We start from the raw sequence: 107,508 nt of genomic DNA on the forward strand, positions 1-107,508 counted from the left end.
TCCGGGGTGAGGAACCCAATCCAGGGTGAGGAACCCAATCCAGGGTGGTGAACCCAATCCAGGGTGGTGAACCCAATCCAGGGTGAGGAACACAATCCAGGGTGGTGAACCCAATCCAGGGTGAGGAATCCAATCCAGGGTGAGGAACCCAATCCAGCGTGGGGAACCCAATCCAGGGTGGGGATATTGAAATAAAATATAGCAATCAGAGACACCGCTCTAAGATTATGCTTACACTGAAAATTGCGGTTTTATATCTGCCTGTTGCGTTTGATAAGGCTTGTTGAAAAATTAACCGAGTCCTGTTGTTTTCTATCAGTAATGTAAATTATACTTTGGTTGTTTATGTAGGTGAATGACAAAAAAAAGTTCCCTAACGTTCCTGTTCCTAACGTTTCCAACATCTTTTATGATTCCTGATTGCGAACATTGAATTCACGGGATAGAACAAGCTCTTGTGAGCTTTATTCCCGCCAAATGTATCACTCATGTATATCTATGTATTTAATTTAAGGTTTATGGTGAATAAAAAATGAAATGAAATAATTATACCTCAATGCTATTTTAGCGCCATAATGCTCGTGTATCTTTAACCCTGTCACATTTATATGTAGCATAAATATTGTGATAACAGAAATAAACACATATGTACATTTATTTTTTCACTTCACGTTTGTTTATTTCATTGGTGATTTACGCCCCACTCAAGAATATTTCACTTATACGACGGCGGCCAGCTTATGGTGGGAGGAAACCAAATTCCCGTTTACAGTAATGCTCCAATATTACAAATCTCGCGTGATAATGTGTGAAAAGCAGATAGCGCGCCTAGCTCTTATTGCTCGAAAACTAGAGCATGTGCTAAACAGGCTAACCCGTGATCGACTCGGACAATACAACACTGTGTAACAGATTCACCTCTATGCGGTGTTGAGTAATCTTCGTCATTCATGGTGTAGCCTCTACTTAAAACGTCGTCCTAGTTTTTGACATACCGCCATGGTACAATGTGTTCTACGCGACCCTTTGACTGACATGACACAACACGGAGATGTCATGGCGACATCACGGAAATGATGACAGTCAATAATTTAACAGTACTTCAGTGATGGCTAAAATATGCACATATCTCTTTTCCACCGCGGGACTTAATGACACAGTTTATACGAAAGGCATACCCCTATTAGCCATTCAAAGCAAATCGGATTACCCCAGGAAAACAATGACATTCTGGAACTCGAAGAAAACACTCGTCTGATACTGTCAACCACTACAGCCGTACGTCTTCGCATACATGTACATAGAAATCTAAAAGACTTGCTTTGATACACAAAGATTTTCAGTTACCTCCCTTCCCGTAGAATGCCTGAAATGGCGTCTATTTCAACCATAATCTATGTTACCTAGATTATGCTTGATAGCTGAATACATGTGTACTGAAATAGGACTCTCTTCTAACCTTACACGCAATACAATGTCTTTAGTTACTGTACAGTCTTAACCGCACTAGCGGCTTCCATATTTCTCCACGAATTATACTGAGCAGACGACACCGTCAACTGGTCATGTGGTTCACGGATGCTGTAAGCTTGGCCCCATCGTGGCTATGGTACCTACTAGCTGTCACTTTACTCCTCTATATGTGAGTTCATTACAGAAATGGTCACATGTAGTTATAGACTAAGTTGTTGACCACGTCAACACACTGGTTTTCGAGTGAGTGAGTGCTTGGGGTTTAACGTCGTACTCAACAATTTTTCAGTCATATGACGACGAAGGAATCCTTACGGTGTATATAATGTGCCTCTGTCGCAGGACGGATTTCAACCGCTCTTTTATCTAGTGCTGCTTCACTGAGAGGAATTACCGAAGTCAAGTAAGCCGCCCCGCCCGAGCTATTATACTGATACGGGCCAACCAGTCATTGCACTATCCCCTTCAAGCTGAACGTCAAGCGAGGAAGTTACAACTTCCTCTTTTACAGTCTTAGGTGCGACTCAACCCAGGATTGATCCAGAAGAGGACGGTCTATCAACTGTGCTATCCGGGCCGGATCGAACCTTACCAATTAAGCACAAACTAAATAGTGATCTCAGAGCGTTTCGTGAATTGTTAGAGGATAGCTGCTTTTGTCTCCTGTTCATGTCAATGTATACATGTTTCTTTTCATTTGTTATCTCATCACGGATAGTCTTGGGTTTCCCCCGGGCTATGCCCGGTTTCCTCCCACCATAATGCTGGCCGCCGTCGTGTAAGTGAAATATTCTTGAGTACGGTGTGAAACAGCAGTCAAATAAATAAATAAATAAATAAATTATCCCATCATAATACAACAATACAGATTTGATTTCCGATGCTAGAAACAAAATGCAAGTCTCTCGAGGACGGCGAAAATTCTGGCTAATTGTGAATAGTTAGTTGTTCACTGTATATGTAAGTGGACTCTATCAAGCAAGGCTATCCTGTCTGGTAGGGTTAGCTTCCTTGGTAGAGCGATGACGCCAGTCACACAGTCGTGAGTTTGTCTCACTTCCTGTCAGTATTTTCACAGGTCGCGACGGATGTTTCAGTTTAGAAAATCAAATCTATATTAATACATTCCTTTCACAGATATGGAGTATGGCCATACCTTACCACGTCTTTTCGTTTGCCCGGCCCAGAACCTGCCCCTTTTGTTGGAAATATGCTCCAAGAGTACAGACAGGTAATGTCGTACACTACCCTCATATGAGCCAAAAGCTGCCTTAAGGGTCGTTGTCGATCAGCAATGCAATTACTGTTGTGTAGAATGGGCTAAAATCTCACTAAAGTTAGACTGAGTAGCCGCTACTATCACTCTACCCCTACACTAAAACAACAATAATCTGTTAAATTTAACAGAAAATCGGTTGTCTGAGTGGTCGGGGCCTCCGTGGCTCAGTTGGTTAGCGCGCTAGCGCAGCGTAATGAACCAGGAGCCTCTCACCAATGCGGTCGCTGTGAATTCAAGTTTAGTTCATGCTGGCTTCCTCTACGGCCGTAAGTGGGAAGGTCTGTAGCAACGTGCGGATGGTCGTGGGTTCTCTCTCCCCCCCCCCCCCCCCCGGGCTCTGCCCGGTTACCACCCACCATAATGATGGCAGCCGTCGTATAAGTGAAATATTCTTGAGTACGGCGTAAAGCACAAATCAAATAAATAAATAAATGTTGTCTGAGTGATGCTAGAATGTATCCTGCTGTTGCAGCAGATTATTCTGTTAAATATAGTACACATGTTCTATTTAAATCAACATAAAATTTTTATTACACTAATAGAATATTACATGTTGAATATGACAGACTCTTGTGTTATAATAGCACAATACATTTTAGCATCAGTCAGACAACAGGACTCTCTGTTAAAATTAACAGAGTGATTTCATGAGTGTGCTACCTGTCGCTAGCTAAATCTGAAGAAAGACTTTGCCCCCAATGTGCCCCATTGCCCCTCTTGATTTAAACCTTAGGACCAGTGAGAATCGATGTTTCACAAACTAGTTTAGGGGCAGACTTTACTTTCCAACTCACAGAAGCACGAATTCTATTGGCCAAAGGGCGGACTTGCTGAGACTAACATATTTACATTTAATGTTTCACACTCAGTGGTTATAAGGAGTGGTTGTTTGATCTGACATCGGTAAAACTGACGCTCCAATAAAATATTTATTTATTGATTCATTTGATATTCATTTCACTTATACGATCGATGGCAGTTATTGTGATGGGTTGAGAAAACCACCCACCTAAATTTACTGACGTGCTATCGCACGAATGATGTACAGATTAACTCGCACCTTGCGCGCCCCAGACAAGCGCCAAGCGAGCTACCCATGAAATAAGATGAATGTGGAGGGATGTTTAAATCCAGCTACCGATGGCTTTTGGGCTAAAAGAAAAGACAACACTAGACCAGATATATGCATCAATAAAAGTATCCCACATAAAGTTTGAAAAGCAAACCTTTTCATTTTTGTGGTGTTGGATAATCGAGATTCAAGAAGCAAATCGCATACATTGGGAAAATCTAAAGCACCGCTATTTTGTCCATTTTAACCAATCACGCTCGAACTGCTTCCTCAGCCCGAGAGCGCAAATGTTTCCGCTGACATATCACCTTAACCCTGTTTTGTCATATTTCCGGTTTCTCTAATATGACACTTCCAATGGCTTCGTGAAAATTTCAAATTAATAGTTGCTTTACAGAATTACAGTGTTAGTCAGAACAAATTTGCTGTGGTCGTTTGTGTCTGTCCCTACATCTCTTCCGAAATAACTACGGTTAGATCTTCCCATTTAATGTCATAAAGAACTTTGCTTTCATAAGGACTTCTTCCAGGCAAACCATTCAACAGTCTGCCCGGAAAGACCATTTAGATTTGCAGGATGCGGGGCACTACATGCAGGGTGAAGAAACTTATATCTTCTTTCGCGTCTAACTCTCGTAAAATTTTCATCAATTTCATTCTTGTTTAATGCCTAAGAATTTTATGTGGTCAGCTTTGATAGGTTAGGTGAAAAAGAAGTGCCCGGAATAAAAACTTTCTCATATGAGGCATGCAGATATGCACAACATAGGCCTATTGACGGAAAGTAAGTGTTAAAGGAGAAGAAAACATAAACATGATGCCAAAATCAGGCGAAAGAGCGTCAAAACATATTTGCAAATATGATCTTTAATGTTTGTTTCCATTTTTTTTTCAGGAGAAAAGTATATTTGAAAATATTTTTGTGTGGTGGGTAGAAGTATTTGGCATCACTTTTTAGTATTTATCATCTCGGCAAAATAATGTTCTTGATAAGAATGTATTTCATGTGAAATAAATTTATTTGAATGTAAATTTGTTGTTTATATCCAAACATAGGCATTTAATCGGAATTATGATAATATTTTATGAATGTTTCAAAAATATAAATATGATCAAAACCCAAGTTAAACACATTTGTTAGCCGAAAAGACCAAATTCTAGTGCACATGTATTTTTTAAACATGTGTTACGTTCTCATTTGTAACATTAATGCACAAAGACAATATATACCAGGAGGTGGTCCCAAATACCCACCATTCAACAATTATTTTCAAGTGTCTTTTTCTCTTAAAAAAAATCGAATAAAATATTAAAGACCACCTTCGCGACTAACTTCGCACTCTTTCATCTGAACTTTTTGTAATTTTTATGTTTTCTCCACCTTTAAGATATTGCACTCCGACGGCTTATAGTCACGAAGACCCTACGAAAGGCAACAGCTGGAAAATGCACAAATTTCATGTTCAAGGTCGGGTTTAAACCCATCCTTGTTTGTTTTCCAGCGATTGAAATTAAGGCTCATTAATTAAATAAATCAATCAATAAATCAGCCAAACAAATTTCTCACCCATATAAAATAAAATTTAAATTATCATCTTTTGTTTCAGGGATTTATACAGAGCGACGTGATACGAATGAAGAAATACGGACGAATTTTCGTGTAAGTCGTGTTTTTTTTTTTTTTTTTTTTTTAACTACTTAGGAAGGTGGCCTCCCTGTCTTATAAAGGGGTTGTATGACCTACTTTCTGGCGGCCATGTACTATGGTTATACAGGGTTCCAATATGGCTGGCTGGCTATTGTTTTGCCAAGGTAATAATGTCACGTGCAACCTCTCAATTTCTTTCTTTTAGGTCTTGGAGAGGGCGGTGGCCAATCATAAATGTAGCTGATCCAGACATGATAAAACAGATCTGCGTCAAGGATTTTCCCATCTTCACCAACAGAGCGGTATGTGCAAATATAGTAAAGCGTAAATTACAGCCGAGCAAAATCCATTACAAATACACATATACAATGATTTTTTTTCTTTTCAAGGAAATGGGTTGTTAATTTTTGGAAGAAAAAAATACGATATGATGCAAGAGAAAAATAAACAAGAAAAAAAAAGAGATAATCCAGTGATGAAACAAACGGATTAACCGACGAAAACAAGCAAAGGAACAGATAAGCCAGCAGACAGACATTAGGATAACTAATCAAGAACTCAACATGACAAGCAAAGAAACACATAAGCCAACAAACAATCGGATGACAAGCAAAGAAACAAATAAGCCAGCAAACAAACGGATGACAAGCAAAGAAACACATTATCCAACAAAGAAACAAGCAGATGGCAAGCAAAGAAACACATAAGCCAACAAACAAACAAGCGGATAACAAGTAAAGAAACACATAAGCCAACAAACAATCGGATGACAAGCAAGGAAACACATAAGCCAACAAACAAACAGATGACAAGCAAAGAAAGACACAATCCAACAAAGAAACAATCGGATGACAAGCAAAGAAACACATAAGCCAGCAAACAAACGGATGACAAGCAAAGAAACACATAAGCCAACAAACAAAACAAGCGGATAACAAGTAAAGAAACACATAAGCCAACAAACAAACAAACGGATAACAAGTAAAGAAACACATACGCCAACAAACAATCGGATGACAAGCAAAGAAACACATAAGCCAACAAACAAACAGATGAGAAGCAAAGAAAGACACAATCCAACAAAGAAACAAGCAGATGACAAGCAAAGAAACACATAAGCCAACAAACAAACAGATGACAAGCAAAAAAACACATAATCCAACAAACAAACAAGCGGATGACAAGCAAAGAAACCCCTAAGCCAACAAACATGCGGATGACAGGCAAAAAAACGCAAAAGCCAACAGAAAAACAAGCGGATGACAAGCAAAAAAAACACATAAACCAACAGACAACCAAGTGGATGACAAGAGGCAAACACATAAGCCACCACAAAAACAAGCAGATGACAAGCAAAGAAACACATAACCCAACAAACATGCGGATAACAGGTAAAGAAACACCTAAGCCAACAAACAAGCGGATGACAAGCAAAAAAGCACATAAGCCAACGCACACATGGATGACAAGCAGCGACACACATAAGCCAAAAACAAACAAGCGCATTTAATAGTCAAGAACACAAGAATACAAGCAACAGCAATCAGATGTAAGTAAACAGATAAAAAACACAATCAGGCGCACATCCCAACACAAAGCAAAAAAACAAGCTAGCACATAGGTAAGTAAAGAAAGAGACAAGTATAGACAAGCAAAAAAGCAGTTAAACAGAGGTGCTGATCGCGTTGTAACAAAATCCTCAAGATATGTAACCAAGATTCTTTCGGTTTCAGATCCGACAGACTGTCCCATTGTCCTCCCATTCGGAAGTCCATGGTTGATATTACTGGAGGACGATCACTGGAAGTTTGTCCGCAGTGTCCTCAGCCCAGCGTTCAGTTCCGGTAAAATGAGGGCGGTAAGGGTGTGAAATTCATATAAGACGAATTCAATCCGTCAGAACCTGATTTGCATGTTATCAGATACATGTAGACTTACAGTCACGTGTCATCTCTACCATTTTGTTGTTTCCCCCACACATCAGCGTGGACGCTGTCTTATCAGTGATAAATTCTAGAGTACAGCATTACACACCAATGAAAAAGTAAGAAGACTTTATTTTATTGAAAACTTGAAAAAGTTGAAAACTGTGATGTTGAATCGCATGAATTGCATCCTAGTTAATGAACTAGAGGCTATGGCGAACCACTCTGTGATTAGACAGTCTGGCTCGGACGTCTGACGGAAGCATCATCCATTCAACTCTTAATCGAACACCACAGCTTTTCAAAAGATACTTTATGTTTATTCCGAATTTTGTAGATCGTAAGCATTCATTTGCCCACGTCAAGGCTATTTACCTGCTTTTTCTAACGTTATTGGTCATATTAGTGGTCATTTTTCAAATAATAACTGTAGTCTTTAACCGTTTCGTAACATAACTGATCCCAATTCAGTGCTGCTTCACCGAAATACCAATCTGCTGACAAAAGACACACAGTCTAACATATAGTGTCCCTCCCATCTTAAACTGGTCGTATTAGTCAAATATTCTTAAATGTGGCGTAAAACACTAATCAAATCAACAAATTTGATATCTAGCAAGGCACATGGAGTTTTATGGAGATAATTCTAAGATCATTTTCGCCAGCCTTCAACGCGGAAATAAACATAACAAAATCATGCACAAAAAGATGCATGAAGGAGAATAGCAGTCCTCAGTCTTCATTGATTTCGGAAGTGGTTTTAAATTTTTCCGTAGATGGTCCCGATGATACACAGCTGTCTTAATCGGCTAAATGAAAATCTGTCAGCATACAGCAAATCCGGCAACAGCTTTGAGGCAAAAAGGTAATACTGGAATCATAGCTTTTCATATGGAGACAAAGTCAAACTGCGTGAAAAGATTATGATGAAGTTGATCTATGGGGCTTTGTCCATATCTTGTGACCTGATGCCGATTGTATTTATTTATTTATTTGATTAGTGTTTCACGTCGTACTCAAGAATATTTCACTTATACGACGGTGGTCAATATTAAGGAAAGCGGGCAGAGCCCGGGGGAAACCCACGACTGCTGGCAGACATTCCCAGGTACAGCTGGAGAGGAAGTCAGCATGAGTTGGACTTGAACTCACAGAGACTGTATTAGTGGGAGGCTCCTAAGTCATCGCGCCGTGCTGACTTGCTAACCCCCTCGGCCACGGAGGCCCCCGATGCCGATTATATGTGAAGTGCCTGTTGCTTCACTGATTATGTCTGACCAGACACCATTTATCCCTCTATAGTGGTGAAGTTACCGCTGCTGCACCGGTTATATCTCAGCAGACGCCAGTTATCCCACTATAACCGTGAAATCACCGCAGCTTCACCGGTTATGTCTGACCAGACGCCAGTTAGCCCACTATAACGGTGAAATCACCGCTGCTGCACAGTTATGTCTGGACCAGACGCTAATTGTCCCACTACAGCGGTGAAGTCACCCATATTTCATCGCTTATGCCTGACCAGGCGCCAGTTGTCGCACTATAATGGTGAATCACCGCTGTTGCACCGGTTATGTCTGACCAAGTTATCACATCTCGTCTCTGCTGTGTGCATGTATGTATGAACCAGGCCTTGTTTTAACCAGTGAGGTCGCGTGTTCGGAATCCATCTCTTGCTTCTGCGGATGCGGTTTGAAGTCAGATAGTTTGTCAAATACCTAGGAAAGGTCGGAGGTTTACTCCGGATACCCTGGTTTCCCGCACCCATAAAACCAACTACCGTGATATAAGATTCCGAAAAAAAAATCTTGACTGCGACGTTAATCAACCAAAATAATAAATGAATTCACTGATTATTATTTTCCCTTGTTTCACCCTTTCTCTGTCTTTCCAGTGTAATGGGGGGGTCTTACCATGGAAGTTATAGGAGCCGTGGGATTTGGGATTGACACAGACGTTCAGAAAAGATGTCAACGATCGCTTCATGAATATGGCGTCGAGGGTGTTTGGGGAAAACTTCTTGACGAAACTCCCGGCCATGATTTTCATGTAAGAGTGTTTAAACAGCTTCTGCATTTTGAAAAAAAAAATTTCGTCACCAAGGCCCATTCTGTGGATTACGCATTTCAGGATTCACGACACAATTCAGCGAAGGAAATAACAAAACTCACATATACAAGGTCAATAAAATTTAGAATAGATATTTCATGCCATTTCAGTTTCATCGATTAGTAATTTCTAACAGAAATCAATCAGTCAGTCGGTCATTCAGTCACTCATCATACAGTGAAGATATTTATAAAGTGACGGCTCCGGCTGATACTGTACCGTACAAATGACCTTTGTCAGATGCATCTTATTACGGTTTACTGCCATTTATATGACGGCATTTTATGCTATAGTTACACTCCTTAATGTTAATGACAGCTTGAGTGTGTTCGCACAAGTTTATCACTCAGTAAAGCTTTGTAAAGCTTTGGGCTATAATTAACTGTAACCTTTTTTCTTTCCCCTATTTACAGTTTTCTTCCCATTTGCGTTGCCGTTATTGGAGGCAGTAGGTTTGACCGTAGACTCCAAAGAAGTCACGGACTTTTTTGTGACCATGTTGAAAGAGACAATCGCAGAAAGGCGAAAGCAACCGTCCGTAAGTAGAGCGGGATTGGTTAGAGATGTTGAATGTTATACTGTCTGTCGGAATATTACTTACGCATCTTAAAACAAGAATTGTACCCAAGATGTGGACATGGAATTTTCAAGATTCCGTTCCTTGCCTTGAAAATTCTATAAAAGATTTTTGGGCCTTGCAGGTACGAAACGGTTGGATGAGTGAGTGCGTGAGTGCTTGGAGGTTTAACGTCGTACTTTTTTTTCAGTCATATGACGACGAAGGATTCCTTAGAGTTCATGTTATGTGCCTCGTTGTTGCAGGACGGATTTTCACCGCTCTTTTATCTAGTGCTGCCTCAATGAGACACCTTACCGAAGGCAAGTAAGCTGCCCCGCCCGAGCCTTTATACTGATACGGATCAACCAGTCCTTGCACTATCCCGTTCATGCTGAACGCCAAGCGGGGAAGTTACAACTTCCTCTTTTAAGGTCTTAGGTGTGACTTAACCCATGATTAATCCTGGATCTACCTCTCCCGAAGAGGACGCTCTACCAACTGTACTATCGGGGCCGGTCGAAACGGTTGATAATTTACCCTTATGTTTATGTTTTATGTATCTGACGACCGCTTGTCTTCCATCAACGTGACACGCGTGACACACGTAGGAGAATTTGTCATTAACTTGCCAAAGGTCGGGGGTTAACTTCTGGCACTCCAGATTCCTCCACCTATAACAAACCCACTGACATATCGCATGTGAAAAATTCTAAGGTGAGGCGTTAAACAACAACTAAATCAATGAAAAAAAAAATAGAAAATTGTCGTTGCCGTTGCTGTTGTTGTAGCCCCGGAAGGACCTTCTTCAGTTGATTCTGGACAGCAGTGTGGACGATCTGAAGGAGACGCTGGTGGATAAAGATGTGGATGCCGACGCTTTGAAACTGGACAAACTGGACAGAAACAATAGTAAGCAGAAAAAGTCCTTCTCACAGGCCTTCACACATATATTACAAGTGCAAGGGGTGGGAGGGTTCGGAGTTTCCGGGAACAGTTGACGAGAACATATATACCATCACTGCATTGTTTCCACCTAATTCTACACAACCCTGGGGGGGGAGAGAGAGTGGAAGATGTTACCATTTAAGCATTTACGTGATCTGAGATATAGAGGAGGCCGGATTTCACTGGTTACGTGTGACCATTTGCCGTATTATCGTCGATGGGGATATAATATGGTGTGCTTACATATGTGGGACAGTTCGTCAGTGACTTGTCAAATGCCAGTGGTTTGTGCTGGTAACTCTGGTCTCCAGCCACACAGCTGGCCGCTATATCATATATGAGGGGTGGGGGGGGAAGGGTTTGTCATTAAACCGGGATGTTCAAATGCACATGTTCTCTTTCCAGGTGTGATATTATCTGCACTTTCCTGCGGCACACACACTGAAAATACTCTTGGTTTGTATGAACTAAAACCTGTGTTCTTTCCAACAAAAGTCTTGTGTCATATTTGAACAACCTTATCTTGCCTTGAATAAACACAAGGTCATGTATTGGAAGAATTGAACATAAGATATGTTGGATGTTCTACACAATACTTTTTGCAAAATATACAAGTTTTGTGGTATTGCATAAATTACCACAGGTTTGTGTTTTATTTTGTATTTTGTTGGGATAACACACTTCCGTGTTGAATGAAAACAAGTTGTTGACGTCTCCACCTTCGAAATTGTCAGCAATGTTAGACGTCTTGAATATAGACCTAACTTTTTCTTCGGCAGAATTGACGGATACAGAGGTTATTGCGCAAACACTTTTATTCCTCATCGCTGGATTTGAAACGACGTCTGCAGCGCTGGCATTTTTGGCTTACAATCTGGCGGTATATCCCGAATGTCAGGAGAAGCTCATCCGGGAGATCGATTCTACGCTCAATGGGGTACGGTGACGCCACGGGCGGTGTCTCACCGGGCTTTGTCTAGTTTCTTCTAATTTTTTTGAAACTACGTTAACCAATCTTATCCTTCCTCTCCCGCCGTACGTGGGAAGGCCTTCCAGAAACCTGCGGATGGTCGTGGGTTTTCCCAGGGCCCTGCCCGGTTTCCTCCCACCATAATTACTGGCCGCCGTCGTATAAGTGAAATATTTTTGAGTACTGCGTAAAAGACCAATCAAAATAAATAAATAAAATACATAAGCATCCACTGAAACCAACAAGAGTAGTGACTATGTAGTCGTCTAAAAGTAGTTGACATGGTGTTCCTGGATAGCTTAGTGGGATATTGGAATGTTTTAGAGCCTTCCGTTTGTGGGTTCGAATCCCGCTCTGCCGTACACCAAACGAAGGCGCGCTCAGGTGGTACAAGTCGTCATACATCACCACTCAAACCGGTAACTCCCTAACTGTGGATTCTTAAAAAAATAATAAAATATGAAAAAAAATCTGAAACGTTTACTTCAACACATCGATCACATACAAACTAAATATAAGGTAATATATGCTGACGGGCGAAAGGAACAAATGGGGGGAAGTAGCCCGCCAAAAACAAGTTGGTCCAAGCGATGTCAGAGATATAAAACAGATGAGTTGGCTCGAGATCATATTGATGACAGCCAACTTTGTTTCAGTACACACAACATATTCATTTTCATGTAGTGTCGGCGTAAAGCCATAATCATTCATTCATTCATGTAGTATCACCATGAAACAAATACGCACAGAATAATGTACAAAAAGACTACAGCAGGGAGAGTAAAACCAGAGCAGCCCCGTGACAGTATGATAGCTGACATATGGCCACAGGTAACCATTGAAATTCCACATCTTGTCAGCTTCAGTTGTTATGGTGTTATTTTTACGAATGCCTTTCGGATTGTTTTCAACAGACCACTCCCACTTACGAAAACGTGATGACGTTACCTTACCTGGACATGTGCCTGTCGGAGACACAGCGGCTTTACCCGGCTATCAGAGGGTAAGTCTATACTAGGCATGCTCTGAATGAACACCCTTTTACATGACAGCGATTATCGCATAACGCCAGATTAGTTTTTGAGGCGTGAAACCACAAGAACTGGAATCTCACATGAAGTAGGCTACATGTATGTACAGGTTGTGTCACGGTACCTATTTTCTGGGTAACAAAATGTAAACAAAATTTGAACATGATATCAGGCTTGATGCTTGAGAGTCGCAGAAAAATGTCGAGAGATCTTAAATGAACGCGATGTTTCGCCGAAATTATCTATTGTTTTTAATTACGGTCAGGATTTTTAAATGACCTCCGAATAGATTAAAAACTAATACATAACCTTTATCCTGGGCTTTCGAAATCCGTTTACAAAATTTGAATCAGAATTACCTCAAGGGAGATAATTCAGTGCGGCCCTATTAGCGACAGTCTGGTATAAATAAAATGTATACATCAACGTCACAACAAAAGCCAACTGCAGTGCTCCACATCTACAAATATTGTACAGGAAAATTTTTAAAATCAGAATCAGAAATATTTAATACTTAGAAATATTCTATTAACACACGTGTTTGTCTTTCAGAATGACGCGTGCTGCACGAGAACCCGTGACGATTAACGGGGTGCATATACCTGCCCAAGCAACAGTGTTGTTCTTGGGGTACGCTCTCCAGCACGACGAGACCTACTGGCCGGATCCGGAGAAGTTCGACCCTGAAAGGTCAGATAGAGTCCAATTTTTGGACATTTCTTGGCTTTTGGGTCCAACTCGCAAATTGACAAAGCGATATGTGAAATATACATCTGCATAGCTCATAGACACTAATTAAGTAGTTCAGATGTCAAAAATCTTTCCCGTCTGCAGGCGCAAGGATCATGAAGCTGCCCCAGATACAGACAGCTTCGGTGGCCTAATAGATAGAACGTCCGCCTTGGGTCATACTAAAGACTTTAAAAATGGCGCCAGTCTTTGTCACTTGTGCTAATAGTGTAAAAAACAGTGTGAAGTGCACACATTGTGAAGCCATATTATGTCGACTCTGGGGACGGTTTCACGGTTTCACGGGCCGATTTTTGGATTTTTGATTTCAGTCAACGTGTGTATAATCCAAATTCCGTATGTGGGAAGGTGTCAGCAACCTGCGGAAGGTCATGGATTTCCCCCGGGTTCTGCCCAGTTTACTCCCACCATAATGCTGGCTTCTGTCGTATAAGTGAAATATTCTTGGGTACGGCGTAAAACACCAATCAAATAAATGTAATCCAGATTATTAAACTCCTAAATACATGCATCAAACCGATGAAATTTTGCAAGCTGATTCTGTGACCTTACACTACTATTTCAGCCAAGTTTCAGCACTCAGTTCCAAATATTCTGTTTTGCAAAGAAGATTAAGGTCTTGGACTTTGGCCTAAAAAGGCATAGTGAAACATTACGCCCCTGAGAAGATTAAGGTTTTGGACTTTGGTCCCGACCGGCTTTGTGATACATTAAGGCCTTGACAAGACACTTGAATGAAGCCCAAATTATCTGTAGGTCTAACAGATCCTTTCCTCTGATATAATCCTATATCCACAAAGCATACATAGCTACGAAATGAAAGGAATGTTTATGTATATTTATGAAGTATGATCTTGTTTTTCTCCAATCATGATAATCCCAAATACGTTAATTGAAGGTGGTCTCCAGAACAGAAAGCCGCGCGCAATCCGTACGTGTTCTTCCCGTTTGGCGTGGGTCCCCGGAATTGTGTCGGCATGAGACTGGCACAGATGGAAGCCAAGATGGCGGCGGTAGCCATGTTACAGAAATTTCGCTTCATCCGGGCGCCAGAGACTGAGGTATGTTTCCTTGAGAATTGCAGCCATGTAAAAGGCGAAATGACGGAATGATTTCCTGTGTGCTAAGGCGTATCACCTCAACTGTGTTGTAAATATTCTCATTCCATGCCTCAAGATAGAGTGCGAAATAAGGACGGAATTACATGGCTGTATGCAAAAGAAGTGAACAATTTTCAGCGATATTAGAAAGACGTAAGGAATGTTCTAGGCGAATGAGTGAAATCAGTATTTAAATCGTGTAACATGCTATAGTATGTAAGTTTATGACAGATCAATACGCTACACCAATCACAATATCCACACAACCTCTAATCCTTCACTGAGAGAAAAGTTGGGGTCAACGGCCTCAAAACTCTGTGTTGTATAATTCAACTCATTCGACTGAGCCACATGACCATGTTTCATAAGTCATGAAACTCATCTGGTTATATTGTGATTTGGTTAGTCGGAAAACTCCTAGATGTCGTTCATGACTCAGTTTTCGGGGTCGAATTAACTCAATTGCGTACCTCAGATTTTTGAATCAGTTGACCCAAACTTTTCTTTCAGTGTTGTGTTTCATATATTTGCCATCTGTATTCGCCAAGACTTGACATGGCAGCCATATTATTGCATACTAGTCAACTTGTCTAATTGACACTGCAAATTCACGCGAGTCTGCCAGCCATAACAGCTGTGTAAGTACTACTGTGAAAGAAAAAAGGGCTCATTTAGTTTCAGGAAATTTACTGAATTAATGAAACACTGTTCACCTCAAATAATCACCTCCTGCGATAGCCATCCAGATGTATAATTATGTTGCTTTAAAGGCCGTTCATAATAGGTGCACAGTAAGTTGTATTGGACATGCACAGAAAACCTCGGTAGTAAGACCATTTCAACCTGTATCTGAAAATACAAGTCATTTATTCCCGTCACATTCTTTTCAATGAATTAATTCTTATACAGTCAGATGTGCTGATTGTATGGTGGGCTGTATGGACAGTATTGATAGTTTATGGCGACATTAATGACACGCTCCTTTTCGCAACCCTCAGTTCAGGACTGAATGAAATTCTTGAGCAATTTACTCATGTTATATTGTTAGGGTATTGAAAACAGCAACAGAAAACAGACTCAGTGACTCAATATTTCAATGTAAACAATGCTTTATATATAAAATGAGACGTACAGTTTTACAGACAGTTCAACAACAACAACATAAAAAAACATACACATCAGTATTACCGGTCTTTAAAAGTTTCCTGTTCACCTTTGCATCCCAAGGAACGTATTCCAGGAGATCCAACGTAAAGACCATGGGATAAACACACAATTCACACAAGTCACAAATTGTCCCAGTCAGGTACTTCGCTAGGTTAGCGAACGCGAACACAGTACACAGGTTACACAGAACTGGAACAGTCAAGCCTTTGAATGACGTCACACCCGCAGAGCACAACACAGGGTAAATCCAGGCATGGAGGTATAATCCACTTTAGAACAGTCACAGCTCCCGCAGAAACTCACAAACGAGCCGTTCAGAGACGTAGAGTAATGTCACCTTGTGGCAGAACGAACGTCCTTGGCAAGACTGAAAACTTCAGTTTAGAGTCCTTGACGACCTTGTCGGTCAGGTGAGGTCAGCGTGTTAAACAAATTACACAGTCAACACTGTATAATCATAATAAAGATCCGAACACCAATAAACGTGACTTCCGCAGAAATTCACTTAAACCAGACATCAGTACTACTGTGGTACACAAACGGTGCCGGCATAGAAATCTGTCCTCCCAAACGAAACTGGCATCACCAGCTCATATCAATATAATGGACTCGATACGAGAGCGTCGCGCACTCTCCTGGCTCCCAGTGGATGCAGCAAAAATACCTCTTCTCTGCACAGAAAACACGGCTTATATACGTTCCAGGTGGATTCAGCTATTCTTAAACACAGAATTAACAGCCAATGAAATAAACGAAGCATTGAACAAGGTGCTTTCGATCCGGTCCGCGCTGTACACATATAACAGGGCCTGTTATGCTTTCACAAAGGTCCGCAGACTAACAGTACATGAAAACGTTAAATAGTCATACATAACAATATGTGTCAGCACGAAAAGACAAATGAAAGTGGCATTAAATAATTGTCAGAGAAAAGTCAACGGGACATCTTGATGACTTCCATTATCAGTATGGTCCATAAAACACACAAAACATTTGGCTCCTACCGATAATTACTTCAGTTTTGTGCTCTATTTCCCGTCTACGTTGCATGTATTTACTCTTTTGACAGGTGCCTCTCACTCTAAAGAAAGGACCCTTCGTTCAGGCAGAATACGGGGTATGGCTGAGGGTACAACCACGTGACTAGGAGGAAAACAGTGTAAGGTCGAGGCTACGGTCACGCGACTGGGCGTAGACCTATTTATGGCGGAGGGTATGGTCACGCGTGCAACCACGCAACAGCTCGCGTATTTTAAGTTTCAGTCTCTTACTGAGCTGACGTTCTTAATGGAGCTGTTACAGTATGCACTTAAATGTCTGAAAGAGCTATAAAAGTATGTGTATATCTGTCCACAAATATATATCCACATGTAATCAGACACCCTAGGCCTAACTGATACAGCCGTAAGCGTTTCGACAAGAATCAGAATTGTGATTGGACGTTTACCACTGAGTGGCAAAACCTTTAGTATCCTTGGCACCTTAGAGTGCCCTCCTCTACTTACAGACGAGATCTATACATTGTTTATTAATGCCAAATTCGTTTAGCACTCGTCTCATTCACATATCCTATAAATGGCATCGAATTCGCAAAGATTATATCAAATACGTTGACAAATAAATTGATAGCAGATATAAGTGCATTCGTGTATACTGAGTTGTTTTGTTTTTTTTTTGTTTGTCATCTGTTAGCACCAATAAATGAATTTGAATTTAAGACTTTCCAAAGTTGAAAGCAACGCTCCAGATTTAGTCTTCAAATTCTGCGTTCAGATAATCCGTTGGTTTGCAGGCCTATAGTGACAACTTGAAAAACGTTTGAGTTGTCGAGTGCCCGCTCCGCATGCAAATGGGAGAAACGAGTTGGCTTTACAATGACTGAACTTCCGGATGGTGAATTCTTGCTGTCAGCAGTTGGTGTCATTCATTCATTCATTCAAAAGTCAGTGCCAAGATGTACAAAAACATGCTCACGTCGTTCTGTGCGGGCTTCATTGAGATCTAAAATTAATAAGGGCAATCTCAACAAAGGAAGTCGTAGCGACGGGCGACGTTAGTAACGGATTGTTAATGTCCATCGCTATATATGGCGAAATCTAGCTATAATATTGGGGTCATTTGTACAAAGTGATGTCTACAGTGCTGGTTGGCACGGTGGTTAGGTGAACATAGAACGCTGTAAGAATGTATTCATGGTTTTACAATGATGTCAAAGCTGCTCTGAGCCAATCATCAACTCGCTCTCTCTCTTTGGTCACGTGACTAGAGTACTGGGGGTGAAAACAAAGCGAATTTAACCCAGGTGAGATTGGCACAGAAGATTTTAGAATAAAAAAATAAAAAATATAGCTTTTAGGTAAGAAATTCTTTCTGGTAAAGTAATCAAGATGTATTTATCCTTCAGGTATGATTTGAATGTCCTGTAATACTTTATACTTTAACAATGCGCAAAAATCAGCATTTCGTCCATTTAGCTCCATGACATTCAGACCATTCGCAGTGATTTATTTTTTACACCTGAAAACATTACCTCACATGATGGACAATAAATTTAAGAGAACAATGATGACCAGGTTTATTTATTTATTTGATTGGTGTTTTATGTCCTACTCAAGAATATTTCACTTATACGACGGCGGCCAGCATTATGGTGGGAAGAAACAAATGGTGAAAAAATTCCAGTACAATAAATTTAAGACAAGAATGATGACCAGCTTTATTGGTGCATGAGAACGCTACAGAGCGATGAATACTTTATTTATTTGACTGGTGTTTAAGCCGTACTCAAGAATGTTACACTTGCACTGTTACAACTGTGGTCATTTTATAGGGGTATGAGTGAAGGAAAGTAAAATGCCAGGAGTTAACAAACTGACTAATGAATTCTCCCAAACATAAAGCATTATATTCACCTGCAGACTAATCTTGAAATGTACGCCGTGTTGATGGCTGGTAACAGATCTTCAAGGAAAAACCTTTAAGTATCAAAGTGGGCATCACTTAATCAACCCCTTAAAACTATGTATGAATGGCTTTTCCATTTATTTTTCTAGATTTATGTGAAGAGAGTTAAAAAGGCGTTCAAACATTTGAATTCTAGGGAGGGCTTTATTGACCATACTATAAGAGTTTTAGAAACTCTGATGTTACAGGAAGTTTTCTTTTTAACCCTGATCACGACACTGAATGTTGGAAGAACTCTTTTTACCCATGAGTAAAAGATTAATGAAATACTGTTCTCAAAAATTCCTTCCTTCTGATGGACATCAAGGGAAAAAAGGTGATGTGACATCAGAGTTCACAGATACTGGCAATATGGTTCATAAAGCCAACCACATTATTTAAATATTTGAATGCCTTTGAACATTCTTAAAAAAAATCTGCAAAAAATGAATAAAAGTATATTTACACAGATTTAAGTTGTCTACATGAACAACTTCACTTCATATTTTACCTTTCTTCTACTTTATAGGCACTTCAGGCAGCAACAAAAGTTTCAGGACATACTTTTTTCTTAAAAAAAAAAAACAAAAAAAACACGATAGCAACCTAACTACAATCATTTGCCTTCAGTTGAATCCACCTAGTTTCACAGACAAACATTTCACATTGTTTAAAAGAAAACAAGTATAGTTCTCTTCCACACAGCTCTTCCAGAAAAGCAACACTTTCTTTGCCATCAGAGAAAGGCTTACAAGTCTACACAACGTTTCTTATCATCATGATTTCTGCCAGCAGAAGATTTGATGTGCATGTACCCTCTGGTTTCCCCTCGACTCGAGGAAGTTTCAGTTCAATCAGTCACTAGCATGGATACAAGAGTTGAGTACCATGGTTGCCAGGAGTTTATATTATACTTCTGCCCGCAGAAGGTTTGAGTCAGTGTTTTAATTATAAAGTGACAGCTGATTGGCTTAGCCTAATGAACCAACAGACCCCATTGGCTGCATGTACAACTGCTGACTCAAACTCATAAAAGAGCAATCAGTTACAATGTTGCTGGTTATTGGCTGGTAGCAGAGCTTGTAACCATGGCGATGCACCAACACTGAAACTGATTGGCTAGCCAGTTTCTTTCTTCATTGCTGATTGGTTGCTCTGTTCAGCCTGTGCCTGCAGCAGTGACATGCGCTTCCTCTTGTAACCATGGTGATAAACCAACACTGAAACTGATTGGCTAGCCAGTTTCTTTCTTCATCGCTGATTGGTTGCTCTGTTCAGCCTGTGCTTGCAGCAGTGACATGCGCTTCCTCTGATAATGCTGCCAGTGGAGAAGCTGTTGATCATCGATGAACTTAGCGCACTGAGCGTTCACAAGCTCCTTGCGGAAGTGTTCATACTGCAGCAAGTCAAGGAAGTGAAGACTCTGAGGATACCTGAAACAAGATTGTTCAATGATGTTTTACTCATCACCAACTTGGTACAATTTTGACGAAACATCTGTCAACAAATCTCTGAGAACAATGCAGACAGCAGAATCTTACAAATTCTGCTGCAAACCTGGGATTGGTTTCATGAAGCTCACTTAGCTAAAAAAAAGCCTTTACTATCATGACAACGTATGATGTAGAGATATAAAGGCACTTAACTAGGGCAACTTAACACAAAGTACACTTCCTGAACCAAGCCCTAAGATTTAACTTATGTTTTGGCTGAGGGTTTAGTGAATGAAACTCAAAGCAGCTTAATCCCATGGCCACAATCTACCTTTACATGATTGGTGTTTTACACCATAGGCCTACTCAAGATTATTTAATTGCTAGTTTAGGGTTGAGCTCAAGATTAAAGAATATTTCACTTACTGGATACCAATCAAGTTTATGGGTGATGGAAACAGGGTAGAGAACTGCAGAAATCACAGCTAAGTGAAGACAATAGGTGCTAGATTCAAACCCTGCGATGGTCAACATGTTGTTATGCTCGTGACTGTGGGCAACTGGGAATACCACATCATCAAACACCTCACCTCAAATTCTCATTGGCGAGGACTGTATTTTTACGACATGATTTTATCAGAATATCAAAGCTGAATGCAATAATTCATTCACAGAATTCATTAGAAGAAAGTTACCAGAAACCTGTGGCCTGCTACTTCTGCATAAAATTGAGCAGATAGCCAAGTACTTTGATCAACATGTGCGCTCCTTGTTTAATTCATTTAATTCTTTGTCAGGCAACTTCACACTTTTCAAGGGTAGCTTTCTGCTCAAAAAGGTAATGGGCTCATTGATTATTTATTTATTTGATTGGTGTTCTACGCCGTACTCAAGAATATTTCACTTATATGATGGTGGCCAGCATTACGGCAGGAGGAAACCGGGCAGAGCACGAGGGAAACACACTACCATCCGCATGTTACTGCCAGACCTTACCACATACAACCCTGGTCATTATGCTGTACGACCTGAACACTTACTTCAAAAACCTGGAATACCTGGGATCTTTCCAGTACAGCAGGTACTTAAGGTAGTTGATGAAACACTGATCTTTAAAATATCCTCGCTGGGCAAGAACTGACAAAATAACACAAAACAATCGACATATTAGCATCAAATTTACTTATTTGACATTTATTTGATTGGTGTTTTACACCACACTCAAGAATATTTCACTTATACCATGGTGGCCAGCAATATGGTGGGAGGAAACCAGGCAGAGTCTGGGAGAAACCCATGCCCAGCATCAAGTTTACAGGTTAAAAAAAATGTACATTTACCAGTTAAAGAAAAAAAAAAGCTTGGCTGAGGTGTTTTCCAGTGTAATTAAATTTGTATGCAAATGATAAACATTGCATTGGTCAAAATGCTTGATCATTCATTCATTTTTATTTGTTTATTTTATTTATTTGACTGGTGTTTTACACCGTACTCATATTTCATACGACGGCACCCAGCATTATGGTGGGAGGAAACCGGGTACAGCCCAGGGGAAACCCATCCTGCTTGCAGGTTGCTGGCAGACCGTATCACGTATGGCCAGAGGGAAAGCCAGCATGACCTGGACTTGAACTCACATCGACCGCATTTGTGAGACGCTTCTGGGTCCATTCATTTTTAAGAACTCAAAATAAAATAATAACCTCAAATTAAGCCCAGATCATCCAAAAAATGACACTGTACCAAGAAAGTATTCATAATTTCAGACAAATAAGTGATTGCTTTCTGTATTTTATCCACATACCATGTTTTTTTACAATGACACAAATGAAATCTAATTTATTTCACACCTTTAAATCATATATGCGATAACTTAAATTTTTGTCATGAATATCCCTTGACAAAAGCTCAAAATATCTGACATTTTGACCCCTAGACATGATAGCCATGTTTGATTATTTCCCTTAGTATCGAAGAACAAAGAATTAAAAAAACAAACATACATACATATTTACATATACATACTGGACTGATATATGTATACACAGGCTACCAATACTCAAATCTTATGCACAGGACTCAAACATGTACACAGCAGGCGAATTTACATATGTTTAATGTGAACAGATAAACATTCGAGACCGCAGACATACAAGCATTTGTTCTTTTGCATGACTCAACATGCTTACTTGCTCGAACACCTCTGTGAAAACACTGTCAAATAACATGTGTGTTAAGACAAAACACTGTTTCACTGCTTTTTAAATCCAAAAGCAGGTTTTGTTGACGTTCTAGATTTATATATGCTGTACATATTGTCCTGTTGTCTTGCACACTATCATTTATATCAGACATCATCAAATATACTTCTCTGAATATCATTTAATGTTGGTCATTTCCCTACACCTTCCCACATTATCTTTCACCTCGTCGAATGCTTGCTGCTGCCTCATACAAATGAAGTATACGAATGTCTGCAGTCTCAGAAGAGTAGTAAGTAACTGCAGGCCTACTGTACATGTATTCATCTACTTTATTCAATTGGTGTTTTACGCAGTACTATAGAATATTTCACTTATTTTGACAACGGACAGCATTATGGTCTCAGGAAACCGGGTAGAGCCCAGCAGAAACCCAGGACCATCCGTAGGTTGCTGGTTGCTAGAAGAGCTTCCCACATCCGCCCGGATAGGAAGCCAGCATGATCTGCACTTGAACTCACAGCAACCGCATTGGTGAGAGACTCCTGGGTCAGTGGGTCATTGCGCGGCGCTGGCGTACTAACCAACTCGCCCCCACCCCCCCTCCCTCACGCCCCATACTGTGCATGTAAGCCTCAGCCTTCACAAGTAATTGGTATAGTACTCTACTCACAAGTCAGGTAGTTGGGATTGGCCAGACACTGTACAAACTCTAGCTCAATTTCAAAACGTAGTCGCTGCTCTTCTGTTTCTGAAAGAAATACGTACATTACCTTTAAATAATTATCATGTACATGTGAGGAAGTCAGAATTTCTTCACAAAATGTCAAGAGCACAAGTAGCTATTTAAACGTATCACTTTAAATTAAGTACCTAATTCGGTCTTCGACACAGTTACTGGAATAAAGACGCCTGGTTAGTCAAAAATCAGTGTTGAAACTGGCGCTTCTTGGCCAGGCTGACACTATGACACTCTGACGGCCAGGTTGAACGAACAGTGGCTGATGAATTTATCAGTTTTCTCCTGGATGCCTAAAGCTTTGTTAATGTGTTTGGTTTCATTTAAATAGTGTTAAGTGCCAAGAAAGGAGAAAGAGAAAATGGTATTTTACCAGAGGAACTGGAAGAAACCGAATGCTGTCGTGATGCCATTTTTATAGCATAAGAACACTGACCGGAACTGAAGATAGTATATTGAGGCACCGTTAACAGGGACTGTTCATTCGATAAAACAAAATATAATATAAAAATTTTGGTAAAGGTATGAAAATAGTAACCATAAAAAAACAATCATATTCATGCGCCTAGTATTGGTTTTAGATATACCTAATTTGGCCAATGAACAAGTGGTCACTGTTTTGTGCTGAACGATAACCGGCTCAATGTTGTTGTTGCAACTCATTGTACTTCAGCCTGTAACGCGGGGAATCGTACAAACGTTCATTGGTGACCATGGAGTTTACATGGTGAGCCCATGTCTGATTACTACCATTTTGACACTTCGTGTATTCTTACGCAACCGACGAAACAGGAAACAGATAAGGATCATGACTTGTCCATCGGTGAAACCGGAGGTGTTTCACTCCATGCTCCATGTTAATGTGGACGAACTGGCCAGCTATGACGAGTTGCATTTGCGGCCAGTGCTACCCTGTCTGGTACGCATGGCCCTATGTGCCCCAGTCGACACTAGCACAGCATGGAAAGCTAACAGGAAAAAAGTTTTACAGATTTTGGCAAATGTAGAGATTGTAAACGGTATCGTTGCATTGCTGTCAATCGACTTCCACGCGCTGGAGCAAGATGCTAAAAAAGAACAGCAGCTAAGGTGAGGACAAGTGATTATACACGGAGGGGTGGTCTTTTGATAAAAACCAGTAACAGACTATCCACGCTGATGGACGAAAGTAATAAAATAGTCCATGTACACTGACTAATAGATTGAGAAATAGTTGGATGCGCCCATAAGCTTGGCTGCTCGTGTCTAATCAGAGACGCCAATATTCACTGAGGTGGTGGTGAGCAGATTGCAGTGCCACAGACTTTGATTAGTTCAAGTCCTCGTCACATCTCTCTTTTCTATCACCATGGATAATTTGCAATCATAATCCAATAAAGTAACTTGTCACAAAAATTCTTCCAGAGTAATCAGTTGCCACTGGTTTCAAGACAGCCTCTATATACAGTACCTGGTCATTTCACTAGGTCATGTGAATTGTTACCAACAGTCGAACTCCTGGGGCCCATTGTATAAAACCGTTGCTTACTGTGCATGGAGCAACATCCAGTGAAGAGATAAATCACCATGGTAAATGCACTTGATGCAGAGTTGTGACAGTTTGTAGAACGAGCCCCAAGACTTCATAATTCATTGTTGACTTCATAAAATACGGTGAAAAATACTATAAATAACCCATTTCCTAAAAATTCAAAATCCAGAAAAAGAAACTACAAAAGCCTGCTTATTAGCACATTCCTAACATGTCATTCAACCATTAAAGTGTATGGCGGCTGTCTTGAAAAGATGGCAGAACCACATAGCCTGGTTGCTGGCCCCTGAAAAGTGATACTTGATAGGATTATCATTACAAAATGGTGGGCAGCGATGTGAGGGGGAGATACTGTTGCATCCATGTGAGCAGTTCAAGGCATATGCAGTGTTTTCTCGCACTGCAGTCGAGAATTGGCCGACAAGAGACTGAACAGCCATGATTATTGCGTAGGGGTATCAAAATATTTCTTAACCTACTAATCAGGGAACTTGGGCAAGTAATAAAACAGTTAAAAAGAGAATTGAATAAAACAATAAATAAAACAACTTCATTTTTAAGCCAACTGATTTGAGCAATACAGTTGCGAGAGTGATGATGATAAACCTTCAAGAATGTGTTGGAATCTGAGATAGGAGCACTCAGCCTTGTCATCAGAGCCATGTCTGTTTGGAGAACTTATTTGACAGGGACTGATCTAGGCCAGTTTTAAACCCCAAAAACTTATACTCTAATTCCTCAACTTTTTTGTTTATGAAAGATCAACTTTCAATGCAGTTTAGTCACATTTTTAATTTGATTTTGGAGGCAAACCTACATTGGTTGGATTAACTAGTTTCAGGGCTTCACAAAAAGTATAAATTTATTGGTCAACACAGAATAATGCCTTCAGAATAAGAATATGCTTGAATAAACACCTTGCAAACATGTGAAAAGGTTGAAGAATTATAGTATTAGAGTATGAATAGTTTGGATCCTTTATGTTGTTTAGATGTTGTCATAAGAAAAGATTATGAAAATTATGAAGAAGAATGGGGTGGGGGGAGGGGGGTGGTTCTGTCCCAAAGTGCGAGTTTTAGCTAGGGAGAAATGTGGACTATTTTTCCGAAAAAGAGGATTTTTTTAATCAGTATTTGGAAGAGAAGTACATAGCTTCTGGTTTCTGATTAAATTCTACTACAGTTGTACATATAATTGTACATAATTGATTTAGTTGGTTGATGTTTATTGTTTATGATTACAGGGCTAAGATAGGGGGAAGTCAGACAGAGAGCGTTCTCATCTCACAGATTCAGCAAGGGCTGGCGCGGGAGTTTGAGCAGAGTGATCCTGATAGAAGACTGCGTCTGCTGCTCAGTGAACTGCTCTTCATCATGTCGCAGGTAAATGCTGAATACTTCTTATGATTTGTTTTTGTTTTTTTGTTTTTTTGGCTGAAAGAAAGGAACGGCATAAGACCTCAAACAAACATCCACAGTGGTATACATATAATGGAAAGTAAACTGGAGGCTCACACATACATGTGCTCAGTATAATGTGACGGGGTGGGGTTTCATGTCTAGTGTCTTTGGAATGGTACTTCAGTGGTAGCAGCACTTTGGCAGCATAGACTCGCCCTGCTACACAAAGACACAATATCTGCACACATTCCCATTCAATCCTTGTCATAATATGGCTGAAAAATTGCTGAGTATGACGTTAAACCATAAGCATATATGTACATACATACATACCTTTTCTTTGACTGAATGTTCATTGGTCAAAACCCAAAGTTGAAATTCCTGAACTTTCACTTTCTTTCCCCCAGATTCGTGATGTTCACAGAGAGTTTTTTCAGAAGCCCTCAGAACTGTTTGAGAGTGAAGTTTACCTGGAAGAAGTCTCTGATGTCTTGTGTATTGCCCAGGCAGGTCAGTATTGCATAGGCTGCATGATTAAAACAATTTCAAGTTTTGCAAAGTTTATTTATTTTTTTTTTATTTATTTGTTTGATCTTTTTTTTTTTTTTTTTTTTTTTTTTGTTTGCTGTTTTATGCGATACTCAAGAATATTTCACTTATACGATGACTGGCAATATAATATGGCGAGAGGAAAGTTGGCAGAGCCCAGTGGAAACCCATGACCATCTGCAGGTTGCTGGGAGAGCTTCCCACATATGTCCGGAGAGGAAGCCAGCATGAACATGATGTGAACTCACAGCGATCACATTGGTGAGATGCTCCTGGGTCATGGCGCCACGCTGGCACACTAACCATGGAGGCCCCAAAGGTTTTTTAATGTGACCAAAATTAAACAAAAATCATAGATTGTTGGGTACAAAAAGTGGTGACTCCACTGTTTACCTGTTGAAGGGATATAGAATGGATGCTGATTGGCTGACAATGGATATAGGATTTCCTGGCTTAAACCCTCCAGGCTTGGTTACAGTTGAATAAACCTGTGAGAGACAGGCACCTAAAATTGCCTGTCTCTCACTCCAGCCAATAAGAATTGATTATGTAAGCCTTTATGTATGACGTCATGAAAATACATGTATGACCATAGTATTATTGAGTGCAAAACCTTGTTAATACATTGAATTCTTGCAAAGGCTCTTACAATACGACATTTTGTTGTTTTTTAGAAAAAGTTTGGCTGTTTTTTTGATGCTTTGAATAATATACAAACAGTTGTTTTCATTTATGTATTTTTTTTTTCTCTGCATCACAGAAACTAGTCCAGTTGTTTGCATCACAAACAAATTTGCAAACTCCTTCTTGTTTCAATGCAGTGTTGTTACTTTTTATTGAAGGTTTGTCTGATAGGAATGCAAGATTTCCTTAATAATTTTGGCTTGCCATTGTCTGTCACTATCAGTATTTATAACATCACGTAAAATTTCAGCTTGCGTATTCTAACCAGTTTGAACCAGTATTGGCTGTTTATAGGCATGCACCCGGTTTACTCCCGCCATAATGCTGGCTGCCATCGTATATAAGCGAAATATTCTTGAGTACAGCCTAAAACACCAATCAGATAAATAAATAAATAAATAAATCTAGACATGTTGGTTTAAGTATCAGATTGGATAAAGTTCGTACTGTTGTAGGTTCATGATCTGCGTTTGTACTCTAGGCCATATTCTGCTCGCTGTTGTTAACATAGCCTTGCTTCTTATGTTTCAGAGTTGCCCGGCCTGTTGCCAGTAGAGGAAGTAGCCGAGGCTTTGTTACATGTCAAGAACGGCAGCTGGTTACTCTGTCGCCTGGTCGCGAACACACCCGACTGTTTTAAAGGAGGTATGGTGGTAATTTAAAATATCATTTTCTTTCATTATACTTTTGTTTAAAGGATGCGTAATCATTTCTGAGCAGGTGGGGTAAGAGATAGGTAAATTCAAGTTGTGCGTAGCCTGATCTGACTTTTAGGTATGGCACATTTATTTATTTATTTATTTGATTTGTGTTTTACACTGTACTCAACAATATTTCACTTGTACGACAGTGGCCTGCATTATTTTGGTGGCAGATTTATTCAGGTGTGACCAAAGCTGCAGGGTTTAACAAGAAACCCTTTCTCCACTGTTAGCTAATTAGCATTGATTTTGTATGCCATTAAACTTCACTATTTTGCTTGATATATGTTGATGTTTTGTTGAAACTGTTTTAATGATGCATGATTGAGTGTTTGAGCATGTTTCGATTTGTTCAGTTTTCCGGCGAAAGATTTTACATAGATAAAATGTTTGCATGGTTTACTTTGTTGTATAAGTTCAATATGAAAATGAAATTGGAGGAAGATAATATATACACATAAAATGTACTTCTGCCAAGGACACCTGATCTTTGAATAGACTCCAAAATTGCCCAAAATATTATTGTATTATTTATTTATTTGATTGGTGTTTTACGCCGAACTCAAGAATATTTCACTGATTCGACAGCGGCCAGCATTATGGTGGGAGAAAATGGGCAGAGCTCGGGGGAAGCCCACAACCATCCACAGGTTGCACCAAAAATAATATTTTGTGACATTTATTCACCTCTAAATATGCACTTTTGTGGACACAATTTGAAGTCATTGACAGTACTTACAAAAAAAAAATAATAATAATAATCAGACCTTGAACCCCAGTCCACATTAAAAAAAAATATGTCTTGCTCCTTCCCTTTCTCAAAGTTTCCAGAAAGCTTGCTTCAAATCTGTGAAATAAATTGTGGAAATTTTGTTGTCTTATATTAACAAACAAGCAAGAATGAAGCATGATATCCTCGGAAGAGAAGTCAGATTGGAGTATAAAATACAAATTTAACAAGTGGCATTGACAAGTAATGTGGAAGGACTATGGAAATTATACATGTATGTCCAAAAATTGCAATTTTTGAAACTTGCACTTTGAGGGGTATGGGGTGTGTCAAAAAATTGCCTGTGTTGAAACATACACTGTGAGAAGTGTGGAAGTAAGTCCAAAAATTGCAGTTGTAAAAACTTGCACTGTAAGGAGTATGGGGCTGTGTAAAAAAATTGCCTGTGTTGAAACCTGCACTGTGAAAAGTGTGGAAGTATGTCCAAAAATTGCAATTGTTGAAACTTGCACTGTGAGGAGTATGGGGGAGTGTCAAAAAAATGCAATTGTTGAAACTTGCACTGTGAGGAGTATAGGAGTGTTTCAAAAAATTGCCTGTGTTGAAATCTGTACTGTGAGGAGTATGGTAATGATTGTAAAAGTCACATGTGCTCTGTGAAGAGTTTAGAAGCTTGTCTGAAAATAATAACCTGGGGAGTTTTGTAATGTGCGTCCAAAAGTTGTAGTTGTTTAAAGCTTGACAGAAAAAAGATAAATAAATAAAGGAAAGACATATAGTTGAGACAGTACCAAAGTTTGCTCTGTTTGTCCCCACAGTGTGCCGGAGTCTGGTGACACGAGGAGAGAAGCTGAATGAGCAGTGTCTGGACGGGGAGAGGCGGTCAGAGATGCTGAGAATGATGTGTGCCATGAGTGAGAACGAGGCCTTGGCCATCAGAGAGCTCTGTGTAAGACTTTATCGTGACAAATGCTAACATCAATTATTTAAACTGTAGTAGTTTATATTTCCGAAGCTTGTATATTTTAAAACAAGCAGGAATTTGCATTTGCTGCAACATCCAGCAAAATGTCCATAAGAATCAAGTTATGGTCAACCATGGTATCAATTCTGTTTTGTAGGCCCCTTTATACAGTTCATAGATATCAGTCTGGGTTCTGTTAGAAACAGGATACATTTACATCGTTATTAAAGTCCTTGTCAGGTTATCTCAGTGTTTATGTACAAACCCATAATAAATCCAGTCAATTTGTCATGATAAATCCAGTCATAATAAATCAGTCAGTTTATCATAATAAGTCCAGTCATAATAAATCCAGTCAGTCTGTCATAAAAAATCCAATCATAATTAATGCAGTCAATTTGTCATAATAAATCCAGTCATAATAAATCCAGTCAGTTTATCGTAATAAATCCAGTCATAATAAATCCAGTCATAATAAATCCAGTCAATCTGTCATAAAAAATCCAATCATAATTAATGCAGTCAATTTGTCATAATAAATGGTGTCAATTTGTCATAAAAAATCCAGTCATAATAAATCCAGTCAGTTTATTGTAATAAGTCCAGTCATAATAAATGGTGTCAATCTGTCATAAAAGTCATAATTAATGCAGTCAATTTGTTATAATAAATCCAGTCAGTTTATCATAAAAAGTCCAGTCATAATAAATCCAGTCAGTTTATCGTAATAAATCCAGTCATAATAAATCCTGTCAATCTATCATAAATAATCCAATCATAATTAATGCAGTCAATTTGTCATAATAAATGGTGTCAATGTGTCATAAAATATCCAGTCATAATAAATCCAGTCATAATAAATCCAGTCAGTTTATCGTAATAAGTCCAGTCATAATAAATCCAGTCAATTTGTCATAATAAATCCAGTCATAATAAATCCAGTCAGTTGATCGTAATAAGTCCAGTCATAATAAATCCAGTCAATCTGTCATAAAAAATCCAATCATAATTAATGCAGTCAATTTGTCATAATAAATCCAGTGTTTAAGTGTGGGTCAAAGCTTTGGACAAGAAGTTCATAGGTTCCCCTGGTCTCCCACTTGTATGTTTGTGGAGACTTGGTCAAGACAAGCAATCAGCTACTCTCATGTGGTCAATTGCACTGTCTAACTTTATGTGGTAGAATGTTGGTTTAGCACTGATATGGTTTGGATATACATGTATTTGTATGTCAGAAGAAAAATTTGCGAGTAACTCGCCGTTAAAATTCAGTGGTTTGACCGAGATAACCTTGTTCCTCTTCACATATGAACGGTGATGAGAGTTTTCAGCTGAAAACAGGATTTCCAAAGTATCTAATCTTTGACCAAAGTGGCCAAAACTAATCATTTTACAAATGGGAATCAGCTAGTGGAGAAATAACCATTTTTGTTGAAACAGATTTTCTTTCTTGCAATAAACTATCCACCATATTACATATATAAGTTAAGAGTTCTTGAGGGTAGCATCAATCAACAATGTAAATAAAAACATAATTCTCAAAACTCATTAAACTTTTCAAAATTGAATTAAGGTAACATTTGTTTGTTTTCTAGGTCACAAACTGTACACTTCCAGGCCTTGCTGTGGCATTGACACTACAAACTGCTCACAGTGCTGATTCCAGTGCCAGTAAAGGCTCTGCCACAGCGTCCACCTCAGGCAGTGTCAGCGATATCGTCTCCTTTGTCACAGGCTTGTTGCTAGGTAACGAGCAGACTGCACGTACATGGTTTTCACAGTTCATTAAGATAGGTCAGAAGGTAAGATGTATTAACAGCATGCATCTAATGGTTAAAGTGCTGGCTCACTGCAACCATCAGGGCCTTGACCAAAGATGTCGTATTTTCGAATCCAGCTTCTGCATTTTTGCTAGTGGGCTTCAGTCAGGAGGTTGTCAGGTACATGTACCTGGCAAAAATCAGTGGTGTACACAAGGCTCCTCCGTTTTCTCCACATAAATTCTCCACTTGTTTAAAAACAATTGAATAAAGAAATACGTACTTCTCTAAGTGACCTAAAATTTGAACCACAAAAAGTGCATTTTTGGAGGCAAATAAATGCCATGAAATGTCACTTTTGATACTGAAACATACATCGAACAGTAAGATATCATCCTATCTTCCAAACAAATCCCACAACGTGTATAAAATCAACTTAACTGAAGGATTTTTCTCCACCCATAAACATTATTGTCATCATACATATTTACGTAAAATAAATATTTTGGAGATTGATCGAAGTGTGTAAAAATCAACGCATTAAATTATGCTTTGTAACAACATTTTTCTTTTTCTCTCAGCACAAAGATTCGCGTAGCATGGTGTACTGCCTGAGGCAAGAACTCCTGGGCGGACTTAACTCTGTGATAAGCGGGGAAGGGTTCAGAACACGAGACGACTACGTCGTGCACCTGCGGGATGATAATGTTGTACAGGCGTGTGCTTTCATACGGCTTTACTGTGCGCTCAAGGCTATTGCCATGCTCAAGTAAGTGAAGACTGTGTGGGTCTGTGCGGTTTAATTCTTTGGTTTGTTCCCATGACAGAGGTTTATGCATTCACATCTTTTAAGCCAATATACATGTAATTGTAGCAGGAATATTTATTTTTGTGGGGCTATTGGTCAGAATCGCCAGAAGCGTATTATAGAGAGGTGAAAAAATGTGAAAAAAAGAAATTGCCTGAAGTAGTTTCACCAAGTGCGCCGCGTCAGTGCGCTTAACAAAATAGACTTTGTGTCATGGTCAAATATTAGCTTCCTTTCGCGATGTTTTTCGTCATTGGTTTGTTGGGATTTATATGTTATGATTATGCGTTGAATAATAATTTTAATTATGTTTGGAGTCGTGCTTTCATGTATTATTTGTTCAGTGTCTTTTCATGATAGGCTATTTAATGCACTATTTTGAGGGTTGTGACAGTAAATATCACATACCAGTCAGTACCTTGATTGCCTGCGAAAAAATTTCTTGTATTAACAGCTCCTAATAATATTTAGGCCTACTCTATGGCAACCGAGAGCTTTGTTAGTCACCAAAATGGTAAAAATAAAGAATGTGAGAGTTGTCAGATGGCGGATATGCCATTTGACCTTGACACCTAGGCTACAGATACATGTAATTGATAAGGGCTTAAGAATTTGATGATGCGCTTCTAATACGCATGACAACTTGCTCGTATGCCTACTATTCCTGACAGCTATAGCGTACATGCGAGATTCAAAACAAACAATTTTGCCAAAAGCAAAAGCAGATCTTCAAAGTGGTTTATGTACGCGACGTTGTCCACGATGTGGTAGGTTTCAGAAACTGAAAGTTACAGCAGAAGCGTATGTACCACTAACCTCAGTCGTGGAGAATGACTTCTTGATGGCTCATTAATCCTAGGTGGACACAACAATAGCTATGGCAAATGACGTGAAATTTCACCAGTAACGAAGTTGTACATTTTGCCGTAATTCTGAGAGTTAATGTTGCGTTGATCTTAGAAAGATGTTTTCAAGTAGATGATGCCCCAGTAGTAAGATATAAATAAAAGCATTAGACGTTACACGTTTGTGAAATCAGGCGAAACTTTCACAATCGTTCACAATATTCTCCGGCTTATCGTATCTAAAAATAAACAAATAAATGTAAGCTTTCTTTTTTTCAACCATGTAGCATTTTATGTCGTAAGTAAATTTGTCAATTTTGTTGTTGTTACAGATTTAGTGAGGAAGAGAATGAGTGTCTGGTGGACCTGCTGACTGCGCGACCACCGGTGACGGCTGCTGGAGCGCGTTTTGTCTGCCTCTCGCTCTCCATGTTGATCTCTTGTCCTGCTCTCCTCGCGTAAGTTTCTCTGTTAAATCTGCTAAGTTTTTGAAAGAAAAGACAATAAAAAATATAATCAGGTTATGTTTGAAGAGAGGTGGGAAAAACCTAAACAGCTGGTTAAATCAACTTTTAATATGGAATTCTTATTCAGCTAAAGGAACACGCCATTTTAGAGAAACCAAAACCATGATATTGCTTCATGCGTACCTCCAAGCTCATATGACTAAAAGGCAAAACATGGTTTGCGTGACTTTGGCGGAAATGGCTGTGTTCTTGGGTTATAGAAATATAACGGAGTTGCTTGGTCAAAATGGATAACATGGCGGCACATTGTCTATTACCCTGTTTCTTCTGTCCTTTTTAAAATCTCATCTGCTCTTTTCAGCCAGTGCACAAGGTATTTTAGCAGGAATATTTAGTTTCTTTTTTTTCTCATATCTTTACTTTTCCAAAAATCTGGGAAAGAAATGTAACGTTCTACTTTCAGCACTGCTAATATCTGTCCGCAAAAGTTGAAAAATTAGAGTAGCAGTATTTCAGTGTGTGATTTGCTTTATACCTTGAGGTAAATATATCTTGGTTTTGCAATGTCACAAAGATATAAAGGAGTGCTTTTTAAATTTTATGCAAGATACTTCATTTCTAGTTTTGTGATTTCTTTCAAGGCTCATGCATGTGTACAGTGGTATTTCTCTGGAGTCTGTTTCTGGTGTTAATGTACAATGTAATAAGTGGGTTCCTTCAAACAACAGTGTGGGTTAGCGCGCTAGCACAGTGTAATGACCCAGGAGCCTCTCATCAATGCGGTTGCTATGAGTTCAAGTCCAGCTCATGCTGGCTTCCTCCCCTGCCGTACGTGGGAAAGTCTGTCAGCAACCTACAGATGGTTGTGGGGTTCCCCCGGGCTCTGCCCGGTTTCCTCCCACCATAATGCTGGCCGCCGTCGTATAAGTAAAATAGTCTTGAGTACGGCGTAAAACACCAGTCAAAAAGATAAATCAAACAACAGTACTTTAGGAAATAAAAAAAAAGTTATGAGGGAGCAGACCATGACTGAGTGGTTTAAAGACACTTATCTCTCAGTGGACATGGTGACTATGATGTTGACAATGCTAGGACTACTAGTCTCCCACCAGTATCTGTGCATCACTTGTGGTAAAGTTGGCCAGTAAATTTGTTAGTAAACACCAAGGAAATAAATAAATAAATAAATAAATAAAAAAATAAAATGTACTGTTTATTTTCAGAACGACTGAGCAGGAGAAGCAGGTTATTGACTGGATTCGTTGGCTTGTGGCAGAGGAGAAAAAATTTGAACAGTGAGTTAGTTTTGTAACATGGTCATCATGATTAAAACTGTCATCAAAGCTCTGCTTATTTCCATACAAAAGGCTACTAATTTCATTTTTATGTGAATTATACTAATATTTCTTTGTTTCACAAAATTGTGTTACTTTAAACATTAATCATATATCATTCTCTTGTGTAATTTTTCTTTCACATTTTAAGCCGTTACCCTAGCTTTTTTTGTGCTTTCAGGCTGGGCACAGCAAGCACGTCTTATGGAGAAATGCTTTTTCTTATCGCCATCCATTTCCATGGTAACCAAACACAAGCAATTGCTGATCTCGTCTGCGCCACATTAGGCATGAAGGTATGAACATGTTCTGTACAGGCTTAGTTCCAATTTAAATTCCTCAGTAACCAATAAATCCCAATAACGACTTGCAAGAAGGATTGGTTGAACCAATAAATCCCAATAATGACTTGCAAGACTGATTGGTTGAACCAATAAATCCCAGTAATGACTTGCAAGAGTGATTGGTAGAACCAACAAATCCCAGTAACGACTTGAAAGACTGATTGGTTGAACCAATAAATCCCAATAATGACTTGCAACACTGATTGGTTGAACCAATAAATCCCAGTAACGACTTGCAAGACTGATTGGTTGAGCCAATAAATCCCAGTAATGACTTGCAGGACTGATTGGTTGAGCCAAAAAATCCCAATATTGACTCACAAGACTGATTGGTTGAGGTGCTTGATATTCATTGTTAGACAGGATTGTAAAGATTCTTCTCATTCTGTTATTTTCATTCAGGAGGGGTAGATCCAGGGTCAGTCCTGGGTCGAGTCACACCTAAGACCTTAAAAGAGGTAGTTGTAACTTCCTCGCTTGGCGTCCAGCATGAAGGGGATAGTGCAATGACTGGTTGACCCGTATCAGTATAATGGCTCGGGTGGGGCGGCTTACTTGCCTTCGTTAAGGCGTCTCATTGAAGCAGCACTAGATGAAAGAGCGGTGGAAATCCGTCCTGCAACAAGGTGTACATGCACCCTAATGACTCCTTTGTTGTCCTATGACTAAAAAATTGTTAAGTATGACGTTAAGCCCCAAGCACTCACTCACTCACTCACTCACTGTCATTCTCAGGACCGACTTGTACCAAGAGATCATACCCACAATCGATTTTAAACTTTACAGATGAGTACAATTTATTATAGAAAAAAATTACGCGTCTTGCACAAAAGAATTGAAAGGTGAATGTAATTTTTCTGAGAAAAAGTGGAAAATTGGAAGGGTGGTAATGTGTATGAGACATATAAACGTGTCTCGAATATCCCTATCCCCAGCCCCCAGGTATTTAAACTTCTGAGAATGCTGCTGAAGGGAGTGGCTTATTGGTGCTTATTAATCAAGGAAATGAATAAATAGAAGTTTGACTGGTTCTGATGAGTTGTGATGATATTTCAGAGTGGTGTGAAGGCCAATGCCTTACAGAGAGTCCGCCATATCCTGACACAGGAGATCTTTACTGAACAGGTAAAATACTGTCAGAGATGAAGACACCAGTTCTTTGAGTACCACATACCAGACAAAACCCCACTAAAACCAAGTATTTATCAGATGAAAGATCATTAACCACTGTCCAGGAAAATACTTTTAGAATTTTTCTAACAGACTAAATGCACTTAAAACATAGGATTCTGTGGTGCTCTGTTGGGACCCAGAGGGTATCAGTGGTGTCACAGCAATATTTTTGACTTGAAATACTGTAGTTCGTTTCAAGGTCTATTTGTTGAATGCATTCATAGCTCTAAATGAAGATGCACTTTGAAGAATGAAACATAGCAATCTTTGTGTGTCAAGTGACATCATTGGTCCCAATATGATCAGAAAAGGCCACAGTAGAATCCCAAAATTTTAAATGCATTGTACTAGGTCAAAAAAAATTCAAAAAAATAAATAAAACTATTTTTTCAGACAATATTTAGGGGTCTTTCATCTGACATATACTTCATGCTAGTGTGTCCTTTGTCTGTAATACAATTGATAGGGGTATGTTTACTATACTCATCTAACCTTGTCTTTGAAGAAACAATTTCGAACATTCAGGGAAAGAAATATTCAAAGATCATTCGCATATATTTGGGCTTATTTCATATATTCGAACCCTAATGCAACTTTATATGCTCATTGTCCTCGTCTATTCCATGAATCATGAAAAAAGTTGAGAGTGGTACAATACATGCATCTCAGTCATGGCGTTTTGCATACATATGTTAGTCCAGTAACACATGTTTGAAATGTTCTGTTGTTGATAATTGTTTTAATTGTGTGATTGTGTGTTAGTTGTCATAAATTATAACCTTAAATTATGCAGGGGGCTTCTGTGGCTCAGTAGGTTAGCACGCTAGCGCAGCGTAATGACCCAGGAGTCTCTCACCAATGAGCTGTAAGTTCAAGTCCAGTTCATGCTGGCTTCCTCTCCAGCCGTAAGTGGGAAGGTCTGCCAGGAACCTGCGGACGGTTGTGGGTTTCCCCCGGGCTCTGCCTGGTTTCCTCCCACCATAATGCTGGTCACCGTCGTACAAATGAAATATTCTTGAGTACTGCGCAGAGCACCAATCAAATATGTGAAATCAAAAAGTACCACATGTATTGAATTTAGGTTTTGCACACCAGTATAAACCCTGGCCTTTCTTGTCTATATGTTGTTGTTGTGTTATCAGGTAATTACCTCACACGCGGTGACTGTGCCGATAACAGAGAACCTGAATGCGAACATGACAGGCTTTTTACCTGTCCACTGTATATATCAGCTGCTGAAAACCCGAACATTCTCTAAGTATAAAGTGCCCATTAAGGTGAGTAAACAAACTGCTGGGCTCATTAATTCACATAACAACATGTGCTTGACTTATACAGATGTAATGTTATATAAGCTATCACCACATATTACCCCTGCCTATGTGGGAAGGTCTGGCAAAACCTGCTGATGGTCATTGGTTTACCCCATGTTCCTCCATGTGTCCTCCCACCACAATGCTGGCCGCTGTAGTATAAATGAAATACCCTTGAGTATGGCGTACAGTATGAAAACACTAATCAAATCAATCAAGTAACCACATATTACAGTTACCACACTTTACTGGCCGAGTAGTAAATAATCTGTCATGTCCGCTGAGTTCATTCATTCACACACAACCTTTTTTTTTAACAGGACATAACATGTTACCAGAGTTTGCAAATTACATTTAAATTGTAATAAGGATCACATCTGAGTTGTAATAAGTATTTCATTTGAGGTGTAATAAGGATTACACCTGAATTGTAATAAGGATCACATCTGAATTGTAATAAAGATTACATCAGTGAATACATGTACTGTTGAAAAAAATTTGGCTTTTCACCAGGTTTCAGTCAGAAATTACCATGATGGCTGCATTGCATTTGGGGTAGCACCCAGTACAACAACTACTGATGCATAAATAAATGCCATAATTAGTTAAGTTTTTTATCTTTTATGACAGGGCTGGATTTATCGCCAGATCTGCTCGACATCTTCACCCCTGCACCCACTTCTCGCGCCCCTTGTCGAAGCATACATCACCTCAATCATCTTGCCAAGCACCAAGTCAGACTACTCAAACACTGCCATCACTGAAGATGAAGTTTTGAGGCTCTTCCACAACTCAATCTTTGAGCCAGTCAAAAAGAATCCTGGGGACGTTAAAGACAATTCCGATCCAGAGTCCTTCAGTGCCACGTCTCAGCTATTGATCGTCTACTATGTACTGTTATATGAAGACTGTCGTTTGTCAAATATGAGGAGCATTGGTAAGCCGTACGTTTTCTTCTGCAAATTTTGGATTTCTCATTTGGGGGAAGGTACTTGCAGGCCTGCAAATAACTTTTTGAGGTATGGCTGACAATTTTCAAAACCAGCCATTGATCAAGACATTTATTTATTTATTTGATTGACCTTTTACCTTGTACTCAAGGATATTTCACTTATACAAAGGTGTAGGAGGAAATGTGTGTGACGAAACCAGACAGAACCTAGGGAAAACAACCATCTGCTTAGTGTTCCTTAGTGTTTTTAAGATACACTATGTTATTCACACGTGAAGTTTGTCAGGCACCTCTTAGTTTGTACATGACAAGATGGGATTTGATGCCTGACAATGTCTGCTCATTCATAATGACCAAGTAGTTATGAAGGCACTTGTGTTTTAATTGGTAGGGAACACAAATTGTGGGTTCAGTCCCAGCATTGGACAGTGAATTTGTAGATTTCACCAGTCTTACTGTCGACAACACGCAGTCATTAATGCTCTTATGGCCCTTTGCATAGTCCATTACATGTTCATGGAAGATCACTTGTCTTGATCACTAGGGAAAGTTGGTCGGTAATTTGCCAAAGGTTGGTGGTTTATCTCCTTGTCCTTCACCCTTAAATTTTAAGGAATCATTGTAAATGAAAACTTCGCACACCACAAGTATAGCGCTATGTTCACGTGTGTAAAATACCAGAACGATGTAATACCTTTTCCTGCGATATTGGTCACTTTGAAAGTTACATGCACAAAACGCTACATGCGTGTTGTGAAACAGGCTGGCTTCCTCTCCAGCCGTAAGTGGGAAGGTCTGACCTGTGGACCTGCGGATGGTCGTGGGTTTCCCCCGGGCTCTGCCCAGTTTCCTCCCACCATAATGATGGCCCTCCGTCGTATAAGTGAAATATTCTTGAGTACGGCATAAAAACCAATCAAATAAATGAATAAATAAATATTTGTTCCTCTGCCTCACTTTTGTTTTTTTCTGCCACCCATATACCTGACTGCTGTTATATAAATGAAATATTTTGGAGTAGTGATAAAGCATAAAACCCACAGATCATTGTCTTGTAACCTTATACATGTACATCATGACACTGGCTCCAAATCCATTTCAGCACTGACAAGCAGGGCACAGAAGATCTATTCGGACAGCTTGCTGAGCCAGCTGCCCATCAGTTACCTGTTACAGGTGTCACAGTCTGATCCCCAGGCTGTGGGTCTTCTGGCCTCACTACTCAGGTAAGGACTGAGTTTCACTGTAAAGACTACCTGGCAATGGCCCAGGAGACTGTCATCAATGGGAAGGCAAGTCCAGCTCGTGCTGGCTTTCTCTTCGGCCATACATGGGAAGGTCTGCCAGCAATGTGTAAATACTCGTGGGTTTCCTCCAACCATATTGCTGGCCACCATCGTTTAAGTGAAATATTCTTGAGTACTTCCTAAAACACCAATGACATTATTCTTTGTAGACCAATAACCAATAACATGCTTATTGTAAAGCCCTGAAATTGGCCAAGCACTGAAAGCTGCTCTTTCAGATGCGAAAACGTTGAAGAATAAGGATAATAATCCTATAACTATTTGATATGAAATTGCTCCCAGACAACTCCTAGACTTGGACAGGGAATATATATATATATATCCCTCCGCACTTCCTTTTGTGCGACCTTGATGACAATAAGCAACTGACGACACACACGTGTTGCCGTTTGTGTAATCTAACGTTCATTGATGGTCACTTGTCTTCTACCAGTATCAAATGGTATGCATACATGTATACATTACATGTGAGAAAGTTCATCAGTAACTTGCCAAATGTGAGTGGTTTATGCAGTTGCTGTGGTTTCCCCCCACACATAAGACTAACTGCCAGCATATACGTGAAGAATTCTTAAAAATGACGTTTAACAACAATCGATTACATGTAAGTAATCGTAAGGTTTTGAGTGTATGAGTGGAAGGCCTCAGGAAACATCAGTATGTCACACTGAAAATAATTTTTCGATGCTGTTGTTGTTGTTCAGTGCATGTGTTTGTGTGACAGGTTGCTTGCCACTCACTACCCTCACCTCTGCCTGGTGGATGACTGGCTGGACAGAAGCATGGTCAAGATGACCAGCATACAGTGGTCACCACAGTTCAAGCAGAATGTTCTGACCACACCTGAGACGCTAACCACAGGTGAGTTGTCTTGATAATCTTACTATATTTTGTGTTATGATTGTGTTTTACAGTTTTAGTATTTTTTTAGGTCACATCATTACAAACCACCATTGCCTAGTGGTTAGTATGCCAGTGCAGAACAATGACCCAGGAGCCACTCACCAATTCAATTGCTGTGAGTTCAAGTCAAGCTTATGCTGGCTTTCTCTTGGGCCATACATGGGAAGGTCCTTCAGCAACCCGCGGATGGTCGTGGGTTTCCTCCCACCATCATCGTATAAGTGAAATATTCTTGAGTATGGCGTGTAACACCAATCAAATAAATAAATAAATCCAGGAGTGTGCTGTGGCTCAGTGTAAGACCCATGTCTTCTTCATGAGGCACGTTTTCAATCCCGATGATGAACAAATAATTTTCTAATTCACACGCTCACATTGTTCGTGGGACTTTTGGTGTAAATACTCAGTCGACGGAGCTCATGGGGCTCATTTGTCCTACTTTGCATTCATTAAAGTCCACAATCATGGCTCGCGAGACTACATATGCGGTAAAGTATTCTCCTCCCAGTCCCAAATAAGCAAAGCACGATGCAATTGTAGACCTGTAGTGCAAGCTTGGCAAATTACATGAATTATAAAAGCTATTAATGTTATATTGTTTGTTTATTAGCCTTTGAGAAGATGTTTACAAGCCCAGCTGATATTGTCTCCCAACTGGAATCTTTACTGGAGAAGGAGTCGACAGAGTTGCTTCCCTTTGCTGAGATCCTGGTGTCAAAATCTCCTGGCAGTTTGCCAGGAAGGAGTGGCGAGGCGCGTGCAGACACTAGTAAAGAGGACGTGGTTCCGTCTTCATTCTGTCATGCCACGCAGGTGATGGGTAGTGTCCGAATTCACTGAATATATCCTATTAAACCAGGGTGTCATAAAATCACTAGGGTTTTCCTTCTGATGTAAGCTAATTTTGGCAAGGTTTTTGAGTCTAGAAATTTGAGGTTCTGAGTGGTCAAATTGTATAAATATTGGCCTGTAGGCCTTGAAACTATTGATCTGGAATTGATCGGTATTTGTTGACGGCTGCTATATGAATGTCTTTTTCAATGCATAGAAACTAAAGAAGCATACAAACTTGAAGTATATATCCAGTCAAATCAACACTCCATGAAAATTGTTGAGTAATCCAGTTTGCTGAAGACCATTGTTGTAAAAATATTGTCTGTGTTGGTGTTTGAACTGTGAAGTGCATTGTATTTGGAGCTTTTGAAAGTTGAGAGACAGCTACTGTGATGTTGTTTGTAGCTAATTTCGCCTGACTTTAATGCTGTGTGTCAACAGCTCAAAGACCAAAAAAAAAAAAAATACATTTGTTGTACAGAGAAGTAATTAAATGATGTATTAAATTAGAAATACTTAGTACATGGAGCATTGAATTAATGTGGAATGGTAAAAATATTTATTATCTATGAAAGAAAGTTACCAGTAGACTGGAATAGCTGTTTAACTTCCTTAATTGTGGTGTTGTTGTCATTGCTGTTACAGACTTCGATTGATGACTGTCAATGCCATACGTCTCCAGCCAAAAGGCGTTGTCAAGCCAATTCCTTTAACACAGAATGATGTCACAGTTGACCCTCTCGCTGTGCTGAGGTGTGAGGATGTGGTATTCAGGTGTGTAGGATTTTTTTTGTTCTTAGAAATTATCTACACTAAATGACCTCAAATTTCATCCATGAGTAAGTCGCTCATTTTTCAGATTCTGGGAGTTTCATTGATTTTAGAAAAGTGCTTTGAGAGGTGTTTAGAAGATAGGATGATATTCTACTGGGAAAATGTAAATTTTAGCACCAAAAGTAATATCTCGTGACATTTATTTGCCCCTAAAAATGATCTTTTGAGGTCGAATTTTTAGATCATTTAGGCATATCAGTTGAAGTGATGAACAGATTACAGTGTGATCAGAATGCGTGAGCTCTTACATGCCTTGATTAAGCTGGTAGGTGCCTAGCTGTGCACATTTGCTGATTCCACCCAAGCACAAACAGTTCAAGATGGCAAAACCAGTTTTATTTTATTTTACATCTGAGCTGACACACAAAAAAAAACAAATATGGAATAATAATGCAATTGATAATCCACTTGCTTTGTCAAGTATTTATGGTTTTATGGTTTTCAAGGCTTTTTGGTTTTATGGTTTTCAAGGCTTTTTGGTTTTCTTGTCTTCAAGGCTTTTTGTGTTTTTTGTTTTCCAAGGCTATTTGGTTTTCTTGTTTGGTTTTCTTGTTTTCAAGGCTTTTTGGTTGTCTTGTTTTCAAGGCTTTTTGGTTTTCTTGTTTTCAAGGCTTTTTAGTTTTTCTTGTTTTCAAGGCTTTTCGGTTTTCTTGTCTTTAAGGCTTTTTGTTTCTTTTTTGTTTCAAGGCTTTTTGGTTTTCTTGTTTTCAAGGCTTTTTGGTTGTCTTGTTTTCAAGGCTTTTTGGTTGTCTTGTTTTCAAGGCTTTTTGGTTGTCTTGTTTTCAAGGCTTTTTGGTTGTCTTGTTTTCAAGGCTTTTTGATTATGTAAATACATGTATGTGTACTACAAAGTCACTAACACCGTCCATTTTGCCCACAAGTGAGAATTTTTTCATATTTTTGCTTGTATTAATTGTTTTAGCCTCCTCCAATGTGTAAAGGAAAGAATTCATTCTGAGCAAAAAACAAACAGTTGAATTGGTATAACCTATCTTTAAAAAAAAAAAAATTAAGAAAAAATAACAGGTTACATGTACAGTCATGGAAAAAATTAATAGACCACTCATATTTTCTTTGGTTTCTTGTTCATTTTAATGCCTGGCAACCCTAAAGGTGTATTAACCGAAGATTACAATGAATACGACAAAAATCCAGCTGATTCCATAATACTTTGTCGTATTTGATATGCTTTAAGGTCAGTTGTATTCCTAGGGTGTATGCGAGGCAATTTCATGCTTTCCATTTACATGCAGACTTACATAAAGAGTGGTTTCCTGTCTCCATGTAGGCTTACATAAATAGGGCGTCTCTTGTTTAAATATTAAGACGCAGCACAACTCGGTAGTTGTCAGCTCTCATAATGCCTAAAACGAAAGAATTATGTGGAGCCAGAAAGGCAGCCATCTTGGCACAGCTGGATACTGGATTGAGCGAGTGACAAGTGGCCAAAAAACTGAAGATCTCTAAGACAGCAGTTCATTACACCAAGAAAAAGCAAGCCGAACATGGTACTACAAAACTGCTAGCTGGTCGAGGCAGGAAACGTCTTTCTACCCCACGAGATGACCGAACACTCATCCGGTCCTGTATCAAGAATCGTCGTCAGACCTCCAGAGACCTTAGAAATGAGTGGGCATTGTCAAAAAATGTGACTTGTTCAGCAAGAACAGTTCGAAACCGACTTCTTGAAGCTGGTCTAAAGTCGCACAGGGCACGGAAGAAGCCCTTCATCAACGAGAGGCAGCGGAAGGCCCGCTTGCGTTTTGCGAGGGATCACAAGAATTGGACTGTTGATGATTGGGCTAAAGTTCTCTTCAGTGATGAATCCAATTTTGAGTTGATGCCTACTCCAGCCAACTTACTGGTTAGGAGGAAGCCTGGGGAGGCCTACAAACCAGACTGCCTTGCTCCTACTGTAAAGCATGGGGGTGGATCAGTGATGATCTGTGGTTGTTTCAGTATGGGTGGAACAGGACAGATGCAGTTGTGTGAAGGGAGAATGAACCAAGTCACATACAGAGCTACTCTTGAAAACAGCCTTCTTCCATCAGCTGCTAAACTCTTTCCTGGCTCGAATGACTGGATTTTCCAACAAGACAATGCCCCTTGCCACACGGCAAGGTCAGTTAAAACCTGGATAGAGAACCGGAACATTCGAACCATGAATTGGCCTGCTCAGTCACCTGATCTGAATCCAATTGAAAACCTGTGTAATATTATCAAGTTCAAAATGGAGAACCACAAGCCCAAAAACAAAGCAAATTTGTTCGAATTTTTGCAACAGGAATGGGCTGCTGTGACCGCAGGGCAATGTAACAAACTGGTGGAGAGCATGCCAAGGCGCATAGCTGCAGTCATAAAAAACAATGGGCATGCAATCAAATACTAACTCCCGTGTGAGACTGAGAGTCATGTGACTACGTGACTAGGAGACAGGAGAAAAAATGAAATGCCAAAATGTTTTTGAGAATACAGTTGCCACATCTACAGATGTATGAACTTAAGTGATTTTGGTCATTGTCAAGAAAGTCATAGAGAACTGATAGATATCACCTCTTAAATAAAACCCTTATGAACTATTTCTGTTTTCATCACTTTCTTTGCCCAAACAAATGCTCCTTCAGTTGTGCAAGGTTTTAAAATGAACAAGAAATGGGAGAAAGCAAGGGTGTCTAATAATTTTTTCCGTGACTGTATATTCCCTGCACTGTATTTAATTTTATTCACCCTACAGTTCCAAATTCCCATTACAGTAAATGATCTAAAATTTTATGCGGGACCAAGCTTCTCACGGTGCTTGATTCTGAGAGATCGAGTGAGTCTAACAATTATGGCACTGTGAGGTTTCTTTGGTATCTTACTGAATGAATGAATGCTTGGGTTTTAATGTCATATAAGGTGTATATATACTGAGTCATCTTTAGGCAAGGCGGTGAAGCAGTCTGGTATCCTACTGGAAAAATGGGGTCACATGTCAGGTCATTTCCCATAAGCTACTATGCACATACATGTATATTACATTCCCATGCATTACTACCTGTTCAGGTGCCCACCTGTGGTGGAGGTGGTACTGCGGGTGTTGTCAAGCATACCTGTGGCATGTCGGGTGTACCTATCCACCCACCTACAGGCCCACCCAATCCTGGACAAGTCTGCACAGGTCAGCTGCGAACTGGAGAGGGAAGATCTCAAACACGCTCTCATCTCTGCCCAAGAGAGTGCAGCTGTTCAGATCCTGCTCGAGTGCTGTGTCAGGGGAGATAACTCACAGGTAGGCTCATTATTACGCCATTTTGATATTAATTATTAAAAATTATTGGAAGCACGATGTTATTCGTTGATATGACTAATAAGTTTCATTTACATGTGTATTGAGAAATTTTCCCCATAAATCGTTTGCATTCGTTTGGTTTTTCGAAAACCCAGATCCGATCTACACTTTTTGTTTGCCTGTTCGGTGTAAACAATTTAAAGGAATCAACGAATCCCTGTATCGGGTCAGCCACTGCGTAGTGATACGTTTAAAGATTGTAGTCTAAACCGGCGATGGGTAAAGAGGCTTTTCAGTGTGAGTCTACACTAGAAACAAATTCGAAGAAACAACGAGAACAGTGGCTCCTCCCGTCAAACCTTTCCCAAGAAAGATTCTAACTTACATGTTTTCACGATATTCCCGAGTCTACAATACCCAGTATATAGATCAAAAATACATACATGCCAGAAACTCCTGCAGGGCTAGCCTACACCATACAAGTGCACATGTTCCGAATCATACCCGGTCCTGCAGTAGCACATCAGGTTTTGTACCAACCGATGTTGAGTGCTGACAACTATATCGTGCAATCAGCGATTATCCAAATTTGAGTAAATCTGCATGTGGCTGAGGTCTAATAAAAAATTTGTAAATCATTTAATGTGAACTTATGTCCAGCCTTGTGACTCGGGGGCGTGGCCGGGACGTCATGAAGATGTTGAGGAATCAGGCTAATCATGGAGCTCGGTGCACTATCTGCTTTTCACACATTATCAGGCGAGATTTGTAATATTTTAGCATTGCTATAAACGTGAATATGCAAGTCATTTGTGTACCTTAATGGAATGAAACCCTGCTTCCCGTTGATTGAAAGTTTTCACTGTCACAGTAGGTAATCCTTCATTCACAAACATAAGTAGGCCTACCAGCGGGCGTACATCATTACTGAAAGCTGCTTAACAATCTCCGCTGGATACATACACGCTGTCAACTAACATTTTTGACTGGTCACATGATACAGTAGGGCTTTTCACACCTTTGGCCAGAAAATAGTTTGAACTCAGGACTCTCGTATTTTACTCTCTAAGAGGAAATTTTCTATATCCTCCAGCTTTCATTTTTCTTAGGGCCTTAATAATAATAATAATATGTGGTGCTCTTTCGTGTAGGCTTACATGAATTTCACTGGAGACCACTTGCTTTCCAACAATATGTATATGAAGAATGGGAAAAGTCACCCGTAACGAGCCAATGCTTTTACTCCGGGTATTGTGTTGTTTTGTTTTTTTTCCACCCAAAAATGATAAAAATTTCTTGAGTATGGCATTGAAAACAACCAAGCAAAGGAATAAATAAATGAGAATGTTGTCCAGGTGCCTCTTTGTAGATCTGTTAAGATGTGCTGCTACTTTTCCCTAGCTTTGCTGAGTTTGATCCCATAACCACTGCCATATACATGGGAATAAAACTTGTCAAATTAATGAACAAATTTGCAAAGCAGATAATTTTCAACAACTGATATCACAGTTGTGCTATGGCAAGGAGCAGTCCGTGAAGTTGGAAATTAGCTACATTTATATGTCCTAAGTGGGACGGTCTGCCAGCAACCTGCGGATGGTTGAGGGTTTCCCACAGGCTCTGCCCGGTTTCCTCCCACCAATAATGCTGGCCGCTGTTGTAAAGGTGAAATATTCTTGAGTACGGCATAAAACACCAATCAAACAAATAAATAAATACATTTATATGTAGATGAAAATTGCCTTTTTACAAAAAAAGGTTCAATCCTCTACGCCCGTTGGTTCTGGTGTATTTTGTTGTGTGATTCGCTTTAACATGTGCGTGTATTATTTTCAGTTGAACACAGGAGAGCTGAGCAATCTGCGTGAGACGCAGGGCCTCATCTGCTCACACCTGCATCAGATGTTCATTTCAGATCCAAACCTCGTTAAGCTTGTACATTTCCAGGTAAGTCACATGTTGTCAGATATGAGGGCTCCCTGTGTGCAGTGCTGTGACATAACTTGAACATGTGTGGTTTATAGATTTTTTATAGGCATAATTTCAAAAGAGGATGATATTTCATGCAGTTTATTCGTCTTCGTAATTAGATTTTGGACATACTGTGAATGACCTGAAATTTTCCCTACAGAGCATTTTTTTTTTCGGCAAAATGAATAAATGTCATAAAGTATCTTTTTTTTTGTGCTTAAACTTACATTTTTCCTGTAGTTATCCTCCTACTCCCGACAGTTCTCAAGCCCCTCTGTAAGGTCAACAGTACTCAGAATCAGACAACCTTAGCGGCTTTTATCTTAATTTGAATTTATCTTAGCCCTATGTTTTTATTTCTTTATTTGATTGGTGTTTTAAACCATACTCAAGAATATTTCACTTATACGACAGCAGCCAGCATTATGATGGTAGGAAACTGGGCAGACCCCGGGGGAAACCCACGACCATCCGCCGGTTTCTGACATACCTTCCCAGTTACAGTCAGAGAGGAAGCCAGCATTAGCTGGACTTGAACTCATAGCGCTCATGTTTTTAAGATGGAACTATGCTCCTTCAGTCATGAGAACATAATCCCATATATACATCATTAAAATATGTTTTTGGATCTGTCTGATGTTCATGCTAAATTTCTGTGAGTAAAATATAACACTGTTGTTGAAACAGTATTTGTTCTTATATGAAGTTTTGTAATATACTAATATGATGGTTTCCTCACGTCAGGGCTATCCACGAGAGTTACTTCCCCTGACTGTGACTGGCATCCCATCCATGCACATTTGCCTAGATTTTATACCAGAATTAATTAGGCAACCCCAAAGAGAGAAACAGGTAACTGGTGATATGTTCTGTCTGGCAATGTCAGAATGTGGTAAGAGGAACCTTAGGAAAGGAAACTGTCATAAGATATAAATTATCTAAAAGAAATCTGTGAAAAACAGCTGTTTTAAAATAGCTCATGTCTTCACCAAGCACTAGAGTTATATTGGAGTACATTCTATACAGTTGTAGATGCATTTGGGTTCCGGTTTCCATTCAAGATGATTATTCAAGGAAACTGAGTTCTTATTTTATATGTACATGTAAACCCAACAGTCTCAAGCTATTGTAGATCACATTTCAAAATCAACTCAACACTGGCTCACGAATGGCTTTAGATTGACCAATCAGATGCCCTGTTCATAATTCTGCTTACACTGGATTGCATTTGGCTGGTACCTTTTGTTGGGAGATTTGATTCACAAGTGGAGGAGGAGCTATCATGGTTTCCTGGGGCTGTGTCTGGTTTCCTCTAGGAAACCTGGTGTCCATTATATACCTGCTGAAATTTTTTTCATTACAGTGTCCAAAATTAATAAAATTAATAATCATTTTATTTGTTAATATAAGTGAATAGTCCATATTAAAATATAGAAAGTAAAAAATTTTACCTACCTACTTATCAACTTTTAATACAAAGCGGCTTAAAGGTAGCAATGAAATCAGTAAGTATGTATTCTTACGGTAGTGAATACTTTCTTGATTTCAGACATTTGCGATAGAACTTGTCGCTCACCTGTGCAGTCAGTACGCTTTACCTAAGACCCTGATCATGGCCAAGCTTTGTATCAACGTCATGTTTACAGTCCTAGAAGGTAAGCAGATGTTTGAATTACAATCGACAGAATGTACACCTGGGGAATTTTGACTTGAGTCTGCTTCTATTATTTTTAGGAGGTTTTGATTGTAGTGTGTGGTCAGTTGTGCTGCCTCGCATAGTCTTTCATCAAGTTTCACCAGCTCATGCGGGCTTCCTCTCTGGCTGTACAAGGGAATTAAGGTCTGACAATAACTTGCAGATCGTCATTGATTTCCTCTCACCATTATAATAATAAAATAATTTGGTGTCCTAATGATTAGAGCGTCAGTCTCAAAGTTCGGAGACCCAGGATAAAATCCAGGCCGATCTTAAATAGTTTACAAATGATACTTGTTGCTGCCCCGCTTGGTGCTCACAGAAACAAGTAAACAGGACTGGTTGACCTGGTGTCTGTATAATGTGTCTGGGTGTGGTGTCATGTCTGGTGTCTTCAGCATGAGATTTTAGTGGTGGCAGCACTTTGACAGCATGGACTCGTCTTACTACAACAAGACACAGTATACATGTATGTACACAGACCTAATGCGGGAGTGGTAGATGCAGGGTCAACCCTGGGTCGAATCACACTTAAGACCATAGAAGAGTGAGTGAGTGCTTGGGGTTTAACATCGTACTCAACAATTTTTCAGTCATATGACGACGAAGGAATCATTAGGGTGCATGCACGTGTAATGTGCCTCCTTGTTGCAGGACGGATTTCCACCGCTCTTTTATTTAGTGCTGCATCACTGAGACGACTTACCGAAGGCAAGTAAGCCGCCCCGCCCGAGCCATTATACTGATACGGGTCAACCAGTCGTTGCACTATCCCCTTCATGCTGAACGCCAAGCGAGGAAGTTACAACTTCCTCTTTTAAAGTCTTAGGTGTGACTCGACCAAGGATTGATCATGGATCTACCGGTCCCGAAGCGGACGCTCTACCAACTGTGCTGTCCGGGCCGGTCACCATAGAAGAGGAAGTTGTAACTTCCTCGTTTGGCGTTCAGCATGAAGGGGATAGTGACTAGATGACCCGTATTGTTATAATGGCTCTGGTGGGGCGGCTTACTTGCCTTTGGTAGGGCGTCTCAGTGAAGCAAAACTAGATAAAAGTGCGGTGGAAATCCGTCCTGCTACAAGGAGGCTCATTACATGTACTCTAAGGATTCCTTCGTCGTCACATGGCTGAAAAATTGTTAAGTACGACGTTAAACCCCGAGCACTCAATCACTCACTCACTCCTAATGATTCAGCATCTTCAGATGACTCAAAAATTGTTAAGTACAACGTTAAACCCCGAACACTCACTCACTCACTCCTAAAGACTCATCATCTTCAAATGATTCAAAAATTGTTAAGTACGACGTTAAACTCTAAGCTTAAATACACGCATTCTCACCATAATGCTGGTCGCCGTTCTATAAGTGAAACATTCTTGAGTACGGTGTAAAACTCCAATCAAATAAAGAAATAAAGTTCTCTGGAAATCATGGCTTTCCAGTGTGCAAAAGTTTGCCATCATGAGTTCAGTTGGTTAGGAGTGGTTGTTTACTCCAGGCACTTTGGTTTCCTGCACCCATAATATATAGGCAGTGATTCAAGTGGATAATCCCACTCCTCAGTGATAGAGCCCACTGAGTTATCTTCCCTTAGATAACGTGCAGATAAGGCTATGCCTTCGGTCATGAACCAAGACTGAGTGTGTGTACATGGAGATAAGTCAGAGATTTCTTTTTCTGATATTTGATAATTGACTTTATGGATCTTAATGACTGATTGATTTACATGTAATATCGGTAAATCTGAATAATTCCTTTTTGATGTTATTTGAATGTCCATGTTTCATTTCAAGTTTGTTACAATGACCGAAGTGATGAGTGTTTATTATTCCATTTTGATTTTTGACTGATTTTAGCTCTAAAGGACATGCAGAATGAGTGCTGATTGGCCAGCACACCCATAGAATAAATCTGCTGGATCTGAAATTCAGGGGGCTTCCGTGGCTCAGTTGGTTAACGCGCTAGCACAGCGTTATGACCCAGGAGTCTCTCACCAATGTGGTTGCTGTGAGTTCAAGTCCAGCTCATGCTGGCTTCCTCTCTGGCCGTGCGTGGGAAGGTGTTCCAGCAACCTGCGGATGGTCGTGGATTCCCCCCCCCCCCCACCTTCCTTGGGTTCTGCCCGGTTTCCACCCACCGTAATGCTTCCAGCCGTCGTATAAGTGAAATATTCTTGAGTACGGCGTAAAACACCAATCAAATAAATAAATAAATAAATCTGAAATTCAGCTGTGTCTGGGCTGGCTCATCTCCCATCTAGGCAGTCAGCATCATATTTTGCCTTTTGATTTTCTGCCTAAACCTGTTCTATCGGACTTCTCTTGTAGTGTTGCAGCGTGATGAGCGCGTGCGGTTTTTCGTGGACACGGTGCCGTGTCTCTGGCGTATGTGTCAGGCATTCCCGCCCCTGTGCGAGGACGTGACCCTTCTGCTTACCCAGCTAGCCCGCATCTGTCTGTCTGAGCTCTCTGCCAACAGTAACGTCACACAAACAGGTAACCATAACAGTGTAAGCCCACTTGTTCTGCATCTTTGATAACTGCGAAGAAGTCAGCTTTTTTCGTCTATAAAACATGTTGATTTCAGGCATCAGCAATACATTAACAAAGCAATGCAATTCCTCTCCGGCCAGCCATACGCGGGAAGGTCTTGCAGCAACTTGCGGATGGCCATGTGTTCCCCTGGGCTCTGCCCGGGGTCCTCCCACCATAATGCTGACTGCCGTCGTATAAGTGAAATATTCTTGAGTATGGTGTAAACCACCAATCCAATGAATAAATGAAATGTTATCGAGAGTCGGTCTTGGTGTAGCAGTTAGAGGCACTTGCCTTTTAATTGCTAGGCCACACGAAGTGCCAAGTCTTAGTCAGCCTCAGACAGGGAATTTGTAGATAATTCCCCATTGCTTGGGGGACCTTGGTGACAATAGAGACCTTTTAGTTCCAAACTAGAATAGCTAAACTAATTTTGGTTTGGAGTTGAACTTCTAACTAAAGGTCGCAAACAAGAGGTTGACTACGCTTGTATGGCTCTTATCACAGTCTAACATTCATTGAAGACCACTTGTCTTCCTTCAGTATAATGTGCATGTCTGTACAGTTTAAGGTTACTATTACTCAGAGCCAACATGCTAAAAGGTCTTACAGGTCTGATAACATGACTTATCAAATGTATGGGTTAAACAATGAAAAAGGTAAATAAATGAATCTTGTTCTCTTTCCCCACACTGTTAGAATGATGTAGTGTAAAGTTGGATAATTTTAGGACATATTACTGGACAGAGTTTGACAAAGGTGAAATGTAAAGCAACCGCTTTTTCAACAAAGAATGGCTTGATATATTTTTCAGTGGAGGTTGAATAACTTGGTGGTCTAAACTTGCTTAGTTCATATTAAAAATGAGGTTCCTTCCTCTTGTAAACTTGAGTATTGCCACATGTTGAAGTAAAACTCTCTACAACATGGAGTTAATCACCAATCTAAAAATAACTAACCCAAATTGTCAGAAATTTCACATCTCCATTTTATTAAAGTTTGCACTGATAGAGATAAATACATGTATGTGTTTCTTATCAAAGATTGACGAACAGAATAATTTGATCACTCTAGGCAGAAAAGTGATTTTGAAAGGTGTAAAATTCAGAAAAAACTGTAGACTATAGTGTAATACCTAATGTATAATTCCAGTTTTATGAAATGACCTTTATAAATTTCATGCCACATTATAATGGAATGTCAGTTTGATCAGTCACAGATTTCCGTATCAGTGTTATTTATTGATCATTCAATTTAACATTATTTTTTCTGCTTTTGATTCGCTTATACAGTAGTTTATGCCACAATGAATCTGCCCCTTTGCTTACTGGGCGCAAGTGGTTTAGTTTATTATCAAATAATGATACAGATCATCTTTAAACATTTCATATTTGCACCCATTTTGATTGCATGCCTGCTGCACAAGTGCGCTTGAACTGTAAAAGTCCACAGTATGGTTAACAAACCCAAAATTTCGCGTACGACTATAGAGGTGCACATTTTACTGGATTCTGCGATTTACATTGGTTTTTACTAGAATTATAATGATTCTTGTTTTCTGCAAAATGTGATGTCATTTACTACATTGTACAACACATCTAAACAAATATGTGTACGATAAATGACCTCAAATTTTTCCCCCCAAATTTTCCTATTTAGAGGCTCACAAATGTTATAAAATATCACTTTTAGTGCCAACACATCAGTTTTCAGTAGGATATCATCCTACCTTCCGAACAAACCTTGAAACGTTTTTCTAGGATCAAAAGAACTCACAGAATCAGGCAAAATTTGCAGCTTAGTTATAGTAAAATTTTAGGGCCATTTACCATGCTTACTTGATTAATGGCTGCTGTATTCGTGTAGATGACCCAGGAGCCTCTCACCAATGCGGTGGCTGTGAGTTCAAGTCCAGCTCATGCTGTCTTCCTCTCCGGCCGTACGTGGGAAGGTCTGCAAGCAGTCTGCGAATGGTCGTGGGTTTCCCCCGGGCCCTACCCGGTTCCCTCCTACCATAATTCTGGCCGCCGTCGTATAAGTGAAATTTTCTTGAGTACGGCGTAAAACACCAATCAAATAAATAAGTAAATAAATTCGTGTAGAAATACGTACATGTGATCTTGTGTGTATGCTTGCCTGATAGTTGTCTTCCTGGGTAAGTTAGACTTTGCTCAGCTCTCCCAGTTACTTCCTGACCCCATCAGAACCCATTAACCCACCACACTTTAACCTCCCTTCCCTTAATCATGTTGATCATTGTAATACTACAGTGTTACTGTTTTCGCTAAAAGTTGTTAGTTTTATTCTTCCGCTCATAATTTACATGCAATTATGAAACATTAGTATCAAGACTCGGGGATGCTGGTTAGAAGTCATTCATCTTTTTCAGTTTTCACCAGTTTTGGCTTTAACCAGTACATAGTTCATGGTAACCTGTCCGAAGGTCACGAGACTCGACCTAAACTTTGTTCATACATTTACCTGTGGTGTAATAATATACTGATAATTCGCACAAACACGTGTATATGTGAATGTATGTGTGTATACTTAGATAAAACTGTTTGTACATGCACATGGAGGTTTGTACTCTTCTATGGTGACCTGGATACAGGTGTGCCCTAATTCTTCAGTCTTTCCAATCACCCGTGCAACCAGTATTTTGGGATAACTACGGGATGTAGAGAAATAATTTGCACAAATTTATGAGGTTTGCATCTTTTAATGACACAAACAAATCATTTTTAGTGTCATTTTCATAAATAATTGTTTGCATAAATTCCACTGAAAAAAGTGCTTTGATGATGTTGATAATGTTGAAGTGTTACAGCACCTCTGAATGAGGTAGGCATTTGTATGTATCACTAATTAAACTCTCTACCACTTGTAGTGTAGATGAAAGGATTAAATTGAAAAGTTAAATGAAATTAACTTAAATGGATCAGACCTTATGCCTTTAAAGTTACATTTTAAGATTCTGTTTAGAGAACACTGTTCAAAATATAATCACATATCTGGACAACTTAACTGTGTATTTTGGGGGTTTTGTCTTCTGCAATCTAATACATGCTGTAACAGCAGTTTATCCACAAAGGAATTACAGTTACATAATTCATAAATTAATAATCATTGGCAGTGTATTTCATTTATCTATGCTTTACCACGCAGTCTTGGTAACTAAGGTAACAATTTTAAGAGATTGCTGTTAAACTGTCCAGAGATGGCTTTTGAGCATTTTTCGTATGTTGCTAACATGGGGCCACTTTCACAAAACTTTGTAAATTAATTTCTCATAACTTTTTTCAGAAATGACGTCGCCTTTATATGGCATAATAACCTAGACAGCATCTTTTACGAAAATAGCGACAAGAAATAGGATATACAAAGTTTTAATGCGTCCACAGGTATACATACATGTCTACTCTGTATGTTTAACATAGCCAGAAATGGGTAATCCTGTCTTGCTCTGTGATATTGAAATACACCCCAATCAATCATTCATTCATTCATTCATTCATTACAGACTGGCCAAAACCACATTGTACTTGTACTATGTATGTCCAAGAGACTTTCCGCATGGTTCATTTTTTTTCTTTGGTTCAGGACAGTGTAGTTTAAGTCCTTACAGCGTGAAAATGAAATCTTGCTGGACAGTAATGTAGTAGATTTTGGCCGGTTTTCTTTCTGCTCATTGTGGGAGCCCAAACATTTTCTAGAACAAAAATGACTCTAGATATAGCCATGTTTCTTTAATGCCACGTACACGTTATTGCTAACTCGTCATTTTGTCTCTGTTGTAGAGTTTGCTTTGGAGGGTAAGGATTCTTCTCTGGAGGAAGCCAATCACTCTGCATCCAAGCGGTCCCGGGACGCTCAAGTGGTGTCCAAACGGTCAGTTGTGAAGGGTGGCTGGCAGACGTACACGGCACCGAATCAGTACCAGCAATTGTATGATCTGGTACAGCAGACCTTCTCAGATGTGACACAAATGGCCCTAGTCACACGCATGGTGTACTGATGGATTTGGCGGGAGATGCTGGCCAAAGATCCGTTGTGAGTGTGAGAAGTATCCGCAGGCCTATCCCTGACTGCCAGTGTAAGGAGTGCCTAAGCAAGATGACACCGCAGCCAAACATGTGGTGTCAAAATTAACACAGCTTCATGCCAAAGTGTCAAATCAGGATGATTAACATATCATGTTAGAATTGACACAGTGCTGTGCCAGATACACAGTGTCCAATCAGGATGGCCAGGTGACCAAAATTCTGTGCAAGATTTGACTCAGTGCTGTGCCAGATACACGGTGTCCAATCAGGATGGCCAGATGACCAAAATTCTGTGCAAGATTTGACACAGTGCTGTGCCAGATACACGGTGTCCAATCAGGATGGCCAGATGGCCAAAATTCTGTGCAAGATTTGACACAGTGCTGTGCCAGATACACGGTGTCCAATCAGGATGGCCAGATGGCCAAAATTCTGTGCCAGAATTGACAAAGTGCAATATGAAATGAAATGTCAAATCTGGACGGCACAGTGGACAGCATGCAGTGTAAGAATTGACACAGCACCATGCCTCACCATGTGTCAAAACAGGACGGTACTATGAACAACATGCGGTGTCTGAACTGACACCGCACCATGTCAGACAGTGTCATATCAAGATGGGGACAGTGGCACAGCACCATGCCAGACATGTACGCCAAGTGTCAGAATTGACACAACACAATAGCGTGTATATTTCGTGTCAGATTTGACACCTTGTTGTCATGTTAGCCATGAATCACTATGACATGACTGACACACAGTGTCAGTCCATGAAGAAATACCCAAGCATGTGGTGTTTGAATTGACTCAGCACACGTACATGCTAGACACAGTATCAGAATTGATAAACTGGCTTTAAACATATGAATTTGTGTGAAATGGTGCCAAACACACAGTATCAGGACTTTATTAATAGTGTGCCAGGCACGACACAGTATCAGTTCAGAATGCACCATTTCCATTATGCACCAAGTCTGGGGATGGGTGGGGGGAGGAGGAGTGATTTTGAAGTCTTAATGCCAAATGAATCATAGTGCCACCATGGTGAGTGAGTGAGTGAGTGCTTGGGGTACTAAATTTTTCAATCATATGATGACAAAGGTGTCCTTAGAGTGTATGTAATGTGCCTCCTTTTTGCTGGACGGATTTCAACCATTGTTTTATCTAGTGCTGCTTCACTGAGATGACTTACTGAAGGCAAGTAAGTTGCCCCGCCCAAGAACATCCTGAGTGTAAAATCCCATCAGGATCCAGTCAAACTTTTGCTCAAAATCAAAATGTTGCCCCATGGGATCTTCACATGTTTAAATCTGATTCCCAGGCTTTTTTTACTAATTACTCGCACAGCCTGAACTGTGTTGTTTTTGTAACAGTAATGGAGACAAACTATTTGGTTTCATGAACTTCGGAAAAACAATCAAGGGATTTCATTCGTTAAAGAAAAGTAATTTAAATCACAAAAACTGTATATATGTAAATTATGAAAGAAAAGAATATATCATTTTCAGAAAATAGATCAAAGAATATTGTAAGAGTCTTCTGTTTCATTTGCTGTCTTATCAAAATGAGATCGTACACAAACAACTGTATTTACTAAGAACAATTTAGCGTCTCTCATGGCCGTACTGGTAAGATTTTTTTTTTTTTGATATTTTGATTGACGTTTTACACAGTACTCAAGAACATTTCACTTTTACAATGGCAGTCAGCATTACGGTGGGACTGAACTGGGCAGAGCCTGGGGTAAACCCATGACCATCAGCAGGTTGCTGGAAGACATTTCTACATACGTACAACCAGACACCTGGTAAAACACTTGTCTTTAGTCACACAGGGTGTTGGTTCAATCCCAGCCCCGGATGTGGAATTTTCCAAATTCTCTTGTCTCCATTATTCTTGGAACCTTGATGGCAATAAATGGTCAATTGTGCAGAGATGATTAATTACCCATATATGGCATACAGTGTTATCAAATTAATATCCTACATGTACACACAGGGATCTCGTACGTGGGAAGGTCTGCCAGCAACCTGCGGATAGTCATCTACATGTAGATACACAGCGTAATGACCCAGGAGCCTCTCACCAATGCGGTCGCTGTGAGTTCAAGTCCAGTTCATCCTGGCTTCCTCTCCGGCCATACGTGGGAAGGTCTGCCAGCAACCTGCAGATAGTCATAGGTTTGCCATGGACGTTGCCCAGTTTCCTCCCTCCATAGTGCTGGCCCCGTCGTATAAGTGAAATATTCTTGAGTGTGGCGTAAAACACCAATTAAATAAGTACATACATGAATGAAGATTTTTAGCGAATCAACTGTTTTTATGAGAAATTGGGCTAGTCTTTGACAAAAATGGGGAAACTAATGGGGGTTAACTAGTAGAAAAAACTTCAGCTGATTTTGATGGAAAAAAAATTGTCGTTCTTGTACATATACTTCTTGATAGAAGAGCATTTGTATGGAGGGTATAAATTTTTTTAAATGAGAACACTCTGATGGCATACACATTCAGCTAGGTCAGCAGGTGAAAAATTTTGTCTTTCTGCTGGTGGTTTTGCTCTTACCACCACTCTTATTTCCTACAACCATGAAACTCACACTCTTGTCTATAAAGTGAAAAATTCTTCTGTACAGCTTTAAATGTTCATCATTATCAAATCAAATCTAATGGCGCAAGCCATGAGATCAATCCCTGTTCTTCAACAGAGTTTCGATTAACCCATTGGCAAGCCCAATTTCTTTCAGTGAAGATATACGATTAGCTGGAATGGTATCACCCACTGAACAGTTATTGGTTGGAGGTCACATCATGGTTGACGTGTGATACACTGCCAAGTGGAAGTGTATTCCAAAAGCTACGTGTTACGTACACCTTAAATGTAGTCTGTACACAGCATGCTACATTGTAGTCATACATGTATGGACTCCGTATTGACTACGAGTCTCCGCAAAACTTGGCATAATATGGTTTTGTTTACTTCCATCAGAGCAAATCCAATCACACTTTTGTTATTATTTGAGAATTATTATTTATTTTTGTTTCAAGCTTTAGGGTCATTTTAATATTTACTGCAAGGCAATAATTTCAGCCCTTCTAGGTAAATACAAAAAAGTTGATTCGATTGGCAAAATGGGGTTTTTTGGCCAAAAGTCTCCACTTTAGTCTCTTTAACTTCAAAATGTCAGGAATCAAGAAGAGATCAACTAGTCCTTGATATCATTATATTTGCTAATCCTTCATGATTTTTTAAACAAAGAGAAACAACAATGAAACTGTCCTGAAACTTCATTTGATCAATTTCCTCCCACCATCACGCTGGTTGCCTTCATATAAGTGAAATATTCTCGCATACAGCATAAAACTGTAATCAAATAAATATTTTCATCACCATGTATACAATCCATAGTAGATGATTGTTTCTTTACACAGGGAAGAGAAACTTGCCCCTAAAAATCAGCTGAAACAGTCAAATTTTTAGTTCTGGCCATTTTGGATTAAATTGAAAATTCTGGTTTCACTCAGAAGCAGTTGATCAGAGGAAAATTCACATAGGTATGGTCACTGGAGCCTGAAGTGTTGATACCTCACTGGTCAGTCAGACCAAAGCTTGTTTAACTCAGCTGAGCTGACCAAAATTGTACTGGCCTTTTGGCCAGCAGACTAGTGCTAACTTTGGGCTCCGAAAATCGTGTTTGCACACAGACCGGAATCTGCTTTACTAGATGGGAATGAAACAGGAAACATCCTTTCTGTGTGTGTCATTTGAGATTTTATCAGACTATGATAATGTATATATAACAAAACTATGTTTGCTAAGAAAAAGATCACAATATATTTAATATAATAACAAAATGTACATATATATGTATATACAAATCTATATACAAATATTCTAGAGGAAGAAGCACCGGTGTGACACAGCATAAAACAAACCCAAGTCTCACTAGTACTGACTTTCTTTTTCCACCATTCCAAAACAACCCGATTATACATTATATTGTTGTAAAGTATTTACAATGAATGAGATCACAGCCATTTGTGTTGTTTTCACAAAAATTTATCATCTTCTGTTAACCAGCAGACGGAGAAAATAGTTTGGTAAGGCTAGACAGACAACTCAGTCCTGTGCGTATCTATCCAAATTTAGGACATATTTGTTGTTGTTATGGTTACACAGTAACATTATTGCTCGTTTTCAGTTGCTAGCTGACAATTGCCTAAAGGTTCTCCGAATCGAATTTTTTGACCTTCTTCCAAGCGAAAGTCAAAGTCATCTGGAGCCTCGAAGATGAGAACGATGGTGGAGCCCAAGTTGAATTCCCCGAACATTTCCCCTTTCTCCACCTGGATCCCCTTCTTCCCGAACTGCTTGTCATAGAAAATGCCGTGAGGATGTCTCTTGCCAGAGTTAGTGCACAATTCCTGCGAAGATATGAGGCATGCATCTATATTAAGAAGAGCAGGAACTTCAGTCATTCTTAAAACATATAAAAAACAAAAAAAAAAGAGGGACTACTGTAATTCTTCAGCTTTTTCTTCAATGTTTATACAAGCATATTCTGAAAGCATTATTCTTCGTAGACTTTTGAAATTGGCCAATCCAAATGATTTTTTTTTTTTTTTTTTTTGATCGGTGTTTTACGCCGTACTCAAGAATATTTCACTTATATGACGGCAGCCAGGATTATGGTGGGTGGAAACCGGGCAGAGCCCGGGGGAAACCCACGACCATCCGCAGGTTGCTGGCAGACCTTCCCACTTACGGCCGGAGAGGAAGCCAGCATGAGCTGGACTTGAACTCAGAGCGACCGCATTGGTGAGAGGCTCCTGGGTCATTACGCTGCGCTAGCGCGCTAACCGACGTCAATCCAAATGACGTATGTGAATAAAATTGCCCTTTCTTACACCTAAATGTTGAGGAATTAGGGTACAAGGCCATCTGAGTGCAAACATCTTCTCGAGCAAAATGAACAGAGATTTTACTGTGCTATTCTGTCCTATGTTTTAATAATGAAGGATTGTTCAATTAATGAATTGGTCATTAGACCAAGGCCAAGCTCTGCAACAAAATTTCATCCAAATCAATGCCCAAAATTTTGTCCAAAGTTGCTGACAGATAAATAAATGCTGCCCAAAAAATATTCAACCGTTTGTGATAGGATACCTTAAAACGAGTTTGCCCAGCGATGTTGAATCAATGTGTTGCTGGACGACATTAGACACACTGATGCTTATGCTTATGTTTGAAGTTTTTTCATTATGTCACAACCATTTTTAAAAATGAGTTGCACGCCATGCCTGATGAATACCTCATTTCTTCAACCTTTCTGCATGCTCACCAGGTTTTGTTTGGTTTTGGCATACCTTGAGGACATTTCTCTGACTACACTGAAAAAATTATATCTTCTGTGAAACCCTGATGCTTGTAAATCCCTTCAGATAAATCACCATCAAAATCAAAAGACTAATGTGGATAAATTGCCCTCAAAAATCTGCTCTAAAGTTGCAAAAAATCTCCTCTAAAGTTGCTAAAAATCTTGAAGAAATAAGGTACATAGATTCTTTCTCGGTGCATGTAATTAAACACACAGTTCGTAGCATTATTCTGAGGTTTACCTTATCAGCGTAGATCTTGATGGAGCCGACATTGGTGGCACCTACTGCTGTCATGGAGAAGAAGCCGTGAGCCCATTGGCCGAAGTAAACCGCTCGTTCGTTGAAGTTGAACAGCCCTTGAACCCATCGTGCCACACCTGGGTTTACACTCAATAGCTCACCTGCAATTAAAGACGAGCAATTCAGATCTTGGTCACTTTGTACTTAATTAAAATCTGTCCCATTTCTCATTGATATATCAGTTAAATGACATTGTTCTTTAATGCTGTCAGCTGAAAGGAGAAAAGCATAGTGTCTGGGGTAAATCACAGCTTTTTGGCAAGTAATATAATTCTTCGACCTTTTCACAAAACTGAAAGGTGCTTTATTTATTATGCATGTTCTGAAGACCGTTACTCTACTTCTTCAACCTTTTCGCACGATTGCAAGGTGTTTAATTAAGCATTTTCTCAAAACACTATTCTGTGTAGAATGGTAAAATTATACTTTTTGTGATGCCTTGAAATTGGCCAATCCAACCAATGTAGTTTGTCTCCAAAATCTAATTATACATGTGCATAAATTGCACTGAAATTTGCTCTGTCATAGCGGAAAAGGTTGCAATGACAAAACTACCCAGTTGTACCTGGAATTAAGCATGTGGCCTGAAAATTGAAAAACGGCAAATTCTCGTACCTGGGAAGTGCCTCCTAAAGGACATGGTCCACTGCACGGGGGAGTGGAAGCGGTGATAATCCCCAGGGGCCAAATAGATGATACAGTGATGGAGTGAGTGACCAGGCTTGACCTTCAGCTGACCGTGGTAGTCTCTGTCTGTCAGGCAACCATCAGCAATGTCAGATGACGGCAGGCCCTTCAGCCATGTGGATGGGCCCAGGAAACCCCGCAGCGAGTACGTCACACCTTTCACCTGCTCTAGCTTCCCGTTCTCAACCTTCCCATAATGCAACACTCTACCGTCAGCCGGACTGGTCTGCATGTGTTAAAAGAAGATGTAAAAAAAAAAAAAGAAAAAAAAAATTGAAATTTAATGAAAGAATACCTTATACTAACATGTAGACATACATTGCCAAGTAGAACAGGTGCCTAAAACAATGTAATCTTTGGGTAAATCTGGGATAGGGGGAGCCATCAAACCTCCTCAAGCTGAATGACTACATTGCAAGTCTAAACATGACAAATTTCCAATCCACCTGCTTAACACAATTAATGCACCTTGTGTATGTTGCAAGCCTCTGAGCCAACAAGGTGATCAAAGGTTTGCAGTGGGAATTTAGACTGGACTGGTCATATTTTCCTTTACCCTTATGAGCTAGGTGTACTACAGATACACGTGAGGTACATCTGAGGCATACCACTGGGGTGTGGCATATCTAAACTAAGGTTTGTCTAAGGTATACTTGAGGGGTATCTGTGGTGTACTGAAGGCGCGTGTGAGGTACTGCCAATTATGCACATTAGTACCTCCAGTACACCTATATTAGTATTTAGTACCTCGGGTACACCTGCGTGGAGGTGTACCTGTAAATATTAGGTAAAAAATATAATGCCTGAGGTGTATCTGAGGTACATGTTCTAAGCATTGATTTTTTTTCAAAGTTCCTGAGGTGTATTTGAGGTACATTATCTCGTGTTCAAAAATCCCTCAAAAACTCTTAAAGTTTCTAAGGTGTACCTGAGGTACATAATTCATTTTCTTTTTTCAACTCTCAGAGTTTCTAGTGTGTACCTGAGCTACATATTCTAAGTGTTGATTTTTTTCAAAGTTCCCAAGGTGTATTTGAGGTACATTATCTCATGTTCAAGAACTACTCAAAAAATGTGTACCTGAGGTACATCTGTTAAGTCTTCTAAGTTCCTGAGGTACATCTGAGGTATAGGTACATGACTGGGGTGTACATGACGTACAGTACACCTCAGATAATATATATACACCTCATCTATACCTCACACTAAGGTGTACCTGAGGCATACACCTCATATATACCTCACACTGAGGTGTACACCTCATCTCTGTAAGGGTTCCTTTAGTAATGCGAAGAGCCATTTTTCAGTTGAGTTTCAGTAGATTTCCAAGGGCAGTGGTCCTACTGACCAGTGACATTTTGTCGTTAATTTCCACCCTGTCTAACCTATGATTCGTTAAGTATTAAAGTGATGGCAGATACCTGCAGTCAAGAGCGTGGTAAGGCCAAAAAAAGAGCGAGTCTAAATCATAAAACCCCAGAGGCTTGCTAAAGTCCTTAACCCACAGGGCTAGGGTGTGTGATGCTATGGGCAATGCTCCTTGACCCACGGGGCTAGGGTGTGTGATGCTATGGGCAATGCTCCTTGACCCACGAGGCTAGGGTGTGTGATATGGGCAATGCTGCTGGACCCATTCGGCTAGGGTGTGTCATGCTATGGGCAATGCTGCTTGAGCCATGGGGCTAGGGTGTGTCATGCTATGGGCAATGATCCTTGACCCATGGGGCTAGGGTGTGTGATGATTGGGCAATGCTCCTTGACCCACGCGGCTAGGGTGTGTGATGCTATGGACCATGCTCCTTGACCCATGGGGCTAGGGTTTGATATGGGTAATGCTGCTCGAACCATGGGGCTAGGGTGTGTGATGCTATGGGCAATGCTCCTTGACCCATGGGGTTAGGGTGTGTGATGCTATGGGCAATGCTGCTGGACCCATGGGGCTAGGCTGTGTCATGCTATGAGCAATGCTGCTTGAGCCATGCGGCTCGGGTGTGTGATAATACACGTATCTATTTACATGGACAGTTTTAACAGAATAAAACCATAACTGAGGTAAACTGACAGCAAGCTGTAGATCACCAGTTGTGTGTGACCATTCGCCAACTATCACTCTGGAGTTTTTTGCTCTCGGTCTGCGCTGTACTGTAGTTGTATCTTATATTTAACATGCGCTCACTGTGAGTTCAAGTCCAGCTCATACTGGCTTCCTCTCCGGCCATAAATGGGAAGGTCTGCCAGCAACCTGCGGTTTCCTCCCACCATACTGCTGGCCGCTGTCATATAAGTGAAATATCCTTGAGTACGGTGTAAAACACCAATCAAATAAATAAATAAATAAATATATTCAACACATCCAGCGATAGACAACGTTTGCCTAAAAAATTCTGGGGATTCATCTGACCTTTAATTATTACGTTGCATGCCAGCTCAATCCCGGATTAGTCAGTTTTTCAGGGTTTGTTTGAAAAGTGATACTGATATGTCCGTCAATCATGACCGTGTAACAATGATTCTTTGTCTTTACAAACTAATTATGGCGCCCAGTTATACATGTATGCACACACAAAACTGATAATCAAATACTTGTGACCTTACATTAATCAAGCCAATCAGTGACAACTGGAAGCCTGTGTCAGCCCACACAAACAGCTAGTGTCTTAATTGGCTGAATTAATGGGTTGTGATGTATATGTTTTGATATCTGCATCAAACATGTGAAATCACACCGCAAACTGTTGATGTTATCAAGTAAGAAACATATTATCAAGTAAGAAACATATGATCAAGTAAGAAACATATAATCAAGTAAGAAACATTTGTCACCAAGAACCAGAAACATATTATCAAGTAAGAAACATATTATCAAGTAAGAAACATATTATCAAGTAAGAAACATATTATCAAGTAAGAAACATATCAAGTAAGAAACATTTGTCACCAAGAACCAGAAACATATTATCAAGTAAGAAACATATTATCAAGTAAGAAACATTTGTCACCAAGAACCACAAACATATTATCAAGTAAGAAACATATTATCAAGTAAGAAACATTTGTCAACCAGAACCCAGCACTGATGTGCAAAGACCCAATTCACAACACTTTGCAACACTATTTTCTCCAAATGAAATCAAATCAGGCAACACTTTTCAAGAGAAAAATATAATTATGAAATTGTGTAAAATTGGACCAACGCTGTAGCATGCAAACACTATTCAGTAATTCTAGGCTAAATGCTGTCCAGCAAAGTGTTTCTTGAAGATATGATTTCTAAGAAACAAATATTTATCAGGAGAGCTTTTCAAGCAACTTACATGAAGCTCAGGTTTGGTTTTCTTTAACTGAGGGGCCATCGTTGTTGTTCTCCTCATAATGGTGTAGTCTTACTTCTTGGTTCTAATGGGGCATGCCTTTTTATTTATTTATTTATTTATTTATTTGATTGGTGTTTTACGCCGTACTTAAGAATATTTCACTTATACGACCGTGGCCAGGATTATGGTCGGAGGAAACCGGACAGAGCCCGGGGGAAACCCACAACCATTCTCAGGTTGCTGAGAGACCTTCCCACGTACGGCTGGAGAGGAAGCCAGCATGAACTAGACTTGAACTCACAGCAACGGCATTGGTGAGAGACTCATGGGTCATTATGCTGCACTAGCACACTAACCAACTGAGCCACGGCATGCGTTTTTAAAATACTTACGTGTCTATAAAGCTATTGACCACCCTGGTCATTTTTCTTGTTTATTATTTAGCCTTTGAGCATTCTATGTAACAAAACTAATACTCACCACACAATGAACCTGATCCACCGGCCTGACGTCTGGTTTCAGCTGTCGTCTGAAAAACTCGCCCAGATTATTGTAATGCTTCAAGTCTTCAATGGCTGCCTCTTCCAGTTTGCAGTCAAACGCCCAGATGTACAGACGGTACACCGGCCTCCTAAGCCACAGCGGAAGGTGGAACTGGTTGACTTTACCCCACAACCTTGACATAGCTTTCAGGGGCATCTTACGATACAGGTTCACCTAGACACAACAACAGTAACCTGAGATTCAGTGATCATTTACATCAAAGTCATCACAATTTGTCTTTGCATACCCTTATTGCACATGAAGTTTGGTATGCACCTTCAGAAAACTGAGAACTGTCAATGTGGTACACATCTATTATTATGGATTATTCTTTAGTACTCCATTCTAATTTATTTATTTATTTATTTATTTGATTGGTTGTTTTATGCCGTACTCAAGAATATTTCACTTATACGACAGGGGCCAGCATTATGGTGGACGGAAACTGGGCAAAGCCTGGGGTGAAACCCACGACCATCTGCAGGTTGCTGACTGACCTTGCAAAGTACGGTCCATTTTAATTAAACCTGCATTGTATAAATAAAATTATAATCAATAATAGATTATGTCATAACTGTAAGAATGAACTGTGTCTCACCTTAGCTCTTCTGCTCATTTTCACTTCAGACATTGCCAATTAACGTCTTTTCACAATTAATTAGTAGCTAACAAACGCAAAATATAGTGGTACTTTGACGAATATAGTTCATTTAACAGTCAAGATGTTGACTTGTTGTAAGACAGATGAGACCAATAATCCGTCTTTCACATTTCAGTTCTCTAATTCACACTAAAATCCTTGAATTATATACGTGTACATTCACACATCATGACATGCACTTCAGCTTTTTTATAATCTCATCCTGCATACTGCAATCTCCATCACGCTATCTCATCCTGCAGCTCAAGGTTTCATCTTATTTCTTATTTCTCGTAATATTATCTTATCCTGTGCCTGTACATGCAAGTAGGGATAATTGGCCAGAATTATCCTCCTCTGTAATGACCAGCTGTGTACACCACATTTTATACACAAAAGCTATACACAGAAAATACCATGCTGTCTCCTTAAAAACTAGAATCCATACAACATTGCGCCATAAAATCTGTCAAATACACTCCTGAAAATCATCAATGACTTGCATTCGTGGCTTACACGCGGATTCGCTCTGAGTTACAGCATTAATCTACCAGAAGAAGCAGTCCTTTTCTTGGACATACAAATACATACAAATACATACATACATATATCGATCAAATTAACACCCACAACCATTTAATATTATGCCGCATTATAATAAGTGCAATTATAAATACTGAATAAATTACACTGAACTGTATATATCCCAATTCTTTAACCTTTCCAACTCTCTCTGCAACCAATATTTTGTCACATTCTGAGAAAACTTCTTTTTGCACAAATTTATGAAGCTTGCATCTTTAGTGACACATTAAGGAATCAGTTTGTCATCCTTTTGAAAATAATTGGTTGCATAAATTTCCACTGAAAGAAATGCTTTAGAGGTCAAAAAGTTTTCAAAGATTTACGGTACACAGTGAATAAATACATAAATATATATATATATATACATACACAAACTACTAAATCATCTAAATAAAATTATCTGTACAAAACTGGAACAATATTCCCATTGTTTATTACCAATAACAGGCCTTTATTGATAATTAATTGTCGTCACCGCCCACTGCTTTATTTGACGACCATAACATATTCCAGACTGTTTGACAAAGCTAGGAGTTGTGGGGTTTAACAAGACACCCACACATATTGTGATGTGATTATGTACGCACATTTTAATACTCGCATGCTAATTTTATGAGCAATATTACTGTTATACTCTCACACAAGATATGACGACTGTAAATTTCAAGTTTGGCCCGTTTGCAAGGAGTATGTTCAAGCATATTCTGAGGGCATTGTTCTGTGTAGAGTGAGAAAATGATATTGTTTGGGAATCCCTAATATTGGCCAAATTCAACCAATGATATTATATATTTCATTTTTAAAAAAAAAATCTGTTTGTGTGACACAGAATTTGCCACGCTGGAGTTTTTGACATGTTCTATTAGGACATTATCTAATCAGTAAACACCGAAATAACTGATTACTTATTGTCCTACATAAACAGCAATCCTGAAGTTGATTTTAACACCCAAAATAGAATGAGTTCATGTCAAAAAGATATCATAAAATCTGCATTTTAATAATGTGAAAATGAGATCACCATATAAAAACAAGTACCATATGTATGGCAGGCTTTTTATCATTAGTATATCTGTAGGCAATGGTTTCGCTTAATTGAAACTTTTAAATTCAAAATTTTTGAATCCCTGGAGTTACAACATTAAACCTGCAAACCACACACAGCATATGAAGTTTTATGCTGTATGAAAAGACAAATCTGTCACAATTTCAACATTGTATATAATTTTAAACTACTGACTTCTTACCCTTGCACTTTTAGCTAACAATAGGACTACAAACTGAACTTCCTTATTTCACTTCACTGGCTCCTGTTTTAAACCTGTTCTCGCCATGATATGGCTGCAAGACTGATGATGTGGTGTTCAGCCATAATCATTCATTCATTCCTTACTTCACCGTTAAGCTTCAGTGGCATAAATCTGACTATCACATGCGATAGTCCAAAAATATATAAAAACATTTATTATATATTTAAAAACAAAATATTCCATTTAAGCCCACTCTCAAGCAAAATCAATATTCATGTAATTGTGTATTCTGCAAATACTTTCAAGTTTCAGCATTTCTGAAATTGGCTCCAGTTATACGTCTGTATATAAAAAAAAAAATAAAAAAAGAAAAAAGTTTCCTCAGGGCTCAGCCTGGTTTCCTCCCACTATAATGCTAGCTGCCGTTGATTAAGTAAAATATTCTTGAGTACAGCATAAAACACCAATCAAATAAATAAAGAACTTTTTAAAATTTGTCTCATCAGTCTTGGAAAAATCAGTCACTTTAATGACTACTATTTTTTCTTTTAGTCGTAATCCTTAGTTTATTTTAATTTCCTGTCCAATCAGAGTCAGTTTAATTTAAAACTTCAAAAGACTAATATGTAACATTTGTTAAAATTTTTGTTCCTAAACTTATAATGGTGATAATGTATAATTAATCCTGACCTTATGTGAACAGATGCTCTTGGTATATGAAGGCACTATCTTAACTGGGCTGTTTCACAAGGATTCAAATCAAAAACTGGATTGTTCCAATACCAGTACACCCAGCTGGCCATGTTCAATCAAATCAAACTTAAAGTTCCTTCTACCGTAACTTATATAAACGTGTTAAACACACAGAGAAATGGTGAACAGTTAAACATGCAATAATGAATATAATGAAAAGCTTTCCTGCAATTAATTGATAACTTGTTCGCTATTTACTTAAGGTATGATGTGAAAAGGATGTGATTGTTGCACAAGCTAAAAATGTGCAGAAAACATGTTCAAATTTCTGCAGAAAGTAAAGTCAAATTTGCACTGAGCTAGGCTCCTCATTAAGTGAACGGTCAAAGTTCAAAAGACAGGACACGTCAGAAATCTGAGCGACACACGACTGCCTATTGTTAATATCTTACTTCTACACCCCCTTTAATATCGATTTCTACACACACACACCACTGGTAGTGTAACAGATGTTAGCACCTTGATTTAACTGAATCCCAATTGAGTCACAATATCAAAATCCTGATCGAGTCACAACATCAAAACCATGATCGAGTCACACTATCGAAATCACGATCAAATTACAATATCAAAATCCTGATCAAGTCACATCAAAATCATGATCGAGTCACACTATCGAAATCACGATCAAATTACAATATCAAAATCATGATCAAATTACAATACCAAAATCATGATTGAGTCACAACATCAAAATCACGATCGAGTCACAAAATCAAAATAATGAACTTCTATCTGATGAAACCTGCGAGTCATTTTGCTACAAAGACCTTTTCTTTTAAAACCCCTATAAAGTTAAACAAAGCACCTGACTGATATTTATGTCCACTGAAACACTACTATTCAGAGTATCTTAAACCGGCATTAAATATTTTTTTTAGATTTTTTTCAACCCAGTAAAAGTTTAGCGAAACTTCATTTTGACACAGCTTCAGCACATCTCCATTATCAAGGGCAAGGTGACATCACGTTTACTCTAGCTGTCTAATGTCTAAGGGATTTCCTCTTTAATAGTCTAAACAGTAGCCTATGGCAGATTAAAGTTGTGGACTTCAGTGATGAATGACCAAGTGATAAATAGCTTTCTCAGAAACTGGATATACTGAAAGGATATTTCTTCCACTGCTTGAACTGCTCATACAGTAGGCCTACTCTATTGTTTATACAGTTTACAAGTATCCTGCAGATGCACGGCTAGGGTAAATCAACAGATTTTACGTCTGTGATGCTCCGTAAATGATACAGACCTGTCCCTCAACACTGTGTGAAATGGCCCTTCAGCTACATGTAATTAAATCGTTGTAAACGATCTCCAAATGATGCTTTATGCAGTAGCTCTGTGTTATCATATGTCACTTCATGGAGTGATTGGGTAAAGGCAACATCAAAGCTTAGGTCGCGCAGCCTGATAGCCAGGTGTTTAGTTGGATAAATTCCCAAGATGGCTCCCTCGATTCACACCAGCCATTTGAGCAGTATTGTCATTTTGTTCTACATGTTATTCGGTGAAATTTCATTAAAATAATAAAGTATGACACTTTTTAGAAAGCTTGACTACTTTCGACTGAAATATGTGTTAGCAAGGTGCTGTCTTGTGCTTAAATTTTCTACCAATAACTGCTACATTCCAGCCTAAATGAAAACATACCAAAAGTGAAGAGTACTCAAATTTGGAAGCAACACAAGAGCAAGCAACAAGCTCACCCCTTGCCCACCACAAGCAGATCTCTAGCTCCTTCCAGTGTTAAGCTATATGTACCATTCCTCTAGCCATGACCTCTAAAGGTTTGTGTACATGTACATTTAGTTAAATGATATGTGTTTTATGTCGTGCTCAAGAATATTTCACTTATACGACGGCGGCCAGCATTATGGTGGGAGAACCCAGGGAAACTCATGACCATCCACAGGTTGCTGACAGACCTTCCCACGTACGACAGCCGAGGAAGCCAGCATAAGCTGTACTACAACTCAGTGAGGGAACTGACGAGAGGCTCCTGGGTCACTGCACCGTGCTGGCACGTTAACCACCTGGGCCGCCTGTGTACACCTACATGCATGTAGTTACTGCATGGTCTGTTACTATGGTGAACATACAGCCAACTCAAGGGGCCACCATTAAAAATTTGTTGAGGGTAATCCCCCAAGTCAATAAGGTCCTACTCTCAAGATCTTAATAGACATCTGCTGAAATTTCAATATAATTTTTGCTCCCTCTCTTCCTTTCAATGTTAATTTCTTTAAACTCCCTATCTTATTCATTAACCATTTTAAAACAAATCATTACCAGACTAACCTCCCCTATTTGTCTTGAACAGGGTTGGGTTACCCAGAAATTTTGGTATAATACCGCATGGTGAGTGACCATGTGAAATGTAGACGCCCCCCCCCCCCCACAACCCCCCTCACCCTCAACCCTCGCCATCAAACAGTCAAAAGCAAGCCTGTACTTACCGTACAATTATACCTTAGGATGGAGTGATCTTGAGGATATAAACCCTGTACCACTTTCCTTGATTTGTCATTCTTACGCGACAAGAAATAGTTCCTTTTATGACATTTAACGAGTAATCTCAACAGAGTCTTGGTCGGAAGGATGGCCAAACGAGGACCTAACAACACCAGGTCTTTGAGCTGTACATGTAGCACTAGGCACTTCAGTGACTGATGAATACTGCGTGCAGATTTCTTCAGGGACAAATGATGGAGACGTCCGATTCCCACTCGTCCAATCAAAGGACGGAAGGGGATGTAGAGCCTAAATCGGCGAGGGCGGTACCGGCCCGCTACTATGACGATGAGGATTATACCCGTGTAGGTTAAAGTTTCGTCCAACATGTCGAAGGCGTCTTTCTTATACTTGCTTTTATATACCAATACCAGGGACGGCTCTTGGATGTGATTATTGATTAAGCAAAATCTTACTCACAAAATACAAGTGTATATATGCATCAACAAACTCCTGTTCCAAAAGCACTACTGAGACACACAAAAAATCATCAGTTTCAAATCAGTTTGTTCTAAAATATCAAAGCTTTCAACAATACTTTCAAATTATCACAACGAACGAGTTAAATGGAGTGACCACAGGTACATAAGGCGTCTTTCAGGATACAAAGGGATAATGCAAAATCCTTGCAATTATTTCATACCTGACTTTTATACCATGTTGTTCCGTTTATAAAGTCACAGATAGATAGGAAATGCCACGATAAAACAATGTTTTTTAACCTGTCAATTGTTATTTACATACTGCATCATCCACACAGATAAAATCACTGATCTGTAGATTACGAGCGAGTGTAAACACCTCACACAACTGTGACCTACTGCAGCTATCACAAAAAATGTGCCCTTAATCAGTGATATGTAGCCAATCACGTAAATAATGAGCGAGTCCACAGAGTTATGTCATCCACAGACAGTGCCCAAAATTAAAGACTTCAAGGATTCCTAAAGAAACTTCACTGATGTTCATCAAAGTGTGTCCTGACAAAGTTCACTTGAATTCCTCCGTTCTTGCAATCTGCTCCGAGATAAATGTTTCACTGATCACAAATCCACACAGTGAAGCAATCGTTAGCTGACGGTATCTTTTTAATTAGCTTTTAATCTCTACCAGTTGTTTTAGTTTTTGCCCCGTCAATATATTCTGCATAGAAATATCCCACACAGGTCACAAGGTCATCATATGGTCATGAATATGCATGAAGTTCCCAACCAAAGGTGCTCCCTTTTGCATACCAGGTCCAGTACAGGTAGCGCATAAATCCTTTACAACAGAACTGGCACGGTGCTACATGTGGGTGGTAGAGCGTACATGTGTATGTATGAAAATGTCCTCACACTAACACATATCGAACGTTACCCGGCATTTCTCGTTTCTGCTCAACATCCGCAGGCATCAGCATAAAAAAGAAAAAGAGCAAATATTTCCACAAATGTCAAATTCGCACACTGTGGCAAGGCTGCAGCACATAGCCCGAAAAAGCGCTGCAGCAGTCAGTTCGGTATGAAATCCTTCAATCCCCTGTATAACAGACGAACGCCTCAATTTTTGCTTCCACTATACATGTAAACACTGTGCAAATGTGTATTCAGATTTTGCTCCAGAATAACAATTGTTTAGACATGTAAATTGATGATATACACATACACTAGAGATAGTGTGCTGGAATGTTTTAAACCATCATCACCCAAATCCTGCCTGTCAGCATCCGTGATACAGAGAAATTATCCCTGCTCAAAGGCCTCAACGCTCTCTAGGTGCAGCAGACTTACAGCTCTGTCTATGTAAGGTTAGATTACACCCCAGATTCTCGAGAGAGAAAAATCATGTAGGCCACACAATGAAAGTGTCAAAGGCTACAGAATATTCCCTTGTCCCTCTAGCCAGCGATATTTGGGTAAAATACGTAGTAAATTCGCATGGGAGATGGACTATGCCCTTAAACATGAGATCTGCCGGCAAGCCAGTCCAACACATGCTTGATACATGTCATTGGGATGGGGCCACACTCAGCCTGGCCATTTGATTGGCTGTGGTGGCGAGTCAGCAGTTAAGGTCATGGGGTCATCCCACTCTGAATCAAGGGGGTGGATGAGAATGTGTAGGTCTGCAGAACCTGAAACATTCTCCTTTGTAAATAGTGAATAATCAGGTAATGGTTAAGATCAATAAGGAAGCCAGTGCTGAGAAGACGGAACTTTCTTCACAATTCTGTGCTCTCTTTAGAACACTAATCCTTCTTGAATTACTGAAGATTAAACATAAAGCCGGCCATGTGGCCAGTTATTATCAGTACAGGAGTACTACATGTAGGTGAATGGGAAAATTCCCAAAATACCACGTCACAAATAGTAGTAGAGATAGTGACTTTGAGGCTCCAGAGGCTGCCCTTCATAAATCAATACTGATACATAACTGAATAAACTGGTGGATAATGAAATGAGGGTCACAAGTGTGCCCCAAATGACCCATCAAAAGCAAACTGATAGTTGCACAGGGTGTCTAAAATTATACATTAAGTGTTTAATAACACATGTACATGTGAATGTACAACTTATGTGTACATTACCACAATATAGTAAAATATCTGTCAGACACGCATCAGCAGTCATGACGTCAGCACTCTTTAGGACGTCACTAAATTCACCCACATTTCAAAGCAATGAGTTCGGACCACGGGAGTGTATACTAATTCTATATATTAATGATGCTGTATGTCCGGTCTGCACAAAATACAATGTAAGCATTAAGAAGGCCTATTTATTAGTTATTCTCTGCCCAGTTTCTTTCCACTACAATGCTGGCCACATCATATAAGTGAAATATTCTTGAATATGGTGTAAAACACCAATCAAAATTTATTATTAGAAAACTAATTTAATAGGGTTATATTGATTTGGAATAATGATTTTTGGCTGCAATTGACTGACAAATATTGTAAAAAAAAAAAAATTTAAAAAAAATGATATTTTCCTGATAGCTTTGGCTAAATACGTATACTAGTCAAAAGTCGAAAGGTTGTGCAAGTAGCCCTACTGTGCTATAAAGGTATAAGGTAATTCTGAACTGGGATGTCACTGAGACTGATGTAGGACTTAAAAACTGCTTACTCCTTATCTAGTAAGGAGTCTGGCACGTTTAACAGCAATTCAACAGCTATGTTCCATACCCTCATTGGATTTATTCTGCAATATTTCTGTTGTAGCAAGAAAATATTACTTTAGATTCAGGCATATCTCAACATGCACCTCACTAGTTTACCACTGTAGGTTACACATGCGCAATTCGGGCACATGGGTCCAAGATTTGACCCCCCCCCCACCCCCAACCTCCACAACCCCCCGAAGTTAAGTGGGCAGGAGCACTGATCGGGTAACACTGCCACAGAGGAATTTTAGGTTGTTGATAGACTACGAATTTCTAGCACTGTTTTTTTTTAATCTAATTATAAAAGTATATCAGAATTCTGTTTGTTTTGGATACAACTGCAAACTTTGCCCAATGCTATTACCCACCCATGGAGGTGGATGAATACCAAGGTAACAAAATGACCACAGCTCAAAAAATGGTGGTCATGCTATGTTGATTTTTTGATATGTTGAAGAGAAAAATGCAAACAGTATGTGGTGGTATGGCAAGTGGTACCATTTTTGAGGCTAACGTTGGCAAATTTACTACACAAACAATAAGGAAAAATCAATGCGTGCGTGTGATCTATGTTCTAAAATGACATATCAAGTGAACATTTTCCAACATGAAATACTTCAGGAATTATATGTATGAGAGATGCAGTACATGCTGTATAACTGACTTTAAAATTATAAAATTACACATGGATTTAAAAGCATTACCTCCAAATAATAGCATGTTTGTTTATAAAGTACATGTACAAGTAAAATGGTTTTATTTATTCATTTATTTATTTATTTGATTGGTGTTTTATGCTGTACTCAAGAATATTTCACTTATACGACGACGGCCAGCATTATGATGGGAGGAAACCGGGCAGAACCCAGGGGAAACCCACCACCATCTGCATGTTGCTGGCAGACCTTCCCACGTACGGCTGGAGAGGAAGTCACCATGAGCTGGACTTGAACTCACAGTGATCGCACTGGTGAGAGGGTTCTAGGTCATTACGCTGGGTTAGCATGCTAACCAAATGAGCCACGCAGGCCCCCAATGATATTACAATGATGATACTACCTTATCAAATTTCTATACAGATTTAAAAAATAAAACAATTTTTTATGCATCTGTATGTGTCTTTAAAATGGGTAAAAAAGTTCCCTATAAATTAAAGGTCATACATATATATATATACATTATTTTATACCCATTTATAAAAATTCAGAAATTCAAATAATCAAACAACATATGGTTCTATTTACGGTGCAACAAATATCAGAACCAGATTCCAGGCAATGACGACATTGAAAACCTTTAGATGAAAAAACAAGCAGCACTCTAATCACCATCCATGTTAAGTTTCATGAATATTTTTTCATTCTAGTGGGCGTATAATTTGCTACTATTTAGGCATTTAGTCAGTTAATAAAATCCTACCTGATGCAGAGTGACAAGAGGCCCTATTTCACTGGTTATGAGTGACTATTTGCCAGATACATTCGACACCGTCGATGCTGCTCCGATTTTACTCTCTATGCTGTACGTCTTGCACAAACCCGAATTCTGGCAGTGGACTAAGCACGACAAAGGCCTAGTCCCTTTACACTGCTTTAATGTTATTGTATGTTTAATGTTATGACAACACAGCATCTTGAGTATTTTTAGATCAGTGACGTCTAATAAATTGCAATTAACATCACTGGGTTTTTTATAACTAATTCTGCTTAAGCTATCGTGCTGGAGGTTGGGGGTGGGGGGAGTGGGGGCCTCTCCTGTTTAACTTTGTGTTTTTATGTTCTAACTCCACATCTGTATGTACAGGTAGATGTATGTACATGAACCTGGTGAATTAGGCACTGGTTTGCCACAGGTTGTAATCTTTTTCCACCAACCAAAAAACTGCCCACCATCATATGCCACGTCTCATGCACGTGTTTTTCTGTTACAATCAAAACTCTCCTCCCACTTCAGAGGAATTCCATTTTCCCGCCTTATCAAATTGGGTACACTCAGTTCTACATAGAAAACACATTTTCGGCAAAGTTTCCGAACCTATTTTTACCATGTGTTCTAACCTCGTTCTCACATTCTTGTGCCAGCCAACTGCCATGCACTGGACTGAGAACTCAGAGTCAATTGTGCGTAAATATCTACAGGTAACTGACAGTTTACCAATTTCAACACTGACCAATGAGATGCATTTATTCTTACTGACCCACCCCTTGGAATAGTCACAATTGTGAAATCTTTGCCAAATCTAGACTAGCAGACCGGGGTCCATTAATTTACATACAGCCAATTGCCCAGTGAAATGCATGTACAGTAATTTCGCGAGACGGCTTTGGACTTTGCTACAAAACCATTCTAGTAAAGCCATGTAGTCATGTATTTCAGTGGTTCACGCAACACGCGTAAGAACAATTTCCAACACATCGGGTAGTCAGATCGGGTCTCTGCTGTGATTGGCAGGTCTCGTGAACTATGTTCAAACCTCAAAGGCTATACCCAGACCTGTGTGAAAGGCTGGGGTTAGCCATGATATCAGTACAACTCAGCCGTTTATATCTGACTCCTCCAAAATATCCACATAAGGAATGCTACTGTTAGATCATCAAGGCCTACACTAGTAAGGTGTGATCCCGTCGTAAGGACAAAGTTGTGGAATACCTGCATGCTTATTACCCTAGGCCTATTTACCTCCAGTCGAGCATCACACTTTGATCCACGTGTTTTGGCACCACTCACTTGGCACACAATAAGTGAGATGTTCATTCTGGCAATAGCTGTGTAGTGATTCTACTAGCTCTAACAGTTGCACGTTCAGTGAAGCCTGAGCGTCTTTACTGGTCTTGTCACAGGTATGTACAATTCTGCGAACACACGCCTCCGATCCCCAACTGCCCCTCAGATCTGTCCAATTGCTAAGAATTACAACTACACACAAGGAATCATTGGATACACTTTTTAAAATCAAAGCCTAAACTCTAAGAGATTTATGGTCAAGCAAAGATTCTTCAGAAAGGAATCAACCAAAAAAAAAATTAAAAAAATAATAAATAATAAACCCTGAAACTGCTCTAATTTCATTTGAAACATCAACTTACATGTGTTTGCTAAATGTCCATAAATTTCGTCCATGACTAACTTCATTTTTCCTGATTCTAAAAGTTCTATTGATTTTAAAAAGATGTTTTGAGGTTTGCTTAGAATGTGTAATGATATTCTACTGGAGAATTGTAAGTTTCAGCACCAGAAATAATTTTTTGTGACATTTGTTTGCCTCTTAAAATGCAATATTGTGGACAAAATATTAAGTCATTTTGGGTATAAAGAAGGAATTTCTTAAACTCTCGGTGAATCCTACATTTTGAATTCAAGACGCAGTTGGCAATTTGAAATGCACCTACCCTAAGAAAACAAGTGAATATCAATTTATGATACCCTGATTCTTCAAACTATATTCAGACATCAGCTTAATAAAGAAACTACAATGTACATGAATAAAACATTTTATTCCAGACCGAGTTACAGCAATTGAAGCATTAAGCTAAAACAATTCAACAATTTTGCTGAGGTCAAAATTCAAGGTAACAATTTTGTTATAGTTTGGGACAAGTTGAAGCAACTTTGGTTTTTATTGGTGAAGACAATGAAATAAAAAAAACAAGAATGCAGAAAAGAGACAATGCTTTTCAGAAGAGACATCAAAGATGAGAATGACAGCTAAAATATTAAGATTGAAAATTGTGCTAAACCCAGAGAGTAAAAAGAAAAGTATGATTTACCATGTTGAAGAAAAAACTGAGAGTTTCAGCAACCCATAGAGCGAGTCCCAGTCCACACACCAGCGCCATCTTGGTTTCAAAACTATACTGAGGGACATTAAAGGACTACACAGCAAAGGAGAGAGAACACAACCTGATGTTCATGACAAGCCGATAGCTATGAGCCAGAGAACTGTCCACCAAGAGGGTCTTATATGGTCAGGTTAGACACCCTGACATGGTCACGGGGAACTTTTGGAATGGAGGAAGCCAACATGACGGTAAACCTCCACAAGGTCGTAGTATGGAACCCAGATAACAACATGGTCTTCTTATCAGTCTTTGCACTAAATGCCGTGACAGTGCGCAGGAGCTTTTAAAAGAAAAACGTGAAACTATCTAAAGACACAGAGGATTCGTAATCTTTAATTAGATACCGTTCCAGTTGGCCAAAACTTTACACCACCTACAGAATTATGTGATGGCGATAAGAAGTTAGGAAAACAACCACTTTGAAACTGTGTCGTCAGAGTGTCAAATATGACCACTGGCAAATTAAGAACAGCTTTTACGATGATCACACCTCTTTTGATTTATTTATTTATTTATTTGATTAATGTTTTAATTACTTCGTATTCAAGAATATTTCACTTCTAGAAGAGTGGTCATGATCATGGTGGGAGGAAACTGGGCAAAGCCTGTGGGGAAACCCACGATCATCTACATGTTGCTGACAGACCTTCCTATGTATGACCCGAGAGGAAGCCAGCAAGAGCTGACTTGAACTCAGAGCAATCACACTGGTAAGAGGCTCCTGGGTCATTGCCTTACCCTAGCACGCTACTAAAGCAAGAGGCCCACAACCAGGAAATTTTCATTCAGCATAAAGATTCAAAATTACCATAAAAAGGAAGTTGTTTTTTTTCAAATGCGGACAGACAAAGTTAACTTCTGGAATACAAATGGCCCCATACCATAGATAAGGTTTACACACCAACATTTCATGCGGGTATTAGTATATGCAAATTTTGAAGTAAGGGACACAGATCTTTAAAATTGCATTCAATCAATCATCTTTTCCTAAAAAACAAACATTTCTCACAGTATCATGGTCAGCCTTTGACAGAATTAGATACATCTTCTTGTAAAAGCTTCATACACTATATGCAATATGGGCTGAAAATGCCTGTTCAAATCCAACCTTTGTAAGCCCATGAAGTTTTGTTTACATTTACATGCAAATTTTTCACCACGTTGTCATTGCACACATCTGTACATACATGTAGGCCTTCTTTCAAAACTTTCAGTGAAAACCTTTAGCTTTTGTAAATAAATTCTTTGCACTCAGAAGCTTGGTTAGCATGTAATGAGTACCTGTGTAACACCAGGCAGCAGAACCTTAATGTCATTTTATTGACGTCGAAGATTCCTTTCCCAGCTCATCATGATGACGTCACATTAAAGACAGTACGACATTACAATAGAAACTGATACACTGTAGGTGTAGACATTATTCTACAATCCATTTTTGACGTGACAATGGCTCAAAGTCCTGCATCACACTAGTGCCACCTCACGGGATTAAAAAATACACGCCACCTTCCCAATTATTCAATGAAAATGATATGTTGATTTTGTTTTTATATATGTTATCAGTAGCTATGCTGCAATGTGGGCTGGGCAGGTGATTATCCATGAAAACTACTGAATTTGGCCTAAATTAGCACAATGGCCCAAGAGCCTATCACAAGTGTGTTTGGTGTGAGTTCAAATCCAGCTTCTGCTGGCTTCTTCTATGGTTTTTCGCGAGAAGTTCAGCCAGAAACCTGCGGATGGTCGTGGGTCTCCCCCTGAGTTTTTCTCGGTAGTCCAGAATATTTCACTTATATGACAGCAGCCAACATTATGGAGGGAAGAAATCTGGCAGAGCCCGGAGGAAACCCACGACCATCCGCAGGTTGCTGGCTGAACTTCTCACATATGTGCATGAAGTCAATCTGTTAACAAAAGCTATGAAAAGTGATTGAAAACAGCATAATGAAATCCACACCAATACTATGTACATGTAGAAACAAGCCATTTATCTGAACCTATTCTACATGTTACAAGAATACCTCTCCACACAGTGTCTGAACGCATAAACAAAACACCACAAACAACTTAAATTTGATTCACATGAAAAAATTTGTGTACCCTATTTATCTAAATTTTCGGACATCTGGTCTGCCCATTTTAGATAATATATATATGTTTTTTTCTAGCAGGAATATTGAGCTTCCTTTTACTCATATAGTTAGACTATCTTATGAACAACATACTCCTATCTTTACTTTTCCAAAAAGCTGGTAAAGAAATGTAATATTCTACTTAAAACATTACTAATATCTGTCCCAAATTTTAGAAGAATCAAGGTAATTTTCAACCTTCCAAGCAATTGCTATAATTCTTAAAACCAATTATTTGTTTGGTGCTGAGCCCCTAACTTTCCCAAATGTGACACACACACTTGTATGTCAAATTAGTGTAAGAGATATGATCTTCAAGGAACTGACTACAGTAAACAGACATTTCCCTTCTCGCAAGGGTACAATGATTTATCTGAAATATGATTTATCTGAAATGTGATTTATCCGAAATCTTATACCTTTAACGACTGTTTTACGTCAGTATCAAAGATTATACGTAACAAATACTAGTTAATTTACTGTGGTACAAACTTAGTCAAGTTGAAAAAGAAGACCAACAAAATTATTCAGGTTCATTTCATTAAGAAAAAATTTGCAGTTATATATTTCAACAGTAACACATATTCTTATGGGAACAAAAAAAAAGTACCAAGAGATCTTGCACACAGCAATGTAGCCAGTTTTATGTTATTTTATGGGGAGATGGAGAAATACTTAAAAAAAACTTCAGCTTTCACATCTGAGTCTCAAATCAAAAGGGAAGATTCTTTTACATTCATTTATTTTATACCTTGTGCAAAGATACAGCTGGCTTATGACCCTCTTGAACTCTTCTAGAAATTTTCCAAACCATTTAATCTTACTGTCAAATACATGAGTGCTTAAAAATGCTCACGTGTTGAATAAAAAAATAAAAAAAAAGAAAACAATCTTAAAGTGGGACTTATATTGGTAATTTTCCATCCAACAAGATCGAGGTTCCAGAAGTGGGGGGTGAATTTATATAAAACACCTATACATAAGGTCACAGTTCTTTCTATTTGTTACTGTTAACACTAAGAGTTTATCTTCATTACATCTTTCAACCCTGGTTCTCAAGAAACACAAAAGTACCACATGAAATGTCAACAGATTTTTTTTTTTTTTGAAATATTATTTTTTTGCATACTTAAATTAAATAGGCAGAGACATACAAAATAGTGTAACAAATGCTACTCTAGGGTACGTAAATGTACTAGGTGAACTAACAGCAAGCTTTAATATGATGGAATTCCCTGCAGGCTATATAGTTTCATTAAACGGAATCTATAAAAAAACATTCTACTAAACTGTTGACTGACCCTTTATTAAGCATAATTTACTTGTTTAATTAGAATGGACATTTACCAGTGTCTGAAGAACAATTAATTAATACACAATGGTTTGCATCTTTACCTGTGATACCACGGCCAAATGCATTCAGCACCTTGCTCTTTCTATTAACTACACACCTTATTTTTCTAATTTTCACAGATTGTAATAATAAATATTTAACCACATCATATACCCGACATGTCACAATGCTAATACCTTTCACTCTGCACATCTAAACTATGAAGTTCTAAGGAGAGAATTGTGATAACCACATTCTTACACATCGTTTCCCTGTGTGAGAATGGGTTAAGAAAGCCACGGTAGCCACAGTTTTTCATTTTCTTTTCAAAATTACATGTAGCTCAGCCACTTTTAATTACTCTTTCTGACAAATTTAAGTAAAAATCAAAAGTAATCATTATTCTCACCTTCAATGGTCACTGTTTTAATAAACTCCTTAATACGCCGGGAATGTTTTGATTTTAAGATGACAAAAGATTATAACATCAAGCCAAAAAGTGATGCAAAGGATTCAGAATTTAATTTAGTACTTTCACACATTTCGAACTAAATTTTACTCTGAACTTTTTTTTCATCAAACAGTCAAATGATGGCATCTTAGAGTTGTCTTAGAGTTGTCTTAGAGTTTGGCTAAGAGTTATCTCCCTTTGGTTTTTGCAATGCAAGCATTACTTTCAGTCAGATTGTCATGTTGATGCGGCTGGCATACTGCCAAATTGTGGGCATAAGGCCTAATTCAACATTTTTCCCTTTTCTACAAGGGCTATTTGCTATTTGTAACTGTCCTAGCTGTGTGACCAATTGCTAAAAAGGTACAAAATGTTTGATGAAAAGTTGATTCAAAACTGCATTACTTTTAAATAAATCTGTACTAGAGGTCAAATGAATAAAGTACACTTTACAATGCAATGCAATTTTTTTAAATAACACAATGTTGCACGATCTAACAAAAAATCAAACAAAATGCAAATGTATATAGTACACGTATCAAGGGAAGTCAAAGATTAACATAAGTGTAAAAACAGATTTGTTAACAAGGTAAATCAACGAGCTAACCAGTAGCAGACACATGAATGCAAAACTTCAGCTCAATACATAAAGCATCTTTTGACATGACACCCTTAACAATTAGCTTAACATTGATTCTAATACACAGAAGACAATGTTGTGAATTTTGTTGGAACATTCCTCCCAGGTAATTTTCAGGAATGCAAACCGTGAGCTCAATACATGCTGTTTTATAAACAACCAGTAACATTTATTTTAACCTTTCTCTAATCGTTATTGAATGCTGATGCTGGCACATAAATCATGTCAATGCCTGCGGCATTTAACTCCCACTGTTTGCATAAGCAAAAACTTGGCCATGTACAGATCTTAACTTCCATTTCCTAAATTAAAAATGATTACTCAGCTGGAATATGATTCAAGGGAGATAAATGCCTGATAAATGGTAAATGTATATCTTCATTTAAATTCAGGTTTAATGATGCAATGAAGTTTTGCTATTACGGACACAAATGTGAATACATGTGCCTAAAACAATTTGTGAAAAATTAGTTCAAAACCATATGTTATTGCTAGGGGACTTACTATTCAACAGTACTGAATTTAGTGTTAAATTATTCAAGATTTACAATGAAAGTTGACTAAAACTTATGGGAGCTTTTGTCAGCCAAGGAATGCTACAGTTTTAAATCCAAATCTGAAATGAGTGTCACATGTGACTGTCATGCATCAGCTGATTTTCACCATCTAGAGCCTCATCACATGGAGTCTACCTGCACCTGGTCCTTGCCCACAGTGCTAAGATAGGTGTGGCGGCCTTGGGAGCAGGGCTGACAGGTCAGTGGAACGCCCCGGTTTAAAACACTCAGCCATGCTCCCAGGGAATGACAGGCCCTGCCACCAGGGGAACTTTATCACAACCCAGCCAATCAGAGGAGAGCTGAGAACAGATGACCAATCACACAAGAGCACAGGAAATTGGACCAATCAAATAGCATGTGAGATGATTTGTCTTCACAGTTGTCACAGCCACTGGATGCTCGTGCCATGTACTGTGCTTAACCTGGAGTTTGGTATGGTATGTAAAAAAGCACTTTCAGAAGAACATAAAGGCTTTAAATTATACATATAATACCAACCCTTATGTTTTTTCTTATTCGAAATTAATCAAACTTCACAAGTACAGCACTATGTAGCTCTATGAGATGGGGTAATCAATCAGAATCAAGTAAAATGTGCAAAATGAAAAGTGCTGCATGTAAATTTACGTTATATACATTAGACAGACACAGGTACATCTTGTGCCAAGGTACATAAACATGTACTTGTATTCTGCATCTTGTTCAAAATATGCTACATATCTTATGTAGCATAATCTGTTGCAAAATCGGACTCAATCTACACGTCTGTGTAAGTCTGTACTTACATACATGGACAGTTCAATCTGACCCAATCTACATGTCTGTGTGAGTCTGTATCAACATACATGGACAGTTCAATCTGACCCAATCTACATGTCTGTGTGAGTCTGTACTAACATACATGGACAGTTCAATCTGACCCAATCTACATGTCTGTGTGAGCCTGTATCAACATACATGGACAGTTCAATCTGACCCAATCTACACGTCTGTGTGAGTCTGTACTAACATATATGGACAGTTCAATCTGACCCAATCTACACGTCTGTGTGAGTCTGTATTAACATACATGAACAGTTCAATCTGACCCAATATACACGTCTGTGTGAGTCTGTATCAACATACATGGACAGTTCAGTCTGACCCAATCTACACGTCTGTGTGAGCTTGTATCAACATACATGGACAGTTCAGTCTGACTCAATCTACACGTTGGTGTGAGTCTGTATCAACATACATGGACAGTTCAATCTGACCCAATCTACACGTCTGTGTAAGTCTGTACTAACATACATGGACAGTTCAATCTGACCCAATCTACATGTCTGTGTGAGTCTGTACCAACATACATGGACAGTTCAATCTGACCCAATCTACATGTCTGTGTGAGTCTGTATCAACATACATGAACAGTTCAATCTGACCCAATCTACATGTCTGTGTGAGTCTGTACTAACATACATGGACAGTTCAATCTGACCCAATCTACATGTCTGTGTGAGCCTGTATCAACATACATGAACAGTTCAATCTGACCCAATCTACATGTCTGTGTGAGTCTGTACTAACATACATGGACAGTTCAATCTGACCCAATCTACACGTCTGTGTGAGTCTGTATTAACATACATGGACAGTTCAATCTGACCCAATCTACACGTCTGTGTAAGTTGGTACCAACATACATGGACAGTTCAATCTGACCCAATCTACAGACAAGTTAAAGCCAAGTGTTTCATGTATCCTTCAAAATAAATAATAATTCTTTTCTGTGGAAGCTCCGAAGATGCTTAACCTAGACAAACTGAATGTACTTTTTTTACCTTTAAAAACCAATTAAAAAGATATCTGAATTACACCTGAAAACAGGAGGTCTATTAATTGATATGCAAACAGCTTGAGCAATGTGAATAATTAGTATGCCCATGGTCAAACTTTTTCTAGTGACCTGTAATAACTTTGATACATTGACCCTGACACAGGTAAGTGACCTTGTAATGCAGTGCGGTACAATCCGTCACAGGTCACGGCTTTCTGTGTCATATCGGAACAAAAGAACGTGCTGAGAGAAAGTCAAATTTCACACAGTAAATAACCTAAAACTTTTGCACCCAAAAATTTGCATATTAAGAGGCAAATACATGCGAAAGTCATAAAATATAACTTTTGGTGCTGAAATCTTTAAGTTTTTTTTCCAGTCAGATGTCATCCTAGCTTTTGTAAACAAACCTTTCTAAATTAACACCTTTCAACAAGATCTCAGTAATATATTTACAACTTTAAGAATCAGGATAAATATGGTAATTAGTCATGGATGAAATTTTAGATCATTTAATCACCACAGCCAACGATATGACCCCAGGTTGATGTATCAAAAGAGGGTGAGAGAGAAAAAAAATAGTTTGGGTAAATTTCCACTGAACTCTTTTATACGAGGTAGAACAGTAAGCTTTTGTGTTTTAACCAGTGACCAATCAAAAGGGCAAGAAGTTTTAGGTATAGAACTGTCAACATGCAAAAAAAAAAACTTTTGTACATTTATCCATCATTTCAAATAGGCCATCACTAAAAACAAGTTTGTTGAGGGTAACTCGACTGGCCCTTCAAAACTGGGTCCTATACTCAAAAGGCTTCAATGAGATTTTGAAGGAATTTTGTTTGCTATTATTCCCTTGATGTTAATTTCTTTAAAATCCCATGGTAGAATAAAAAAGAATTCTGAACAACTGATCCCACTTTCTCTGATAGAGTTGTGTTAACCTCAGCAAAGAATTTTTAAAGAATGGCCCTATAATGTTTAAGAGTCTCTTTTTCCATTGGTGAACTTCCCAAGCATATGTATATTTTACAAGAAAAAAATGTCTAAGCTTCAGGGCCTTTGTGATATCTTTTATTCAGAAGTGAAAATTAATTAGATCACGTAGAGTTTACAAATCTGTTACAATGACTACCATAATTTCAGAAACTATATCGTGAAATACAGAAATCAAATCCCAACACAGGGCCATCATCAAAAATATGTCTATTTATCCTGAATGACCCTCATCAAAAAATAAAACATTCTATAAATTTTATTTGGATTTGAATCAAAGTTTCTTTTTTTTTTTTTTTTTAAATTTCTCTTAATGTTTATTTCTTTAAAATGCATGGCCCAGTTCTTTGAATGTGTATTACTTAATACGGGCATCACCCTAATTCTGCAACCTTTTGGCATCTGAAAGAGCAACTTTCAATACAATTTAAGCTCATTTTTAATTTCTACTACATTAGTTGGAATGGCCAGTTTCAGGGCTTCACAAAAAGTTTAATTTTATAAGTCAACACAGAAAAATCCCTTCAGAATATGTCTGAATAAACACTATGCAAACATGTGAAAAGGTTGAAGAATTACAGTAAATCATATTTTATATTTAAACTTTTAGACAAACTCGACCGCTAATGCAAGTTCTCCAAAGTCAAAATATAACAGCAGTAGTTTTTGTTCAATCATTTATAAATATACAATTACACAATTTTTTTAGGCTTCACGTTAAATCTGGCATTAAGTTTTTAAACCAGTTTTGAACAACCAGGCACAAATCTTTTTCTAGCTATCTGGAATTAAAAGAAAAAAAAAATCCCTGCCGATCTACCATATATCTCCTATAGGTTCAGGCAACTCAGTAAACTTACAGAAAAGAATATCAAATCATTAATTAACCTCTCAAACAATGAAGAAAGTCTGATCTTCTTTACTACTGGGTCAGAATTCAATGATGGCCACTAGACTTTTTTTGACAAACGAACTTAGGGACATTAATCTGTTTGTTCAAATAAGCCTATTGAAGAAAAGAAAAACACGCAAAAGTTGCCTGCTTCGTAATAGTGGAGTTTATCTAACCATCAATATGGTGTACCATACCTCTAAATTTTTTGTTTTATTTCATTGGCGTTTTACTGAATATCAGTTATACAGCGTAATTATGTGTCAATTGTACACGCAATGCACACTACTCTCTCCACAACAGACCATTCCAATTTATTCATTCTACGCTCTGTCAAAAGACACCTGGTGATACACATGAAAGGTGAAAAATATGAAAAAATATGTTAGCAAACAAGTACAGCTTTTCATTGCTCTAAATGCAAGTGTGTCTTCATTAAGATTCACCTAACTTACATAGAGGCAGCTTGTCAACTACTGAACTTCACATTTTCAACAAAATATTTATTCAGTTATCTGATTCATGTTTTTATGGTGGCCAGCATTATGGTGGACAGTCCGGGGGGAAACCCACAATTCCAACGAAATCGAAACTACTTCAGTAATACCTGCAACCATCAATCACCAGCAAGTGGACCATATATGGCCACCATACTTAAAACTCGATACTTATCAATGAATTGGGTAAAACTTGAAACGTATTCAGCCACCTTCAGCCCCGTCTTTTATTCACAGCAACTTTGCAACAACATTCTACAGCTTACAATGTTATGTTCATTTCCATCAGTCATTCTAGATTATGTTAATCAGCCACCTGCTTCAAATTTGTGAGTGAGTGAGTGAGTGCTTGGGGTTTAACGTCGTACTTAACAATTTTTCAGTCATGTGACAAAGAAGGAATCCTTAGAGTGCATGTAATGTGCCTCCTTGTTGCAGGACAGATTTCCACCGCTCTTTTATCTAGTGTTGCTTCACTGAGACGCCTTACTGAAGGCAGGTAAGCAGCCCTGCCCGAGCCATTATACTGATACGGGTCAACCAGTCGTTGCACTATCCTCTTCGAGCTGAATGCCAAGCGAGGAAGTTACAACTTTCTCTTTTAAAGTCTTAGGTGTGACTCAACCCTGGATTGATCCTGGATCTACCGCTCCTGAAGCGGACACCAACTGTGCTATTGGGCCCATCTCTCTGAGCTCTTTCTGCAGAGGTTGTGGACAACAGGACATGAGGTTCAGCATGAGGAGAGTATATTTCAATGAGCGGCCTGACCCGTTTGTAAAGATCGCTATTTCACCACATTTACTGCAGGCATGGCATACCAACTTGAAATAAAATGTCACATCAGGTACATATGCTAGATTGCAGAAAGACAATTTTGTCAGAAAAATTCAAACATGAATGCCGGATGAGGGACCTTTAGGGTTAAACTTGAGACAGTTCAGTGAGCTGATATATGTGCAATATTATGCCACAAGTTATCTCCCCTGTTTATTAAACCGTCAATATGCTACATACCAAGTACAAGAGGAGTCGTTTTTGTTAATACACTTTCTTTCAAACCTTAATTAATCAGTTAAACATTTACAGACAATAAAAACAGTATCTGAAAATTCCTCACACAGTATATCAATTGTGTCATGCAGTAGGCCTACAGCTGGTTGGTTTGCGCGCCTGACATGTATAGTTATGAAAATATGCCATCAAACTTTAAAAATCGGCAGAAGTCTGGGAGGAGAGACATGGAAAACGGACAGACAGGGCCATTCCTGTATACGCCCCGCCCCATTCCCAATTTTGCTGAGGAAGGTATGTTAATGTAGTCTGTTATTCAGGAAGAGAGGTGCAAACAAACGTGAATGATTACAGCCTTTTATTCCAATGTGCTTGTTAACTCAATAAATCAATAAATCAATTTTCTTATGAGGGCATGGGATGCGCCACATGTTAAATCAAACAGAAACTTGTTGTCACGTCACTCATAACCAACACACATATGGTAAATCGGCAAACCAAAGTTCTGGTGACGTTTACAACCAGAAACAGCTGTGTTCTTGTGTTATAGCTCTAGATAAGTCACACCTGACTGATCAAAATTGCTAACATGGTGGCACTTTCAGTATTCTCAGTGTGTGCTATTTTGCTTACTCTGAACTGTGAAATCTTGGTTAAACAACGGACAAAAATTTCTACTTTTTAAAGTTCATGTGGGATAGTTTATCGATGCATATACAAGCTGCAATTACAAGTACTGACCTGCCACTGGGGTAAATCCTCTTCTGTATCAGTCAATACTCGGGGCTTGAACTTAGCATAGGCCACATACCCGAGCCCTGCCCCGACCCCAGGGATCACCACCCATCTGGATGTGGTCAGGTTGAAAAGTCTTGTCAGGGGAGGTGCTGAAGCTGCCAGAAAAGAAGCACAGGTAACTGGTTTATATTTCCTTTCATATATTTATTTATTTATTTTGATTGGTGTTTTATGTTGTACTCAAGAACATTCCACTAACTTGTATACGACTAACAGCCAGCAATTTGGTGTGATTTATTTATTTATTTGATTATTGTTTTACGCCGTACTCAAGAATATTTCACTTATACGACGGCGGCCAGCATTATGGTGGGTGGAAACCCACGACCACCCGCAGGTTGCTGGAAGACCTTCCCAGGTACGGCTGGAGAGAAAGCCAGCATGAGCTGGACTTGAACTCACAGCGAATGCATTGGTGAGAGGGTTATTACGCTGCACTAGCACACTAACCACCTGAGCCACAGAGGCCCCTACAATATGGAGGGAGGAAACCAGGCTCATTGCATGGAGGAGAAACTCACAGCCTTCCGCATACACATTGCTGACATACCTTTCCGCATAAGACTGGAGAGGAAGCCAGTCTGAAGCCTCGTTGGTGACAGGCTCCAGTTTCACTGTGCTGCACTTCCATGCTAACCACAAGACCATGAAGGCCGCCAATTCTTTCATATACATCACAAGTGATTTACTCAAAAAGATTTTACTGACTGGATAACAGTATATATGATCACCTGCTGAGCATGTTACCCCAGGCTTTAATACATGTGAAAAGAGTTTTTTTTTTCAAGTGATACAATGTTTGATTCTTACTGATTCATCTACCAATGAATCACAACTTATGAGTTTTTTGTGTAGTTTGTGAAACATAATAACTTTATAATAGTAGGCGTTGGTATCAAAATAAATAAGTTAAGTTATAAACATGCTTCTGAGAGTGAATTTTTACAGCTCAAACTTTAGGTGAAATACAGTATTAATTTACTGGTATTTATTTCTTTATTTGAGAAGTGCCCAACATGGCACATGTTTTATATGGGACAATGGCCGTGTGCAGTCTGGATTACAAGCGTACCTTATTCCACACGGTTGATTTTTACTCAAGTATACAAAAATGAAAGATTTTAAGGCACAACGACAAGGAATATTTCTTTTAATAAATTCCTACATTTGGACAGAAATGCTTACTCTGAACGGTGCTCTTTGGTATATGTGCCCCTTTAGATGAATACTGTTTCTGAAGCTTCACCGGTTTATGGTTGCCATGCCGACGGAACAATAACAAGAGCAACCTGTAGCACAAGAAAATGCATTGAAGCAAAATTAAAAAATGTCATTATCTTCATCTTGTGTATATACACTTGCTACTTGATATGAAAGTTATGCTAAATAAGTCATTTAAGTCTTAAAAGATAAAGAGGAACTCTAGATCGAAGATAAAGGTTTTTTTTTTATTTTATAGGAAATGTAGAATGTTATGCCAGAAATATATGGCATTGCATTATGTTTCAAACAAGTGTTCAATTCAAGCACCAAATGGACTGGTGATTTAAATCGGACGCTACTTTATAGAGTAGATGTCCCAGGAATTAGGAGCCTTATTACTGTTGATAATCTCTGCATTGTAATACAAATAGGTATAAGGGGTCTTGATACTTCAGTCTGGTACAATGTCGTTTAACATCTTTCATTCAAACAGTACTGGATGACTCCATTCGTTTTGTCTACGATCCAAATACATGAATAAAAACAGCAATTAGAGTCAAAACCCAATGCTGCAATGCTTCTACTTCATATAGACCTCCCCTATGACAATTTCAAAAAATAACAGCTCCAAACCTACTTTACATCTGGTATGCACTCATTCCGTGAGTCAACCAAACTGTAGTTATGTCACAGCCAGCATCTGTAAACCATCTTATAACAGTAATCTAGCCGTTTAAGCCTTTGAATCGAACAAGACGACCCAATGTCATGCTTCTCTGAATGAGGTTGACCTAATATGGAGGAGACCCTTTTCAGATGTAGACCATGTGAAAAAGCATGTGACACACACACACATGCACACTCAACTCTAACCGTGTTCATCTGTCTTAAAGACGTCTAAAAACCTTGTTCTGGCACAACAACTCTAGTGGTGTAATGGTATAAGCAGCCGGCTACGGACCCAACAGGCTGTCTGATGGAAGTTCAAATCCAGAGCGTTTCACAACAAGCTATGGAAAACCTTTTAAATACGTATGAACCGAGAATAATAAAGCGCAGAAATCTCATAGAGAACAGCAACACGTGCCAGAAACTAGAATGATGAACATCTTATTTACGATCTTTTTCTGTGTATGTAAATTGAACATCTCCCCTTTCAATTTTAACCAATGAAAAATAAGCAAAAACATGTGATCATGGGGAAAAAAAAATTACGTCAGAATGCACGTGGAAATCAACACATAAATATTACCCTAGTTTTTACAACTCCCGCTTAAAGTGAAGCTGAGCGTTATGGTAGGAACATCACAGCTTAATTTTGGGCTGTTAGTCAATGAGCTCTGTTATTCAAACAAAACTCACAGCAGCAAAGGCGTGAATTACTGTCAGACTCAGAGAATGCATAAATAGAGACATAATCGTTTTGTGCGTATGGTGTTTTTTGTCATTTAATGCGTCACATACCAAATATCAACTTATGGCACGCAGCGCCGGATATAATATTCCAATTGCTTACGTTACAACACCCTATGTCCAATATTCGTCACTTTCATTACCCTCTATCAACATGATGTCAGGCAAAGACTGGTGGAAACTGCTGTCAACAACTGAAATTGGACCAGTTTTTCCGATACTATACAACGCTGAAATGTCACCAGCAAAATGTCTGATCAATGTCACCAACACGTGCATAACAACAACAACTTTTAACAGATACGACTTCATTTTCAAACCCTTCGCAGATCTTCTTGGTTGAAAACAAGTTTAGTATCGCCTTTTTGGAGCAGTCGTTGTTTACATACCTCTGTATTCTAGTTGTTTTCATGGTTGTAGCGGCTTATATGAACGCTATAATTAAGGCAGAGAGATCCACATCGAAAGTGTAAACAACTGACGTGAACCCAACAGCGAGTAGCACTGGGCAGCCGCCATCCATGAGCAGAACGTCCACGAGGAGAACGGACATCCATGAGCAGAACGGAACATGTAACTTGTTCGTTTACGAATAATTGGGCAAGGTACGAGACTACAGGCCTGTATGTTTATATAGGCCTATAGCCGAGCAGATAAATTCTCAACACTTTAAACCCCTTATTATCCGATGGCACAGACATTACTGTAACCCTGAAGACCTTCTCTAATGTGTCATTGTTAATTAGTAACCTAATAATCCTCCATCACTAACTGGAAAAAAAATATTAAAGATCCACGAGGATGACCTTGCCTAGTTCACCTCCCCATAGGTATAAAGTATAACATCCACGAGGAGGACGGTGGCTAATTTACCTTCCTACTGGTATAAGATACAACATCCACGAGAAGAACAGTGGCTAATTTACCTTCCTCCATATAAGAGGTACAACATCCACGAGGAGGACGGTGGCTAATTTACCTTCATATAGGTATAAAGTATAACATCCACGAGGAGGACGGTGGCTACTTTACCTTCCTATAGCTATAAAGTACAACATCCACGAGGAGGACGGTTGCTGGTTTACCTTCCTATAGGTATCAGGTAGAACCTCCACGAGGAGGACGGTGGCTACTTTACATTACTGCAGGTATCAGGTACAACATCCATGAGGATGACGGTGGCTAATTTACCTTCCTATAGCTATAAAGTACAACATCAATGAGGAGGACGGTTGCTAGTTTACCTTCCTATAGGTATCAGTTAGAACCTCCACGAGGAGGATGGTGGCTACTTTACTTTACTGCAGGTATCAGGTACAACATCCATGAGGAGGACGGTGGCTAATATAACTTCCTGCCGGTATAAGGTACAACATCCACGAGGAGGACGGTGGCTAATTTACCTTCCTTTAGCTATAGAGTACAACATCCATGAAGAGTGCGGTAGGTAATTTACCTTCCTATAGGTATAAAGTACAACATCCATGAGGAGGACGGTGGCTGATTTACCTTCCTACATGTATAAAGTTCAACATCCACGAGGAGGACGGTGACCAGTTTACCTTCCTTTAGCTATAGAGTACAACATCCATGAGGAGTGCGGTAGGTAATTTACCTTCCTATAGGTATAAAGTACAACATCCATGAGGAGGACGGTGGCTGATTTACCTTCCTACATGTATAAAGTTCAACATCCACGAGGAGGACGGTGACCAGTTTACCTTCCTTTAGCTATAGAGTACAACATCCATGAAGAGTGCGGTAGGTAATTTACCTTCCTATAGGTATAAAGTACTACATCCATGAGGAGGACGGTGGCTGATTTACCTTCCTACATGTATAAAGTTCAACATCCACGAGGAGGACGGTGACCAGTTTACCTTCCTTTAGCTATAGAGTACAACATCCATGAGGAGGACGGTGACTAGTTTACCTTCCTATAGGTATAAAGTTCAACATCCACGAGGAGGACGGTGACTAGTTTACCTTCCTACTGGTATAAAGTACAACATCCACGAGGAGGACGGTGGCTAATTTACCTTCCTGCAGGTATTAGGTACAACATCCATGAGGAGGACGGTGGCTAGTTTACCTTCCTGCAGGTGTCAGGTACAACATCCACGAGGAGGACGGTGGCTAAATTACCTTCCTGCAGGTGTAAAGTACAACATCCACGGGGTGGACGTTGGCTAGTTTACCTTCCTGGAGGTGTCAGGTACAACATCCACGAAGAGGATGGTGACTAATTTAACTTCCTACCGGTATAAGGTACCACATCCACGAGGAGGACGGTGGAAAATTTACCTTCCTACAGGAATAAAGTACAACATCTACGAGAAGGACAGTGGCTAATTTACCTTCCTACATGTATAAAGTTCAACATCCACGAGGAGGACGGTGACCAGTTTACCTTCCTATAGGTATAGAGAACAACATCCATGAGGAGGACGGTGGCTAATTTACCTTCCTATAGGTATAAAGTACAGCATCCACGAGGAGGACGGTGGCTGATTTACCTTCCTATAGGTATAAAGTACAACATCCATGAGGAGGACGGTGGAAAATTTACCTTCCTACAGGAATAAAGTACAACATCCACGAGAAGGACAGTGGCTAATTTACCTTCCTACATGTATAAAGTTCAACATCCACGAGGAGGACGGTGACCAGTTTACCTTCCTATAGGTATAAAGTTCAACATCCATGAGGAGGACGATGACTAGTTTACCTTCCTATAGGTATAAAGTTCAACATCCATGAGGGGAACGGTGGCTAACTTACCTCCCTGTAGACATGAGGTACAACATCCACGAGGAGGACGGTGGCTAATTTGCTTTCCCATAGGTATAAGGTACAACATCCACGAGGAGGACGGTGGCTAGTTTACCTTCATATAGTTATAAAGTACAACATCCACGAGGAGGACAGTGGCTGATTTATCGATTTATAACTATACAGTGCAACATCCATGAGGAGGACGATTGCTAGTTTACCTTCCTATCGGTATAAAGTACAACATCCATGAGGAGGACGGAAGTTAATTTACCTTCCTATAGGTATAAAGTACAACATCCATGAGGAGGACGGTGGCTAATTTACATTCCTACTGGTATAAAGTACAACATCCATGAGGAAGACGGTGGTTAAGTTGCTTTCCCATACGTATAAGATACCACATCCACAAGGAGGACGGTGGAAAATTTATCTTCCTATAGTTATAAAGTACAACATCCACGAGAAGGACAGTGGCTAATTAACCTTCCTACATGTATAAAATTCAACATCCACGAGGAGGACGGTGACCAGTTTACCTTCCTACAGCTATAGAGTACAACATCCATGAGAAGGACGGTGGCTAATTTACCTTCCTATAGGTATAAAGTTCAGCATCCATGAGGAGGACGGTGGCTGATTTACCTTCCTATTGGTATAAAGTTCAACCTTTATAGGTATAAAGTTTTCCATCCTTCAGGTATGCAGTACAACATTGACGATGACCAAATTAACTTGTAATAAAGATTTAACTGATTGACTGACACACACTTATGAGGACAATAGATAAGTTATATGTCGTTTTGGTACAGCTAAAATCTATATGCGGAGGACTGTTGCCTTGTTTATTTCTGAGAAATATATATAACATATAATGTATGTATGCAAGGTGACGGATACCAGGGTTTGTTACGTGTTGAGGAAACTTTTTTAAAACTAAGTATTAGCCCGATTTGAATGGAAGCCCTATAAGTTATATAATAGCTCTTCGCTATCCTGATCACACTTGTGTGGTAATTAACCATAGGTTGTTATTTGTTACTTAGAAATGTTTTATATACATGATTATTATTGTTTTATTCTGTGTACAGTAAACTTCTGACGCTTAATGTTGTAATCCCTTTTGATCTCTGCCTGTGCATAGCTGTTCACAGCGCTCTTGTTGTCAATTAACGTTCAATGGCCATTTAATTAGTAGGTAAAAACTTGCAGAGATATAAAGCCTGGCGAATTGTTACCCTCAGTTCCTTGATATGGACAAACAAGGTCTTTGCTGCTGTTGTATAGCCTTATTTATAACCCCAAAAATACACATATGTAGCTTGAGACCATAATTTGTAAAGTGCGAAAAACATTGAATATTTAAGAAACCTTATTTTGCCAAAGATATGAAGTAAGTTTTTCAGAGTTTACTTCTTAACACACCCCACACATTATTTCCTCTGATGGCAGAGAAAGGTTCAAGCGTCTAAATTCTGTGTGTCTGACCTCTGACTTTCATGCATGACCGAGTTTATTTTGTTATACCGCAGAAGCTTACAACCACATATATCAGATTTCACTGGTATACAAGTGATCGCCCGCTTTATTGCTCCGGAATTCTCTAAGTGAAAACATTTAACTTGAAACTAAATTAGGCGTCTCCATCTTATAGGGTTTTCATATGTCGCGCTACCATAAAGTTACTTGCTTTATTTATGTATTTATTTATTTGATTATTGTTTAACGCCATACTCTCTTTAGGACACATGGTTTGTTTATTCACAACCTAATGTATATAACATCCTAGCCCAGCAAACCACGGTGGAATTTTTAGAAAGACAATATAGTCCTCAGACTTAAAAAGGAATTCAGATTTATCTCCTTGTCAAGGAAATCTGTCAGCTATAACTTTCTCATACCCAGAATTGTTTTCTTTGACCTAAGCAAGATGCATTTATTGCTACTATTATTAAGTTTTAAAAAATAAAATGATCAGAATCATAAAAATCCACACATCACAAAATATTTCTTAACAAATATGTGTACAGGCAAAAGAATGCAACAATACAGGTGTATGTAAATATACCGTCAATGTAATTATGTAACTCAATTCGCATTAAAATTTGCCTTTCCCTGCCCGACAACCAAGCAGCGGAAGATCCATGTATAATACAATATGAATTGGGGTCGGGCTTTTTGAATAGCGCTTTGATTTTATTCATACAATGAATGAAATCCTCATGAAATGGCTGAAAAGGAAGTATGTCAAGCAAATACCATTTCATTTGTACTACCTAGCACATTGGGCCTACTATAGTGCTTGAAAGTCATATCTGCAGTGTCGTGATAACTTTTGTTATGGTTGAAGAATTTAAAATGTACTTCGGACCAATATCTTTATCTTAGAAATTAAGTAGGACTATTTTATTTTGTTCATATGGACATGTTGTCTCACATGAATGATCTTGATGTCTCCTTATCCCAATTTACTTGGAATTCGACGGTGGAGAGGTATTTCCAGAAAAATTAACGAGTTCTATCATGTACGAGTTTGTTTATGTTTTTCGGACGCCAGAGCAATACAATATTTGGAAAAACTCGATGTTGATAGAGGTATAAATGATTTTCTAATTCGATTATAGGATAAAACATTTTCAGTTAAAGTTAAAAACGTGGAGTTTCTAAGAACATTCAGTATATAGGTCTGCTCTTTCTACACTTTTATACCTCCGTGCATCACTTGCCACAATGTCTAAATAAAACAAATTTATGGGTAGCTTTCGTGTGTCTGGACCGTGGAAAGCCGAGGTGGCGGTGTGTTTGTAAACACAGTTTCCCATCGCATGTCTGCTGAAGTAATACTATCTCAGGGTGACTTGTTAGCTTTGCAGTTTGGCTAATGTAGTACATAGCTTTTATAAAAGCTTTCCACTTTTCCGACGAGTTTATTTCTGGACGCTGCAATGTAACAATGACAGCACACCAACCTGTCGTGATTCAGTCTGTGGATGAATTGTTAAGTTGTGTAAATAGTTGCAAGGATTGTTGTAAAGGAGGCTATATTTCATTCCATTGTCCGTTATGTCCACCGTCAAAGTTCAAGCCAACAAGGAAGAAGAAAGAAGAGAACCATTTGAGAGCTGTACACTGGAAAGCACGCGTTGAGGGACAAAACGGTACGTAAAATTAAGCATCAATACGTTTCATTCATCTAAAATACTGTGTACATATATAGTTATCGTCTGCGGCTTTATATGATAGGCGAGCTTTTTGATTAACTTTTCATGTTAAAAAAAATAGATACATTCCCTGTCAATGAGATGATGTGTTCTTAAATTATTTTTCTACATCTTTTTTCGAAATGTATACTCCTAGTGGTCATCCAGACGTATATGCAGATTAATCGGCTCTGTAGGTGACGCCAATTTAAAATATTCTTCCACTGATGAGGCAGAGTAAAATAGGTATCAAAGCAAATCTAAACTTACAGATCTTATTTTCGTGATTGGCCCCGGCGATGGATGTAAAACAAAAAGATGCCATCAACTTCCGGTCGGGCAAATGCAAGTGTCTAATTTGCAAGGGAAAAAATAACTAACACAAATAGATCAGATCATCTATGCCTGCAATTGAACTTCTACTCAATGGCCTCATGTGAATAGTAGTTGTGTAGTGTTTGTGTACATATTCTCTCGTGTATGTTTTAATACCACACAATGTAAAGAACGCTCCCGCTGCGCTAACCGTAACTCGAAAGCCAACAGATGTTTTTCTTACATAATGCATGAACGGTGGCAAAAATTTTAATGCCAATCACTGGGAAACTATTCATCTGAAATAATTTGATACGAGAGAAGAGCACAATTTGTCCTGCTGACCAACTTTCAACATTGCACCATTACTGCTTTTCGCATCGTGTCTCAAAAATCAGAATAAAGTGTGCCTAAAAGCGAAAACTTCTTTAGAACCAAAACAAAGCCACATTCGTGGTTAGCTCTTTATGCCTAATGCATGAACAGTAGGTAAATTGTGGTCAAACTTTTTAAGCTAGAAAAAAGCTAGAACAAAAGCAAAGCCAGATTCATAATCTATTTGTCAAATTACACTGTATATCTTCACACAAGAAATTGGATCAGATCTGCACGGGTTTAAACTTCTTTCCAAAGGCTTCACTGTGCGAGCAATCTAATTAGGCTTTAAGTCTGCGCTATATATTACAGTCCATGCACATATGTCCATAAAACTGACGGCCATCACATGGGCTGTAAATTGAGCTGTTTTTGAGGCGTAAAACACCATTGAAATAAATAACTAAATTATCACAATGTTCAAAAGACGTGTTTACTTTTGTAGGTAAAAGTGCCGTTCTTTGCCATCTAACTGAACACAGTTCTTCACGGCATTTCCATTGCACGTCATGTTCAAGGATAATTATTCGCAAAGAGAACACTAATTAAGGAAATGCATTTCAAATCTGAATTGAATATTATACTCGTGTATATCTGCATTGTGGTGCTTGGGGCGACAAATGCTGGGCATGACTGAACATTGTTGCATGTCTTAGGGTTAAGGTCTTTGTCTTGAACACATTCTTTCCAATACGTTTTGCTTTAGAATGTGTAACGATGTGGGCGTCGATTTTGATGAGTGTTGCAGTCATTTCTCGTATGCTTTCAAGAAAGATACAACTTTTGTGATGTCTTGATTTCTGTAGGTTTTCGTCAGAAGACTTACAAGTGTCCAGGATTATTCCATTTGCGGACGAGGAACTCAACAATGAGGAGCAGGATTCCAACATGTTTATTTGTGTATCTGATGTCATTTCACAGGTATGGATAAGGGAGCAGTTGTCATGCAGGTGACATTGATTTGTTTATTTGATTGGTGTTTTACGCCGTACTCAAGAATATTTCACTTATACGACGGCGGCCAGCATTATGGTGGGAGGAAACCGGGCAGAGCCCGGAAGAAACCCAAGACCATCCGCAGGTTGCTGGCAGACCTTCCCACGTACGGCCGGAGAGGAAGCCAGCATGAGCTGGACTTGAACTCACAGCGACCGCATTGGTGAGAGACTCCTAGGTCATTACGCTGCGCTAGCGCGCTAACCGACTGAGCCACGGAGGCCCCAGGTGACATTGAGGCATATACTCAAAATGTTTAGAAATAACAGGTGGGTCTGAGCCTCAAGTATTCAGCATCAGTAGAAAAATACCATTAAACTGTGTCTGACAATTTTTGGATTTTTAACCGACTTAAACACAATGTTTGGATTGTATATATATATATGCCACATTATGTTGATATTTCAGGTTGATGTGATAGACCAGTATGTGGAAGGCTTGTTGACAGACAGAGGCTCAAAGTGGTATGTATAGCTTAAATCTGTACACTTCATTTATTTTCTTTGTCTTTTACATATTTTTCTATATTTCCTCATATGTGTAGGCGCATTCTGGAGTTTCGCACAGTGACTGGTGTGAACAACAATTAGCTTAGGAATACTTACACATTTTTCTGCGCAATTATAATTTACAGACACAGTGTATTTAATTGACCCTTGTATTTGACTATATACAGTAGTTTTAAACATATGATCATCTCTGTATTTCCCTATTCTTCTATAGTGGCGTGCAGCACCACTGTACATTCATATCACACAAACTGGAAAGATTTCGCTGCTATTTGAAGAATAGTTGCTGCGATACAAATAATTAATTTGTTACATGACATATAGTTTAATGTATTGTTTCACATCATACAACCACACTTGATGGTAGCATGTGATTTCATAAAGATCCTCATGCACTTCATCGCCCGGGATATATTATTATGTATCTAAAAAGAGTGTTTTAGAGTGTTTCACTGTGTTATATTGATATCTTCTCCTAACCCCTTCCTCGTACAACTGTATACATGATTATGTGTTTATCTAGGTCCGAGAGCTCTGAGCTGGAGATTTTCTTGACAAATCCGAGAAGGGAATTTCTAAAGGGCTTTGGTTTCGGTTATGTCTTGGACTTGGTACGTAAAAGTGTGATTTCGGTGTATAAATTGTTTATAAATTGATATTGACTTTTTCGCTTAGCTTGATTTATATGTACTGAAAATACCCTTTGTATGGAAAAAGCCCTGTTACTATATTTATATATGTTTTACGTACCAAAAACAACTCTGCGGGACTTTGGAATTTTGTAAATGTTTTGTGAGTAAATTATGGCCATTCTGGGTGTTATTTCGAATGGGTATGCGTATGGTACATAATAAGATTTTCTCTTTTAGGCTTATACATATCTCGAAGCCTATGTGGAAAAAAAGTTCTTCAAATTGAAGCTTAGGGACAAACGGTACGTATAGGTACATGTAGATAGGGTGGTTGCCAGTAATCCCGGTCTGCTCCATCCATGTTTCAAATAATCATGCCTATAAGGGTTTTTTTTGTTACAGTACAGATCTGGGATGTTCTGTTTGTTTGTTGTCACAACTTATTTTGGTCCAAGAGTGAAGAAGAAAGTGACGGATTCATTGTTGCTTACATGGAGCGTGATTAAATTATGCGAAACAGTCTGCATATGCTTTTGTATACCTTGTCTGTATATGTGCATGGGAAATAGGCCATGATTATCTTTCACTGTGTGATTATATTCTTGTGTGAAACATTGCTTCAGGTCCCCCGCCACATCTGGATTTGTACACAAGCTAGTCCAGCTACCAGGAACCGAGCGAATTCAGAAGATTTTAAATGTGGATGGGTTTGTATTTACCTTGTATTTTATCTGTCTGTTTTTATTTTTTGGTATAATTAGATATGGCTATTTTGGCTCCAGTCATGCATGGAGTAGTATCGGAATGGCTTTCCAGCTTTCAAGTTATCTATATACAGACAGTTCAAATGTGTATAAACATTTGACAAGGCTAAAGCCATAAAAAAGGAGGAAAGTAACTAAGAATATTGCAGTCATCAAGTAGTCATTTACATGTAGATGTGTGTTTAATTATTTATCATTATAATTTCATAATTTTGTTCCGCGCATGACTTGCTAAAAAGTGTGCAGGCATATATGTTTAATTAGTAGCAATCTATATACATTTCCAGATTTCAGTCTTTTACAAATGAATAGGAAGCCTTTAACAGGATTGCATTCTGTTCACATTTTTTTCTTTGTAGGTACGAAGGGACAGTCAGGAGTAGGAGATGTAAGGAAGCTTTGGTTCGGGATGTAGTCGCACTGCTTGTATCCAACAAACTGCACATATCTTTACCAGAAGCAAGACGAAGATGCTGTCAAACTGAACATTCATCGTTACACACGGCACTTAAAGAAAGTGAACAATTAAGAGCACACCGCTTAATCAGCAGTACCGAGTCGTAAATGGCCTGCTGTGTGTGTAAATAATAGATGACTGATGAGTTGACAATGTGTATCCTATATCATTGTTATCATTGTATCATGGCTATATGCCTTGTACATATAGCCTACACCTATAATGTATTTTCCATTCCACCTCCATACCATTCATTGCTTCACTTACACATGTATAGAATCTTAGAATGTACAAGAGAGTTAATACACTAATAAACTTGCCTGTAAAGGTTTTTGCAAACCGGATGAAAACAATGCTGTAACCATTTTTAGGGAAAGGAGCTTGTTGAATTAGAGTTTCTGTTGGCAAACTCTCCATGGGCGGTGGGTTATGGCACTGCGACAGGTCTCATTAAAATACATATATTTAAACTAGAATGTGGTTGTTGACTTTTTTATTCAACTGTCCGGAATTGGTGGTCACTGGATTTCTCATATTGGATGATTCGAGGATTATATTCTAAGGCTCTGTGAAAACTTTCTCATCTACGTAAATGTAGAGAAAGGCAAACTCGGTTTGTCCTCGTTCCTGTTGGGCTTTTCCCATCTGCGGAGAAAAAAGATGGTAAATTAGTCACCGTCCTCCTCGAGGATTTTTTACCTGATACCTATAGGAACGTCATTTAACCACCGTCCTCCTCGTGGATGTTGTACTTTATACCTGCAGGAATGTAAATTAGCCACCGTCCTCCTCATGGATTTTGTACTTTAAACCTATAGGGATGTAAATTAGCCACCGTCCTCCTCATGGATGTTGTACCTTATACCGGCAGGAAGTTAAATTAGCCACCGTCCTCCTCATGGATGTTGTACCTGATACCTGCAGTAATGTAAAGTAGCCACCGTCCTCCTCGTGGAGGTTCTACCTGATACCTATAGGAAGGTAAACTAGCAACCGTCCTTCTCGTGGATGTTGTACTTTATACCTATAGGAAGGTAAAGTAGCCAACGTCCTCCTCGTGGATGTTGTACTTTATACCTATATGGATGTAAATTAGCCACCGTCCTCCTCGTGGATGTTGTACTTTATACCTGTAGGAAGATAAATTAGCCACCGTCCTCCTCGTGGATGTTGTACTTTATAGCTATAGCCTCGTGGATGTTGTACTTTATACCTGCAGGAACATAAATTAGTCACCGTCCGCTTCCTGGTTGTTGTACCTTATGCCTATATGAACATAAATTAGTCACCGTCCTCCTCGTGGATGTTGTACTTTACACCTGCAGAAAGGTAAATTAGTCACCGTCCTCCTCGTGGATGTTGTACTTTACACCTGCAGGAAGGTAAATTAGCCACCGTCCTCCTCATGGATGTTGTACTTCACACCTGCAGAAAGGTAAATTAGCCACCGTCCTCCTCGTGGATGTTGTACTTCACACCTGCAGAAAGGTAAGTTAGCCACCGTCCTCCTCATGGATATTGTACTCTACACCTGCAGGAAGGTAAATTAGTCACCGTCCTCCTCATGGATGTTGTACTTTACACCTGCAGGAAAGGTAAATTAGCCACCGTCCTCCTCGTGGATGTTGTACTTTATACCTATAGGAAAGTAAACTAGCCAACGTCCTCCTCATGGATGTTGCACTTTACACCTGCAGAAAGGTAAATTAGTCACCGTCCTCCTCGTGGATGTTGTACTTTACACCTGCAGAAAGGTAAATTAGTCATCGTCCTCCTCATGGATGTTGTACTTTACACCTGCAGGAAGGTAAATTAGCCACCGTCCTCCTCATGGATGTTGTACTTCACACCTGCAGAAAGGTAAATTAGCCACCGTCCTCCTCATGGATGTTGTACTTCACACCTGCAGAAAGGTAAATTAGCCACCGTCCTCCTCGTGGATGTTGTACTTTACACCTGCAGAAAGGTAAATTAGCCACCGTCCTCCTTATGGATGTTGTACTTCACACCTGCAGAAAGGTAAAGTAGCAACTGTCCTTCTCGTGGATGTTGTACTTTATAGCTATAGGAAGGTAAAGTAGCCAACGTCCTCCTCGTGAATGTTGTACCTTATACCTATATGGATGTAAATTAGCCGCCGTCCTCCTCGTGGATGTTGTACTTTATACCTATAGGAAGATAAATTACCCACTGTCCTCCTCGTGGGTGGTGTACTTTATAGCTATAGCCTCGTGGAGGTTGTACTTTATACCTGCAGGAACATAAATTAGTTACCGTCCGTTTCGTGGTTGTTGTACCTTATGCCTATAGGAACATAAATTAGTCACCGTCCTCCTCGTGGATGTTATACTGTATACCTATAGAAAGGTAAAGCAACCACCGTCCTCCTCGTGGATGTTGTTCCTGATACCTGGAGAAAGGTAAATTAGCAAGCGTCCTCCTCGTGGATTTTGTACTTTATACCTGCAGGAAGGTAAATTAGCCACCGTCCTCCTTGTGGATGTTGTACTTTATACATATAGGGATGTAAATTAGCCACCGTCCTCCTTGTGGATGTTGTACTTTATACCTATAGGCAGGTAAATTAGCCACCGTTTTCCTCGTGGATGTTGTACTTTATAACTATATGAAGGTAAAGCATCCACCGTCCTCCTCGTGGATGTTGTACTTTATACCTGCAGGAAGGTAAATTACCCACCGTCCTCCTCGTGGATGTTGTTCCTGATACCTGTAGGAAGGTAAATTAGTCACCGTCCTCCTCATAGATGTTGTACTTTATACCTATAGGAAAGTAAACTAGCCAACGTCCTCCTCATGGATGTTGTACTTTACACCTGCAGAAAGGTAAATTAGTCACCGTCCTCCTTGTGGATGTTGTACTTTACACCTGCAGAAAGGTAAATTAGCCACCGTCCTCCGCGTGGATGTTGGACTTTATACCTATAGGAAAGTAAACTAGCCAACGTCCTCCTCATGGATGTTGTACTTTACACCTGCAGAAAGGTAAATTAGTCACCGTCCTTCTCGTGGATGTTGTACTTTACACCTGCAGAAAGGTAAATTAGTCATCGTCCTCCTCATGGATGTTGTACTTTACACCTGCAGGAAGGTAAATTAGCCACCGTCCTTCTCGTGGATGTTGTACATCACACCTGCAGAAAGGTAAATTAGTCACCGTCCTCCTCGTGGATGTTGTACCTTATAACAGTAGGAAGGTAAATTAGACGCCGCCCACCTCGTGGATGTTGTACCTGATACCTGCAGGAAGGTAAATTAGCCACCGTCCTCCTCATGGATGTTGTACTTTATACCTGCAGGAAGTTAAATTAGCCACCGTCATCCGTATGGATGTTGTACTTTATATCTATATGAAGGTAAATTAGGCACATTTTATATAGATGCCGGGGGAAAACCACCGTCTTGCCAAGTACCTGTATATTGTATAGTCCTACAGGCCTATGAACCGCATGTCGGGACAACGGGTCTGGAGAGGCCGTGGGCTGTTTTGTTATTATGATATAGAATACCTTGTCTTATTCGTCATCTTTCTTCGATAGTTCGATATTTTATACCGATAATTTATAAGATACCTTGTCTTATTCATCATCTGTTGTCTATAGTTCGATTATCTGGAGAAGCCCTGTAGTAAATAAAATTTAAGTTAATAGTATGAGATATACAGTGATATAATCCGTATGTCTTTTAAGTGAACACAAATGTGTAACTATATCCCACTACTTTACATTTCGCGCCATATGTGTGGTCATGCGCACTACACCGTCCTCCTGATGGATGTCCGTTCTCCTGGTGGATGTACTTCCGTTCCCCTCGTGGATGTAGGCTGACGAGTACTGTTGCCAACAGCACGATGTTATTTGTAACGGAAATGTACGATACCCTGACGTCACTCGTACGTTGTGCAGGTGCGGGTCTGCAAAGTCAAACGAATGATCAATTTTGTGTTCTTTACATTGGAATCCAACTCAAGTGGCTGTTAATGTGTTGTGCTTACAACATTGTTCATAGCTTTAAATTTAATTTTTACATACATTAAATGCATTCGAAATATCTATCAAGTATTGCATCAACGGAGGCATGCAGGAATAGGTCTATATTCTAGTACAGGATACATACATGTATCTCTTTAGGGCTGTGATAGTATACGCAGGCTAATCACAGCCATACAGAGACAAGTATAGGCCTACCATACTGCATGCATTTGATAGTAACGCTGCAACCTTTAATATCCTTCCTTTGAAAATCATCATGTATTCGAAAATACAAACTACACAACAAATAAATATAAGGGCTTTACTTTCGTCTCCCGTCACCCAAAGTTACGGGAATTTTCTTGGATTCCCGTACGAAAGTTACAAACAGAAAGATCAACATAAACTGTCACAATTTAAACCAATTTTGTAATTTTGCATTGCAAGCAAATTCTGTAGCAGAAACTAACTGACGAAAAATGAAAAACAGCAGGGTCGAAACAACAGCTGGCCGCTG

The 107,508-nt window shown here is 39.2% G+C and overlaps 4 protein-coding genes across 5 annotated transcripts; 2 read left to right on the top strand and 2 right to left on the bottom strand.

Annotated features, from left to right (window-relative positions):
- The first annotated feature begins 5,608 nt into the window (after positions 1-5,608).
- LOC135476903 (cytochrome P450 3A19-like) lies at positions 5,609-17,664 on the top strand. Its single transcript, XM_064757047.1, has 12 exons — positions 5,609-5,636; positions 5,736-5,774; positions 7,206-7,330; positions 8,174-8,262; positions 9,292-9,317; positions 9,920-10,044; positions 10,854-10,974; positions 11,790-11,947; positions 12,895-12,983; positions 13,564-13,701; positions 14,660-14,822; positions 17,098-17,664. Exons 1-12 carry the CDS (start codon positions 5,609-5,611, stop codon positions 17,173-17,175), a joined length of 1,179 nt encoding a protein of 392 aa, XP_064613117.1. The 3' UTR covers positions 17,176-17,664.
- Positions 17,665-19,563: 1,899 nt separating this feature from the next.
- Positions 19,564-23,763, bottom strand: LOC135476744 (mediator of RNA polymerase II transcription subunit 31-like). The gene is made up of 4 exons (XM_064756865.1): positions 23,718-23,763; positions 23,279-23,356; positions 21,445-21,541; positions 19,564-20,404 (listed from the first exon to the last, which is right to left on the bottom strand). The coding sequence occupies exons 1-4, from the start codon at positions 23,755-23,757 to the stop codon at positions 20,206-20,208; spliced, it is 414 nt and encodes a 137-aa protein (XP_064612935.1). The 5' UTR covers positions 23,758-23,763; the 3' UTR covers positions 19,564-20,205.
- A 257-nt stretch (positions 23,764-24,020) lies between these two features.
- Positions 24,021-56,884, top strand: LOC135476904 (integrator complex subunit 2-like). Its single transcript, XM_064757048.1, is given in 24 exon segments — positions 24,021-24,433; positions 26,119-26,257; positions 26,683-26,785; positions 28,040-28,153; positions 29,758-29,888; positions 31,499-31,705; positions 32,245-32,432; positions 33,649-33,774; positions 35,007-35,078; positions 35,299-35,413; positions 36,518-36,586; positions 37,777-37,911; positions 38,578-38,884; positions 40,002-40,125; positions 40,931-41,067; positions 41,720-41,847; positions 41,849-41,922; positions 42,589-42,717; positions 45,823-46,048; positions 47,885-47,995; positions 48,764-48,871; positions 49,569-49,674; positions 52,046-52,213; positions 56,050-56,884. Coding segments are annotated over 24 exon segments (3,516 nt in total). The 5' UTR covers positions 24,021-24,152; the 3' UTR covers positions 56,268-56,884.
- Positions 56,885-60,123: 3,239 nt separating this feature from the next.
- LOC135476545 (phosphatidylserine decarboxylase proenzyme, mitochondrial-like) lies at positions 60,124-93,475 on the bottom strand. 2 transcript variants are annotated; one of them, XM_064756598.1, is made up of 7 exons: positions 93,372-93,475; positions 91,552-91,655; positions 90,310-90,461; positions 66,452-66,688; positions 62,586-62,883; positions 61,911-62,071; positions 60,124-60,716 (listed from the first exon to the last, which is right to left on the bottom strand). In XM_064756598.1, exons 1-7 carry the CDS (start codon positions 93,392-93,394, stop codon positions 60,477-60,479), a joined length of 1,215 nt encoding a protein of 404 aa, XP_064612668.1. In that variant the 5' UTR covers positions 93,395-93,475; the 3' UTR covers positions 60,124-60,476. The 2 variants fall into 2 exon arrangements, with proteins under 2 accessions (XP_064612668.1, XP_064612667.1); XM_064756597.1 differs by lacking the exons at positions 90,310-90,461; positions 91,552-91,655; positions 93,372-93,475 and adding an exon at positions 72,197-73,630.
- Between the last annotated feature and the right edge of the window lie 14,033 nt (positions 93,476-107,508).

Source organism: Liolophura sinensis, chromosome 10, assembly GCF_032854445.1.
Source record: "Liolophura sinensis isolate JHLJ2023 chromosome 10, CUHK_Ljap_v2, whole genome shotgun sequence".
In the NCBI taxonomy this organism is placed as follows: domain Eukaryota; kingdom Metazoa; phylum Mollusca; class Polyplacophora; order Chitonida; family Chitonidae; genus Liolophura; species Liolophura sinensis.

Coding starts and splice junctions, on each gene's coding strand:
- LOC135476903 (XM_064757047.1), top strand. CDS start 5,609: ATGGCTGGCTGGCTATTGTTTTGCCAAG. Junction 5,637..5,735: donor CTGGCTATTGTTTTGCCAAG/GTAATAATGTCA, acceptor ATGATAAAACAG/ATCTGCGTCAAGGATTTTCC. Junction 10,975..11,789: donor CAAACTGGACAGAAACAATA/GTAAGCAGAAAA, acceptor TTTCTTCGGCAG/AATTGACGGATACAGAGGTT.
- LOC135476744 (XM_064756865.1), bottom strand. CDS start 23,757: ATGGCATCACGACAGCATTCGGTTTCTTCCAGTTCCTCTG. Junction 23,357..23,717: donor GGTTTCTTCCAGTTCCTCTG/GTAAAATACCAT, acceptor TATTTCTTTCAG/AAACAGAAGAGCAGCGACTA. Junction 21,542..23,278: donor CAATCCCAACTACCTGACTT/GTGAGTAGAGTA, acceptor TTATTTTGTCAG/TTCTTGCCCAGCGAGGATAT.
- LOC135476545 (XM_064756597.1), bottom strand. CDS start 72,580: ATGTTGGACGAAACTTTAACCTACACGGGTATAATCCTCATCGTCATA. Junction 66,689..72,196: donor TCCTAAGGTATAATTGTACG/GTAAGTACAGGC, acceptor TGTTGTGTCTAG/GTGAACCTGTATCGTAAGAT. Junction 60,717..61,910: donor TCAAGATCTACGCTGATAAG/GTAAACCTCAGA, acceptor ATATCTTCGCAG/GAATTGTGCACTAACTCTGG.